Source organism: Protomyctophum parallelum (genome assembly GCF_964188405.1).
Source record: "Protomyctophum parallelum genome assembly, chromosome: 3".
NCBI lineage: Eukaryota > Metazoa > Chordata > Actinopteri > Myctophiformes > Myctophidae > Protomyctophum > Protomyctophum parallelum.
Window position 1 is genome coordinate 46,970,568 of NC_139698.1, and position 144,179 is coordinate 47,114,746.

At 42.1% G+C, this 144,179-nt stretch overlaps 6 protein-coding genes across 10 annotated transcripts; 1 reads left to right on the forward strand and 5 right to left on the reverse strand.

The window, feature by feature from the left end:
• Positions 1-45,166: 45,166 nt before the first annotated feature.
• hace1 (HECT domain and ankyrin repeat containing E3 ubiquitin protein ligase 1) lies at positions 45,167-76,473 on the reverse strand. Of its 4 annotated transcripts, XM_083761379.1 has the most exons (26): positions 76,110-76,473; positions 74,880-74,934; positions 74,193-74,282; positions 72,999-73,103; positions 72,380-72,455; positions 71,615-71,746; positions 71,088-71,170; positions 70,408-70,504; positions 69,457-69,558; positions 67,999-68,105; positions 67,385-67,538; positions 65,245-65,331; positions 63,604-63,840; positions 63,352-63,473; positions 62,202-62,270; positions 61,526-61,613; positions 59,937-60,048; positions 58,939-59,036; positions 58,380-58,467; positions 57,770-57,919; positions 55,152-55,348; positions 51,206-51,337; positions 48,442-48,540; positions 47,271-47,341; positions 46,951-47,064; positions 45,167-45,988 (listed from the first exon to the last, which is right to left on the reverse strand). In XM_083761379.1, the coding sequence occupies exons 1-26, from the start codon at positions 76,198-76,200 to the stop codon at positions 45,886-45,888; spliced, it is 2,859 nt and encodes a 952-aa protein (XP_083617505.1). In that variant the 5' UTR covers positions 76,201-76,473; the 3' UTR covers positions 45,167-45,885. The 4 variants fall into 4 exon arrangements, with proteins under 4 accessions (XP_083617505.1, XP_083617507.1, XP_083617506.1 ...); XM_083761381.1 differs by lacking the exon at positions 74,193-74,282; XM_083761380.1 differs by lacking the exon at positions 65,245-65,331.
• A 1,980-nt stretch (positions 76,474-78,453) lies between these two features.
• popdc1 (popeye domain cAMP effector 1) lies at positions 78,454-89,445 on the reverse strand. 2 transcript variants are annotated; one of them, XM_083761107.1, is made up of 9 exons: positions 89,307-89,445; positions 88,333-88,654; positions 86,753-86,877; positions 84,345-84,532; positions 83,970-84,078; positions 83,470-83,637; positions 82,215-82,356; positions 79,971-80,018; positions 78,583-78,713 (listed from the first exon to the last, which is right to left on the reverse strand). In XM_083761107.1, the coding sequence occupies exons 2-8, from the start codon at positions 88,589-88,591 to the stop codon at positions 79,990-79,992; spliced, it is 1,020 nt and encodes a 339-aa protein (XP_083617233.1). In that variant the 5' UTR covers positions 88,592-88,654; positions 89,307-89,445; the 3' UTR covers positions 78,583-78,713; positions 79,971-79,989. The 2 variants fall into 2 exon arrangements, with proteins under 2 accessions (XP_083617232.1, XP_083617233.1); XM_083761106.1 differs by lacking the exon at positions 79,971-80,018 and having other exon boundaries at positions 78,454-78,713.
• A 223-nt stretch (positions 89,446-89,668) lies between these two features.
• Positions 89,669-94,791, forward strand: popdc3 (popeye domain cAMP effector 3). The gene is made up of 3 exons (XM_083761108.1): positions 89,669-91,222; positions 91,854-91,962; positions 93,310-94,791. Exons 1-3 carry the CDS (start codon positions 90,708-90,710, stop codon positions 93,604-93,606), a joined length of 921 nt encoding a protein of 306 aa, XP_083617234.1. The 5' UTR covers positions 89,669-90,707; the 3' UTR covers positions 93,607-94,791.
• Positions 94,792-101,317: 6,526 nt separating this feature from the next.
• stx12l (syntaxin 12, like) lies at positions 101,318-110,487 on the reverse strand. Its single transcript, XM_083760587.1, has 10 exons — positions 110,350-110,487; positions 109,527-109,596; positions 109,061-109,160; positions 108,381-108,518; positions 108,025-108,068; positions 106,717-106,828; positions 105,623-105,695; positions 103,854-103,936; positions 102,868-103,146; positions 101,318-102,588 (listed from the first exon to the last, which is right to left on the reverse strand). Exons 1-9 carry the CDS (start codon positions 110,447-110,449, stop codon positions 103,054-103,056), a joined length of 813 nt encoding a protein of 270 aa, XP_083616713.1. The 5' UTR covers positions 110,450-110,487; the 3' UTR covers positions 101,318-102,588; positions 102,868-103,053.
• A 10,370-nt stretch (positions 110,488-120,857) lies between these two features.
• On the reverse strand, positions 120,858-121,508 carry LOC310856709 (ras-related protein Rab-5A-like; the record flags this gene model as incomplete). Its single annotated transcript, XM_083762180.1, has 1 exon — positions 120,858-121,508. The coding sequence occupies one exon, from the start codon at positions 121,506-121,508 to the stop codon at positions 120,858-120,860; it is 651 nt and encodes a 216-aa protein (XP_083618306.1).
• Positions 121,509-125,841: 4,333 nt separating this feature from the next.
• LOC310856710 (SWI/SNF-related matrix-associated actin-dependent regulator of chromatin subfamily A member 5-like) lies at positions 125,842-128,868 on the reverse strand (the record flags this gene model as incomplete). The annotated part of the gene is made up of 1 exon (XM_083762181.1): positions 125,842-128,868. One exon carries the CDS (start codon positions 128,866-128,868, stop codon positions 125,842-125,844), a length of 3,027 nt encoding a protein of 1,008 aa, XP_083618307.1.
• Between the last annotated feature and the right edge of the window lie 15,311 nt (positions 128,869-144,179).

A 144,179-nucleotide genomic window follows, 5' to 3' on the forward strand; every position in this document is an offset into this window, starting at 1 on the left:
TACATACTTACACCTAGCAACCCCATTCTAGCCTACTTAGGTTCATCTTACGGTGGACATGTTTGCCTGAAAAGGAATCTTTGAAATGTTTCATAGTTTTAGAAATATAGTGCTTTCAAATTTGAGACATTTAACATGGGGCTCAATGGCAGCTCTATAGGCACGTCAAAAGTCACTTTCACCTAGAAACTCCATTCACACTTTTTATTATTCAGCTTACTGTGGAGACACATGCTGGAACTTTTTTTTATTTTTATGTTTTGTAGTTTATGAGTTATTTAACTTAAACGCCCAATGCATTCTCTATGGCAATAGCACAAACTTTGGCATGCTGCTAGTCCTACATACTTACACCTAGCAACCCCATTCTAGCCTACTTAGATTCATCTTACGCTGGACATGTTTGCCTGAAAAGGAATCTTTGAAATGTTTCATAGTTTTAGAAATATAGTGCTTTCAAATTTGAGACATTTAACATGGGGCTCAATGGCAGCTCTATAGGCACGTCAAAAGTCACTTTCACCTAGAAACTCCATTCACACTTTTTATTATTCAGCTTACTGTGGAGACACATGCTGGAACACTTTTTTATTTTTATGTTTTGTAGTTTATGAGTTATTTAACTTAAACGCCCAATGCATTCTCTATGGCAATAGCACAAACTTTGGCATGCTGCTAGTCCTACATACTTACACCTAGCAACCCCATTCTAGCCTACTTAGGTTCATCTTACGGTGGACATGTTTGCCTGAAAAGGAATCTTTGAAATGTTTCATAGTTTTAGAAATATAGTGCTTTCAAATTTGAGACATTTAACATGGGGCTCAATGGCAGCTCTATAGGCACGTCAAAAGTCACTTTCACCTAGAAACTCCATTCACACTTTTTATTATTCAGCTTACTGTGGAGACACATGCTGGAACTTTTTTTTATTTTTATGTTTTGTAGTTTATGAGTTATTTAACTTAAACGCCCAATGCATTCTCTATGGCAATAGCACAAACTTTGGCATGCTACTAGTCCTACATACTTACACCTAGCAACCCCATTCTAGCCTACTTAGGTTCATCTTACGGTGGACATGTTTGCCTGAAAAGGAATCTTTGAAATGTTTCATAGTTTTAGAAATATAGTGCTTTCAAATTTGAGACATTTAACATGGGGCTCAATGGCAGCTCTATAGGCACGTCAAAAGTCACTTTGACCTAGAAACTCCATTCACACTTTTTATTATTCAGCTTACTGTGGAGACACATGCTGGAACTTTTTTTTATTTTTATGTTTTGTAGTTTATGAGTTATTTAACTTAAACGCCCAATGCATTCTCTATGGCAATAGCACAAACTTTGGCATGCTGCTAGTCCTACATACTTACACCTAGCAACCCCATTCTAGCCTACTTAGGTTCATCTTACGGTGGACATGTTTGCCTGAAAAGGAATCTTTGAAATGTTTCATAGTTTTAGAAATATAGTGCTTTCAAATTTGAGACATTTAACATGGGGCTCAATGGCAGCTCTATAGGCACGTCAAAAGTCACTTTCACCCAGAAACTCCATTCACACTTTTTATTATTCAGCTTACTGTGGAGACACATGCTGGAACTTTTTTTTATTTTTATGTTTTGTAGTTTATGAGTTATTTAACTTAAACGCCCAATGCATTCTCTATGGCAATAGCACAAACTTTGGCATGCTGCTAGTCCTACATACTTACACCTAGCAACCCCATTCTAGCCTACTTAGGTTCATCTTACGGTGGACATGTTTGCCTGAAAAGGAATCTTTGAAATGTTTCATAGTTTTAGAAATATAGTGCTTTCAAATTTGAGACATTTAACATGGGGCTCAATGGCAGCTCTATAGGCACGTCAAAAGTCACTTTCACCTAGAAACTCCATTCACACTTTTTATTATTCAGCTTACTGTGGAGACACATGCTGGAACTTTTTTTTATTTTTATGTTTTGTAGTTTATGAGTTATTTAACTTAAACGCCCAATGCATTCTCTATGGCAATAGCACAAACTTTGGCATGCTGCTAGTCCTACATACTTACACCTAGCAACCCCATTCTAGCCTACTTAGATTCATCTTACGGTGGACATGTTTGCCTGAAAAGGAATCTTTGAAATGTTTCATAGTTTTAGAAATATAGTGCTTTCAAATTTGAGACATTTAACATGGGGCTCAATGGCAGCTCTATAGGCACGTCAAAAGTCACTTTCACCCAGAAACTCCATTCACACTTTTTATTATTCAGCTTACTGTGGAGACACATGCTGGAACTTTTTTTTATTTTTATGTTTTGTAGTTTATGAGTTATTTAACTTAAACGCCCAATGCATTCTCTATGGCAATAGCACAAACTTTGGCATGCTGCTAGTCCTACATACTTACACCTAGCAACCCCATTCTAGCCTACTTAGGTTCATCTTACGGTGGACATGTTTGCCTGAAAAGGAATCTTTGAAATGTTTCATAGTTTTAGAAATATAGTGCTTTCAAATTTGAGACATTTAACATGGGGCTCAATGGCAGCTCTATAGGCACGTCAAAAGTCACTTTCACCTAGAAACTCCATTCACACTTTTTATTATTCAGCTTACTGTGGAGACACATGCTGGAACTTTTTTTTATTTTTATGTTTTGTAGTTTATGAGTTATTTAACTTAAACGCCCAATGCATTCTCTATGGCAATAGCACAAACTTTGGCATGCTGCTAGTCCTACATACTTACACCTAGCAACCCCATTCTAGCCTACTTAGATTCATCTTACGGTGGACATGTTTGCCTGAAAAGGAATCTTTGAAATGTTTCATAGTTTTAGAAATATAGTGCTTTCAAATTTGAGACATTTAACATGGGGCTCAATGGCAGCTCTATAGGCACGTCAAAAGTCACTTTCACCTAGAAACTCCATTCACACTTTTTATTATTCAGCTTACTGTGGAGACACATGCTGGAACACTTTTTTATTTTTATGTTTTGTAGTTTATGAGTTATTTAACTTAAACGCCCAATGCATTCTCTATGGCAATAGCACAAACTTTGGCATGCTGCTAGTCCTACATACTTACACCTAGCAACCCCATTCTAGCCTACTTAGGTTCATCTTACGGTGGACATGTTTGCCTGAAAAGGAATCTTTGAAATGTTTCATAGTTTTAGAAATATAGTGCTTTCAAATTTGAGACATTTAACATGGGGCTCAATGGCAGCTCTATAGGCACGTCAAAAGTCACTTTCACCTAGAAACTCCATTCACACTTTTTATTATTCAGCTTACTGTGGAGACACATGCTGGAACTTTTTTTTATTTTTATGTTTTGTAGTTTATGAGTTATTTAACTTAAACGCCCAATGCATTCTCTATGGCAATAGCACAAACTTTGGCATGCTGCTAGTCCTACATACTTACACCTAGCAACCCCATTCTAGCCTACTTAGGTTCATCTTATGGTGGACATGTTTGCCTGAAAAGGAATCTTTGAAATGTTTCATAGTTTTAGAAATATAGTGCTTTCAAATTTGAGACATTTAACATGGGGCTCAATGGCAGCTCTATAGGCACGTCAAAAGTCACTTTCACCTAAAAACGCCATTCACACTTTTTATTATTCAGCTTACTGTGGAGACACATGCTGGAACTTTTTTTTTTTTTTATGTTTTGTAGTTATGAGTTATTTAACTTAAACGCCCAATGCATTCTCTATGGCAATAGCACAAACTTTGGCATGCTGCTAGTCCTACATACTTACACCTAGCAACCCCATTCTAGCCTACTTAGGTTCATCTTACGGTGGACATGTTTGCCTGAAAAGGAATCTTTGAAATGTTTCATAGTTTTAGAAATATAGTGCTTTCAAATTTGAGACATTTAACATGGGGCTCAATGGCAGCTCTATAGGCACGTCAAAAGTCACTTTCACCTAGAAACTCCATTCACACTTTTTATTATTCAGCTTACTGTGGAGACACATGCTGGAACTTTTTTTTATTTTTATGTTTTGTAGTTTATGAGTTATTTAACTTAAACGCCCAATGCATTCTCTATGGCAATAGCACAAACTTTGGCATGCTACTAGTCCTACATACTTACACCTAGCAACCCCATTCTAGCCTACTTAGGTTCATCTTACGGTGGACATGTTTGCCTGAAAAGGAATCTTTGAAATGTTTCATAGTTTTAGAAATATAGTGCTTTCAAATTTGAGACATTTAACATGGGGCTCAATGGCAGCTCTATAGGCACGTCAAAAGTCACTTTCACCTAGAAACTCCATTCACACTTTTTATTATTCAGCTTACTGTGGAGACACATGCTGGAACTTTTTTTTATTTTTATGTTTTGTAGTTTATGAGTTATTTAACTTAAACGCCCAATGCATTCTCTATGGCAATAGCACAAACTTTGGCATGCTGCTAGTCCTACATACTTACACCTAGCAACCCCATTCTAGCCTACTTAGGTTCATCTTACGGTGGACATGTTTGCCTGAAAAGGAATCTTTGAAATGTTTCATAGTTTTAGAAATATAGTGCTTTCAAATTTGAGACATTTAACATGGGGCTCAATGGCAGCTCTATAGGCACGTCAAAAGTCACTTTCACCTAGAAACTCCATTCACACTTTTTATTATTCAGCTTACTGTGGAGACACATGCTGGAACTTTTTTTTATTTTTATGTTTTGTAGTTTATGAGTTATTTAACTTAAACGCCCAATGCATTCTCTATAGCAATAGCACAAACTTTGGCATGCTGCTAGTCCTACATACTTACACCTAGCAACCCCATTCTAGCCTACTTAGGTTCATCTTACGGTGGACATGTTTGCCTGAAAAGGAATCTTTGAAATGTTTCATAGTTTTAGAAATATAGTGCTTTCAAATTTGAGACATTTAACATGGGGCTCAATGGCAGCTCTATAGGCACGTCAAAAGTCACTTTCACCCAGAAACTCCATTCACACTTTTTATTATTCAGCTTACTGTGGAGACACATGCTGGAACTTTTTTTTATTTTTATGTTTTGTAGTTTATGAGTTATTTAACTTAAACGCCCAATGCATTCTCTATGGCAATAGCACAAACTTTGGCATGCTGCTAGTCCTACATACTTACACCTAGCAACCCCATTCTAGCCTACTTAGATTCATCTTACGGTGGACATGTTTGCCTGAAAAGGAATCTTTGAAATGTTTCATAGTTTTAGAAATATAGTGCTTTCAAATTTGAGACATTTAACATGGGGCTCAATGGCAGCTCTATAGGCACGTCAAAAGTCACTTTCACCTAGAAACTCCATTCACACTTTTTATTATTCAGCTTACTGTGGAGACACATGCTGGAACACTTTTTTATTTTTATGTTTTGTAGTTTATGAGTTATTTAACTTAAACGCCCAATGCATTCTCTATGGCAATAGCACAAACTTTGGCATGCTGCTAGTCCTACATACTTACACCTAGCAACCCCATTCTAGCCTACTTAGGTTCATCTTACGGTGGACATGTTTGCCTGAAAAGGAATCTTTGAAATGTTTCATAGTTTTAGAAATATAGTGCTTTCAAATTTGAGACATTTAACATGGGGCTCAATGGCAGCTCTATAGGCACGTCAAAAGTCACTTTCACCTAGAAACTCCATTCACACTTTTTATTATTCAGCTTACTGTGGAGACACATGCTGGAACTTTTTTTTATTTTTATGTTTTGTAGTTTATGAGTTATTTAACTTAAACGCCCAATGCATTCTCTATGGCAATAGCACAAACTTTGGCATGCTGCTAGTCCTACATACTTACACCTAGCAACCCCATTCTAGCCTACTTAGGTTCATCTTATGGTGAACATGTTTGCCTGAAAAGGAATCTTTGAAATGTTTCATAGTTTTAGAAATATAGTGCTTTCAAATTTGAGACATTTAACATGGGGCTCAATGGCAGCTCTATAGGCACGTCAAAAGTCACTTTCACCTAGAAACGCCATTCACACTTTTTATTATTCAGCTTACTGTGGAGACACATGCTGGAACTTTTTTTTTTTTTTATGTTTTGTAGTTATGAGTTATTTAACTTAAACGCCCAATGCATTCTCTATGGCAATAGCACAAACTTTGGCATGCTGCTAGTCCTACATACTTACACCTAGCAACCCCATTCTAGCCTACTTAGGTTCATCTTACGGTGGACATGTTTGCCTGAAAAGGAATCTTTGAAATGTTTCATAGTTTTAGAAATATAGTGCTTTCAAATTTGAGACATTTAACATGGGGCTCAATGGCAGCTCTATAGGCACGTCAAAAGTCACTTTCACCTAGAAACTCCATTCACACTTTTTATTATTCAGCTTACTGTGGAGACACATGCTGGAACTTTTTTTTATTTTTATGTTTTGTAGTTTATGAGTTATTTAACTTAAACGCCCAATGCATTCTCTATGGCAATAGCACAAACTTTGGCATGCTGCTAGTCCTACATACTTACACCTAGCAACCCCATTCTAGCCTACTTAGGTTCATCTTACGGTGGACATGTTTGCCTGAAAAGGAATCTTTGAAATGTTTCATAGTTTTAGAAATATAGTGCTTTCAAATTTGAGACATTTAACATGGGGCTCAATGGCAGCTCTATAGGCACGTCAAAAGTCACTTTCACCTAGAAACTCCATTCACACTTTTTATTATTCAGCTTACTGTGGAGACACATGCTGGAACTTTTTTTTATTTTTATGTTTTGTAGTTTATGAGTTATTTAACTTAAACGCCCAATGCATTCTCTATGGCAATAGCACAAACTTTGGCATGCTGCTAGTCCTACATACTTACACCTAGCAACCCCATTCTAGCCTACTTAGGTTCATCTTACGGTGGACATGTTTGCCTGAAAAGGAATCTTTGAAATGTTTCATAGTTTTAGAAATATAGTGCTTTCAAATTTGAGACATTTAACATGGGGCTCAATGGCAGCTCTATAGGCACGTCAAAAGTCACTTTCACCTAGAAACTCCATTCACACTTTTTATTATTCAGCTTACTGTGGAGACACATGCTGGAACTTTTTTTTATTTTTATGTTTTGTAGTTTATGAGTTATTTAACTTAAACGCCCAATGCATTCTCTATGGCAATAGCACAAACTTTGGCATGCTGCTAGTCCTACATACTTACACCTAGCAACCCCATTCTAGCCTACTTAGGTTCATCTTACGGTGGACATGTTTGCCTGAAAAGGAATCTTTGAAATGTTTCATAGTTTTAGAAATATAGTGCTTTCAAATTTGAGACATTTAACATGGGGCTCAATGGCAGCTCTATAGGCACGTCAAAAGTCACTTTCACCTAGAAACTCCATTCACACTTTTTTATTATTCAGCTTACTGTGGAGACACATGCTGGAACTTTTTTTTATTTTTATGTTTTGTAGTTTATGAGTTATTTAACTTAAACGCCCAATGCATTCTCTATGGCAATAGCACAAACTTTGGCATGCTGCTAGTCCTACATACTTACACCTAGCAACCCCATTCTAGCCTACTTAGGTTCATCTTACGGTGGACATGTTTGCCTGAAAAGGAATCTTTGAAATGTTTCATAGTTTTAGAAATATAGTGCTTTCAAATTTGAGACATTTAACATGGGGCTCAATGGCAGCTCTATAGGCACGTCAAAAGTCACTTTCACCTAGAAACTCCATTCACACTTTTTATTATTCAGCTTACTGTGGAGACACATGCTAGAACTTTTTTTTATTTTTATGTTTTGTAGTTTATGAGTTTTTTAACTTAAACGCCCAATGCATTCTCTATGGCAATAGCACAAACTTTGGCATGCTGCTAGTCCTACATACTTACACCTAGCAACCCCATTCTAGCCTACTTAGGTTCATCTTACGGTGGACATGTTTGCCTGAAAAGGAATCTTTGAAATGTTTCATAGTTTTAGAAATATAGTGCTTTCAAATTTGAGACATTTAACATGGGGCTCAATGGCAGCTCTATAGGCACGTCAAAAGTCACTTTCACCTAGAAACTCCATTCACACTTTTTATTATTCAGCTTACTGTGGAGACACATGCTGGAACTTTTTTTTATTTTTATGTTTTGTAGTTTATGAGTTATTTAACTTAAACGCCCAATGCATTCTCTATGGCAATAGCACAAACTTTGGCATGCTGCTAGTCCTACATACTTACACCTAGCAACCCCATTCTAGCCTACTTAGGTTCATCTTACGGTGGACATGTTTGCCTGAAAAGGAATCTTTGAAATGTTTCATAGTTTTAGAAATATAGTGCTTTCAAATTTGAGACATTTAACATGGGGCTCAATGGCAGCTCTATAGGCACGTCAAAAGTCACTTTCACCTAGAAACTCCATTCACACTTTTTATTATTCAGCTTACTGTGGAGACACATGCTGGAACTTTTTTTTATTTTTATGTTTTGTAGTTTATGAGTTATTTAACTTAAACGCCCAATGCATTCTCTATGGCAATAGCACAAACTTTGGCATGCTGCTAGTCCTACATGCTTACACCTAGCAACCCCATTCTAGCCTACTTAGGTTCATCTTACGGTGGACATGTTTGCCTGAAAAGGAATCTTTGAAATGTTTCATAGTTTTAGAAATATAGTGCTTTCAAATTTGAGACATTTAACATGGGGCTCAATGGCAGCTCTATAGGCACGTCAAAAGTCACTTTCACCTATAAACTCCATTCACACTTTTTATTATTCAGCTTACTGTGGAGACACATGCTGGAACTTTTTTTTATTTTTATGTTTTGTAGTTTATGAGTTATTTAACTTAAACGCCCAATGCATTCTCTATGGCAATAGCACAAACTTTGGCATGCTGCTAGTCCTACATACTTACACCTAGCAACCCCATTCTAGCCTACTTAGGTTCATCTTACGGTGGACATGTTTGCCTGAAAAGGAATCTTTGAAATGTTTCATAGTTTTAGAAATATAGTGCTTTCAAATTTGAGACATTTAACATGGGGCTCAATGGCAGCTCTATAGGCACGTCAAAAGTCACTTTCACCTAGAAACGCCATTCACACTTTTTATTTTTCAGCTTACTGTGGAGACACATGCTGGAACTTTTTTTTATTTTTATGTTTTGTAGTTTATGAGTTATTTAACTTAAACGCCCAATGCATTCTCTATGGCAATAGCACAAACTTTGGCATGCTGCTAGTCCTACATACTTACACCTAGCAACCCCATTCTAGCCTACTTAGGTTCATCTTACGGTGGACATGTTTGCCTGAAAAGGAATCTTTGAAATGTTTCATAGTTTTAGAAATATAGTGCTTTCAAATTTGAGACATTTAACATGGGGCTCAATGGCAGCTCTATAGGCACGTCAAAAGTCACTTTCACCTAGAAACTCCATTCACACTTTTTATTATTCAGCTTACTGTGGAGACACATGCTGGAACTTTTTTTTATTTTTATGTTTTGTAGTTTATGAGTTATTTAACTTAAACGCCCAATGCATTCTCTATGGCAATAGCACAAAATTTGGCATGCTACTAGTCCTACATACTTACACCTAGCAACCCCATTCTAGCTTACTTAGGTTCATCTTACGGTGGACATGTTTGCCTGAAAAGGAATCTTTGAAATGTTTCATAGTTTTAGAAATATAGTGCTTTCAAATTTGAGACATTTAACATGGGGCTCAATGGCAGCTCTATAGGCACGTCAAAAGTCACTTTCACCTAGAAACTCCATTCACACTTTTTATTATTCAGCTTACTGTGGAGACACATGCTGGAACTTTTTTTTATTTTTATGTTTTGTAGTTTATGAGTTATTTAACTTAAACGCCCAATGCATTCTCTATGGCAATAGCACAAACTTTGGCATGCTGCTAGTCCTACATACTTACACCTAGCAACCCCATTCTAGCCTACTTAGGTTCATCTTACGGTGGACATGTTTGCCTGAAAAGGAATCTTTGAAATGTTTCATAGTTTTAGAAATATAGTGCTTTCAAATTTGAGACATTTAACATGGGGCTCAATGGCAGCTCTATAGGCACGTCAAAAGTCACTTTCACCTAGAAACTCCATTCACACTTTTTATTATTCAGCTTACTGTGGAGACACATGCTGGAACTTTTTTTTATTTTTATGTTTTGTAGTTTATGAGTTATTTAACTTAAACGCCCAATGCATTCTCTATGGCAATAGCACAAAATTTGGCATGCTACTAGTCCTACATACTTACACCTAGCAACCCCATTCTAGCTTACTTAGGTTCATCTTACGGTGGACATGTTTGCCTGAAAAGGAATCTTTGAAATGTTTCATAGTTTTAGAAATATAGTGCTTTCAAATTTGAGACATTTAACATGGGGCTCAATGGCAGCTCTATAGGCACGTCAAAAGTCACTTTCACCTAGAAACTCCATTCACACTTTTTATTATTCAGCTTACTGTGGAGACACATGCTGGAACTTTTTTTTATTTTTATGTTTTGTAGTTTATGAGTTATTTAACTTAAACGCCCAATGCATTCTCTATGGCAATAGCACAAACTTTGGCATGCTGCTAGTCCTACATACTTACACCTAGCAACCCCATTCTAGCCTACTTAGGTTCATCTTACGGTGGACATGTTTGCCTGAAAAGGAATCTTTGAAATGTTTCATAGTTTTAGAAATATAGTGCTTTCAAATTTGAGACATTTAACATGGGGCTCAATGGCAGCTCTATAGGCACGTCAAAAGTCACTTTCACCTAGAAACTCCATTCACACTTTTTATTATTCAGCTTACTGTGGAGACACATGCTGGAACTTTTTTTTATTTTTATGTTTTGTAGTTTATGAGTTATTTAACTTAAACGCCCAATGCATTCTCTATGGCAATAGCACAAACTTTGGCATGCTACTAGTCCTACATACTTACACCTAGCAACCCCATTCTAGCCTACTTAGGTTCATCTTACGGTGGACATGTTTGCCTGAAAAGGAATCTTTGAAATGTTTCATAGTTTTAGAAATATAGTGCTTTCAAATTTGAGACATTTAACATGGGGCTCAATGGCAGCTCTATAGGCACGTCAAAAGTCACTTTCACCTAGAAACTCCATTCACACTTTTTATTATTCAGCTTACTGTGGAGACACATGCTAGAACTTTTTTTTATTTTTATGTTTTGTAGTTTATGAGTTATTTAACTTAAACGCCCAATGCATTTTCTATGGCAATAGCACAAAATTTGGCATGCTGCTAGTCCTACATACTTACACCTAGCAACCCCATTCTAGCCTACTTAGGTTCATCTTACGGTGGACATGTTTGCCTGAAAAGGAATCTTTTAAATGTTTCGTAGTTTTAGAAATATAGTGCTTTCAAATTTGAGACATTTAACATGGGGCTCAATGGCAGCTCTATAGGCACGTCAAAAGTCACTTTCACCTAGAAACTCCATTCACACTTTTTATTATTCAGCTTACTGTGGAGACACATGCTGGAACTTTTTTTTATTTTTATGTTTTGTAGTTTATGAGTTATTTAACTTAAACGCCCAATGCATTCTCTATGACAATAGCACAAACTTTGGCATGCTGCTAGTCCTACATACTTACACCTAGCAACCCCATTCTAGCCTACTTAGGTTCATCTTACGGTGGACATGTTTGCCTGAAAAGGAATCTTTGAAATGTTTCATAGTTTTAGAAATATAGTGCTTTCAAATTTGAGAGATTTAACATAGGGCTCAATGGCAGCTCTATAGGCACGTCAAAAGTCACTTTCACCTAGAAACTCCATTCACACTTTTTATTATTCAGCTTACTGTGGAGACACATGCTGGAACTTTTTTTTATTTTTATGTTTTGTAGTTTATGAGTTATTTAACTTAAACGCCCAATGCATTCTCTATGGCAATAGCACAAACTTTGGCATGCTGCTAGTCCTACATACTTACACCTAGCAACCCCATTCTAGCCTACTTAAGTTCATCTTACGGTGGACATGTTTGCCTGAAAAGGAATCTTTGAAATGTGTCATAGTTTTAGAAATATAGTGCTTTCAAATTTGAGACATTTAACATGGGGCTCAATGGCAGCTCTATAGGCACGTCAAAAGTCACTTTCACCTAGAAACTCCATTCACACTTTTTATTATTCAGCTTACTGTGGAGACACATGCTGGAACTTTTTTTTATTTTTATGTTTTGTAGTTTATGAGTTATTTAACTTAAACGCCCAATGCATTCTCTATGGCAATAGCACAAACTTTGGCATGCTGCTAGTCCTACATACTTACACCTAGCAACCCCATTCTAGCCTACTTAGGTTCATCTTACGGTGGACATGTTTGCCTGAAAAGGAATCTTTGAAATGTTTCATAGTTTTAGAAATATAGTGCTTTCAAATTTGAGACATTTAACATGGGGCTCAATGGCAGCTCTATAGGCACGTCAAAAGTCACTTTCACCTAGAAACTCCATTCACACTTTTTATTATTCAGCTTACTGTGGAGACACATGCTAGAACTTTTTTTTATTTTTATGTTTTGTAGTTTATGAGTTTTTTAACTTAAACGCCCAATGCATTCTCTATGGCAATAGCACAAACTTTGGCATGCTGCTAGTCCTACATACTTACACCTAGCAACCCCATTCTAGCCTACTTAGGTTCATCTTACGGTGGACATGTTTGCCTGAAAAGGAATCTTTGAAATGTTTCATAGTTTTAGAAATATAGTGCTTTCAAATTTGAGACATTTAACATGGGGCTCAATGGCAGCTCTATAGGCACGTCAAAAGTCACTTTCACCTAGAAACTCCATTCACACTTTTTATTATTCAGCTTACTGTGGAGACACATGCTGGAACTTTTTTTTATTTTTATGTTTTGTAGTTTATGAGTTATTTAACTTAAACGCCCAATGCATTCTCTATGGCAATAGCACAAACTTTGGCATGCTGCTAGTCCTACATACTTACACCTAGCAACCCCATTCTAGCCTACTTAGGTTCATCTTACGGTGGACATGTTTGCCTGAAAAGGAATCTTTGAAATGTTTCATAGTTTTAGAAATATAGTGCTTTCAAATTTGAGACATTTAACATGGGGCTCAATGGCAGCTCTATAGGCACGTCAAAAGTCACTTTCACCTAGAAACTCCATTCACACTTTTTATTATTCAGCTTACTGTGGAGACACATGCTGGAACTTTTTTTTATTTTTATGTTTTGTAGTTTATGAGTTATTTAACTTAAACGCCCAATGCATTCTCTATGGCAATAGCACAAACTTTGGCATGCTGCTAGTCCTACATACTTACACCTAGCAACCCCATTCTAGCCTACTTAGGTTCATCTTACGGTGGACATGTTTGCCTGAAAAGGAATCTTTGAAATGTTTCATAGTTTTAGAAATATAGTGCTTTCAAATTTGAGACATTTAACATGGGGCTCAATGGCAGCTCTATAGGCACGTCAAAAGTCACTTTCACCTATAAACTCCATTCACACTTTTTATTATTCAGCTTACTGTGGAGACACATGCTGGAACTTTTTTTTATTTTTATGTTTTGTAGTTTATGAGTTATTTAACTTAAACGCCCAATGCATTCTCTATGGCAATAGCACAAACTTTGGCATGCTGCTAGTCCTACATACTTACACCTAGCAACCCCATTCTAGCCTACTTAGGTTCATCTTACGGTGGACATGTTTGCCTGAAAAGGAATCTTTGAAATGTTTCATAGTTTTAGAAATATAGTGCTTTCAAATTTGAGACATTTAACATGGGGCTCAATGGCAGCTCTATAGGCACGTCAAAAGTCACTTTCACCTAGAAACGCCATTCACACTTTTTATTTTTCAGCTTACTGTGGAGACACATGCTGGAACTTTTTTTTATTTTTATGTTTTGTAGTTTATGAGTTATTTAACTTAAACGCCCAATGCATTCTCTATGGCAATAGCACAAACTTTGGCATGCTGCTAGTCCTACATACTTACACCTAGCAACCCCATTCTAGCCTACTTAGGTTCATCTTACGGTGGACATGTTTGCCTGAAAAGGAATCTTTGAAATGTTTCATAGTTTTAGAAATATAGTGCTTTCAAATTTGAGACAGTTAACATGGGGCTCAATGGCAGCTCTATAGGCACGTCAAAAGTCACTTTCACCTAGAAACGCCATTCACACTTTTTATTTTTCAGCTTACTGTGGAGACACATGCTGGAACTTTTTTTTATTTTTATGTTTTGTAGTTTATGAGTTATTTAACTTAAACGCCCAATGCATTCTCTATGGCAATAGCACAAACTTTGGCATGCTGCTAGTCCTACATACTTACACCTAGCAACCCCATTCTAGCCTACTTAGGTTCATCTTACGGTGGACATGTTTGCCTGAAAAGGAATCTTTGAAATGTTTCATAGTTTTAGAAATATAGTGCTTTCAAATTTGAGACATTTAACATGGGGCTCAATGGCAGCTCTATAGGCACGTCAAAAGTCACTTTCACCTAGAAACGCCATTCACACTTTTTATTTTTCAGCTTACTGTGGAGACACATGCTGGAACTTTTTTTTATTTTTATGTTTTGTAGTTTATGAGTTATTTAACTTAAACGCCCAATGCATTCTCTATGGCAATAGCACAAACTTTGGCATGCTGCTAGTCCTACATACTTACACCTAGCAACCCCATTCTAGCCTACTTAGGTTCATCTTACGGTGGACATGTTTGCCTGAAAAGGAATCTTTGAAATGTTTCATAGTTTTAGAAATATAGTGCTTTCAAATTTGAGACATTTAACATGGGGCTCAATGGCAGCTCTATAGGCACGTCAAAAGTCACTTTCACCTAGAAACTCCATTCACACTTTTTATTATTCAGCTTACTGTGGAGACACATGCTGGAACTTTTTTTTATTTTTATGTTTTGTAGTTTATGAGTTATTTAACTTAAACGCCCAATGCATTCTCTATGGCAATAGCACAAAATTTGGCATGCTACTAGTCCTACATACTTACACCTAGCAACCCCATTCTAGCCTACTTAGGTTCATCTTACGGTGGACATGTTTGCCTGAAAAGGAATCTTTGAAATGTTTCATAGTTTTAGAAATATAGTGCTTTCAAATTTGAGACATTTAACATGGGGCTCAATGGCAGCTCTATAGGCACGTCAAAAGTCACTTTCACCTAGAAACTCCATTCACACTTTTTATTATTCAGCTTACTGTGGAGACACATGCTGGAACTTTTTTTTATTTTTATGTTTTGTAGTTTATGAGTTATTTAACTTAAACGCCCAATGCATTCTCTATGGCAATAGCACAAAATTTGGCATGCTACTAGTCCTACATACTTACACCTAGCAACCCCATTCTAGCTTACTTAGGTTCATCTTACGGTGGACATGTTTGCCTGAAAAGGAATCTTTGAAATGTTTCATAGTTTTAGAAATATAGTGCTTTCAAATTTGAGACATTTAACATGGGGCTCAATGGCAGCTCTATAGGCACGTCAAAAGTCACTTTCACCTAGAAACTCCATTCACACTTTTTATTATTCAGCTTACTGTGGAGACACATGCTGGAACTTTTTTTTATTTTTATGTTTTGTAGTTTATGAGTTATTTAACTTAAACGCCCAATGCATTCTCTATGGCAATAGCACAAACTTTGGCATGCTGCTAGTCCTACATACTTACACCTAGCAACCCCATTCTAGCCTACTTAGGTTCATCTTACGGTGGACATGTTTGCCTGAAAAGGAATCTTTGAAATGTTTCATAGTTTTAGAAATATAGTGCTTTCAAATTTGAGACATTTAACATGGGGCTCAATGGCAGCTCTATAGGCACGTCAAAAGTCACTTTCACCTAGAAACTCCATTCACACTTTTTATTTTTCAGCTTACTGTGGAGACACATGCTGGAACTTTTTTTTTTTTTTATGTTTTGTAGTTTATGAGTTATTTAACTTAAACGCCCAATGCATTCTCTATGGCAATAGCACAAACTTTGGCATGCTGCTAGTCCTACATACTTACACCTAGCAACCCCATTCTAGCCTACTTAGGTTCATCTTACGGTGGACATGTTTGCCTGAAAAGGAATCTTTGAAATGTTTCATAGTTTTAGAAATATAGTGCTTTCAAATTTGAGACATTTAACATGGGGCTCAATGGCAGCTCTATAGGCACGTCAAAAGTCACTTTCACCTAGAAACGCCATTCACACTTTTTATTTTTCAGCTTACTGTGGAGACACATGCTGGAACTTTTTTTTATTTTTATGTTTTGTAGTTTATGAGTTATTTAACTTAAACGCCCAATGCATTCTCTATGGCAATAGCACAAACTTTGGCATGCTGCTAGTCCTACATACTTACACCTAGCAACCCCATTCTAGCCTACTTAGGTTCATCTTACGGTGGACATGTTTGCCTGAAAAGGAATCTTTGAAATGTTTCATAGTTTTAGAAATATAGTGCTTTCAAATTTGAGACATTTAACATGGGGCTCAATGGCAGCTCTATAGGCACGTCAAAAGTCACTTTCACCTAGAAACTCCATTCACACTTTTTATTATTCAGCTTACTGTGGAGACACATGCTGGAACTTTTTTTTATTTTTATGTTTTGTAGTTTATGAGTTATTTAACTTAAACGCCCAATGCATTCTCTATGGCAATAGCACAAACTTTGGCATGCTGCTAGTCCTACATACTTACACCTAGCAACCCCATTCTAGCCTACTTAGGTTCATCTTACGGTGGACATGTTTGCCTGAAAAGGAATCTTTGAAATGTTTCATAGTTTTAGAAATATAGTGCTTTCAAATTTGAGACATTTAACATGGGGCTCAATGGCAGCTCTATAGGCACGTCAAAAGTCACTTTCACCTAGAAACTCCATTCACACTTTTTATTATTCAGCTTACTGTGGAGACACATGCTGGAACTTTTTTTTATTTTTATGTTTTGTAGTTTATGAGTTATTTAACTTAAACGCCCAATGCATTCTCTATGGCAATAGCACAAACTTTGGCATGCTGCTAGTCCTACATACTTACACCTAGCAACCCCATTCTAGCCTACTTAGGTTCATCTTACGGTGGACATGTTTGCCTGAAAAGGAATCTTTGAAATGTTTCATAGTTTTAGAAATATAGTGCTTTCAAATTTGAGACATTTAACATGGGGCTCAATGGCAGCTCTATAGGCACGTCAAAAGTCACTTTCACCTAGAAACTCCATTCACACTTTTTATTATTCAGCTTACTGTGGAGACACATGCTGGAACTTTTTTTTATTTTTATGTTTTGTAGTTTATGAGTTATTTAACTTAAACGCCCAATGCATTCTCTATGGCAATAGCACAAACTTTGGCATGCTGCTAGTCCTACATACTTACACCTAGCAACCCCATTCTAGCCTACTTAGGTTCATCTTACGGTGGACATGTTTGCCTGAAAAGGAATCTTTGAAATGTTTCATAGTTTTAGAAATATAGTGCTTTCAAATTTGAGACATTTAACATGGGGCTCAATGGCAGCTCTATAGGCACGTCAAAAGTCACTTTCACCTAGAAACGCCATTCACACTTTTTACTTTTTCAGCTTACTGTGGAGACACATGCTGGAACTTTTTTTTATTTTTATGTTTTGTAGTTTATGAGTTATTTAACTTAAACGCCCAATGCATTCTCTATGGCAATAGCACAAACTTTGGCATGCTGCTAGTCCTACATACTTACACCTAGCAACCCCATTCTAGCCTACTTAGGTTCATCTTACGGTGGACATGTTTGCCTGAAAAGGAATCTTTGAAATGTTTCATAGTTTTAGAAATATAGTGCTTTCAAATTTGAGACATTTAACATGGGGCTCAATGGCAGCTCTATAGGCACGTCAAAAGTCACTTTCACCTAGAAACGCCATTCACACTTTTTATTTTTCAGCTTACTGTGGAGACACATGCTGGAACTTTTTTTTATTTTTATGTTTTGTAGTTTATGAGTTATTTAACTTAAACGCCCAATGCATTCTCTATGGCAATAGCACAAACTTTGGCATGCTGCTAGTCCTACATACTTACACCTAGCAACCCCATTCTAGCCTACTTAGGTTCATCTTACGGTGGACATGTTTGCCTGAAAAGGAATCTTTGAAATGTTTCATAGTTTTAGAAATATAGTGCTTTCAAATTTGAGACATTTAACATGGGGCTCAATGGCAGCTCTATAGGCACGTCAAAAGTCACTTTCACCTAGAAACGCCATTCACACTTTTTACTTTTTCAGCTTACTGTGGAGACACATGCTGGAACTTTTTTTTATTTTTATGTTTTGTAGTTTATGAGTTATTTAACTTAAACGGCCAATGCATTCTCTATGGCAATAGCACAAACTTTGGCATGCTACTAGTCCTACATAATTACGAGTAGAAACTCCATTCTAGCCTACTTAGGTTCATCTTACGGTGGACATGTTTGCCTGAAAAGGAATCTTTGAAATGTTTCATATTTTTAGAAATATAGTGCTTTCAAATTTGAGACATTTTAATGGGGCTCAATGGCAGCTCTATGGCAAGTCAAAAAGTCAGGCCCTCTACCATATTGCCAAGTTTCGCGAAAACCCGACAGCCCGGTTCAGCCAGACCTGCTATTTTCGGGCTTATCACTTAATAAATAGACCTGGTAACATAACTGTATGGCGTACAAACACAGTAGAGAACCTGGGGGTTATCATCTATGAAACGGCAACACAATATAAAAATCAACCATTTAAATACAACAAATTGAGCAGGGCACCGCAGGGAGTTGAACCCTGTTCTGGTAAACCAGGAAGTACCACAACCAGTGCCTTAGTTTGTTTTGTTGTAATTTACAGGTCCAACAGCAATCACATTAATTTACAATCAATGACATTCATACCGGTATACCGGTAATCTTTCAATACTGTAGTGAAATTCCAATCCTGGCAGACGAAAAGACGAAAATCAATCCAAGACCATGGGCTATAGTCCATGGTCTCGGAGTGATTCTCGTCTTTTTTTCAAATCCTCAAAAATGATGAAAAACGGCATGCTATAGTAGGCCGTCCAAGGCCATGGGCTATAAATTATGAAAAACAAGGTTTTGAAAAAAAGAGGAAAGTCGCTCCGAGACCATGTGCTATAGTCCATGGTCTCGGGACCTGACAGGACCTGACACTGAAAATTTGTAAAATAAAATATATTTAAAATATTATAACTTAGGGTCTAATTCCTGGCAATCAATGACATTCATACCGGTATAATCTTTCAATACTGTAGTGAAATTCTAATCCTGGCAGACGAAAAGACGAAAATCAATCCAAGACCATGGGCTTGGATTGATTTTCGTCTGAATCCTTAAATCAGAAACCTAACCTGGGGAACATAGAACCTGTGGAACATAGAGATGACCCCTTCTTGGGACGAGTAGAAACAGTGGATGCATGTCTTCTCTGCCTATAGCCTTTCTCAATCTCAGTTGTAGAATTTAAGTGCTCTCTTTTTATTTTGAGTGGGATCGTGCTAATTCACACACACACACACACACACACACACACACACACACACACACACACACACACACACACACACACACACACACACACACTAAACTACTTTCTGCACAATTTTATCATGTGCGTCACAGAGTCAAATGTACATGCTTGCACACACTAACTGGAGAAAAGTAAATTCACACAATGACATGCAAATGAATTAACACCTAGCATGCCCATGGGCCTTTGATTGTCAACTTAGCCTCACAATGGTTAGCCAGCTACTTTTAGTTTTGAAGGGAAATGGTCCCAAAATCTACAACTGCTTTTATTGGGTTCAAACATTCAGGAATGCAGTTGATTATTAGATTCCAGCATTAAAACTTTGCATTATGTCTGAAGTAGTTTATACACAACGTTACAAAGATATTAAAAACATGAAAATGTTCTTGGCAGTGATTCTGAACCAGTGGTCATTGAGGGGGTTCCAGCTGATCCCTAGCTAAATGATGGAGAGTTGGTAACCAAATGGACCCTTGTAGATTTTTTTAATCTTGAGCGTGTAAAATTATACCATGGTTCCATTTTGTTATGGAACACAGTTCAAATATTGTTTAACATCTGCATTACTTAAGTTAATTTACCAACATCAATACAGCATGCAAATGTGGACATATTCTTTAGTTTGGGTCTGCAAGGCTAAATCTCATCAAATGACGGTTAACAATGGACAATCATGCGATTAATCATGATTAAATATTTTTTATTGATTGACAGCCCTAGTATAAAGATATATTTTAGGGGTTAAGGAAACTTACATTTTAATTTAGGCATAAGAACATCATATTGCTTTACATTTTACAAGCTTGTCTCTGCCTCAAAATGACTTGATCTAATTATTGTATCTACTCATTAGGAGACCTGAGTTAGATTCCACAAATAATACAAGTTTTCATTGTCTAATGTTGTTTAAAGAAACAATTGCTTTGAATTCATCCCAAGGATTCTGCTTTATTTATTATTTTACTTTATTAAGTAAAAATCACTTGTTGAAATGCATTCACCAATGAATCTAGTAAAAATAATCATGGACTCACATGTGCCACACTGTGGCTGATTTGCCACACTACACCCATTGACACCTTTAAATTAAGTGTGAATCGTGGTACCACTAAAAGGGGTGTGGTGCCACAGAGGCACCACGGAGGTCCTCAAGTGGTATCACTGCCATTCTCATCTGCTCACTACCGTATACTGTAGATCTGCTATTTTCAAAGGATTTGTATTGTAATGCTGGGGGTGCTAATTACACATGTTCTGTTACTTTGATTGAGGGAGGTGTATTGGCTACATGTGTTCTGGGGAGGGGAAAAGATAAGGAAGTTCTGGGTTGTTCTGTTGTGCTAGAGATTGGACTTAGGCCTCTTTTAGACGGCGACCATCTCCATATAACACGTCAAAGTCCCGTTGCGTTCTCATTTTTTCTTACCCTTTACACGAGAACGCACACGTTATGATATGATGTGCTATTATGCTATTCTGTCGCTAGGTGGCGATAACGGGCTGCCAAATAGACAGGTCACCCACGTACAAGAAGAAGAAACCTTCACGCAAGCCTGCGCAACACGGCTCTGGGCGCGCCACGGGATGGTATATATTTTATAATACATTAGGCTACATAAACGCTGCTGCCGCGGCTGCCGTCTATCACAAGGCTTTTTATTTACATCATGGTTTTACATTCAACATCGCTGATGAGCATTACTTTGTAGGCGAGGAGGGAGGCTTGTTCAGGAACTCCATTATATCATAATGATATGGCTCTGCATCAATGTAATAAACATATGCGCTGTGAGCCAACATGAGCCATGATGTCATAAGTTTTGCGGATTCACCGTTTTGCCTGTTTATATGGAGACCATAGGAAACGGTGTTCTGAATGATTTCCACTCTGGAAGGCGGTTTCACTTCGATGCGTTTTCACCTCCTGAGAACACCGTTCTCGTCTAAATGACAGCGCTAAACGGTACTTTATTTTGCCGTTTTTTATGAACACCATCCTCGTGTAAATAGCACCTTAGTTAACTGAGAGACACAGCACGGGCACACATTCTGATATTAGTATATCCACCCTTTGTTACGTCAGTGACCCTATAGTCCTCAGGTTAGTTTGTGCTGCTGCGGCAAGGGAATAAATCCGGGCTCAGTGTGTTTGAGCTAGCAACTTGAACATGGTCTCCTCGCCTCATCCTTCTAGCTACCCTGCAACGAAAACCTCTGCAATTGAACCTTCTGCGTAATAAGTATACTTTTGGGAAATTCATATCACGATATATATGGCAGATATCTCGATACGATACGATATAATTCATATCACGATATATATGGCAGATATCTCGATATCGACACGATACGATATATCGTGCAGCCCTAGTGTGTGTGTGTGTGTGTGTGTGTGTGTGTGTGTGTGTGTGTGTGTGTGTGTGTGTGTGTGTGCGTGTTCGTGTGTGCAGGACAGAGGGACAAACGGAGTGATGGTTTATTTTCCGAGGGGCACAGGCTAAAACAGAGGGCTGGCTTTAGAAGTGGACGATATATATCGATATGTCGACGATATATCTATATCGCGATACCGTTGCCTTTTTGCGATACTGATATTGTGCATGTTCATACCTCGATAACGATACGATAACGATATATTGTGCAGCCTTATTGATGCCAATACTTTTGTATCTTGAATACCCAACTTGTACCAGTAACATAACAGACTATTAATACAATAGGGTATTGATACTTTGACTTAAGTAAACATGTGAGTACTTCTTCCATCCATCACTGCCTATACTGTAGTAACTGTACATGCCAACACAACCCTGCAGCGTCTCCTAAATGCCTATGAAATGACCTAAAAGCATTCTGGAATCATCTTGAACTTGAGCCCTGCACTATACGCCCATTTAAATGTTTGAGCCTGGCCTTTAGAGGCACCATAAATCCCGCCTCCTGTGTCACCGCGGTGAATATTTCCTGGGCGCCCAGTCAATATCCCCCTGAGATATGGGCTTTAAAAGCGTCATGTCCGCCCATATCCACCCATAAGTCCATGCCCCCCTTCTATAATGTATTCAGACGAAAGTGGGCTTGTGTGCATGAAGTTGCAGCATGTGACTGTGCCTGTGATATATACTGTATAATGTCTCTGTCAGGTGGACAGATGTCCAAAACTGTTACTTTTCAGGATTCAAAATCTAAAGCATCAAAAGCAATCTCGAAACGCATCGCGCTGCATTTCGAGCTTGTGGATCTGCAACTTTTGCTGCTTTGATGTGACGCTGTAGTATACTGTATAATGTCTGTCAGGTGGAAACTTCACATGTCCAAAACTGTTACTTTTCAGGATTCAAAATCTAAAGCATCAAAAGCAATCTCGAAAGAGCCTGTGGATCTGCAACTTTTGCTGCTTTCATGTGACGCTGTAGTATAATTATGGTCAAGTAGGGTGTTCATTTACGAAAAAGCACAACATGTTAAAATATGGAGATAAGAGGTTTCTGTCAGACAGAAACTCTCTCTCTCTCATATATATGGCCTTGCACACTGGAGTGATTCCAGGTTGAGATGATATGATGAGAATATACCCTGTCGTGGGACTATTCTGTGTGTTGTTTATATACACCCAGCTGCATGCTGCTGAGTCCCTGTTCCGTGCGCTGTTGTGCTGCCTGGCCGTGTGGAGCAGCAATCAGATGGCGGCATGCGTGAAGTGTCCCCTCCTCCCATGCAGCCACCATCACTACACCACCATACCATACATACACACTGTACTGTACTGTACTGTACTGTACTGTACTGTACCACAGGGGGATGAGAGTAATCGTTCCGTCTTCCCCCTACTCCTCCATATATCTAATGGCACCCCAAAATGTGGTTTACAATATGTCGGAGAAACGGGTAAATCAATAGGTACAAGGCTGGGACAACACAGATACAATATTAACAATGCAAAAAAAGACAACCACAAGATTTGTGCAACATTTCATGGCTCACGGCATTGAAGCTCTAAAATGCGCTGGACTTCAACACAATCCCAACTGGACAGTAGGACAAAGACGTTTTAATGAAAAACAGTGGATTAAGAACCTCAACACGGATTTTCCTGGAGGCTTAAACATGCCTAAAATCAGATCTTGAACACAACAAAACTTAAACTCAGGATTAAACTGGAGAAATCTAAAAGTGATTGTATCAGACTTCCTTCGGATACATGGCGAATGCATTTATTCCTTGCATTGTGCCTACACATGTTGCGACCCCCCCCAACTACACCAACCGCCCTCCTACCCTGCAGTCTGCCGTCTGCCTCCACCACCACGGTACCAGGCCAGCGGGGTGGAAAATTGCGTCTTGTCATTTAATTCCACCCCACACCCTTCCCCTCCCCCCCAAAAAAAGAAAGAAAAAACCTTTGTTTTCACAGGATTAATCTTCCTGCTTTGCTCCACTTAAGTTGAAAGCTCAGCAGAATGAAGCAGGCTGTATCTGTATCTGCAATCTGTGGGGACAGAGTTTGAGAAGCCACAGAAAAGATGAATAATGATCAGCTGCCTCTTTCCGCCAGCGCGTTGCCGTTTGCTTCGCATAAGCCATAAATTACCCCGGCGCCGAAGGCCTCAAGGTGCGCCGGTGAAATACATCATTATTAGGAAAATAACAACCTCATTTACCGCCAACAGGTGGACATTTTCCCGCCGTGTTATCGTCAACTGTTTCATTAGCCCAGAGACACGGGGCTTTGTTAAACAAATTGCGAAGGAATGGTGCGTTGATTACATTTGTAATGATACGTTTGCTTAAGCCCCGTCCATGATGGTGCGAACGTTAAGAGTTTAATTTCACGTGGGAAAAGTTGGAGGGGCGTTCACGAGGCGTGCCACGGGACGAATAGCTCTCAAAAACATACAGGGGGACACGTAAGCAGGGGTCTTAACAATGTTTTTCAGCCCAAGGACCCCTTAGCTGAGAGAAAGAGATGAAGCAGGGGACCCCCCCCCCTCCCAAAATAAATAGAAAGTTCCAATCACACAAAGATTTGGAGACCCCACTACCCCCCCTTTCGAAGACCCCTGCAGTAGACGACGTGACTTTTCATGTCACGCACCCCCTATAGAAAGGGTGCACCACAGTTTGGGAACCACTGACACTAGTAGAGGACATCACCGGGCCTGTCCATGGTATAGAGGACATCACGGGGCATCCCCCCCCCCCTCGCGCTCGCTCTTCATTCATCGAGGCGCGAGATGCGGATCAAGATAGGCTCCACGGTTTTAAGCACAGCGAGTCTGGGTTATACTTATTAACCTTTTCCGAAACGGCCCCCTGAGCTGTGGGCTTTATTGATGACCCGAGTTATGGAGTCACAATGATTTCTCAAGGAAGTTGAAATGAAAGGTTAAACTATTCACATTAATTGCTCCGTGAGGTCACTTGTTATCGACAGCCTGGCTATAGTAGCCTACCGCCTGGGCTTCACAGGCTGCATGACGAGAGAGAGACAGACAGACACATTTCTATACTATGCTATATATACTATATTTTCTTTTACTCTTCTTTGACTAATTATGAAAACTGTAGTTACTAGTTACTTTGTAGATTATTATGATTATAAAAATAGCAGATCTTAACAAACTCACAATGTGCTGCGATGTGACGCATTGTGAGCTTGTAGATCGGCTCTTTTCAAAAGATTATTTTATACATTTTGAACTTGTGAAAGTTACTTTTACTTTTGGTACTTTAAGTATAATTTGAATCCATATACATCTACTTGTAACAGAGATTGCAGTATTGATACTTTTACTTAAGTACATGTGAGTACTTCTCCCATCACTGACAGAGAGAGAGAGAGAGAGAGAGAGAGAGAGAGAGAGAGAGAGAGAATGATGATGAAAGTCCATTGATGTTGGTGAGAGTTATGAACAAACAGATTTGTCTTTTTTTATATAGTACCGTGCTTTCTAAAGGGGCTATGAATAACTCAGAGGGGTACCCTCTGAAGAAACGATTTCCCATGAATAAAATCAGCACGGGAATCCACACTAGCAAACACAATGCATTTGCACATAAATGTGTAGCTTCATAGCCGACGCGTTCCACTGCAAACCTGCCACTCCTGACATTGTGGTGCTTTGTCGGCTAAATTAACCTGTTAAAACCGGGAATGCATCTGTGTCATTTTAGATTTGATATTCACTACAATTATCAACCAATAAATATAGCACATTGGTTGGATATTCAAAGATAGCAGATATACGCTCTTTGCGTGGCGTGATGCGCTATATGAGTTTGTATACAGTATGCTATTTTCTCCCCCCAAATCTGTATGTATGTATTTTAAAGAGAAAATGTTTTACTAAAGTATTTGTTTCGGGGGTCCCTGACTGCAACAAAATATTTTAGAGATAAGGGTTCACGGCACTGACATAGCAATGTACGTTTTTCCCGAAAACTGTTTTCAGAATACATTTCTAGAGGAGTCGGCCTCCGGTCTAAATGGGTTAAACACCACCCACTACTCATGTGTATGTAATGTATGCATAGGCCGTGTCGAAATTACAACCCGAACACAAGGCTGTAAAAATAACTGTGATTAAGAGATGAAGATGCCAAGAGAAAGACACTGAATGAGACAAACAGATGGGCAGGGAGAGGGAGAGAGCAGAGTAGAGTAGAGCGTAGAGGAGAGTCATCTTTGAGCCAGTCATTTGGACCTAACCTCCAGTGGTGCCCAGTCATAAAGATAATGGTGATTGAGGTGGGGAGACGCAGGTAGGGGCTGTGTGTGCGAAGTGGGCTGCAGCGATAAAGGGAGGGCCGGGGTGATTTGTCAAAGAATCGTTTATCTGCTCGGTTGAACACACAGCTCAGTCGGACAGACAGTTCCTATCCAGGCTGGCCAAACACTCTTGTTCTTCCGTGTTTATCACGCGGGTATAAAACAAACGCCATGCCAGGACTTCCTGCACTAGACAATTCTAAGTGCTCATTTATTTACCACTGTCTGAGAGTGTGCAAATGTTATGGTGTCTGGTTACGTTTGGTTACTTGGTTAGATTTGCACACTTTCTAGATAAATTAAGACTGAGGATATTACTGCACAAGTATTTCTATACGTTAAGGTCACAGGAAACTGTGTGGCAGGTGGCAATGTGAGATACTCAGTGTTGTTACCACATGATCAGTACTCAATTGGATGTTTGTGGACATAGCAACCGCAAGATTGCCAGTTCGAACCCGGGCTCCCCCAGAGTTAGTGTCAGTTGGTGCCTTGCATGGTTTTTATGGTTTCTGCTGCCATCGGTGTATGAATGTGTATGTAAATTGGTAAATGTAATGCACAATCTATATACATCGCCTTGGATAAAGGCGCTATATAAATGCACCACTTACCATTTTACACAGATTTGTATACAAAACTGATTCAAAGATATTTAGGAATGTACCGTATTGACATGGGTTGTGTCTTTTGCATTGTGTTGTATGAAATAGTTGATGCATGGATTTTTCAACTCAACTTGTCCAAAATACGGCCTGCAAAACACTAACGGCATCTAACCTTTCATTTCTTCACACACACACACACACACACACACACACACACACACACACACACACACACACACACACACACACACACACCCCTAATCTCCCTGTCCCTTGTCGCTGTCTCATACTCAGTATTCACTGGGTGAGACAGAGCATGTGTTCTCCATCCACAGCGCTGTTTATCAGAGAATATTACTTTCTCAGATGTAGTAATTCTGTTCCCCTCTCAAGGACAAGAGCCTGTCTTCTCCATCTCCTCCTCCTCCTCCTCCTCCCTCTATCTCACCGGGTACCACAAAAGGACGTGTCTGTGTAGCTCCTCTGTACCTAATCTCTGGTTTGATTGTTAACAAGCACAGGACTCACTCCGCGGGGCGCAGCAGGAAGCGTGTCGTCTCACGTAGTCCGACCTGCGCATGCAGCATATCGTTAAACATCAAATAACATTGTTCACACTTCACAGAGGACGGGCTGCATTCTAAGCACTCTTCTTCCGTCCAACGTATCTGAATCCTATCAAGTGGAACTACAGCACATCAACACCATGCACCCCGGACCTTAAGTACAACCTCTTGACAGCCTGCGACCAAACATGTATCACACTGTTTTTAATCTGTTTATGTCTTGGCTCCGCACCACTTGAAGGGGTAATATTTTCTGGAGCCTTATTCAAATCAGACATATCCCCAAAGAATTCCATCTGCTTTTCCATACCGTCGCTGTCGGGCTGAAACCTCTTATCTCCATATTTTAACTACTTGATCATGCTACATCACACAAAAGCGTCCACTATAGTCTTGGTCAATGGAAAGCTATTTAGCATGACTCTGCTTCATCAGTATGATGGCGCCCATAGCCAAAAATAGCCTAATCTACAAGCTTGTGTGGATATTTTTCGGCACATGGCACCAGCGTGCGACAAAGTGTGAATTAGGCATCAGACTTGATTTATATGTGCCACAAAGTGCTGCTGGCATCGGGGGCGACGTGGGGGGAGTCAGCACTCCTGCTGGTCCATTGGCGGTGGGGGAGGGGGGGGGGGTTGTGGGGGGTGCTGGAGTGAGGTACGTCAAATCAAATGGACTCTGAAAGGTGGCATTATGAAGCCTTAATGGAGATTAAAAGCCCTCTCTGTCAATGCTCTCTCCAGCTCAGCGTTACCTGCATTCACCCGACCAGTTTTTAGTTTGTTTATGTTTTGTTTTTTACATCCCACCAAGACTAAAAGCCAAACAGTGTGTGTGTGTGTGTGTGTGTGTGTGTGTGTCAGTGTTCTAGATTATTTTTACTATAATATCATACCATAATTTTTCACTCACACACGCATGACACACAAGTGTGTGTCACCGATGAAATAAACACATGTCAACACACACACACACACACACACACACACACACACACAGTATACAGTATGCATACCACGCATACGTGAGAGGATGTAGTAAGACTGCAGGGACCAGGGTACAATTAGAAAGCTTTGTTAGTTTGTTCTGAGTTTCTAATGTTAACTCAACCACTTCTGAGCTGTCTGGGACAGTGGTGTCTCTATCGGGGCAGACAACGACAGGAGACGCATCAGAAGGTGGTGTAAGGCGGTTTGCGCTGTGGCAAAACTCTTGAATGAACGTCTTCTTTTTTGTCATTGGTCGTGGTCTCATCTTCGATGCAAGAGACAATGAATCTAGACAAATGTTACCTTGAATTTTAGAGCCTAGTTGTAGACGTTATAGCCTAGTTGTTTGAATAGCCTACTAATGACATACAGTAGTGTGCCTGGCACACTTCATTGTAGTAGCATATTCATTGTCGCGTCTATCGGCTAGTGTGTGAATTGCTTCGAAACTATATCGCTCGCAGAGTCGCAGCCATTAATTATCACGAACAAAAAAGACGCTAGCCACACATTATTAGTACCATGAAAAGTCTATTGAAGTCCACTAAGAAAGTGCCCTTAGCCCCTGCTCCTGTGTATCAGGAGCAGGGGTGTGTGTGTGTGTGTGTGTGTGTGTGTGTGTGTGTGTGTGTATAATGACTGAGCCTACATGTTGTATTTACTGTGATGCACCTTTTGTATAATAGCTACAGCATGAACATCCTATTCATCCAAGTTACCAGTAGGCCTACTTGGAGATCGAGATCATTAATAACGCGTCACAGTCTAATAATTCTTGGAAACAGTTAATATTTATTTGTTTCCTGGGACCTGAAATCCCTCCATACACTAGCGCACCTCGTCAACAGACAGATTTAATGCTTGTCCCCGTTGGCTAATTTCCCCAATGCAACACTGACATAGTAGCGTGGGCGCTATTTCAGTACGTAGGTGTGATCATTAACGACCCTCTCCCTGGGACGCAATTGGAGACTAATGAGAATAATCACGGCACTTTAGAAGCCACACTCAGAGTCCCAGGGAGCCTCTCAACTTCTCTCCTTCAACTTTATTCAACCTAATAACCTAATAGATTGAGATTATAAACAGCAGCGAGACAAAACACTTCATTTCTACAGTGCAGGGGGTCGAAGGGGCCGGCCGTGAACCGCCTGGAACACTGCTGGTCTGCCAATCACAGCTACAGCTGTGCTGGCACTCAGCTGACAATGCTACATAACGGCAACATTAGCACACAAGCTCATTTTAGAACAGGCGAAATCAGGGCCAAGATATTATGTTGGCACCCGTGTGTGTATATGTGTATACATGTATATGTGCGGCAAAGGAAGACAGTACCCAAAAGATGTGTGGTTGTCTACGCTTGTCATTGTGTTATTTAATAATATAATGTTATTTGATATCTGTGTAGGCCTACCGTAAAAAAAAATACATAAATATGGACAAAGTGAGCCATTGGTTTCTACAGACCCGTTTTGAAGCCTGTATTTCAGCGATTTCAAATCTTTCTATATCCTGTCTGAAATGCTCCCATTAATTATAAAATGAATGAGACTAAGTGTTTATGAAAAGGTTTACGAAGGTAATAACATCAAGTAATCACAGTAATAAGGAAAATAAAACAACACATATATTGGCCATTGTGCAATCATCCAATCCACTAAGCAACTCACTTGCCACTTGCCATTTTGGCACATTTTTGGAGGCGCTACCCACACGTTTAGCTACACCTCGTTGAGAAGGTGACTAATCAACGATTAAAATTATATAAAATACAATACCAATTGGAATTATTTAAGTGGAGAAATATTGGACCAAAGTTAAGTTTCCGAACTTTTGTTGCTGAGTTTAGATTGCCAAATATGTTATTTGTCTGCCTTCCATTCAATCTCATTCAATGCTAGTCAGCCACTTTTCACATCAATGTGCTAATTCTATATAACTCAGCTATACAGCTGTCAATGTAACAACTGAGCTGACTCCTCCATGCTTTATAGGCTACCCTTACTCTGTCAGCGAAGCTGTACTTTTGTAACAATTTCTTTGTCGCCCTTATCTTTAGTGCATTATAACATCTCTGTCCAGACGGGAATTGTTTGAGATTGGGGCTGAAGAGGCTTCTGCCCGGTGGAGCTGTTGGTCAGGCCATTAGGCCTGGCTATACTGATCTGTAATGCTGTTACTCTGCTCAAATCTTGCTAATAAATGGTCAACATTTCACCCTGACTCGATATAAAAAAAAAAATCCATTATAGACATAAAAGGTTTCCACCTGACTGCAACAACATCAACATCCATCTCCATGAAGGTGCATCCTCTCCACATGAAATGGTGGTCCACGTTACCCAGCATGCCTTGGTTTGAAGCTGCAGAGGGGCGGTCGAGGCCCTTTAATTATCCAGCCATGCCACACATCAATCACGTGTCCTGGAGACCTTGCGAGCCATGGAAAGGCAGATGAGAAAAATTCGTTTGACCTGTCCACGACTAAATTAATTATCCAATTACTCCTCTCCGACTGACTGTGCTGCCAAGATAACTTCAGAGCTATTTACAACTGACTGCCTCACCAAGATAACAAAAGGGCCATTTGCCACATAATCACTTCACGTGGTAAACGATCGTCGCAAAACTCCTGAGACTGCCAAAAAACTCCTCAGACCGCCGAAAAGTCATCAGCATATTTCCCCATTTCCTCTCAGAGAGACGGACGACATAATGTGCAAAATAAAATGTGGCGTGCGGGGCAGCCGGGGTTAGAAAACACTTTATATGAGGCGCTTTAATTAAACGAAATCCCCTCATTTACTATGCTGAAAAACACATCTTCAGGCCCTGCAGTCAGCTATCGTAGGATGCTTTATTATCATCACTAACAACAGGCTTACTACCCCTGCACACGAGTCAGGAGGAGGAAGCGAATGGATGGATACACAGGCAGAGCACGGCACTGACTGTGGCCTGAAAAACCTATTACACTCTTCCATCCGAGCAGTGAATGGAGACGTCTTTAATCCAGACTTTCACCATTTTCAAGGACAACAGCCCAGCAGGAAAGATCCATCTGTGGTCGTGTAATAATATCCATGTATCAAAGAACTCCACAAGACACTGTCTGCCACTCAGCGTGGAACAAGGAGTAAGCATATTTCTCCCTGGAAAACAAGAAAGGGAAGTCGGGAGAGAGTGCTATATACGTCTTCTTTATTGCTCGGAAACAAGTGTCAAGGCCGCGGTCTGCTATCTGTTTCGGAGTTTGGCGGCTCGATTACGTCGTTACTCTTTACATATGTTAATGACAATTCCTTAACCCGACCCCTAGCTGTCCCACCTCCTTCAGATCTCTGTCTCTGCCCATCTTGCTCTCTCTTTCGCAAAAAAATCACTCACAACGATACATGTTTCCGCAGAGAACTGGCCCGGAGTGTTACCAGAATACCAGGGTATATAATATGGCGTGTAGTAGGAAAAGAGGGAAAATGTAGGTGGTAGGCAGTGATTTGTCTTCCTTTTCTTGTTCATTCTGTTAGTTTTGTTTTAGTTTTTAGTTGTTGTTTTTTTCACTGCTGTGTTATTCCTTTGAAAGGAAATGAACAGAAAAAAACGGAAGCTGTCACAGCTCAATCTGACATTTCAGCTGGAAACATTTCAGTTCTTTCCAGCAAAGAAAAGCCAGGAAATCAATATATCAAGTATTTTGTTTAGGTGAGAGGAGGATGGTTTAAACGACGAGCCACAGTGGCGTGCACAGACTTTTAGAGAGGCAGGTGCTCAAGTGAAAAAAGGGCACATTGTGCAGCACGTGGAACCGGCCGGTTGCCTTAATAGTGTGAGATTTATAGATTTTGGGGCCTAAATAATATATTAGCTTTTTCTCAGCAAAACGGCACAATCGAGAAAACGGCACAATCGAGAAAACGGCACAATCGAGAAAACGGCAAAACGGCACAATCGAGAAAACGGCAAAACGGCACAATCGAGAAAACAGCACAATCGAGAAAACGGCACAATCGAGAAAACGTCAAAATCGAGAAAACGGCAAAACGGCACAATCGAGAAAACGGCAAAACGGCACAATCGAGAAAACGGCACAATCGAGAAAACGGCACAATCGAGAAAACGGCAAAATCGAGAAAACGGCAAAACGGCACAATCGAGAAAACGGCAAAACGGCACAATCGAGAAAACGGCACAATCGAGAAAACGGCAAAACGGCACAATCGAGAAAACGGCAAAACGGCACAATCGAGAAAACTGCAAAATCGAGAAAACGGCAAAACGGCACAATCGAGAAAACGGCAAAACGGCACAATCGAGAAAACGGCAAAACGGCACAATCGAGAAAACGGCAAAACGGCCCAATCGAGAAAACGGCAAAACGGCACAATCGAGAAAATGGCAAAACGGCACCTTGTGCAGCATGTGGAACCGGTCGGTTGCCTTAATAGTGTGAGATTTATAGATTTTGGGGCATAAATAATATAGTAGTTTTTTTTTATCAAGAATTGATCAATGTCACCCCCTAGTGTCTATCTGTGCACGCCACTGACGAGCCAACGAGCCAAGCATCAACCCTGGACTGTTGCCAATAACAACAGTTGAAGGCATCGAGGAAAACTTTTAAACGTTCATTGAGAGAAATACAACAGCGCAATGTGAACGGAGGAAGGGAAATGTTCCTCAAAGGTCTGCACAGTTTGCGATTCAGCTGACATGGGAGTTATAGGAGCGGGTTCAGATCAATATGGTGTGTCAGTAGCCTGCAGGCTTTGCCGCGGACACCCCCCCCCCCCCCCCGGTCCGGAGGGGGCTTCACGTATAAAGTGGAGAGAGGCGGGTATACACAAAGCGTGGCAGCGTTGAAACACAGCTGCCGACATCAGAGCCAAAGTCAAACAGAAGGTGAAGGGAGTTCAAACGCAGAAACGCGTTTATCGCCGTGGCCGCCCCGACCCGGTGACTCAGTCGAGCGCCGGCTGATGCGTATTCATGAAATGTGGAAGCGGAGCGAGAGGCAAGGCCAGGGTGTGGGAGTCCCTGAGCATGCACACACGCACACGAACACGCACACACACCACACACACCACACCACACACACACACACACACGCATTATAAAGTAGTTAATCTGTTCTTTGATGGGCTGCTACTTTCATCGTGCTCTCGGGCAGAAAAACTAAACAAAATCAAAGCATGAGAACACTGACCCCAACCATAACCCTGACCTCTCCTGTGAGACCACAGACCGGGGGGCATGCAGGCAGGGGATGCATACATACATACAAAAAAAATAAAAAATATGCCTTTATTAAGGTCTTATGCTATTATGCCAGACTGACCCCAACAAAAACATCTGCAGGACTGACCTTCAACACATCAATGCTACGCAGCTTATTTTTAATTTTTTTATGAGTTTATAGCAGGGTACCTTTTAAGTAATTTTCCAAATGCCCTGCAATATTACGCTATGGACAGCTAGAGGACATTCCTGTGGAGTCAGCAACGGAATGGCTAAGTATAAGAGCCTTTCACCACCATGAGGGGTACTACATCTTTAAACAGGAATATGAATACTTAATGTGTGTGTGACTGTGTGTTTGTGTGTGTGTGTGTGTGTGTGTGTGTGTGTGTGTGTGTGTGTGTGTGTGTGTGTGGGGGGGGGGGGGGGGGGGGGGGGGGGCAGGGGGACTCGCTCAGCAGCCATGCGCCAAACACTCGACGGGATACGTGATTAGGTAACCTCATTTTGTTTTATCCAAAAACAAAAAGAGAAGGTTTCCGATGGATTTTGTGTGTAATTAATGGAGTCCACCGGACCACACGTGTACATTAGTCTAGAGAGGGATAAACATCTACACAGCCAGTCTCGCATGGGAACACACTGTGCTAGCTAGCTCACCTGCTGGCTGGCTAGAAACGATAACAGGGGAGGGAGAGAGAGAGAGAGAGGCACTGAGGTATAGAGGCCAATATGGCCGTGTATTGTGAAAGAGGTTAGAACAACAGTGTGATGACACGGGCCTCAGAGACAGAGAGGCAACAGGAGACACTGTGGTGAATGTTGCAGGCGGAATGACAAATTATATTGATACGAGCTGACAGACCTTGCATATTCAATGCCGCTTTGGAAATGCTACAACCTGGAAAGGAGCTCGTTCCTGCTTACAGTATACCGGTATACCTTGTAGGGAGAGCTCCCGACTATCCCACTCACAGCCAGTGTTGCCAGATGTTGTGAGAGAAATAAGCAACCAGGTCTAGGAAGCCCAAAAGAAGTGACTTTTCCAAATCACCGAATGCTTCTTTAATGATGGAGTTTAATTGTGCCGAGTAGGGAGATGTAGCAGAGCCGAACGACAAGATAAAATATTATGCACACTTTCAAAATATTGGTTAACTCTATATGTGAGTTTTCTGGCTGAAAAAGAGTCGCTTATAATAAGCGGACATGGCAACATGTCTCACAGCCACCCACCTCTCCAATCCCACGCCCCCCACCCCCACACCTCTCCATGGCCTGGTTGGTTGGCTGCAGCTCTGCTGGGTGAATTAATGAGTGAAAGCAGCTCCTGTAACGAGGGTGCCAGAGCGCGTTAGGTCTGCACCGCACTCCCAGTAACTGGCTGTGAGAGCTTCCGTCTGCTCCAATGTGGGCCACGAACCACGGAGGGGCCAAAGAGAGGAAGGTGTTACGGGGAGAGAACTCGTGATGTTCCTCCAAAAAAGGAATGTGTAGGGGGAACTATAGCTGTTGTTGGATACGGCAGAGTTAATTTGGGCTTGGGTTGAAAACAATTCAAGTCATCTCTTGGACCTTATCGGTGTTGTGGGAGAACATTCTCCTCCATATTTCAGCCTATGAGCATAAATTGTACGGTAACCGGAGCGCTCGCCCCCAAAACACAAACGCCCCCATTTGTTTCTTCCACTTAGACCGCTCGCCCCTCGGCAGTTCTTGTTTTCTTTGTTTTACTGGTTAAGGTGAGGAATACATTTAAGGTGAGGCATAGTTTTATGGAGGTTACGTTTAGGAATAAGGTTAGGTTTAGGCATAGTTTTACTGAGGTTACATTTAGGAATAAGGTTAGGTTTAGGCATATAGTTTGACTGAGATTACGTTTAGGAATCGATAAGCAGAACCGGAATCGGTACCGGACTCGAAAAAATCCTAACGATACCCATCCCTAGGTGTAGCCTAGGCATGGTTTTACTGAGTTTTAGTTTACGGATACTGATGGCGACGGTTCCGAGGTCCGTGTTTTGGGGCAAGCATTCCTGTATTCAACTGTGCTAAAAATGTGGGATGACAATGGCAACATCACACAGGTGAGCCTGATCAATGCATGCAAATGTAATGTAACTTTAAGTATGCCTTTGCCTCCTAAATGCTTACTAAGCTCCTGCTGCATGATTCCCCGCACACCCAGGCGTCTTTCACCCATAATTGAATCAGCGGTACCAAAGAGACAAGGTGAGCCTTAATAACCACTCATTCTCCCCCGGTGAGGATTGGGCTGCCAACAGTCGTAATTAAAGAGACAGGTAGGGAGTGATGGCGGGAGACTTGTGGAGCCTTTATCAAACGTGATCCACGATCTTGGCTGGAGATCAAGTCACTAACTGCAGAAAATAGCCGTGTTCTAAAGCCAAAGAGAAACCACTAGAAACTGATGGAAGTGCAGGCTGCTTATTTTGTGCAATTCAAATTAAAGGGGTTTGATCGGGGTCATACCTATATGTTCCCATTATCTTATGCATTAATGCATTTTCTTTCTTTCTTTTCGGAATTAAAATTCATTACATTTTTTCACTGTCATCTGGGGACCCCCTGGGGCTGCCAAAAAACAGGTTGAGAACCACTGCTCTATGAACCAGCTGTCAAAAAAGAAAGGACCTCTCGGACCTCATAGCTGGTATCTCCCAAAATGGGAGATACCAGGTACCATTTTCTCGTCTTGGCTTTTCTGTAGTCTAATACAGTAATTAATTTAGCATGGGGTTGGGGATGGATGGGTAGGAGGAGGTAAGACGAGTAGCTCAGAGCAACTCATTAAAACAAAACAGAAGAAACGAATGTGAACCAGCAGCTCAAAGTCAATTTTTGGGAAGGTGAACTCAGTTAAAAAAAATGTGAACTGAACTTTGAGCTGGCTCCTGTGAAGTGTGAACTTGTATAACACTGCCTGGCTTTCCATAGTGTGTTGGGGGGTAGGCACTCCACCATCGCTTCTAAAAATAGGATTCGGGCTTTGGTCAGTGATTTCATTTTCTTATTTGAAAAAGAAAAAATGAAATTAACTCTGCAGAGTTATCTGCAGAGGGTCATCTCTGCCCCCTGCAGGGTGTAAAATTGAACTGTCTCGTATACGGTAGGCACTAGGCAGTCTCACATTTCCCCTGTGGGAGAGAGCTAGTGGACAAATGAGATACTGGTTGAAATCCCTTTATTGTGGTTATGAATGAATGAATGAATCCACTCAGAGCTATTTGAACAAACAATAGCTGGTACGAAGCTACGAAACGTAGGAATGGCTTATGGCTTTCAACATATACTGTATAGCCTGCTGCCTATACACGTTTATGGATTGGGCACTAAAGCCACTGTGTTAAAGATACTCAAGTCAGTGTGTGTGCGTGTGCGTGTGTGTGTGTGTGTGTGTGTGTGTGTGTGTGTGATGAACCAGCCAGAGCTCTCAGGTGGTCTGGGACAGGTCCACTCTGGGCCATCTGAACCCAGAGTTAAACTGCAGACTAAACGTGAAGCAGCGCTACACTGGCCCCCAGACTACATGCAGTAGGTCGATAAGATTGGCTTGAAGTAACCTACTGGGAATGATGTGTTGATAACAGTAACCTACTGGGAATTATGTGTTGATAACATTGAAGTAACCTACTGGGAATTATGTGTTGATAACATTCGAAGCGGGTGCTTTCATGCACCATTAAAATCTGGAACAAACTCTCAAGAAACTGCAGTTATATTAAATCAAAGCTGAGCTGCCTTTTAATTGAGGCTTTTATGATGAATTTACTGTACTACACTATTAAACCATCCGTTTTATTCTAGCTCATTCTTATTTTCTATGAACTATTTAATAAATGTTAAGCATATTTAAGGATTTGTGTAAAGCACTTATTTATTGCCTTGCTGAAATGTGCTGTGGGCTACAAATGAACTTGCTAGGATTTGCCTTATAATGCTTGCTGCCACAGCAGTGAACAGTGACCAGATTGACCACTTTAAACCTATTATTTGAAAATAACCAAATAGATATTAAGTTGGAGTTCATCGACATGAAAATGTTTGAAGATCACTGGCTTAAGCAACATTAGGAAGCAAGCCCAAATGAGCAAATACACTTTAGAAACAAGTCATAATAAAAACATGCAACACGCAAATAATATTTATAGAAACATGATCAGTCACTTCATGATAAGCAGACTTGGCAACACTGGTTCCTTAAGGCCGCTTTCTCTCTAATGGAGCAGCAGAGTGACAATGTACATGAACATATTTTCAGCCTCATTGCTTTGAACCATTCCAAGCATGGCGTGTGTGTGTGTGTGTGTGTGTGTGTGCTGATTGTCTGGTGCAACTGAGACCGAGAGGGCATGCAGAATGGATGGGTAGTATGTAAGAGAGAGAGAGAGAGAGAGAGAGAGAGAGAGAGAGAGAACTCAGTAGGTTATACAGGAACAGACACACTAGAAGCAAGACAATAGTGGTGAGATACAGAGTGAAATACAGTAGATTGTTATAGAAACTGCCCAGCTGTACGAGTGCACGGGGAGAGAGAGTGAGAGAGAGAGAGAGAGAGAGAGAGAGAGAGAGAGAGAGAGGTTGAACAGATGTAATCAGTGCGTGTGGATGTGGAGGTAATAACTCCACAGGGAAAGCCAAGGAAGTGCATCTATCTCTGTCTGAGGACACGGTGCAATCAGGAAAAACCTCAGCCAGCCAGCCGATGAAGAACCCTGGGAGTTCAAAGGTCAGATACAAGCCACTTCGCCAACCAACCCGGATCACCTACAACACAAATCCAGCTGCACGTTGCGGGGCGGACCAACAGATGACTTTCCGCCGGCAGAAGGCAGGCAGTAGAGGACAATTTGATTGCACGAGAAAATAGGGCCTTGGACACAGAGAGGGTCCAGCATAGTGATGGCTCAAGACATGTTTTCATTTTTCGAGAATGACAAACAACCAAACTGTAATTGCCCTCTGCCAAAGTCACTTAATCCATTTTGTACCAACTGTCTTTCAGTGATAGAGTACATCAGTGATTCTCAAGGTTTTTTTTGTATTATTTCAAGAACTCCCAGTTTGATATGTTTTAGGCCACAGCCCCCCCATTTCATACTAAGCCCGTCACAGACTAAGAATTTATGTTGTCAAATCTGATCGTCCAAATGGTGCCTATAGTCGACTGGTAGTAAAAAAAAAAAGAAAAAGTCATGCTAAAAACATGATGTAGCCTAACAGAGCAGGGGTTCTCTACAAATTGGCCGCTACAATAACCTTAACAATAGAGAAAATACATCATAAATAAATACTGAAACCAGTTAAGCCTTAACCTTCCTTAACCAAATTAAGGAAAGTTTATGCATGTACTATATGTTTACTATGTCAACTCTTATTTTTTTATTTTCCAGCCATTCAGTTGCAAAAAATAAAATATGTTTTTGGCAAACTATTGGTTCATTAATATAACAAATAACATTTGATTGAGATTGCAGTCAAATCCGACTCCCTCAATCGATTAGTTAGACTAATTGAGGTTAGGTTTGATACAATTTTTTTTGGTAACCTCCGAGGCCCCAATGTACACTGTACAATCGTCATTGTTTATTTAAGTTTGCAAATTGATATACAGAATGTGAGACGAATTGATTAAAAAACATTGTTGAAATAAACTAAAAAGCACAGGACCAAGGTACAACAAATCTTATGGAGTAAATAAACCAAAGGCGACAGGGGTCCACATGGGGAGGGGTTGGGTGCTCATAGGCTGCTGGCTATAACCAATGTAAAACAGCACAGCCATCTCTCTGAGGCCTAGACCAATATACTTTCATCATCACACCACACCACACCGCATCACCTGCTTTGAGCTGCAGGGCGTAGATCAAAGAGTACACACACGCACGCACGCATGCACGCCCACACCCCGGAGTCCGTACACTACCTTTCCATCAGTGGTGTCCGAAAATAGCAGATCTAATAGTCAATCAAGTTAAGCGAGCTCTAATAGCAGATCTAACAAAAACACAGCCAAAACACACACACACACACACACACACACACACACACACACACACAAGTTACAGATCGTAAGGTGGTCCCTGACCCCTCCATTCGGTGGTCCATGACGCCACCGTTGAGAACCAGCGGGTTAGCATTTCAAAGGCTTTCAGAACACCATGGGAATATAGCAACCTTCGTGTGTGTGTGTGTACACTGTGGATTGTTTCCATGGCGAGCATCCTGTCCCGTCCATCATTCATTGTTGAGGAGAACAGGGGTTGCCATGGGGACCAGGTAGAGTGTAGCGAGGAGGTGGAAGGAAGGTGGAGGTCAGAGCCAGTGTAACGTGTTGCCAGGGCAACATGCTGTTTAGTTGTGTAAGGAGGAGGCTGGTTAGGAGCCCATTATAAATATGAATCAGAGCTATTATTATTATTATCGTTATTAATATTAATCTAGTACTTCTTTTTTTTTCTTGACACATTGACATCATGAATACATTTTTTGTACTCAACTAAATCGATTAGTAACCAGCTTAGTGGCATTGGGGTTAGAAGTCATACAAAGACAATAAAAATCGCACCAGTGTACATAAATCATCTCATTCCGGCCAATCACAATTTAGTTAGTTAGTGTAGCCAGAAAACTATTCCACAATCTCGGAATGCTATAGAGTCTGGAACTACACCTCCCAAAATCTGAGTAAGGAAGCTGCCATTTCCGTTTACGAAAATATATTTTAAATTATCTTTACATTTTATTTCTTTATTTCCTTTTCTGCTAAGCAGCAAGCTATGTAGATGATTAGATGATTTCTATTTCTATTTGCAAACGGAAGTGGGGAGGAGGCTCCACTTCCGCTTTATATTTTACTCATGACAGCTCTTCCGTTGCTTCAGACTGTATGATTGAAGCATTTGGAAATTGCGAGAGGCAACAGTCTGGTAACACGAGACTAGTGTTTGCACAAACACTCAAAACTGGCCATTCATTGTCAATGGCATTCAATGTTTGTGTTAGGACAATGTTTGTGTTTACACAAACCCTCAAAGCTGGACATAGGAGGGGCTAGCACCCCTCAAAAATGGGACCCATATCCATGCCCCATGGATATGGAAATAATGGGAATAGATTAAGATGAATAGATTAAGCTGGAAACAGATTTCTGACAGCTGCCTGAACATGCCCTCTTTCAGAAAGAAAATTAAAATCCTGTAAAATAAATATTTTGTTTTGGAAAACAAATGCTGAAATACCGAATAGTAGGAATGACCCTGCTACACTAAATGGAACATAGCCTTAATTAATATAATACCATCTCTTTAAGACCATCAGAATTAGTAAGGAAAAGGCCCAATGTCTTTCCAATATGGCTGCTGTGCAGAGCCTACTAGTTGTCTTGGCTTGATGTAAGCACAAGTGATAAAACTTGCTGGGCATTTCCGCCTGACGCACCGCCGACGGTGCCATGACAGCTTGAGAAACTAGAGTAATAATGTGTTGCTAGGCTGTGGCAGCACGCTGTTGTATGAGGGTTATCAATATGTCTGTACACAGACAAATGTGTCCATGGCAAAGACTTGGTCTTGTCCATGGCAACTTTTAGATTTTTTACACACCATTATAGTGTTCTTATTTTGATCATAAGACACAATTACTGAATGCCAATCAAGTCTCAGGGTTTTCTTCAGAATATGTACGACAGAATAGGGACGCCTCCCTCGACTCTGGACAGTCTGTATCTCGAGGGAAGGCAAGCTTGTGTGACCCACAACACCACACACTGGGCTGGGGCCACACGCTGTATGCATGGCTAAATAAGATATTACAACAACAACAACACACACTGGGCTGGGGCCACAGTTTATGCATGGCTAAATAAGATCTCACAACTGTTTCTACTGTTTCTAAGTCCTAAAATAATAAGGACATTAAGAGGCAGTGGTATAAAATAACTACCGGTAAGTACAAATTTGAGGCTTAGGCATAGTTTTCAGTACTTTTACTTCTACTCCACTTCATCTCAGAGACACATATTGTACTCTTACTTACTGCAATTATTTGAAAACTTTAGTTACTCGTTACTTTGTAGGTTTCTATTACAAAACATACATTAACCACTTCAGCCCTATATACATTTCAGACATTATTTGAATCTGATGATCTTGATCTGCAAGCTTGTATAACGTATATATATATATATATATTAAAAAAAAAACATTTACACGAGTGACCATCTTCTGAGTACTTTCTACTTTTGGTATTTTAAGTACATTGACATTTGATACCAATACTTTTTTACTTTTACTCAAGTAAATTTTGAATTCCAGACTTTTACTTGTAACAAGAGTATTTCTACACTGCAGTATAGGGATACTTTTACATAAGTAAGAAAAGTGAATACTTTTTTTCATCACTGGACCAAGACCTAATGTGTGATTTGTGAAACAGCGAAAGGACGCTGTATATATGATCATGCAGGGACATTAATGTATGGGAAAAAAACCCCACAAAAAGTTAAAATATGAAGATACGAGGCTATATAAGAGATATGTGGCAGAGTGAGTTGAGCAAAAACAGCGAGGAGGAATGGGCCAGTGTAAATGTGTTGTTAGGACATTGGCTGTTGTGTGAGGAGGCTGGTTAGGGGGCGCTTAGCACCAGCACACATGCTGCTCCAACTCTATGTTGGACCCACAACACCACACACACACACACTGGGACAACACGCTGTCTATCTAGACATGCATTGCAGACACACTAGGGCTGAAAATACAATCTATTATTCATTTGTTGCTGTTGGGTAGAATGTTGCCTCTCATCATATTTTTTTGTGTTTTGTTTTGACGAATTCTTCTATCGAGAACTTTTTTGAATAATCGAGAGGCATGTTTTTCCTAATATTTTTGAGCGGTGGCACATTGTATCCGTCAAAATCAATTAGGGAAAATTGCTAATCTACAAGGAAGCTTACAATGCATCTTTAAGCTTGTAGATTTATTTTGCTCCCCTCGGCTCGCGCAGTGCAGACTGGCTTCCAAAATGTATAAGTCAAGTCTCGCACATTTTCACACACGTCATTGATCGACTTGTATTTTCCCCAAAAAAATGTTTTATTGAGAAACAAATCTCTCAACACAACATACATGTACAGTGTTTATGGTAAAATACACAATTTGATATTGTGGAAGTCATTTGCAGAAATGTCTATAAAGGCTCCATTTTTTTATCCGATTACAAAATGAAAATACAGGCGAGGCATTCAAAACAATACTGATAAATAATTTTGAAATATAAATGAATATTTACAATCTCGTCGCTCAGGAAAAGAGATTTAACCCTTAAATTGAAATTGTTTGATGCATTCCCCAAACATAATATCCCTTTTTCCAAATTAAAACAAAAATATTTTCAGCATATATTTACATTTGTATGTATTAAAAAAAGAAGAAAATAAACAAATGGAACCCAGCTCTAGGGGGCATTATTTGGCACCGCTGACCAAATGTTCATCCCATCTAAATCCTTGTTTCTGCTCGCAGCCATCAACCACTTAAACCCCACTATCCGTATCCCGGGGAAAGCTTTCGTAGGGAAACGGCACACATTGAAAACTTGTCGATCTGCTGTTTTCAGCAAAAGTTTTCCCCACAATAACAGAAAACTAAAAATAATCTGTTTTAGAGCCCTGAGGGACTTGGGTCAACCATAGAGGCTTTAAAGTGCACTACCGCTGCCAAATACAAGCCTGCAGGTATCAAAATAATTATTATAACATCGCTGTCAGGTGGAAACCTTGTATGTCCAAAGCAGTTTGTGTTTTTATTATTACTATTATTAAAAAAAAACACATTTTACACAAGTGAGAATAGGCGAGCTACCAGTTCAAAACGTGTCGCAAAATGCAACGCATTTTTCGTTTGTAAATCTCCTGTTTTCACTACTTTTGTGTGACATTCTTGGCATTAATGTATAAATAATAAACGGGAACAGAAGTACACCTTCACAGAGGGATTACAACTGTAACTAATATGCTAAATATAGTCATTATTATATATAATGTCCTGCCTGACAGCAACGATATGATGTATATATTTTTTCTGTGTACGACTACAAGGCAACCCAGAAATACAGCTACAGTGATTCTCAACCTGTGGCCCGCAAGGGTATTGCAAATGGGACCCCCAAAATAATTGGCAAAACACTAAGATGTAATGATAATATAACTATAAATATTAAAATAAAAATGATAATGTAAATTCATTGTTGATCGCTAACAGAACACTTTCAAGATGTTCAAGTGTGCCCTGATCCAGAAAAGGTTGAGAAACACTGCCATAAGACCAATCGACTGCAAAAACGAAGAAAAAAAGTGACATGCAGTCAACATGACTGTATGTCACTACATGAAATCATTGCATTTGTTTATAATTCGTGAAAGTTTGCTGTTTTTTGGAAAATGTTTTGAAATAATAATACATAAACCCAGTGTTTGGGAAACAGTGGTCTAGAGACCAATGTACTTTCTTTCCTCTTCAGACATATAGCAAACCACAACACAATACCATACCGCATCACCTGCCAGAATTCACACACTCACTACACTCCATACTCTGGAGACACACACACACACACACACACACACACACACACACACACACACACAAAGGCTGTACCCTAGCCCTGTTTTTAGGACTCAAACTTTGGCAGGACTTTTCGAGCGAACATCCGAACCATTTGGTTTGAATTAATTAATTTCTAGTGCTTTTAACCAGGTTGTCTCTCTCGTCTTTCCCAACACACACACACACACACACACACACACACACACACACACACACACACACACACACACAGAGCGTCAAGTGGCTGCTGTGCTGTGACATGCGAAAATAACTGATCTGCACCAGCGGTTTCAAAATGAGCCATGACTTTTCAAGCAGCCCCCAAAACATGGTAATTGTGAGTTGCCTACCTGTACAACTGTCCATATATTTTGTGGTATGATCAAAAATGCTTCCCAATGTCTCTGTGAGCTTGCTGGCTGCAGTGTAGCTTGCTCGTTAGCTGTCACTCCTGTTCATTAGCTGTTCATTAATTTGTTTCACCTGTGTACTCTCAGAAGCGCATTGAAGTGAAGTGGGCATAGTGTGTGTGACTGTGTGTCAGTGTGTGTCTCACTGTGTTAGTCTCTTAATTCTGCCATCATGCAGGACTTTCAAATTATTAGATAGTAAGTTATTATGCATGTCGCATTCTCGCAGAGATATATTTCGGAGTAATTTTTTATTATTTTATAATAATAATAAAAAAAAACGAATGGTTCAAGGCCATAAATTAAGATTCGAGTGCCAACCCTAACGAGCGAACATTCGAACCCTGAATGTTCGGGGACAGCCTTAACACACACACACACACACACGATTGATACAGTATTTTGGCAGATCTTTATGCCTATGGTCTATCGTTGATCAAACAATGTTGGTGGCCATGGTAAAATGGTTTTGGCAGTTCAGAAGAGAGAGGTCAGAGCCTGAATGCACAACACAACTAAATCCAAATCCATATTATGAGTTTGGTTGATATTTATGCAGCCGATGTGTTCGTTTTTTTTGCAACTTTCAACCACCTATGTTGGGTCATTATAGATATTTATTTAATTTTATATTATTTCTTTATTTTCCAAAAATAGCGCATCTACAAGCTTGCACGTTGTGTGCTTGTGATTTTCTATTTTCAATATATATATATTTTTTTAATCTACGTTTTTCAAATTGATTGGAACTGATGATTTTACACATTTTTGATAACCTGTCAGTCAAAACATTGGTTGGGCTAAAAACGCTATAAGAACCAAAACTCTGAACATGCATCTCTGAACACAACCCTGTCCTCTGCAGCCTTTTAGCCTTTAAGAATTCATCATACCCTCTACCGTCCATATGCTTCTTCCTGCCAACAACAGTGCTCCATCAGAACAAGTGGGCGTATTTCTTTGAGTCGAGTCGTGAGTTTGGGGGGGAGGGGGGGTGGGTGTTGCATGTTGTTCCCTGTGCTTAGGCGTGAAGTCCCCGCGGCGCACGCAGACCCCCCCGCACAGCGTGTCCGCGGGAGCGAGGAATTGACGTCACGCCATGGTGTACCCGTAGCTCCCACAATGCAGCGCTACCAGCAGCCTGTCTCTGAGGACTTCCTGGCTGGGGTATTCGGGGAGTTTCAGCATGTTGATGCTAAGGGGGAAGAAAAGGAGTGGTGGTGGTGGTGGGGATGGAGGGAGGGACAGATAGAAGGAAATAAATCATCATGGACAGACATTAGCCCAGCCACAGCCTGTTCAAACCACTGCTGTGCCCACGACCTGGCAAGTGGTACCAGAGTGTCATGAGTCATAACAACATAAGACATAGAAAGGTAGACGCCTCCCTCGGCTCTGGACAGTCTGTATCTCGAGGGAAGGTAAGCTTTTCTAGGCTTTTAGTGCTCATTTTGTTTTCCATTCTTCACTGCTAATTATTTTCTTTTGCTCCCATGAGCTGCAAACGTGAAATCCGGCATAAACAAGGGTTTCACCGATACCTGTAATTGTGTTGTGACAATAAAGTTGATTGATTGATTAATTGCCATGGTCAGCGCGATGAGGGCCACACCACCATGGTTCGCCGGGCTGACTGATGCCACGCTATTATGTTCATGTTCGTTCATTCCTGTCATGCAGAGAACCTGTTCCCCTGTTTTCATTGTACAGAAACACTAGCTATACTGAGACACCACCACACTGCCCTCTGGTGCTCACTACAGGGTGGTGTTGTTCCATGCTGCTCTAATTTCATGTCTGACTGTCACTATGGAGGCAGTGATGCTGTGTGTGTGTGTGTGTGTGTGTGTGTGTGTGAGAGAGAGATATACGGAGACAGAGAGCGAGAGAGCGTGCGCGAGAGAGAGAGACACACACAGAAGATAAAGATGTACTGTACTGTACAGAGCTGGTAAAGGAAATCTGTAGAAACTGACATTTCCTCGTCTTCACAAGGGAAATGGTGGTTCTTTGTTAAAACACATTTTTGGAGGTTTACAATTAGGAAAATATTCTGGTTGGCCGTAGCACCGGAAATGGCAGATGTAAAAGCTCATCGATCAGGTATGTGGGTTATGGTTAAAATAAGTATAGTGATACAAACATTGCAAGCATTACCAGGTGCTGGAGGTAGGCAGCATGTTGGAGGTAAATGGCACAGCAGCAATAGTGAACTTCTGTAATCCACTCCCACCCATTAGATAAGCGAAGCCTCCATGAGGGACCCTGGAACTGTAGGACAGGGACACAGAGGAGTTGTTAAAAGCGCTGTCACAAAGAGCTACAGTAACAACAATGCCTGCCAACAGCAGGGGAATCCATCCTCGGTTTGCTAGCTTAGGCACTTTGTTACGTTGAGGACCTGACTTGACTTTTCTTTTATGTTATGATGGGGGTTGTCTCTCCGCTGGGAGCAGAGCAGAGCAGAGCACACCAACCTGCCGGTGACAAATTGCAGCAGCAGGACTCTCTCCTCCTGGGTGAGACTCTCCACCACCTTCCAGAACCACTGAAACACAGGGATCCATGAAGGTGTCCATTATACCTCTACTCCGTCACATCTCAGATCACATGTTGGACTTTTTACTTACTTTATAACATATTATTATTTAAAACATAGAATGCCAGTGACCGAGAACTCTGGAGGACCCTTGTCGACGGCCTATACCCCAGTAGGGGTGTCAGGCGTAAGTAAGTAAGTACATAGTCTACATCTACATTAACCAAATATGCCCCATTTTATACTTTGTGTATTCGAAAATAGACGATTTGCACAGGTCAGATTGCGACTTTTGACATAATTTTGAATGACGACCTATAGTGAAATAATACTTTCACTTTTGGTACTTTTACTCAAGTAGACTTTTGAATACAGGCCTTTGACTTGTAACAGCATTGTGGTATTGCTACTTAAAGTAAAAATAAATCTGTGTAGTGAAGCCGTAGAGACCGTGCCCAAATCCCACAAGGGTTTGCTGTCAGAGATGTATTATGTTTTGATGTTTATAGTTGTGCATCTGTCCACAGGTGCTTTCACAACATATAAAATGCACACTCTCTCTCATCTCGGCGAGCATTACAGCACAACATGCCCCTGGTGGTAATAATAACGGGCAGAGATGTAAAAGAATGCGGTTGTGAATAGTTGAATTGACTCGGACGGCTTTCTTTCATCTCCTCATGTGGCCACATGCAAACCGAATGAACACACTGGCCCCCGACTGGAATGAATCAAACACAACATCACAATAGTGTTTCTATCCCCTAGGTCAACTATTCACATGTAGATCGGCTGTCTTTGAAAAAAAGAAGAAAAAAAAGAAAAAACAATTGCCCCTCCTATGCCCTTCTTTGTGTGTCTGTGTGTACCACGGAAATGGAAATTTGATTGGCTGAGCACGGAATGTGATGTATGATTATAAGAGCGTCCCTCACTTCACACAAGTGTGATTTTTCCAAAACTTTGCCTGTAAAAACAAGTGTCTATAAGTGTTGATCTGGTTAATCTGCAAAAAAAATACATTCAGAGGTGGAGGAAATAATGAATAAAAGATCCAAATGATTCAGATAAATAAGGCTAAATAAGGCCCCTGTGGGGGCTGAGCCCACCTGGATGATTGGCTCCTGGAGGCTGTAGCCACTGGTGTACTCTGTGTTCCTGTTCCAGTCCTGGACATCCATCTCTGGCATTCCTGACAGCAGCAGCTCCTGACAGCCGCGTGCGTGCACATACGTGTGTGACACACACACACACACACACACACACACACACACACACACACACACACACACACACACACACACACACACACACACACACACACACTTGTATTACTATAATTGTGAGAAATGTTCTGTGGGTCTTGCTGCCAAAAAGCTGCAAAATGTGATGTTTGAACTCTTGAGATATTGGCCCAGGAGGAGGTGGCGCTAATTCTAGTGAATTCCCTGGTAGAAATGTCAAGTCCATGGAAATAATATGACACAACTTTACACTTGGTTGTATTACCTTGGTGAACCTTTTCATTAAGTCGTTATGTTCACAATTGCTAGTGTCAAGTGTTCTTTAAGGCCTCATTCACACGTATCCAACACCAATCATGCAAATGTTTGGTCGTTTTTTAGGCCACCACAATGCTTTTCCAATGGGAGTCACATGGTTTGACCAAACATTTTTGTTTCATGGGGGATGGGGGGGGGGCATTGTGGTGGCCTAAAAAACGACCAGACATTTGCTTGATTGGTGTTTGATACGTGTGAATGAGGCTTCACGCAGCTTGTTATGGGTCTTTCTAAACGGTGCTCACATTAATTGTTAATTGAATTATTTATAAGAAGGGTCACTCCCCTTTCCCACCCAACCGTGAATTAGATTTACGGTTGTAGTCGGACATTCAAGATGGTGGATTTGAATTATCTGAACAAGAGGCTTCAAAACAAGGTCTCTAGAAACCAATGGGTGACGTCACGGTGCTTTTGACAGTCTATGTCTCTATGAGCAGAACACATGACAGTTCACAACACAGACAAAAATAAATATGACAGAGGCAGCTGATCAATCAGCAGTTCCTATTTTTAGCATCTAAAGAGCCAGTCTACAGCACACTGTAGGCTATGCGTTTTTCATGCTGTAAGCACACACACCACTCGTGCAATGGTGGGACGTAACTAAGTAGGCTTCTGGACTTTACTTGAGTATGCCCATTTGTACGAGTATACCCATTTGTACTCTTAGAATGTTTTTTGTCCTTTTAACTTTAGGTACTTTAAGTATATTAATGTCGATTGACAATTCTTTTGTACTTTTTTCTCAAGTAAAACACCAAATACAGGACTTTCATACTGGATATTGGATTTTTATATTGAATGGATAAAATCAACATGGAAGATGCTTCTGAACATGTTGCTAGTTTGACCACTTCAAATACTCTTTAAACATGAAATAACTTAAAGCATTTGCTTGCATTGGCTATATCATGCTTCCATATAAGACCTTCCTATATGGAATCCAAATGACTGAAATCAGTTGTGGGGACTGAGAACTTTCATGATCCATGATTGCGGTACTGCTACAAAACAAATTCTGAGTACTTCTTCCACCACCACACTTGTTCGTGTCTGTGCTCCGAGGCTTGTGGGCGAGCAACGCCACGTCCGCGTGACCGAGGCATGTCCAATTACACGGGTAGGGATAATCGTCATGGCACCCTATTGATCGATCCGCACGGAGGACGGCCGCGCGGAATCTGCCGACACAGAAACGAGAAAAAAGGAAAATCCATCTCCTATAGCCGGGGGGGAGGAGTCTTCAAGGTGACACCACCTCCCATCCCCACCCCACAAAGACAAAAAAAAAACGGAGACAGACATGCCTAATCAATCGCTGAATCAGACCAGAGCAGACAGGTGACGAGAGTTAAAACAGAATGCAAACAGAGGAAACGAGAAGGTTGGGTGGGGGGTAAGAGAGAGGAGAAATGAGGGTGGGTGGGGGTGGCGAAAGGAGAGAGAGGATGTAGGAAGGCAAATGATAATCAAATCGACTTAATCAATCATATCATTATTTTTGTGGCTTTCGCCTTTATTTCATATATTTTATGGAGGGAGGGACAGACAGTAGGGTGACAGGAAATGGGGAGAGAGATGGGGGGATGACATACAGTAAAGGCCGTCGGGATCGGGAGTCGAACCCGCAGCACACTGCCAGACTGGATTACCAGCCAAGGTGCCTGGACCACTGAGCCATGGCCCAGGCCTATAATTATTTATTTTATTAAGGTATATTATATATCTCTGCTGTCAGGCAGAAACCAGTGGTGATAATGTACAAAATATTAACTTTTCAGGAAATAAACATTTTGCTTGTTGTTTTAGAACATCACAATACTTCCTCATCAAAATCGGTAAGGTGACTTTATACATTGTCACTTGACTGTGTCTTTATATTATCATCACTTTACCCAAATACAGCGGGGAGTGGAGTTAGGAGGTTTTTGACCATTAATGTAGAGAAAACTTTATTTTTTTCCGTCTGACTTCGTCATTCAAATAAATGATGGACAAATCAAATCAAATCATCTCCACGAGTTTTAGTTAGGTGGTTTGACCGACAGTTTGAGGAGGTTTAGTCAGAAGCGCTTTTTAATGCTTTTCATTGGTTCAATATTTGTAAAATCCACACGTAAAGGTTGTTCAATAGAACACAAAAAAAGAAACGTTGAAAAATGGAGATGGTTTCTGTCACAAAAAACACGTGATTTGATTAATCAAAAAAGTAATCAATAAGAAAAATCGATCCAAAAATAATCAATAGTTGCAGCCATGACAGAACGTGAGAGAAACATAGAGACAGAGAGGAGAGGAGAAAACTAACCAGTTCATATTCGTCAAAGAGCTGTATGAGCGACGGGGGGATGAAGGTGTGGAATCCGTGCAGAAAGGCATTTATCTGCGGTTGGATGGCTCGAGTCATCCTCAGCTCCGTCACCAGCTGTACATACTCCGCCTGCAGAGATGAGAGGCGCGCGCACACACACACACACACACACACACACACACACACACACACACACGTCACCGAGACACAAGGTGGGGGAGAGAGAGGAAAGACGGCGGTGGAGGACACAGAGGAGAGAGACAGGGAGGACAGTGAGTTAACGGTTACATGACATACATTTTTCATTGATTGTTATTTTAGTTTGAGGTTGTTTTTGTTTTTTTTAGGTTTTCTGACCTCAATTACCCAAACAACCTGAACTTTGAACATTCAGTGGATTGTCTGTGGTTTTCTCTGTGTGTTCCTAAACCTTTTGAGCTGCAATGAAGCAATTTGCCAGCATCGCCTCTGCGCCGCAAAAAAATCACACTTGTGTGAAGTGAGGGGCGCTCTTATCATAACTGGTAAATGGTGCATTTATATAGCGCCTTTATCAAAGCCGCTTTACAGAGATTGTGCATTACATTCACACATTCACACGACGATACCGGAGGAAACCATGCAAGGCACCAACCTGCATATCATATCAGGAGCAATTAAGAGTTTCAGAGTCTTGCTCAAGGACACTTCGACACTAAAGGTTATTACACACTGGCGAATTAGCGACGCGATTTCGCATTTTCGGGGCGCTTTTTCGCCAGTGTGTAATAACCTTAACTCTGGGGGAGCCCAGGATCGAACTGGGAACCTTGAGGTTCCCATCCGGTCACTCTACCCCTGAGCCGCTGCCGCCCCTGTCATCATCATAAATCACATTTCACGCTCAGCCAATCAGCTGAGGACATTCCGTGCTCATACACACAAAGCTGTGCATAGGGGCCCTCAAAAATACCACCAGTAAATTAAAAGTGTACTGGCCCACTGCTGTAGTGCCTCCTGCCTTGTAAAGCACTGCCCCCCGCAGGCCGCTGTGTGTACTACACACCAATAAAATGCTTTTAGTGTGAAAGCTGTAGGAGGGGAAAAGATCAATTCCTCATTTATGACCACCAGTGGATGTATGTGGCAGAGCTGGTAGAGCAGCACTCTGCACAACAATGCACCTAAAGCAATAATTACAATTGATTCAGCGTGCGGAGATGAAACCATTAGGTTTGAATGTCTTTTCTCTCCCCACTATAATCTCGTATTGACTCAGTTAACTCTTCTTTTCTCTCCCCACTATAACCTCGTATTGACTCAGTTAACTCTTAACACAGATGGTGATTCTACGTCATGAGTCCATTATAGTAATTGTCTACATAGCTTACAGTAGCTCTACAGGAATTCACTCCACAGTCCACATAGTGTATCCACTGTTTCCCAAACAATGGGTCGGGGCCCATTTTAGGGTCACAGAGTGACAAGTTTGTTGGGTTCTTTGCATTTATTACTAGTAGTAGTAGTAGTAATATTAAGTATCTTGCAACGCACAGGTCCTGGACCTCTTGAGAGCAGGAGTGGACCTGGTGAGACGTAGGAGTGGCCCGGGCAGGAGTCAACCCACAGAGCCTAGTCCTTCCACGCGCCAGATTGATCTACCTCCCAGACCCGGCAGAGTAGTTCTGGAGCATCGGATTGTGTGGCCCTGGTCTTGCCCTAATGGGACTGATCGAGGGTAGCTACTGGGACGTACATCTGGAATTGATCACCCCGGCTGGGTCATCTGAGTGAGGGGTATGATGCTCAAGAGACCCGAAACCCCGATGACTTTGGGATACATCACTGTCCCAGACGCACGCATCCATGCAATGTTTTTTTTTTCTTTCTAGTATTATTATTTATTATATTCATATGTCAAAAGGATTTTCTAAATCTTCAAAAAAGATTTAACTAGATAGTAGTAGATAATCTTATCACGAATCAACACAAAACAATTAGATTAGATCAGAACAATCGATTACCGGTAGTCTAATTAACCACTGCAGATCGTCAAAACGCGTTGCTTCGCACCGCATTTTGAGCTTGTAGATCTGCTACTTCCTGATGCTTTTGTGTGACGCTGTAGTATGATCAAGTACAGCGTTAATTTACGAAAACACAAACCGTTAGAATAGAAGGATATAAGAGGTTTCTGCCCGACAACAGTGATATATCCGTATATTTATTTTATAATGGTTCATTAAGTGCCGATGACGTAGATCAAAGTCTTTATAGTGGTTCATGATAAATTGCGGTCGTAATGCTACATACAATATATTAGCATTGGGTTGCTAAGCAATGAAGTAAACAGAAAATGTACTGTAAGCAAGATGGCCACGTACATCCACTGACCAATCGTGTAAACATCTTTTCAAATGCCTTTATCTCAGATTCCTTTCAGAGATTGAGCCCCTGATCAAAATACAGTAAGCAACCAAATAACTGACAATACAATGTCCTCCCCGGGTGAAAAAAAAGAAAATACGAGGGTCTGTCACTCACAACACGCATCATTTTTCTACATTCGGTTCTGAAAGTGTTCGGCTTCAGGTGGAACCTTCAAATTAAGGGCTTCATTGAAAAATGCTGGCGGTTAAGTTAGAATTAATGAATTAATACCTGGCAGTGACTTAATCGTAATCGAGGCAAAAGTGTAAAATAACGGTTGATTGGTCCCATTGCCCAGCCTACTGTACAACAGCATAATGTGTGTTATGTGGACCAGACCTTGTTGTCCTGGGTCACCAGGATGCTGGTCTACTGTACAACAGCATAATGTGTGTTACTGTATGTGGACCAGACCTTGTTGTCCTGGGTCACCAGGATGCTGGTCTACTGTACAACAGCATAATGTGTGTTATGTGGACCAGACCTTGTTGTCCTGGGTCACCAGGATGCTGGTCTACTGTACAACAGCATAATGTGTGTTATGTGGACCAGACCTTGTTGTCCTGGGTCACCAGGATGCTGGTCTACTGTACAACAGCATAATGTGTGTTATGTGGACCAGACCTTGTTGTCCTGGGTCACCAGGATGCTGGTCTACTGTACAACAGCATAATGTGTGTTATGTGGACCAGACCTTGTTGTCCTGGGTCACCAGGATGCTGGTCTACTGTACAACAGCATAATGTGTGTTATGTGGACCAGACCTTGTTGTCCTGGGTCACCAGGATGCTGGTCTACTGTACAACAGCATAATGTGTGTTATGTGGACCAGACCTTGTTGTCCTGGGTCACCAGGATGCTGGTCTACTGTACAACAGCATAATGTGTGTTATGTGGACCAGACCTTGTTGTCCTGGGTCACCAGGATGCTGGTCTACTGTACAACAGCATAATGTGTGTTATGTGGACCAGACCTTGTTGTCCTGGGTCACCAGGATGCTGGTCTACTGTACAACAGCATAATGTGTGTTATGTGGACCAGACCTTGTTGTCCTGGGTCACCAGGATGCTGGTCTACTGTACAACAGCATAATGTGTGTTATGTGGACCAGACCTTGTTGTCCTGGGTCACCAGGATGCTGGTCTACTGTACAACAGCATAATGTGTGTTATGTGGACCAGACCTTGTTGTCCTGGGTCACCAGGATGCTGGTCTACTGTACAACAGCATAATGTGTGTTATGTGGACCAGACCTTGTTGTCCTGGGTCACCAGGATGCTGGTCTACTGTACAACAGCATAATGTGTGTTATGTGGACCAGACCTTGTTGTCCTGGGTCACCAGGATGCTGGTCTACTGTACAACAGCATAATGTGTGTTATGTGGACCAGACCTTGTTGTCCTGGGTCACCAGGATGCTGGTCTACTGTACAACAGCATAATGTGTGTTATGTGGACCAGACCTTGTTGTCCTGGGTCACCAGGATGCTGGTCTACTGTACAACAGCATAATGTGTGTTATGTGGACCAGACCTTGTTGTCCTGGGTCACCAGGATGCTGGTTCCTCCAGGTTTGAGCGGCATTTCCTCCATGGCTCCGAACACGTCCGTCTCCACGGAGAAGGTGAGCTCCAGGCCCAGGTCGCTGATGTCATTGTCCAGGATCCACTGCAGATTCTTGGCGTACTCCGGATCGATGGACGACACGTCCTGGTAGTTCACTGGGATCCCTGTGAGACACACAGGAAGCAAGTACTCTCGAGTCAGAGTCGATCTCCCGTCTTCAACTAATGCAAAACTGCTAGATCAGTGGTACTCAATCCGTGGGGCCCCCGAGGGGTTCCTTAACCCAATCTGTGCTTTCCTCAAGATCTCTCGTGGAAAGTTATTAAGGTCATCTGGGCCATCCACGAGAAACACGCAATTTGATGAAAAATAATTTAAAGATATATTATTTTATTTAGCTTTTTTTTTTGCCTCGGTTATCTTCCACGGCTAGCATCCATACGTAGGCCTCTCGTTGTAGAAACAGCGTACGTGATATTCCACGGTACACGTGCACAAAATAGCTGAAACCATCTGCTAAAGCTGTTTGTGAATTATTGGAATTATTATGAAAATGTTTAACAACACAGAGCTTCGGTTATGGGTTCTCTACGAACCCTTTCCAGAGGGGCGAAAAATGAATACATTTAGTGGTACTTGACATGAAAAGGTTTGAGAAGCACTGTGCTAGATTATTAACCAACTCTAAGAACCACATTACGAGTCCTACGACCAACCTGGCTTCTCTCCACTGGCTGCCGGTTCGTTTCAGAATTGATTTTAAGCTTTCACTTATAACTTCTAAACCCCTACAAGGCCAGGATCTAACCCCTACAAGGCCAGGATCCTAGCTATATTTTACATATCGCTGATATCGGAAAGAAACCACCTAACTCCAAAATGTTCAATTTTCAGGAAATAAAAAAATCCTTATATTTTGAAAACAAAGCAATAGTGCCACATGAAAGTTGGTGTTGTGACTTTATATTGTCAATTACTTGCATGAGACGGAGAGAGGTGGTGGAGTTAGCTGCTTTAGCAGATAGTTTTTAGGGTCCAATGGAGTTAAAAGGGTTTTGTCCAAAGAGTTTTTTACAACTTTCCATTGGTTCAATATATTCAAAACAACACACAGACTTAAAGGGTGTTCAATAGCACTGATTTATGCAAAAACCTCAAAAATGGAGTTAAAAGGTTTCTTCCCGACAGCAAGGATATGCTGGAACCATAATATAAGCCTGTCGGATGCAGCCTTCAGGTAGTGCTCTCTTGGCAGCCCTAGGCTCTGGAATGCCTTGCCTGAGGCTAGTAAAGGTTTTTTTAATGCAAATTGATTTTTGTAGTGCTGCACTGCACTTACAGTATATGTATGTTTTATCTTGTTTTGTAAAGAACTTTGTAACCCGGTGTTCAACTGGCTGTTCAAAGGTAACTTTAAGCATAGGCAGTCTAGCCTGGAAGACGCTTGTTTAATGCCGGCATTAAAACTGTGTCCGGGTAGCTCGGAGCTCTCACCTTTGGACCACAAGTTCATGGGTTCGATGCCAGGCACTGCAGTGCCAACACAGCGTACTGTATTAGTAGCACGGCTTGGGTGCGCCAAGTCGTGCGGGTACTGGGAGTACTGGTAGCTGATGGTAGGTGTGGTGCTCCACCTAAGCAATCCATCTCCCAGGATTCTAGCGCAGTGGTTCCCAAACTTTTTCATGTCAAGGACCCCCAAATTGACACGAATTAGCCTACGGACCCCCCATTAGAAAGATATGCCAGGGACCCCCCATAAGAGAAGATTTGTACGGCTCTAGCAGAGATTCCCAACCCGTTTAATCAAGGACCCCCAGTTTGACATGCATTAAGCTACGGACCCCCATTTCTATCTCTGGGACCCCCAATTTATAGTGTAAAATCAATGTTAATTGAACTCTGAGAGTGTACAAAAGGAACGTGTGTGTGTGTGTGTGTGTGTGTGTGTGTGTGTGTGTGTGTATGTGTGTGTGTGTGTGTGTGTGTGTCTGTGTCTGTGTGCCCGTAAATGGTAAATGGTAAATGGTGCATTTATATAGCGCCTTTATCCAAGGCGCTTTACAGAGATTGTGCATTACATTCACCCATTCAGACACACATTCATACACCGATGGCAGCGGAAACCATGCAAGGCACCAACTAGCACATCGGGAGCAATTAGGGGTTCAGTGTCTTGCTCAAGGACACTTCGACAGTAACTCTGGGGGAGCCCGGGTTCGAACTGGCAACCTTGCGGTTACCATCCAGGCACTCTACCCCTGAGCCACCGCCACCCATGGGCTGACGGCATTGCGTCCTCTCCTCCACTGTCTTTCTGTGCGTCCCCCACTGCACTGTAGTATAGCCATCCAGATACATAGGCTCCGCTAGCCTATATCAAATATGTTTGAAAATTGATCATGATCAACTCGGGGCGGTTCAGATTGGATCTTTGAACACTCACAGATCAGGGGGATCATCATCACTGCAAAAACTGACTGGTGGTCACCCCACCACCGAAAATCCAGACTGTGAATGAGCCTTAAGGGGGACAGACTCCCAAGTCTGGCTGATACCGGCAATAAGCCACTCTTTCTGCTCACCCAGGATGTGCTTGTAGAAGGAGCGTGTGAAGTAGATGTTGACCAGCTGACGGTGGTACAGCGCCAGGCCCAGGATCTGACCCGCAAACTGGAAGAAGTTCAGATGGTCCGGGTTCACAGAGGAGTTGCTGTTTGGCTGGAATGTGGTACCTAGTATTTACATGCACACGCACACACGGTGTTAATGATCTTAAAAATATATTATGATATTAGCATTCAGCACTGATATTCCCTGATATTCATTATATTCATCATCAACATATTATGGCTGCAACTGACGATTATCTTCTGTATGGTTATTCTATCGAATCATTATTATTATTATCATTATTAATTATAATCGATCAAATCAATAGTCAGATCAAGCCTTATTTTATTCAACAGAATGAAAAACTTAAGAAGAAAAAAAAGTTGCCGATCTAGCACACGCATGAGCTTGTAGATTGGCTATTTCCGTCTTTCAAATATCACTGCCTCTGAACCTGTCATTCTCTTTACAGCCAGCAACACACTGCCAATCTGCACTTTGATTACAGTTTGCTTGAATCAATGTGGTGTCGATAAGGCAAATTAGGCAATGAAGAATTTCCATAGTAGAGGTTGATGGTACCGTCAGCTGATTGGGTGAAGAGACCATAGTCGGGGTTGACGATCTCATTGGACAGGACGTCGAACCACTCCCGAACAACACCCTGGCCCTGGAAAACACAACATTACACATTCTTTCTTTCTTTTAGACAGTCAAAATTATTTCAGATAGTAACAATTGTTTTGCATAATCGTCAAAATCGTTTCCATGTTGAAAAATGTTCAGACATTATAGCCTGACACTCACAGTTTTAATTTTGTTTTAGCGATTCAGGGCTGGAGCCAGGCTATCAGAATTAGTGAAAATACTACAAGATCATAGCGTGTCCCAATGTGGCAACAACAACACAATGAAATTATTAATTACAATCATTTGATTGAAACCGTCAAGTAAAATGTCAGGATCATGACAGGCCTAGCTCTGAGCAGGACTTGACTGTGGACTTCAGACCTAGACTTCAAGCACTAGCAGCAGCAACAAGCCAGCTGACAAACAGCCACAATACAAGACTACAACACAATGTGTCTGCCTCACAATCCATAGTGAAAACTTTTATAATAGTGTCTCTTGCGACACCCACCATCCCCTCCTCTCCGTGGAATCGCACAGCAATGCCTTGCTTGAGTTTCTCATTGGTGGACTTGGAGACCATTTCACAGCTACTCCTGAATATGGAGTCTGTTAATATGACAGACAAAACAACAATACAAGAAATTTAAAAAAGCACACAATTTCTTCTTATTCAACAAAAGCAGCACAGATGCCAAAGTAGTAAAAGTAGCACATAAAGTCAAGTTATGGAGGAAGCTAGCGGTTTTAGCACGGATGGGAAAAATAATGGAGTTGAGTTAATGTTGTCTGTTAATGTTTTTTTTGTCTGTGGTACGGCATTTAAGTGACGTGACGTGCGCATGCACACAGAACAGCTGATAGCCTAGTAGTGTATGAGAGTTTTGGACACAAAAGTACTAAAAAGTCTGCTTTGGACAAATCTCTTCTTTGATGGAGGAGGAGGCATTCTTGTCGCGTTTCAAGCCAACATAACACCAACGAATCAGTACAGTAGCTGTGTTGCTTTTATATCGTGTATGAGAACATTCAGGTAAACAGTTAAACCTGTTGTTATGCAAAGTATTTGATTTTGGTACTTGACACGTCGTGGTGAATCTAGGGGGCAAAGTAACAACTGGGTACATGGTGCGTCTTCTCTTGAATCTACAGTAGGGGAGACATTCTATCATGCACACGTGTGCAGACTGTACAGTGTACACCGTACCGTGCACTGTCCCACATGAATGATCGCATTGTGGCACGTTGTGGGCTTATCTGCTATATTAAAACATATTTTTTAATATAGCAGATAAGCCCACAACATATATGTTGGTGTGGGGGGGGGGGGTCCCTGGCACAAAATACTTTTTAGATGGGGGTCCTTTGAGTACCACTGGTCTAAGAAGTTAAGAACGAAGGTACAAAAGTGCCAAAGAAATAACTTAAAAAGTAAGAGGTGCTCTGAGGTAATGAGGAATGGATGCTGGAGTGAAGGACAGAGAAGGGCAGGGTCTGCAGCATAGATACCTCTGTGGATGAGCAGGATGTCGTTCTCGTTGACCGGTCGATGGACCATGTCGGAGTCGGGCTGGCCGGCCAACAGGTGCTCATAGAACCACTCGCAGCGTTCCTTGAAGGGCTGCGGGTGAAAACCAAACTTCCTCAGCACTTTCTAATGCTAACCCAGCACCTTCCATAAGCTGGAACTTTGTGAGCTTTTAGAGCAGCTATTTTTCAAAAAATGTGAAAAGATGTACTCAGGGTTAGCACTACGTCCTGAGCAGGGCCCAGGGTTCTGAGAAGGTTATTTGAAAATGAGGCATAGCGAATATATGGAAACACATCTAGTGAAATACGTTAAGCAACAGTGTGGACCTCTTAGTTCTTGTAGTCGAAAAAGAGCCATTAAAACCAATTACACAAAACTTTTTTTTTTAAGAACCAATGGCTCCGAAGCCTCCAGTGTTGAAACAACTCCTCTGCAATGCAGAGAGGGTATAATTTATGCCATTGTTCTCTATGCAAAAGAGAGAGAGAGAGAGAGAGAGAGAGAGAGAGAGCACTTTGGAATATTTTTCAACACTACAACAAGCGATTACACCGTTTTAAAGTGGATTTTCATGACAAGCAACTCAGCGATCGGTGCACTGGCCTGGAAGACACTTGTTTAATGCCGGCATTAAAACTGTGTCCGGGTAGCTCGGAGCTCTCACCTTTGAACCACAAGTTCATGGGTTCGATGCCAGGCACTGCAGTGCCAACACAGCGTACTGTATTAGTAGCACGGCTTGGGTGCGCCAAGTCGTGCAGGTACTGGGAGTACTGGGAGCTGATGGTAGGAGTGGTGCTCCACCTCAGCAATCCATCTCCCAGGACTCTAGCGCAGTGGTTCCCAAACTTTTTCATGTCAAGGACCCCCAAATTGACACAAATTAGCCTACGGACCCCCCATTAGAAAAGATATGCCAGGGACCCCACATAAGAGAAGATTTTTACGGCTCTAGCTGAGAGAGAGAGAGAGAGAGAGAGAGAGAGAGAGAGAAATGCACTTCTCTCCCCAGGGGCACAGCGAGAGAAGACGAATCTGGTAGATGAGATCGAATTCGGCAGGTTAAAGTCTGTAATTAAAACAAGGGACCTCTCCCAGGTGGGTCATAATCCATGGGTAACGAGGCTCGCACGCCGCAGCTCAAATATGAATACTGAGCAATGAGCAAGCGAACGCCACCACCAAACACTCAAAGCGGAGCACTTAAAAGTTTATGGAGCTGTGTAAAACGGGAACTTAAGAAGAGAAGTGTTATCGCCTTGGAAATAATGCTGTTAAACGAACCCACCATGTAGACACGGCTTGTCTCAAAATCACTCTTAAAAGTTATAAGGTGTGTCAGGCACGATTTGTGCTCTGTTGTCGCCAGTGTGGTGCCATGTGGTAGCAGATCTACAAGCTCACGACCTTGCAGTTTCCCATAAATCAATACCCTATTTTAAACGTCATGCTGTGACACTGAAAATGACATATAGTGACATTTCACTTTCTTTAATCGTAATCAAGGCACAATTTTGAAAATAATTGAAGTGATATGGCTCAGACCAGGCTATCACACACATCTCACCTGGCCCTTAATGATGTGCATGAAGCGCGACATGAGCTCTGGACATTCTAGAAGGAAGTGGAAGTGATTAAAGATGATCTTTGGATTCCTGGCACACACAGAGAGAGAAAGAGAGAGAGAGAGAGAGAGAGGGGGGAGGTCAGATATAAACGAGGTCTGTCACAATTATTACACAAACACCTGATTGCAATTGTTTGCGCATCTACACGGCTATTACCACTTTTTTAATTATTATTTATTTAAAGAATAAAGTGATTAAAATATGGGCATTATTTTAGCCACAGTACATTGTTTATTTTCTCGTGGCGGAAATGCAGGCGCCAGCGGCAGTGCGGCAGTTAAGGTACAGACACAGATACAGTCCTAGGAAGAATAAACATCACAAAAACCCTATGCAATTTCTGTGTAAAAAGCCTAAAAGGCAAACAAGAATTCTACTTATGTTCCAATGTTCAATTCCAATCATCATGATTGTACTAGACTTTATAAAAATAAAAATAAAGTTTGATGAAACAGATTAGAGAGAGAGAGAGAGAGAGAGAGAGAGAGAGAGAGAGAGAGAGAGAGGCAGAGAGAAAAGCAAACAGAGAGGCGAGGAGGAGTAGCTCAATCAATATCGAGTCTCCGGGTACTAAATGAGGGGGCTGATATCTGGCGGAGCACCATATCGACTCACCTGGTTACAAAAACTTTGAGCACCTCATCATGCTTGCAGACAAACTCGATAAATCGCGGCGATGTCATCCTAGATGAGGAAAGAGGGATAAACAGAGACAGGGGAGAGTGAGAAAATACAAATAGGGAAGAGCTAAAGGGACAAACCGATTTCACTGCAGCTTTTACTGCAGAGGCATCAGGGATGCTGCATGCAACGCTGACTCACTCGTCTGAACACTTTTACCAGCCATTCCAAATTAAACATTCATACTGGCTCATGAAGAGAGACCTGACCGTCAGTTATTCAGAGGGCAGCTGAAAAACCAGGACACGAGATGAGCTAAAACAGTACTTACTTTAACTGCCAATAACGGAGTTAAGCATCTCTTTGATGATCTAATTGCCACTAACTGTAATTATGGACAAGCAGGTGGTGCTGGAGAGACAGTGTATGAACACATTAGAATCAGGAAAGTGAGAAAAGTCATTGATACTTAGCCTGATAAACCATCCCGATCGTGTGAATTCACATTATCATGCGTCTCCTTCAGATAATGTGAATTCATTCAATACGGCAATCAAGTAGCTTTTCATGTACTTGCACTTTTTATCTTTCTAAAACAGGGTCTGTCTGTCTGACTGTCTGTCTGTGTAATTATGTCCTCTCAGTCAGTGGGATGCAACAGCAGTGACAACACAGAGATGTGTGTGGGGAGTGGAATCACTTGGCACAACGACAGGAGAAAGATCATTTTCGAGGGTTTGACCACTATTGACTTCCATGAAATTAAAGTTACATTTAATTATCATTTAAAAAAAAAAGTATAAAACATGTATAACCACTTGAACCATAGCATCCCTATTCTGGGGCCAACATAAACAGTCTACAATCTACACAATCACAATGCGCAATGCTTTGTGGAACATGACAACTATTTTCGTGTAGATATTTTAGTGTAGTCCAACAACAGTGCGTAGACTCTACGCACTGTTGTTGGACTACACTAAAAGTGTAGAGCCCAATGCAATCAACTAAGAATAGTTGGCACTGATGATGATCGGTCCAGCCGTTTGTGAGTTTAGCTCCAGATACACTTAACAGTACAGACACAGACACAGACAGACAGACCCATGTCTAGTGGGCTGACCTACAGAGATCCATTCCTCACCCTTGTGGCATCTGGCAGGAGCAGCACATGTAGAAGGCCTGGATGACGGCGCTGAGGCGGCTGGCCGTCATGGAGATGACGTCCTCACCGTCGACGTACACCTGCTCCGTTTCCCCCACGACCTGCAGGCGGGTAGGCCCGTCGTCATGGTTACTATGAGATCGTCTAATGGCAGTTATTTTATAACGATCATTTCCATGTCGAAAACCTTTCGTACATTTTGAAATGTACATAAAATGACATAATCGTCACCTGCGGGTCCAGCGAGGCTGGCAGCATGGCGGCGGCCAGGGGGGGAGGAGCCCCCGGTGGCGGCGAGGCGGCGGAGGAGGTGGGGTCTCCTCCTCCTCCCGCCTCCCGCTGCTTGAGGAGGAGGGAGGCGATCTCACTGCCCGGCGACGGGGAGCAGGGGTCCTGGCTGCTGCGGTCCAGCTCGGTGGAGATCAGCACCAGCCACTCGTCCAGGGAGTGCCACAGCAGCTCCATGGGCTGGAAGGTGGAACGCAGAGAGAAACATTTATTACAGGCCTGGCCGGAAACCCATGTCCCATTTCTATTTTCTTTCTTTTGGGGTCTGACGATGCCGATCCGGAATTTGGAGAGTCCCGATTTTTGATGAACAAGCAGGCAAGGAAATATAAAATAAACATACACTGAACTTTGTTTTATTTAACCACTTAAATAAAAAAAATCTAAAGTGACAGCCATATCAGGCCTACCTGAAGAAAAAAAAAAGCTAGCGGATGTTTACTTCAGTTTGAACCGGAACAAAACAATCGGCCATCTCACATCAGAGCAATGGAGTTCATTTGTCTGTGTGATTAAAGTTTTTGTCATATCTAAGTCAAATTAAGCTCTAATCAACCCTGAATAACGCATTTTGAGCGCATTATGCGCCATAATGCAAATAAAGACGCCATGTGTGCGTGCATTCTTGCCGTATTTACGTGGACGCGACCTATGTCCCTGGATTAACCACAATAAATCAAATCTCGTTATCTCGGGCATGGCGTCCTGGACAAAGGTAAGTTTATCTCGTTATCTCGGGCGTGGTGTTTCAAGATTGTCAAAAAGGAAAAAATTATAATAATTTTGTGCTTGTATCTGCAATTTTTTAATAGCCAACAAGAAAATCCAAAATGACACAGATGTTTCCCTGGTTTTAATGGATTCCAAAAAATATATGTCAAAGCCGATCTACAAGCTCACAGCGTGTCGCACTGCGTGACCTTGTAGATCGGTTATGGTTTTATTCTTCAGGAAGCCAGGGTGGCCGTGGATAAAAACCGCACACATTGGCCTTAATAATTGGCCATAATAATTGGCCATACTGATGTCATCAAAGTTAAATAATGGCCGACATATTCTCTGATTAAACGTGAAGGGAGGGAGAAAGAGAGAAAGAGAGAGAAAGATGTGGAGATTGTGAGAAACGGTTAATCACAGAGACGAGAGACAAGACAAGACAGACAGAGAGTGACCCATTTAGTGTAAATAGCAGAGGAAGGTCTCATTCTTTCCACTTCACGCGCTTCCGCACAGATGGTTAGTGTCTCATTGACTAAGCTATTCATGCAAATCAAGTTGTCAAACAATCACACCCCCATGGAGATAAGATCTCTGTTCACAACCTCACAACGGGAATCATTTTAACAGAATCATCACCCAGCACAGCACAATTTGACCATCACCAGAGGGAAAAAAAAGAAGAAGAAGAAGAATCTTAATTGCTTGCTGCTAGATGGATTTGTTTTTTAAATGAAACCCAACTCTCTTGTGCAGAGATGTCACTCTGCAAATCACCATAGATGCTGATATATTTGACACCAAAAAGATGTTTTTGCAAGATCATCAGCTTCCTATAAATCGTGTTACCTAGTTTATACAACTCACATCTAGGGCATCATTATCGCTCCAAGTACTCTGGTGGTCCCTCTCTGGTGCCCTCTCGGACTGCGCATGCAGGTGTCTCGCACGCATCTGCATCGCCAATGAAATGATTTCTTGTTGTCATTGTTTTTAGTTGGAAAAACAAAGAGCCGAGCAAAATCCCAGCAACAGGCTGGATACTATTTGCCTTGTTATGTGAGCTGTGGTGAGATTAACATATTTTTTAACCCATTAAGACCTGAGGCTGGTTCTACAAATGCCTTCTAAATCGGTAGTTCTCAAACTTGTATTGTGCCAAGGAACCCCAGATTATTATTTTGTTGTCATGGAACCCGAGAAGCGACTAATTAATATGCATTTTCGGCCTGGCCCAGCCCAAAAACGTTGGGGTCGGGTTCGGGCAGAATTTGAGAACTCTAATGTTGCTAAATATAGAGCTAAAATCACACCTGTGTAAAGTGAGGGGCGCTCTTATCATCATACAGTACGTCAGACTCATCACATTCTGACCAATCACAATTTGCGTCACTTTTGTCTTCAATGTTTGCGTTTACACACTTTTGTCTCCAATGTTTGCGTTTACACACTTTTGTCTCCAATGTTTGTGTTTACACATACCCTCAAAGCTGGACATAGGAGGAGCTAGCACCCCTCAAAAATCAAAAATGGCACAGATGCTTAATGGGTTAATATCTCAAGACCTGTATGTTCCTACATAATTAGCATTGGGTTGTTATTCACTGCTTGGGGTATAGCGTACAGAGGGTAATCTGTACCGCATCAGGACATTTTGGGTAGTTGCAGATAAGTTGTCTGTAATGAATGTTGTGTTCATTACGTCCTCCTTTGTGGCGAGCAGCACCCATCTGTGACTGCCATTTATTCCAAGCAAGTTAAAACAAATGTTGTTTTGCAGCGAGGCCCTACTCCAAAAAGAAAAAAACAACATAACAGCAATAAGTACTTAACTTAGATTCTCGTCTCTCGTTTGATTTCTGTTGAAATCAAGGTCACATTGTTCCTCGTGCATGTGCAATGTTAAAAATATTTCTAGTGGATGTCTACCGTGATTGCACGCTAATTGAATATGTATAATGAACAAGGGGTGAGCATTTAGTGGTGTCGCAGTGGCATTCCAATATGTACTTCATCAGTGACACAGGGTGTGTGAGACCAACTAGGGCAATCAGTTCCTTTTTAAATACAATTATCCGGCTCACCTCAAATACTTAAGTTCTTATATCCTTGCTCTACATTGCAGGCGAAGAGATCAACTGTACTAATTGCTAATTGCTAATTACTCATTACTAATAGCGCCTACACTTTGGAACACACTGCCCTTAGAGATCAAGCGTGCTTAATCAGTGTCCTTTTTTTAAACCCTTTTGAAGACACACTTTTATAGATTGGTCTTCACTGCCATTCTCTATTAATATATATATTTTTCCCTTTCCCTTACTATATTTAGTTGTTTATTGAAATGTTTTCTGCTGCTTATTTTGCCGTTTGTCTATGTAAAGCACTTTGTAATGCAATTTTGAAAGGTGCTATATGAATAAAGTTTTATCATTATTAATACTAATTGGGTCAACTCCTACAGCTCAATATCCCTCAAGATCACAAAAAGCTTCACACTTCAGCCAATGAAACCCTCTAGAGTAGTAACTACACAGAGTTGGCTATGTACTTGTCAGCAGAATTATGCATGCTGGGGTCCAAGTGGTTAAGCCATACATCCACATCTCAGCTGTCGGGCAGAAACCAGCCAAATCCAAAATTCAGGAAATGAAAAATATTTTTAAAACAGCAATACTGCCTCACCAAAGTTGGTATGTGACTTTATTTATATATTAATTGTCAGATACTAACTTGCATGAGAGGGGGAGAGGGGAGTTAGCTCCTTTAGCAAACAGTTTGAGGGTCTAATGGAGTTAGGTTTTGTCAGAAGCACTTTTAATGCTTTTCATTGGGTCAATATGTTTAACCAACACACAGACGAAAAGGGTGTTCAATAGCATTGATTTATGGGGAGAGAAAAAAATGTTAGCTGGTTTCTGCCGGAGAGAGACGATATCTAAGTTCTTATAACCTTATGTATAACATATAATCATACTAGTACAGCCTGCTGTAAGCTCCTACTAACCTTAAAGACTTGGCTGCGCTGAGTTTTGTTCCCGTTGTACCCCATGTCGTTCCCGTTGTTGTTGGGAGAGGAAGGACCCAGGCGGAAAACATGGCAGAATATGCGCACAATCCTCAACAGACTCTTCATCTGAGCTTCATAGCTGCTGGAGAGACTGGAGGATGCCAGAAGAAAAACGAACAAGCAAAAAACTGAAAAGTTACAACCATTTAGACGCTACCTATACTTTGTTGACTGATGTCCCCCAGTCTATACTTTTTTCCCTCTACACCAAATCCTTTTGCTGAAAATACTGATCTTCAAGCTCACAATGCATCGCAAGATTGTAGAGTGCATATCTCTCTCTGTGTGTGTGTGTGTGTGTGTGTGTGTGTGTGTGTGTGTGTGTGTGTGTGTGTGTGTGTGTGTGTGTGTGTGTGTGTGTGTGTGTGTCACCCCGTTGTGTCTATAATACTATGAAACGATTAGGAAGTGATGCTGTTTAGCCATTTGCAGTGACACCTTGTGAGTGAATGTCATGAGATCCAATGACGGGGCACAGCTTAGGGTGGTGAGGGTCGTTATTAATATTCCTAATTTGACGATGACAATAAAAGCATACTGACAGGCTTTACCTGAGGAGTTTGTGTCCGTTGGTGGTGGCCACTTCAGCCAGACTGGTCAGTATCCTCTGGTAATGACCGTCGCTCTGCTGGGACACATGCTCCATGACCTGCCTGAGCTACACACACACACACACACACACACACACACACACACACACACACACGGACACACAGACATGCACGCACACACTCACACAAACAAAAAAACACTTCATTATCATAATTCTTTGGTCGTTCTGCCAATTATTTCCTCCCCCCCCCCCCCCCCCCCCCACATACACACACACACACACACACACACACACACAGTCACTGCTGTTGCATCCACCTGCCAATGAGGAGCCCCCACTGGGAGGACATAGAGCCTTCGTCCTACTCCTCCCACCCCAACACTCCCTGCTGACAGGTGCTGTCGTGCTGCCCCCCAGCCCGTAGGAATACATGCAAACATCACCCTCTGTTTGGGGGCTTCCATCCCCCAAACACGGGCCAAGCAGTTCATCAACAATCTAGGGGTGCGTTCGGAAATGCGACCTGAACGCACTGGTGTGCTCTCTTGTCGTTCGTTTATTCAGTGCACTCGGTGCGTTGTCGTTCGAGAATCCAGTGCGCTGTGCACCGGGTGTGCCGAGTGCCCGCACTGAGCGACCCTACCCTGAAGCTGGGGTTGTCCGGTGTGAGTCGTGTAAATGCGTCACAGCTGTGGTCGTTCGTAAATAAGGCACACTGAACACACTCTGTGACGTCACCGCCCACCACACTCAACAAACTGACCACATTCCCGGTGCACATTTCCGAACACACCCTATATCAGGGGTTCTCAACCCGTGGGTCGCGACCCCTAGGGGGGGGGTCGCCAAATTATTTTGGGGGGGGTCCCCAAATTATTAAAAAATGAAGAGTTTACATAGTACACATAGTACATGCATAAACTTTCCTTAATGATTATATCTGGTTTCAGTATTTATTTATTATGACATATTTTCTCTATTATTGTTTGTAGTTTGTATTGGTGGTGGGGAGGGGGTCGCGAGACATGGCCAAAGCATTTCCTGGGGTGCCCAGCTAAAAACATTGAGAACCCCTGATCTAGATACTCTCGACAATGACGGATGCACCGTGGTGGATTCTAACCCACAACCTCTGTGGGTTCAAATCCACCCCAGCGCATGAATTCGCTTATTTTAAGTGTAGATTAGTGCACACGCTGCACAGCCATCCTCCACATGTTTGTATTCCCTTTTGTTATGGATATATGATATTGTTCTAAACTGTATTCTAATATTAATGTTTTGTATTGTTGTTTATTGCACTGTTGTTTGAGTGTTGAAAGTTCAAAAGGACCATAATGGAAACAACAGCTTTATTTTTGATCAATTGTTGGCATTTTAAAATACTGTTGTACTTAACTACTATAATGTTAAATACAATAATCAATTCAAATTAGGTGAAAAGCACAAATCGTACCATATTTTCTTTGATGTCATCATTCTGCGTCATCTGGATGAGGGTCTCGAACAGCCTGCCGTGGTGCTGGATGAGAATCTCACACGTCTCTCCGTAGCCCCCCTGAACACCAGCACACAAGATTAACCACATGAGCCCCAAGCGTCCCTATTCTGGGGTGAACATTCAGCTAAGATAGTAGAACCGGTTGTGAGCTTGTAGATCAGCTATTTTCAGCGAAGACATTGAGCTAAGAGGGAAACAGGTAGGGGACTGGTCTAGTATCGATGCATGTTGCATGGCAAATCATTGGTGTGGTTTAGGCTTTGCAACCTATACATTGTTAAACCTTTGAATACTCTGTGACTCATTAGTTGTTGCTGTACATTTAGCAACATCATTCTTTTTTTAATTTGTTGAATGAGAATTTGAAGGTTTTCAGAAACTTCAGGTTAGGTATTAGAAGAAGTTTTTAGAATCTGCCTCAGGTCCAAACGGTTACGTTCAAACACAATGAACCACTGGGAGATTGAATGGAGCATTGTCATTATTGTCGAAGGCAGTAAAAAACATGACAGCTAATGTGACGTGACAGCTATCTATCGACCACATTTTGTCACTGACGTAAAACAAAATAAAAACTAAGCTATGATGAGAGAGAATAAAACTAATACTAAATATATTGACAATTTTGTCAATATACAAATAAAAACTAGACTAAAATGTTAAGGAGGGAGCATTCAACCAAGTGTAAAATCAGGCATCACGATGCCATTAAGGCCCGCCGAAATATCTTTTTCATCGACAAACACCAACTGTAGATTTAGTAGACTAAAATCTTATGATATTTAGTCGACTAAAACTAAAACCTTTCAGATACATATTCATATGACTGAAACTAAATGAAAATGCATTCAAAAGACTATGACTAAAACTACATCAAAATGTGTGGTCAAGATTAACACTGCTCACTTGCACACAGAGATCCAGGGGAGTGACTCCGTTCCTATCAGGAAGGTACTTTGCACTTCGAGACAGTAGAATCTGGGCCGTGTCTCTCTGCCCGTGACTGTGGAACAATGCAAGTAGGTCATTGGAAGGGCTGATAAAAACAAGCTACTGTAACACAGGGCCAGTGGTGTAAAGTAACTAATTACATTTACTAAACTACTGTACTGTACCTGTTTTTTTTTAGCCATTTTCAATATTTGTATTTCTACTCCACTACATGTCAGTGGCAAATATTGTACTTTTACTCCACAATTATTTGAACTTAACTATTATTATTTACTTTGCAGATTTGGAATATTATTATAAAACGTCCATTAACCAATTCAACCCTATATGATACTGTACTTTGGCTATTGGCTATGTTTTATACATATATAATTTGTATACTTTTGTTCTTTTTACTCAAGTACATTTTGAATACCGGACTTTTACTTGTAACTACATTGTGGTAATTATACTTTTACTCGAGTAAAAAAACGTCTTCTTCTACCACTGCATAGGTCAGTTCAAATGCAATGGTTAGAGAGCAGGAAATAACCATGCTCAACAATGACAGTGAAAGACAGGAACAGAAGGGAGTCACAAAGCATGTCGGTGATGACATCACTGAAGTGCTACTGTATGCGACGCACAAACTTCACCTGCAGGCGAAGTAGAGAGGTGTTGCTCCGGACACATTGGGCCTGTTGATGTCAGCTCCGCTGTCTAGCAGGCACAGCACCGTCTGTCGAGAGGACACGTTATTAAAAAGACTACGTTGTTTTATTCCCCTACCAACATTTGGGTTGTGTTTATACCATGGAACGCCCAAAAGGTAGATTGTGATCTACCAGTAGATCACAAAGGCTGTGCAGGCAGATCACATGACATGGACACGTGTGCTGCGTTCACGGGAAAAAGAAAAGCTTGCGTTCTCAAGTTATCGTTTGAGAACAGCATGCCTTGCTCAAAAAAAACACTGTGAAATAACTGTGAAGCAGATCAGCATCAGATTCTTCGATCGCCTCCCGTTTCGTTTGGGACAGCGACTCCATACCTGTGTTTTTACACAAGATGGTGCTGTTTGCTCGTCCAAACACGTCCTTTGCAGTGAATGAGTTAAGCCATGCATGTTGGTGCAGACTTGCAGTGAAATTAGTTTGATGTGATGTTTTACAAATGGGCTCACCGTCTTATGTCCATTCTGACAGGCCACGTGCAGGGCGGTCTGCCCCATGGCGTCCTCCACGTCCACGTTGGTCACATGTTGCACCAGGTCATGAAGGAGCTCCGTCCTTCCATTCACTGCCAACCAGTGGATCTATAGTACAGCGGAGGAGGAGAAACCCAGTCAATATTAGATTGGTGAAAAAACTGTGGCTTTTTCAGAAAACTGTTTAGGATTTAGAACAGTGGTTTGGAACAGAGGTTCTCAAAATAGCAGATGTACAAGCTCACAGCGCTCACAGGATACATCTGCTATTTTTTTTTACATTTTTGAAACATCCGTTTAATTCAGCATTTTTTAAACATAAATGTGATCTTCGTCTAATCTTTCTTTTGGGTCTCGACCTGAAACTTGTGGGAACCACTGCGCTAAATGACTGGAATTTGACTACAAACGAACCAAACCCAACAATAAAAGCACCCGGAAAGCTGTTCTTGACAAACCTGGCCAAACCAGGACATGTTGTCATCTTATACAATGCATTTCATACGCACAGAAAAGACATTTCTTCCCACCCAGGGCAGTTTGTGTGATCGGTGTGAGTGGCAAACAGCATCCATGCGCTTAATGCTCACGTGTCCTGTCCTGAGGGTTTCCATGTGCAATGATGACTCTCATGATGACAACAGCAAACCCCAGTCAGTGGGCCCCACGGGGCGACAATAAGGTGTGACAATGTGACATCAACCCACAGGGAAAAGGTTACAGGATACTCATATTACTCACAGCAGTCAGTCCCTCATTGTTGCAGATGTTAACGTCAGCGTTAAATTCCAGCAGCCTGCCCATGCACTTCTTCTGTCTGTAGGGGGCAGCAGAGGGACACAAGTAATAAGTAAGAGACCTACAATTAGAGCATGCTGACACATCTATTATGCTATCCAGGTGCCAGGCAAAAGTGCAATCTGCACTTCTTTCTAATTTATCCCACTGTTTATTGCAGGTCCAATATTTGCACAAACAGTGAGAGCAGCTGAAAATACTTTTTCGATGACTGCAATGACCATTGCTTGCACGTAAATATTATTACTGACGGGAAGAAAATGTCACTATTTTTCTTTACACCCAACAGCGATGGCATGTTATTCAGATGGCGGGCTTTCAAAATAAAGAGATGCTTAGTGTGGAGAAACATTGTTGAACTGTGGTCAACAACTTGAGGAAATTTAGAGAAAATCTGTTTAAAAGGAAATACCATCACATCAGCTGTTGTGATAACGAAAATGTGCCACCTGGATGTAAGATGAAGATCTGCAGAGGTTTGTTCCTGAACTAACATCTCTCCCCCTCTCTCGGCACACGGACACGGCAATGTGGTAATGGCCGTGTAGCAAGTGGTCCCTACCCGTTCCTGGCAGCGAGGTGCAGCGGGGTGCAGCCTGATATATCCTGGTAGTTGGGATTGGCTCCTCTCTTCAGCAGCAACACCAGGCACTCCACTGACCCACAGCTGTACACAAGGTAAAAAAACTGGATCATTGGATTAAAGCTAAAAGAAAAAGTCCTTCTGCACACCTACAATGGACAGGTGCGTCGGATAACCTTCATCAGGCATCATGATGCCTGATGAAGGTCTGGTGACCGAAACGTTGCGCAATAAATCTAAACTCAAGTGAAGACAGTGTGCGGGATTCTTTTTTCTCTACTTGGATTAAAGCAAAATAAAATCTCACAGCTGAAGAATGGCCAAGTCCTATTATGTGAAACAGTGTGACCACACTAGTGCCGGTTTTTATGTAGAAATGAATCTGATGATGTTTATGTTCTACATGCAACCAGGTGAAGACATCAAAGATTGAGGCTTTTAACCTTTGTTTTATGAAATATCTGAAACCATTAGGGTTTTATGAAAAAATCTAATCATACTGCTAGTTTAAGAATATAAATATATAAATAACCAGATCTACAAAATAACCAGTGTGTCACAGACACAGTGAGAGCTTGTGGATTGGCTATTTTTGCTGAGCAACATGCTACCACAGCAGACATGCTGGCTTCTATGGAATACAAATGACTGAAATCAATCGTGGCGACTGAGAATTTCAATCCATGCTTACTGCGTGTGGACGGCAATTGTTCCACATAAACAAACAAACTATCTCAATTTAAAAAAATGTTAACTTTTTATTTAATCGTGCTTGCAACCTCCTTTGCTAACACAAGAAATCTTGGGTTTGTTTAATGTCATTTAATTCAGAATAAATAGTATTTTATTTACTGTTTTTAGCATCAATCGTTAGCCTCCGGTGGCTCCCATGGTGTGTAGTCATCGAATATCCAAAATCTCCTCGCGCACACGTCACGCACACACGTGATTGAGGTGAAGGACTATGTTCACAGCTTAATAACACTTTAATCCGAGTTCAACACACAGTAAAATCCTCAGTGAACGGCAATAGTTCCACATAGACCTTACTCAAATATTTGTACAATACTGTATAATATTTATAGTGGTTTTACAGTAAATTGGTCCAAAAGGCATAAAACCACTGTGGTGATATGGAACAGCTGGATTCTAAGAATAGACTGAATGAGTTACTTGGCAGCGATGTGTAGCAGACTTCTCTTCACCCGCCCAAAGGCGTAGTTCACGTCAAACTTGGAGTTCAGCAGCAACTCGGAAACTGACCTTGAAGGGCCAGAAAAGCACAAAGTTAATGTTACAGAATGTGATGTCTCATTATTATGCTCAAGTCCCACACATCAAATGCAATCCTTGGATCATTGGAGTTTGTGCTGTTCAGTGGTGGGACATAATGTTCTGTTACACACATTTGGATCGCCTCCAACCTAATGTAGCAGAGACTCTTCACACTCATGCACACACACACACACACACACACACACACACACACACACACATGGTTGGTGGAAAAAAATAACATGCTTACATTCACACTTTTTGGCTTTACTAACACACCTACCAATGACACTCCCTGCTGACAGGTGACAATTATCACACTGCCCGTCCCCCTTCCCTCCCCCGAACACGGGCCAATTGTGTTTCATTTCGTATAGGACGCTCGACATAGCCGGATGCACCACGGTGGATTTGAACCCACGACCTCCGTGCTGGTGGGCAGGTACTTTACGACTGCGCCACCCAAGCGCTTCAGAACTAGTGCTCAAAGTGTGTGCATCATCATAACAGGAAGTGGCATGCAAAATCTGCCACTCGTACCAATCGGGCCATGACGACAGGATTCTTCTGGTCTCTCAGTCTTACCTGTGCTGGTCAGCCATCACCATTGGCATAAGAGTGTAGACGGCAGTTTCATTGTCTGAAAGTGGGAGAGAATTGGGTGTGAGTGAAGGGCCCACACTTGGGGTTGTTTTAACATTAAAGCTGCACTGATGAAACCTTCCTGTTAATCCCTTCGATTTGAACCTGTGCTGAAGTGCTAGGCTCAATAGAGCCTGCCTGCTGCTAAACTTGCTCAGGGGAGAAATGTAATTTTGGCATTCAGATCAAAAACCAGGAACAGGAAGGATCGTGTCAAAGGTCATGTGAAATCAGAGACACAAGATAAAAATGTCAATAATAGAAGAGCAGACCCAGGCCGTAGCGTAACGGTCTGGGCACCGGACTGGTGATCCAGTCGCGGTGTGCCGCGGGTTCGACTCCCGGACCTGACACGGCCTTTACCGCATGTCATCCCCCCATCTCTCTCCCGTTTCCTGTCAGCCTACTTTCTATCCCTTAAAAAATCAATAAAGGCGTAAGCCGCAAAAAAATATCTTAAAAAAAAAAATAATAATAGAAGAGCAGGGAGACCAAATATACAACCACTGCAATTGTGTGATTTATATTGCATATTAACATACTAGGTTAGCATACAGATTAGCCAAAATAACATTTTACGCACACAAAAGAAAAGTTACATTATACAGCTTTATTAAATTCCTAGACTAACTTGCTGATCAGGCTTTGATGTATAGCCTTGGATCAAGACTATCGAGTATTTTATCAATTCTGACATGAAGCCAGACTCTATATTATATAAAATACATACATTATGAAATTTATGACAGTCTTGACTCTTGATTAAGGCTAGCGTGGATTGGTGAGCAATGGAATAATAGTACACTTGTACATAGGACATTGTCATTCCTGCATTCCTATAGAAGAGTATGGTGCTCAAATATCGCACAGTGTACAGTTGTGATATAAATAGCTATAGCCTATAGGTATTAATGCCCCAGATATACTATGGCTATCATCATGATGATGTACCTTTCAATCGCATGGGGGTTAAAAAAGAACAGATCTACAAGCCCTGCGACGCGTTGATAGAGTACAGTTGGTATATGTTATTTTCGCCCCAAGCGTCGTACTGCACAGTGGTATCCTGGTCTTATGTTATGGATGATGCTATGTCCTGTAGATCTGTTCTCCTTTCCACACCAGTGACTGACTGTTATGGAACTGTACTACTACTACTACTACTGTCTGTACCTTCGGGGAGTTCCACGGTCCTGGCGCGGCGCAGGGAGCGCGTCAGTCGGCTGAGTTGTACGTTGAGCTGCTCCATCGCCCGTTCCATCATAGGTGTACACAACCAACCAGGGGGAAAGGGCACAACACCACACCTATCGATCGATGGGGATGATGATGATATGATCTGATTGGTGTGCGTTTATGTGTCTTGTTCTTGGGCTTCGTCCATCATAATCTGACTGGTGGTGGCGATCATCGAGGAGGAACCGATTCGTCTTCTTCTCCTACTAAAAGAGCCATGATTTTCCTGTATGTATATGTCTGTGTCCCTCGATCCTTATTTCAGTGGTCTGTCATATTCCTGCCTGCTGCTGCTGCTGTAAATGTCATCATTCTTCCTGTTTTCGTGACGTCAAAGCCAAGGGCAGTGCCACGTGGGTAATGTAGTTTATTTTCTTGTTGTAGCTGCCTCCATGGTCGTGTGTGTGTGTGTGTGTGTGTGTGTGTGTGTGTGTGTGTGTGTGTGTGTGTGTGTGTGTGTGTGCGTGTGTGCGCGCGCGTGACCGTGTGTGTGTGTGTGTGTGTGTGTGTGTGTGTGTGTGTGTGTTTGTGTGTGCGTGCGTGCAGTCTACATTTCAAGGAAGGGCTTTGATAACTTCCGTGTTTTTGTTCATTATTACTCATACTGTCCCTCCCCCACCACGCCTTCTCTTTCTCACACTGATTTTGTTCTAGCTAATCTGTACAGTATACACACACACACACATCACACACACACACACACACACACACACACACACACACACACACACACACACACACACACACACACACACACACACACACACACACACACACACACACACACACACACACACACACACACCAGACCATGGATAGATACAGATATAGCCTCAAGAGGGCGGTCTACCTCTAACAATGTTGTTGTTCTCATCATGGATGTATACTACTCTATCTCTACTCTACTCATCATGCTCATGATAAAAGCAATTCCTTGACATTAAAAAGATTTGAGAACCACTGTGCTACACTAAATGGAACAGAGCCTCCATAGACTTGGTAACACCTGTGATGGAAGAGGCCCAATTTATTTTTTCATGTCTCCCAATCCCAGGTGTTCAGCAAAGGCAAGGCTAGAGTGCAGTTATACATGGTTGTTCAAGTTTAATTTAATGTGTTGCAACAGTGAAATCATAATGCACCATTTAAAATGGTTGAACACTAAACAGCGGTGAGCAGCAGGACAAAGACATTTTCACAACAAACGATTTGTATATAAGAATAATAAAATAACACATTGTTTAAATATCACAGAATAAGTGAAAGGAAATGTGAAGACAATCTTCAAGAACAGTGATTTTTTTTTTGCTGTGAGCAGCATTATAGTGACATTAAGGTTCTACTACAGGCCTATTACAAACTGGAATTTTCAAATATGATGTTCACTTTAACACACTATCACAAGAAATAGTGAACAGGATGATGAATGTTACATTACCAGAAAAGTCTCACAAAGAAACCTATGTACAAAACTGTTACTTTTCAGCATATAAATTCTAAAAAAGCAAAAGTAGCAGGTATACAAGCTCAAAGTGTGATGCTTAGTGCCACGTGAATCTGCGACTTTTGATGCTTTTGTGTTACTGTAGTATGATCAAGTAGGCCAGGGCGTTACTTCACGAAAAAGAGGTTTCTGCCCGACAGCAACGATAAACGTATTATTAAATATCAAGCTGATAGTGATTTCCAGGGTTGGATTTGCTGGGGAGGATTGGGGAAGTCCATGCATTTGACATCCCCCTATGGTCATTCTTTTAGTTTTTTTCCGCCATTGGGGATGTTTCTTTTCTGCTCAGACTGAATTAAAGAGGGAAACTCACACATCCCAACAAAAACCTTTTCAGGTGCTGAACAACAATACGTACATATATGAAGAGAAGGGAAGTTTGCACACTTTCTTCATCAGGTCTGACAAAGACCTGATGCAAAGGCTACCACAGCGGTCCAAACGTTATTTGAGAACTATGAAACATTTCTGTACTACTAAGAGCTACAGTGTGTACTGCAAATTTCCCGTCTTCTCCTCAGGCTATGCTTTTCCTGTTGGAAAATGTATACTTTCTGCCATATTTGATTTATGTTTTGGTAATATCACAATTTAACAAGTTAAAAATGTATGTTGACCACATCCCTGGCCTGGTGTGCTATTTTTTTTTAGAGATTTTGAAAACTCTGTTGTTAGCTTGTACAGTACTATTTTAGCTATTTGTCGTATGATAAAGTATATATGTCCGGGTCTATATACTTCATCTTACATCATTAAAAAAAAATGAAAAAAATCTTTTACAAACGTAACCCCGGTTTGGTAACTATCTAGGATTACAAGGGTCAAGGGGTGAAGACGTTTTCCCCCATATTCCTTGTAATGTTGTCTGTTAATCTGGTTTCATTCCTCGTCTTCATCCATGTCCACTGCTGATATCTGGGTGTTTTTTCTGGAATTTGAGGGAGAAGAAGACTCGTCTTCTTCAAAAACATCATCCTCCATACCTTCCTCTATGGGCTTCATCATGGAGGAGGCCTTTGTGCTTGGGGACTTTTCTAGAAAGGAGAAGACACATGGTGCTCAGCTCTAAACCACTCTCTGAAAGCCGGTTAACATTCATGGATGTACAGAAAGAAATGCACCATTCAGGTTCCAAGACAAGAGGAAAAGTCACAGGTCAGAAAGTAGAACACAAACAGACAAAACCTCATTATTATTATTATTACGAGTGGTGGACCCATGCACTCGAGTAAAAGTATAGATATTCCCGGTTAAATATTACTATACTACAAGTGAAAGTTGCTCAGTCAAATTTGTACTTGCTTTAAGAAAAAAAAAAACTTAAGTATTTAAAAGTGCATGCTTTGAAAAAAATACTTGAGTGAATAGTATTTTTACAAATACTCAAGTAAAGCCCAATTCACACAAATGATTTGCAACTCAACTCCTTGACACCATTATCCCCAAATGGCACCAGTCGGAAACTGGTCAGTCCAGACCGCTGCATTTTCTTGCAACTGGTTGCAAGTTGCAACTAGTTCTGTAGATGTGGACTGGGCTTTAAGGACAGCTACTCAAGTAAGTGTACTAACTGTTACTGTCCAGTCCACCACTGGTTATTACAATGGTATATGAAAGACACAAGAATAGTCACACATTGATTCCAGGGTGCATTCTATGTGATTACGGAGTGGTGTATAGACATGAGGGAAAAGAATACTATGGTAGAAGGAAAAATAATGCTCTCTGAGTGCTTGTCCTGTTTCCAGATAGGCAATTTTCACTGATAGCTCATGCAATCCCACCCCCAACAAATTGCAGCAGCACCAGACATAAATGGAGCCATTAGTCTGATCTAAAAGGCATCTTCAACAGCAATACCCCACTGAAAGTGGTTTAGATCAATATGTATGACACATTGTGAGTAAAAGCGGTCTCAAGTATTTTTTAAAGTTTCTCATTAAAATGCACATTCCACTTTACACGTGACATGGAGCTCTGAACTAGTGTATAGATATAGAGCACGCTTTTGAATGAGTGCTGCATGAACAGCCATAATAAAGGATGAACTTAATTGAAATGTTAAAATGGCACACCAGGTTACAGGAGGAGCACTCAGTTTAGAGCAGGGAGAAGAGAGAGAGTTTTTAGGGGGTTAAAAGCTCTACGTTGAGCTAGTTTTAAGGTAGCATACAGTAGTGAGGGGAGAGGCGGTGGGAAGGGTCAATTTTATGGGGATAATGTGGGGAGGGGGTATGGAGTGTTGAGGTGTGAGGCGAGGTAGGAGTGAGATAAAATATAAATGGTCTTACACCCCTGTCAGGGAATGGCTCAATCTGAGGGAGTGAGCTGAGTCATAGCTGGAGGAGGGATATAGGAGGAACAGTGTCAGTGAAAAGGCTTTGATGACACAAACTATACGGGAAAAAATAAAAAATTATAATGTATACCCCATTAGGAAACAACTAATTTTGCTCCCGTGGACCAACCGAAATGGGGTACCACAATGCTGTTCATACATTTAGAAGTATTATTTTATATATTATGCTTTGCATGATATTCAATATGCTAGGAGGAGCCACAATTGTTTCCACACAGGGCTGTGGATTTCGGAAGTACTGAAACGAAATGGTTCAGGACATCATCGGTGTGGCAGGGTTATCGCACACTGGAGAGAGGAGGGATCGATGGGCAAACAAGGGAGTGAAACACTCAAAGGAGTCTGATTTTTATGTACTGCACATCTTGGGCATCTGTGTAAGCACGCCCATGATTGTAAAGAAAGATTGTGATGGGGGGTTGAATTATTCTAATGTTTTGGAGTAAAGACAATGAGAAATTACCCGGGATATGTTGTGAAATGAAATATACAAATCAATCGACATCAGGTTAGAATATGCATGAAAGCTAAATGTTAAAGACACAAAAGCTGGGAGGCTAAGTCAGCATGTAGGAAGACTTCTCTAGGTAATAACCTCAGCTAAACCAAATTTACACCTTATATGCATCTGTAAATGTATTCAGACATTGTACACAAAAGCTTGGATGGGTGTTGGAATTCATTTGGTGGTACAGGAACATGATGAGGCGAACTTTTGAATGGGACATTTCTAAAATAACTAGAAATTGCTTTGAAAAGGTCAGGCAGCAATTCTCATGACAGTATGAAACAGATGAGCAGCTATTTCACAAAGTAGCACTGCTTCGGTTTGGCCCACTGATCGAGGTCATACAGAATCATTATTGTTAATTTAAGTCTGAGAGTGTACGAATAGAACCAAATATTTGTATACTTTCAGACCAAATTAATTATTGTCTCCACCAGGCCGAAGGCATGGGGGGAGAGTATGTTTTGCACTCCGTCCGTCCGTCCGTCCGTCCGTCCGTCCGTCCGTGTGTGTGTGTGTGTGTGTGTGTGTGTGTGTGTGTGTGTGTGTGTGTGTGTGTGTGTGTGTGTGTGTCCGTGAGCAGCTAATCTCGGCCACCGTTAACCCGGTCGATGCCAAATTTTGCACACACACTCCCTGGATGCCAACGATGAACCTCTGCCCCAAACTTTCCAGAACGGCCTGTTATAGCGCCACCAGGAGGCCTTTGTCCAGTGTTTTTACCTCTAACTGCACGGATCTGTGGATAACTTTGTATGCCAACTCCCTAAAGGCCAAGGAAATACCTTTGCCTGGAATTTTTCACATCTGCTCTTTATAGCGCCACCAGGAGGCCAACATATGTAAAAACACATTTTCTAATATTACTCCTTCAGATTTTATCCAAATTTCCCGCAAATCGGTACACATGCTCTCCATAGCCATGTGATCAAGACGGGTTTGTTTGATTTCTCATAATGCACCCTCATTGGCTACGATTGGCTTCTAAACTTTTCAGGAATAGCCCGCTTTGTACCCGTTTTGTACAAATCACCACAACTACTCAACGCAGCGTCCGATTGTGGTGAAACTGTGCATGCATATTCCCACTAGGCTTTGGAAGAAATGCCACTTGACAGTTTTCAAATCAGCCTCATGGTGGCGCTACAACAGGCCAAGCCGCGTCACACACACACACACGTTTATATTGCTCCTAAACATTTTGCCAAATCACACACTCCTATCCTCCTGGTGGAGACCTGTGCCCAGAAGGGCACTTTTTCTAGTTGATTACTGTGTAGTGTAGCAGAATGGTAACAGGAGGGTTCATCTTCCCTAGATCAAAAATTTTGTATGCTGCAGGAGCAGTGTTCATTTAGCTGACAACAATACGTCGACTACCTATTTTCACTGACACAAACTAAATAAAACTGAAATAAATACAAAGCTTTACTGACTAAAACTAAGACTGAATATATTGACAACTTTGTCAACGAATAAAAATGTTAAGGAGGGACTAGTGGACAAGCGATGCAGTAGAACTAAAAGACAAGTAATTTTATGTTTGATTGCGCTCTGTGTTGCGCTCTGAAAATAGCAGATCTACAAGCTCACAACGCGTCACAGTGTGACAGTTGTGAGCTTGTAGATTGGCTGCAAGTGTAAAATGAGATTCACAACGGCACTTACGGAGCGAGGAGCCGGCCGAGCCTCCACGCAGGATCTGGTTCAGGACGTCATCGGTGTCACTGGTGCTCGCCATGCTGTTCCTCATCTGCATCATGGACAGCTGTGAGCACAGGCTGGGCTGACGGTCCATCTTCTTCACCGCCTGCGGTGTAGCCATCATCATCATCATGAATATCATACAGTGTAAAATAAAATAAAGAACAACGTTACACTGTGTGTAACGTTGTTCTTTATTTTAGTTTATTCATATTATTTTGATAGTTTATGTATAGTAGACTGACAGGAAATGGGGCGCAGCATAGGTTGTCAGGATCGGGAATCGAACCTGCATCATGCTGTCAGGCTGCACAGACTGCTACCCTAGCCGCCCAGGCCGTGATTTGTGAATTGACACAAATGAACCAGTTAAGGTTGATTTGTTTAGGGGTCCATTAATGGATGCATGTTTCTATTTTTTTTACACCATCATCATCAATCATTGTTAGCATAATTTTGCTCATCACGACAGTAATCCATGATCAGTTTAGACATTTTTTATTTTTAATGCCGTGCCAATTTTGTTCATCTCCTTAATTTTCTAATGGCCAGATGGCTCAGGATAACTAAGGAGTAGGCCTACTTAACCCAAAAAAGTGTTTACTCACACCGTGATGAGTTGAATACATGGAGACATTTTGTTTGTGTAACATTCCGAATCTTAAAACGAAGAAAATACGTGATACTTGATATTTTTTTGGGGGGAACTATTCCTTTAAGGATTAAGCATCTGAGTATTTACAAAAGCACTTTATATGTATCATTACTAAAGCTCCACTATGTACAGTAACTTTACTATTTTACCCAGATTTGAACCCAGGTCTGCTGAGCAAGTGCTGACATTCTTTGTCAAAACCAGAAACAGGATCGTGTCAAAGGTCGTGTCCAACATCACACCAAGCCCCCAGTAAGGCTATCTAACGTTGAAGCTGCCACTACCTACTGGCGAAATGTGGAATTGCAGCACTTTCATGGAGGTGGACGTACGTGTGTAAGCCCGGACCTCAAATTTGAGGTCCGGGGCTAGGCTAGGCTAAACTTCCGCTCGCTCAAGCCATTGAGTTCTAATTGTACTTCCGGCAGTCTTCCTGGTGCTTCAAAACGCCACTGAGCAACTTCTATTGAAATGAATAGCTCTATTTATGTATTTAAAATATAAATACATAATAGAGCTTTAAATGTGATATTCGCATTTACTCAAACACAAAGCTGAACCTACCTTGTCGCTGAGTGTGGGGTCGTTGAGAGAGTACAGTTTGTTGGTGATGTCTTTGCCAATCAGATACCTGAACACCTCATTCAGGAACGTGTCTGACTCCAGGAAGTAGGTTAGCCTCTCCCGGGACCAACACAGGAACTTGCAGTTCTCCTCTGCCATAATGGTCACCTGTCAATCAGCCGTGACAGTGTTGTTGTCAAGACAAAAAAAAGAAGAAAAAAAACTAAGTAAAGCAAAAGCAACGAGAATATGAAAACAACACAGCCCGGGCATCATAAGGGCAGAAAATAAAAACAACACTTGTTTGTTATTTTGCCTCGCTTATCTCAATGATTAATAGGATAGCTTTTTAATGTGTTCCCCTGCTCTTATACAGTGTCCTTTAGTTTTCTGCTCATTATGTACTTGTTTTTTATGCTTTTTGGCTTTGGCATATGTGTAATAAAAAATAATGATCATTATCTGATTGTTGTTTTGATGCGATCCGACCCTTCTGTTACCTGAAACTTCTCTCCTCGGTGCATTTCGGTTGATCTGAACTCTGGGGAGTCGATGAAGGCATTGGTATAGATGTTGTGAAGGAAATGGCCTCTGTAAGACACCTTCATCCTGTAACGCAACACATTATAATGTCAGCCTTTGAATTTTCAAGGACTTCCAGATAAGGCCAAATATCCCCTCATTTGAAAACACTTTTTTGGCTTTTGAAGATTACATCAGACAGCAGCCAAGTCTATGGGATTTTTAGACAGACAGACACGCACGCACGCACGCACGCACACACACACACACACACAAACACACACGCACACACACACACACACACACACACACACACACACACACACACTTCAGAGACTCAGATCTATACGTACTTCCCTTTGAGGAGAATGCTCAACCGCTCATCCACTGAGGTCTTGTCTTCGGCTGCGTACACCTGACCTTTCTTCAGGGTCTGGATGGTGCAAAACTGGCCCGTAAGCCTCTGGAACAGGGCCTCTCGCACGTGGAGGGGTTCAAACATTCGCTTGTACACAGACCTCAGCTCCCTGTCGATCTTAATCTGACAGACAAACAGAGGACATTAACCTTTCCTCCCCTGTTTTTGGGCATGTCATTATAGGCATAGATTCTCACATAGATTAGACCTATTAACCACACTGTCCCTAGTATCCCTATTATGGGAATTTCACAATAGCCAAACATTCATTAAAAATAAGCAAACATTCTGGGAAAGAAAAACAAAAGAGGGGAAGTATAGACCCTTGAGGGACTCTCATAATGAGCCGGATAGTCTATTTTTGGTTATCTTTATACCGTTGTACAACAAAGTATAATTCAAGCTTAACCACTTCAACTTGGTTGACTGTGGTTGGCTCTGCACTTGCTCAGATATTTCTTTCCTCTACACAGTGTAGAGAGATTTGGTGTAGAGTTTACAGGAAATCTCTTCAAGAAAATAGCCGATCTACAAGCTCACTCTGAGCTTGTAACTGACAAATGTTCGCCCCAGAATAGGGAAGTCAGGATGCATGTCATAACAGGTGTCCACTTGTTCGCTAAGAATACGCAAACATTTGCAGAAAACAGCATATATGAGGCAGCCTAAAGGTTAGAGAAACGTGCTTGTTCCCGGTTCAATTCCCCAGACCGTAAATTCCCCTTACTGTATCTCTCCCCCAACACAGCTAAAGTTCCCTTGAGCAATGCACTGAATACCCAGGCTACTCCAGTGGAGCTGAGCTGTCCAGTGACCATCAACAGTATAAGACTGTTGTTATACCAGGCACCTCCCAGGTTTTAACGTATATGTCTTCAGAGCATATACCTATTCACACGCACATTGACGGTGGGTGATGTGCCAATAAGGCATAACATGGAAGGAGGTAGGGCCTGCACACCAGCTTCAGGTAAAGGAATTACTTTATTATCAGACAACGTTTCGATCACACAGGATCTTCATCAGGTCAGTATAACAGATGCACACATTTTTATCCATTAGCACTGAGTACCTCCCCTGCTACCAGCCCCACTTGGTGTGTCTTTGTTTGTCTATGATGGCAGTGCTGAAAATGAGCATCTGTGCTCTGCTCAGCAAATTTTTAAGTTTTGGTGCTGAAGGAAAAAAGGAGGAGACCAAGTAGGCAGTTTAGACCCCTGGGGGAACCGTGGGCAACAAAGCATGGCTTTAGAAGTGGTTATGTGGTTAAGAGATTCTTTCAGACCTTTTTATTACTTGAATGAATTGTGGACAGTTGTGAAGAATGTGGTGGTGGTAACCTACTTGTCAGTGCACATTCGGTGTGTTGGTAAATATGCAACAGAGCACTATGTACTATGTAGAGTAAATGGTACTACGTATTTCGTAAAGGGCCTCCTATATCTCATGAACAGCTTTGCTCTCATTCTGTCAGCTCTAGGTAGCACCCATTACCTACTGATATTACCCTAGCAACAGCCATACTGAAAGATCTGCGCATCTCATTCAGGTAAAGAAGGACCGACCCCGGGGCAGTGTGCTACTTACTTCCACAGACGGGCATGGAAAAAGAATAATAGAATAAAAGAATAAAATAACAATCCCCCTAACTCCCTCAAAGGTGAGCCATCCAATTAGGTGATACGCTTGGCTACTACTATGAATACAAAACCGACTCTGCGGTAATGAGAGCCTGCCCATGCATCCAAATGCACTGCTCAACCGGTCTGGTTTTGAGTAGTACACAAAGAAGATACGAGCTCTGTGGATGGATATGGATATGAATAGCCATATCCATCCGTTCACATTTACTATTTGTCTGCTGAAGGTAGTTAAACCCTGCCATGGCATATTCCCCATATTTGGGCAGTTTCATTTCCGCTTTCCCGGCATGGAGACCGCCATTGTAAGGATCGGCTAATATTAGCTGTTTACCTTTCGCCAGAAACGTTAACATGTCGAGAGCGATACAAAATTACAAATCATATCCGAAACTCGGATGGATGATCAAAACCACGGACAACACTCGTAGTTTCAGAGATACGAGGCATAGAAGATTCTACTTTGACTGGAGCTCTATGGGGGCCGTGAGCGAAACTCCTGGTGCTGGGGGTGACAAAGGCGTTGTCTACTGTCTAGCAACTGGGCAAATATTAAAAGTAGATTTTCGGCTAAACCGTTTCATATTTGGTATAAAGTTTTAGGTACGAACATGTTCGTACTTAGCAGACAACGTACCTAGAGGGGATACGAATATGTTCGTACTTAGCAATAACATAAAATACATTAAAATGCACAACTCACTGGTCTGCGCTTGTACACGAGGAAGAAGAGGTGCAGGAAGTTGACCACCAGGAAAACGACATTCCACACCATCACATCCAGGTTGCATCTGTACAGTGCCGCCCAGGCGATAAACAGAGAGCACCCTGTCAGAGCAAAGGAGAGGCTTTGAGACAGGATGACTAATTCCAACTATGCAGTACTTGGATACAATGTACAGTCACAGTAACATACTGCTTGTTAATGTAAGCTGCACTGTGCAACTTACCCCTTCTACCCTGTATTTGCAAGCACTGACATTTTTTACCAATTGGACCTGCCTGGGGATAAATTGAATGCCTTCAGGTCAAAATGTGTGTCCTTGACCTTTCACACGATCAACTGTACTGTACTGTACTGTACTGTACTGTACTGTACTGTACTGTACTGTACTGTACTGTACTGTACTGTACTGTACTGTCTGAAATGCATTTTCAATTTAAATTTAAGCATTTTAGTGGTTCTTATCCAGAGCGACTTACAAGTGTGAGGTCAGAATAAATGGTATCAACAAACAACAGGGCGAAGTGTACCATAAGTGGGGCGCAATGAAAACAATTTAGTGCATCATAGAAACTAGGATACCAGGTAAACATCAAACTTAGCTTCTGTCTAAACAACAAGCAATCTCAATGACATTCTGAACATTATGTTTGAGACAAAACAAATCTAAATACTCAAAACAACTCAACTCAACTCTATCACTGTGCTCTTATGTCTAATCAATGATGTAGCCTTTCTTTCAACGACAAAGAAAAACATAAATATAGCTGCAAGCAGCGATAAGATGGGACCAAGCAGGAAGGCAATGAGCAACGAACCTCACACCCACCCTGGCCACGAACCTTACGTTCACTCCACTGGCTGCCCATCGCATGTTTTTTCCCCAACTCGTTGTACTATGCAAGATCTATGATCTGACAGACAAACGTTTTCATGTACGGTATCTATATATTTTTCTAGAGATATTTTGTGATCAGAGGTCAAAATTCTGAACACGAAAGTTGTTTGGCATGAGGAGACTCATGTCTATCAACGATTTATTGCTGACAGTGAAACGGTTCATGAGCTATGCCTGTTCAAAGTTAGCATTTTCAATTGAGTGCTACCCTTAGGCCAATTGTTGTGGGCTTTGTGTCTTCACAAAACTTGGCATAGCCCTTTACCATATTGCTAAGTTTCGAAAACCGACTGCACGGTTAAGCCAGAACTGCTATTATTGGCGGAAGGAGAAGAAGAGGAAGAAATAAACAGACAAATACCAAGAAGTCGCTTCGGGCTTGGTCCCTTAATAATTAATAAAAGAAAAGTCCTTGAAGTAAAGGATTCTGTAACAGTATAACAGTCCTAGTCGTCCTAATAGTAACAAGGACCTTCAATATAGGCTTGCCAATGTCATTGGCTTGTTGAAGTAGGTTGAGCGCTATGGGGCTCAGTGGCACATCAAGTGCCTGCAGTGATAAATTTAGAATTCCACAGTAACCTGCAGCCACTAATATCGGCCGTCCTTTAATTCCCAATCAGTAGTGGAATGCCATCAGCAGGTGGCACTGTGGACTGACCTGTCAACAGCAGGAGGCGCAGCAGGATCATGTGCAGGGCCACGGTGGTGGGGATGATCAGGGCCAGCAACAGGGACAGGTTCCCCAGGTGGAAGAGAAGGTGGTGGGCATCCTCCCACTCCTCGCATGAGGTGGCGTTCATGGGATCCAGACCCCCCAGGCCTAGACCACCACCACCACCAGGTACCGCTGACATGGCTGAGCGCAGTGGAGCCAGGGTGCTGAAGAACATGGTGGAGATCTCCGGGGAAGCAGACATCCTGTCACTGTGGCAGTGTCACCTTCAACAGACAAGATGGAAGGACAGCGTTTCTCTGCGTGCCTGCATGAAGAGAAACAGCTTTGCCATAATTATTTAGCTACTTTAAAAAAAAATAGGCTATAGCTCATATGCTAATTATTATTGAATTGCTATTTCAAGACCATTTTGGGCTTGCAATTGTATAGGCCTAACTCGTAAAATGTATGTTTATTTTTGCAACTGAATGTTGTTTGTGATAGCCTCAATATATATATATGTGTGTGTGTGTGTGTGTGTGTGTGTGTGTGTGTGTGTGTGTGTGTGTGTGTGTGTGTGTGTGTGTGTGTGTGTGTGTGTGTGTGTGTGTGTGTGTGTGTGTGTCGCTGTACGTCACACGTATATGGCTTGCACGTGGAAACCTATGGGACCATGTTAATTTAATTTAGCCTAATATCAAAATATTTGCTAAAGCAATTAAACCATAGTTAGGCCTGAGCTAGCAACGAAATACATTTGGTGTCTTCGTCTTCTGCAATACAAATGCTGGTCTTCGGTTGGGTTGTTGTTGCAGTAGTAGATCAATTTTGACAGCAGAGAGTGGGCTTTGCTTGTTAAAACAAATAGCGGTGGTATATTAGGCCTGCAGGAGTGGTATTTATTCGAGAGACCCAATAACTTTCTAACTTCCATCAAACTATAATTATACCGAGAGAAAATGGAGATTTAAACTTACCCTTTCAGCAGCAGAGCAGGCGATATAATATAAATCCTTGCGGCAAACGGGAACGACTTGAGTAGACTTCAATAAAGAGAATGGAGATGAGCTCGTAGCGTCCGGTCTAAATGCACGCTCGTGTCTGTGCGAGCAGGAGGGCTGCACAGTGTGAGACGCGCATTCCAGCGAGCTGACAGGCATTGACTAAAATGGGCAAGAGTCGAGGGGGCCACGAGAAGCCCCGCATCTGCAATGCCTAAGCACTCCAGCAGGGTGTAGTAAAAAAAACTCCGTAAACTAGGCTACTGTACCTACTACTGAGTTGACTGAGGAAAGTCTGGTGACGCGAGGTTGTTTGTAAATAACTTTGGTTTTGGTTCCACTTTGTCGACCCTCTGGAGTTAAATGAACACTGGGGATTTTACTAGTGTAGCCTAAATTGTGTCGGAAACTTCTCACCCACATGGTTCTCAGTTCTCACAGGCTCACTCACTGTCACACACAACACAGACACTGGGGAATATTTCGGAATGGTGTCACGGTGTCCATTACCAACCAGCTGTTTTTCAGCCTACCGGTATCTGAATGCTTTTTAATTTAAATTGCACACACGACAACACGTGCGTTATTATCATTATGTTAACAAATTAATAGCATATAGACTAGTATGTAGCTAGCCCAAACATTTAGAATCTCGTAGATAGTATGTAGCCTTGCCTATTTGGCGTGTGTTGTTGAAATGTTTTTTTTTTTTTTTTTTCAAAACATTTTTAATTCAGCTATCTGAATTAGATTAGGCTACAGAGTATGTTATTGAGATAGCACGTCAGTCCACCTTCACCTATAGCTTAGCTAGCTAGAGTCTGTCATAATAAATTTAGTCCACTAGTGTCCAGTCAGTGTCCACACACGGGCGCGCGCGCGCGCGCCTCGGCTGGCTATTTGCTCTCCCTGGGCGCAAGTCTGCGACAAACAAACCCGTCTTTTTGTTGTTCGTGTTCGTGAGTCGTGACCATAGCTGTGCCTAAAAATGCGTGGCGAGATGATTCGAGAAAGGTTTGACGGCACAAACACAGTCATGATGAAAGTTGTAACTTGTAGGACTGCAGGACCATGAAGGGGATCGCTGGATTCGCTGCTGCTGCTCGTGTGAATTGGTGACACATGCGGGTCATATTTTAAGAATTAAGCTGCGGGCGGTGACATTTTCACCAGTCTGTCTTTTGAAGGAAGGTGGATTGAGGTTGACTTCCCCCCTCTCTCCTTTCTTTCTTTCTTTCTTTTGACGGTGCAACTATATAACCTACCTACCCTCTGCAATTTGAGAGAGGAACAGACACGGAGCAGTTCCGTTCTAGCTTTTGGATCAAGAAGTAGACAGACATTGTTAAGTAGCCTAGTAGGCTATTCGCCTTCGCTATGGAAGGATTGGAAGTCCCCGACTTCGAGAGCATGAACATCAGCAGCGCGGAGCCGCCCGTCGTGCACCCGCTGTGCGCGGCGTGGAGGGACGGCGCCGAGGGCTCCGTGTTCCACCTGGCGCACATCCTGCTGGTGCTGGGCTTCATGGGCGGCAGCGGCTTCTACGGCCTCATCTACCTGTTCACCTTCCTGACGCTCGGCTTCTTCTGCGCCAGCATCTGGGCATGGTCGGACGCGTGCACCACGGACACGTTCCTGTGGAACTTCGCCCTGTTCGGCGTGTGCGCCGCGCAGGTCGTGCACGTCTCGTACCGGCTGCGGAGCGTCACGTTCGACAGGGACTTCCAGGATCTGTACTGCTGCCTGTTCAAGAGGCTCGGCGTGTCGCTGTCCCACTTCGGGAAGATCGTCACCTGCTGCGAGGGCGACATCCACACCCTGGAGAAGGACCACTGCTTCGCCATGGAGGGCAAAACGGTCATTGACAAACTGTCGGTGCTGCTGTCTGGAAGGTATAGGCAATTCCCCCACAAATTAGAGTTGACTATACCATTATTTAGTTAGTGCATCGGTTCTCAAAGTGGGGTATGGATGGGGGACAGAGCTAAATGTGTTTAATATAGCATCAAAAATCAGTTTTACGACTTTGACCCAAATTTATGCTGCTGCAGCTATTACAAATAAATATAGCAGATGTAGGCTACAAACTCACAATGAGTTGTGAACAAATCATATCATCATCATCATACTATAATTCTAACAATGTCTGTCTGTATAATTCTAACAATGTCTGTCTGTCTGTCAGAAACAAACACTTATCTCCTCATTGCCTGCACCAATCACTCCCACTTTTCACAGAGGCATTGACATATGGAGGTCTTAACGGAGCCCTTTTTTCGATTTGACACATTCATTATTAATAATGAATTTATTAGTGAATTAAAAACGCACCGGGCGCAGTACCCCCCACGGCCACCAGGGGGGGGGGGGCAAATATCTCACAACGGGTAAGGGCTAGTATATATAATTTTACAATTTTGAACACCTGTATCTTATAGCCACATTTTTCTGGTTTAGTGCGCCAGCATCCTTTCATGATCTCTCTCTCTCTCTCTCTCTCTCTCTCTCTCTCTCTTTATGCAGAATTATAGTGACAGTCAACGGAGAGTTTCTGCATTACATTTATCCATACCAGTTTCTGGACTCACCGGAGTGGGATTCACTCAGGCCATCGGAGGAAGGTGTATTTCAGGTAATATAATATAAGCTTGCTTATGACAAACTGGACACTTAAAAGCGGCAATTCGTAATGTAGGCAATGTATGTATTGGACTCTTAACTTGGGTCTCTCCCAGGGGGGCAGTCAGCCAGATATTTCGTGAAGCCTCATTTGAAATCGGTAGTTCATATAATGGCCTGTTGTGGCGCTGGACTGGACCCAAAAAGCCCCATAGCTCCATAGAGGCCCATGTATTTTGGCCCAACTTCACCTAGACTGTATTACCTTAATAAACATGGTCATGAATACTTTCTTCTTCCAGTCACTAGTTTAAAGTCTCATTTCTAATGTCATAATATTCTTTTTGGAAAATTATGGTCCCATTAATTAAAAAAATGACCATAAAGTCGCGTATGTTCTGAGGGGCGTGGCTACCGTTACAGTCTATGATCGGGATTCCCCTCCCACTCAAGAGTCTTCTCCTCCCACTCGAGTCAAAATAAAAACCAACGGAGAAGAAGGGGGGAAGTCCCGCCTCGTTGTCTGGGCAGCCAATGACCAGCTGGTCCAAAACGGAGCCAGCCAATGGCCAGCTGGTACCAAACGGATCTAGAAAGATGGCGACTTACATCAGGAATTAGCATATTATTACAGGCTTCATTTTACGTTCATGTTAGACCCGGGGAACGCTTTGTCCATATTTTTTACAGTCTATGGTCTCTCCACATGAGATACTAAAAAGTGGCGTCTCAACACCTGCTGCTACGAGACCACCTTCAACTGATACAGGAAAAGTGGGCACCTGAGAAGTCTGGGCACTACAATGTGAAATTGGCTATTTTCAAAAATCACATGCCGTGTGAAGTGAGTACATCTTATCATCATACATCATCATTCCGGCCAATCACAAGTTGTCTCACTTGTGTCTTCAATGTCCGTCTTACGCAATGATTGTGTTTACACAAACACTCAAAATTGTCCATTCATTGTCAATGGCATTTAATTTGTGTAGGAAAAAGTTTGTGTCTGACTCACGCACATACACCAAACTATAGGAGGGGCTAGCGCCCATCAAAATAAATAATAATAAATAAATAATAATAATACGAATACGGGTGCCCAGACTTCTCAGGTGCCTACTCTTCCGATTAGCCTACCCCTCCAACGGATGAGGTATTAGTAGCTTAGTAGGTATTAGTAGGCTAACTAGTTTATAGGTGAATGTAGGCCGCTACAGTACTATATAATACCATGCATATAGGTTGAAATAACACTTTATTTATTAAAATAAGTTCCAGATTGCAGCTTTGGTTTAACATACTGTACATCCTGTTGATTTGTTAGCCGCTTATTATTATTTATTTATTTTTGGTCAAACAGGTGACACTGCGCGCAGAGGACCGCTGCAGGTACGTGGCGTGGAGGAGGAAGAAGCTGTACCTGCTCTTCGCCAAGCATCGCTACATCGCCAAGGTGTTCGCCCTGGTGGTGCGCAACGACATCGCCGAGAAGCTCTACTCCCTGAACGACAAGGCGTTCGGCGGCCGCGGCTCCGGACGCCGCTGTGACCTCCGGCTGCCCAGCTACTGTCATACCCCGGGGCCAGAGTTGGAGCGCAGAGACAGCTTCCTGAAGGCGTCGATGACGCAGCAGCAGCAGGGTGGAAGGACCGCCTGAGAGGAGGAGAGAGAGCCGGTCGATGCCTTGGAGCAGTGGTTCTCAATCTTTTCAAAACCGTGACCCCCCCCCCCCCCCCCCCAATCATATTTGCACTGGGTATTAAGCACTTGGAATGTAGGAGGTGAAGCATTCAATTGTGTGTGACTCGATTTCACAATTTTTTGCTCTTATATAATTTGATCATTTGGCCAATGTTTGGCCAGTTTTTATAGTATATAGTTTGTTAATTACTTTTGATGGTCTTTTCCATTTTCTTTCTTTTTGAGGTATTACAAAGGTCTTAAAAGTCCTATAAAAAAGTCCTGGGGGTCCCGACCTACAGATTGAGAACCACTGCCTTGGAGGACTGAACCGTTGAATGTTTACATTTTGTGAAAAGCTGCAAATCTGTCGCCTATTAGGCCAGTTGTTCTCAAACATCTTTATATCAAGGACGCAAAATGCATAAGTATTTGGACACGGACCCCAAATGAAAATAATATCTGAAAAGATTTGTGTTGTTAAAATGTAAAAAAAAAAAAATCAACATTTTCAAAATTGGCTATTTCAAATAGCCGAACTGATTTAGATGCTATATTAATATATTTTGCTGGGCCCCCCTGAAACCCCATCAGGAACCCCAGGGGGTTGCCGGACCCCACTTTGAGAACCACAGGCCTAGGCTTGCTGTAAATGTTTCTACTCTGGTCTCCCCCATGGGAGACCCAGCTTATACCGCGCTTCAAGACAGAATCTCTGCTTGGCCAGGAGAGTTATTGCGCATATGAGCTTCAGGCAGCACTAGCTACAGTACTTGGTAACCAGTAGGCCAATTAGATTTCCTACCTGACAACAGGGTGTGTATTTGGGAGAGTAGGATGAACACCCCACCCCCTCCATGCTCCACCAGACCACTGTACTAGGCTAGTTAGTTCATATTAACATACTCTAGTCTACCATACAACCCTTACAGTTTGCATTTGGTTCCATTTGTGTTTGTGTTGTAGGGCTGAATCTATGAGGGGAAAAAGCGACCTAGTGTTTGCAGTCATGTCACACAAGCATTGTGTTGTAGTAGGCTACATTGACATTGTGGTTCGGGTTGTAATCATTTATTTCGGGTGGTGGTGTGTATTTGAAGCCTATATTGCATACAATATAGGCTTATTGTAAATATTTTGAAAATAAAGATTATTTTTGGTGTGTTGGTGTGTGTGTGTTTTTCCCCCCAAAATGAATGAATAACCTGAGTAACCAGTCTGCTGTCCAAGGTGCTGAATCTGTGAAAAGAAGTGCATTTAATGTCCCCCCTTTGTCCTTGTTCTTGTGGTTGTTGTAAAATAACAATGACGTGTGTTTGCAATAAGAAAATTCAAGAAAGGCTGAAAAACAGGTACAGGACCAATTTCTGCAGATGTTTTGAAACATTTCCAACAACACAAATGTACAACAAAATGACCCCCCAAAGATCCACCTTAAAAGGCTGCATTAATGGTTCAGAGGGAAATTAATTTGACTCCACTCCAATTCAAACCTGCATTCCATATTCATATGTATTCTAAAGTTAATGCCTTGAGTCTGCAAAAATAATAATAAATTGGCCCTGTCGTCTGTCTACCAAGTTTATTTATTTTAATTGTTTTGCACTGGCAGATTTTTCTGGTTTCTAGGCTAACCAAAATTGTGCAGTTTTAACATAATTAATTCAACACTATGTGTTTCTAGTTTAAATCCAATTGTCCGATGTACAGTATAGCCCTATATCGAAGTCAGTATGGCCCCCTGGAAGAAAATGCTGCCCACCCCTGGGCTATAGGGTTAGTGATCTTCAAGACTAAAATAGCAGCAACCAGACCCCATGGGGTGCAACTACCTGTGTGCACTTGCCTGGCCAGTCAAGGTGTCTTTTATGAGCTGCAGGTTGGGTGGAACAGAGTTTTTAGTGAATATCTACGGTATATCTGGGACAGCTACTGAAGTGCTGAGGAACCCCTGGGTCCATTTTGTACTTTGCATCAGACATTCTGAGCCATATCTTGGCTGTCACACCGGCAGAGATCAGTAGCAGTCTAACTACTGCTGGCCCCGTTGTCTCAAAAAGAATCACCACCCCAGCTAGTCAAGTCATCTAATATTTATATAGCACATAAAAGAAAAGGTGTTGATCAAGTGCTTTCCAATAGAGAATGACAAAACAAAAAACACATGATATCCGTAATCCAAGCACGTAACATGAGCTACAAAGTGCTGACAGCATCATGACAGCGTAAAATAAGTAAAGTAAAATAAACCATATGCCTACATGTTTAAAAGGCCTATGGGAATAACATATATAGTTAAGAAAGACTGACAAACAATAGAACACAATTTAGTAAACTCTCAGTGCAGATGTCAACAAATAAACAAATGCAAACACACACAACACAGAGATGAAGGCATGTGTGTGTGTGCACACACATATCTAAATAGACAGCTTGTAAACAGAAGAGGACGTGATGTAAGTTCGGTGCTAGCCGTTGGCCAGCTACATCAAGACTACCAGACACCCAACACCACCATCTATTAATAGACCCCCACCCTGGAGAGTCCCTGCATGAGTGGGGGGGTGTTGGTATGTCTGTGGGTGGAGATATTATTCCAAGTTGGTGGGCCAGCATGTGTGTGTGTGTGTGTGTGTGTGTCATGTGACAAAGTGATCCCAAAGTGGGATAATTGGGCTGTGTGAGCTTGGTTCCTGCAAGAACATGCAGTGAAGGATGCACTCCACCTCGCTAACCCCAACCTCCCAGGAGATAAAACATAATCTCTCACACAATGTACCCCTCCCTGTGATCTGTCATTGCCCTGTTATTTTCGGATATCACTGGATCGGGATAAATAAATGTTGTTCTGATAAAACACCAACCTCAGCACACATGAAAATTTACATGCATACACTCGCACACACACGCACGCAACAAGAACAAACACTGTGGCTATCAATTGCAATAGACAGGCTTGTTATTCTTCCAGAAAGAAAAGTACTGCCGTGGCGTAGCAGACAACCCGCAGTACTCCAGGTTCAAACAAAATCCTTCTAGGTGCAAGGCTCGAAGATATGAGTTAAGATGAAGAAAATGTCAGCACTCATTGTATGTCCTTTTACATGATTTTATTTACCTCTGGTACGTGAAAACGTACGCGTTTCGGCCTGTATGGCCTTCCTCAGCGTTTGTGACAAGACAACAGGAAGTGTGGTATTTATGTATGAGATATAATCAACAGTAATTGAACACAAGTGTCAACCGCTATCAACGTACACAGTATCAATAAGAAGAAGTCTCTATTTATGGTACCAAGACAGGATAAATATCATGTAAGCAATAGAATAAATAGTAAAATATGAATACATCACAATGAGCTATCATAATGAATGTGGGGCCGGCCCCTAAAGTGCCTGGAAAGCTAATAGACTAAACAGACAATGATACATCTTAAACCCATTAGAAATGTATAAAGAGTAATACAATAGATAAATGGAAAATATTAATAGAAAACCTTAAATATAGATAAGGAGGGAGACCTTTGGAATCCAGATCACTCATATCAGTTCTCATTGTAGAACTTATAAACCGTAAGGTAATATAATTTGAAAATGTCCAATTGTGTACTCCAATGTGGCCGACTATGACTAAACTCTAAAGGAAGCAGCCCAATAAAAGCTCCTCATTGAGACATTTGGGATGCTCTGTCTGGAGTGTATGAATCCCTCTGGAGTAACGCTCTGTCCCTATCACCCCCTCTTTTAAAGGGGTTCACGACTTCAATCCCCTGGAACCTCAAAGTGCTGACTGCATGACCCACAGCATTAAAATGTCTTGCAACAGAAGATTTCTCATCATTATTCCGAATGGAACTTTTATGCTCTGAGAGGAGGATGGAGATTCTTTCCACACTGGCTGTGATTGACCGCACTTCTCTCCCCTAGTGATATGTTTTCACTCCAAGCTGGCATACCAATGAGCTATGCTCCAGGTAGCCCTGGGAGACAGCCCAAAAAACCCTGCTTCCAGGTCAACAGATGCGGTGTGACAGAACCTGCTGCTGAGTGGTGCCGGGTAGATGCAGGGTGGCAGACATGACTCTGCAATCAGATCATGGGGTACAGAAAGCATGAAGGTGGTACAGTCCACCATACAGGCGTACAATTAAAGTGATTCTTTGATGATACCACACTGCCAAATAGGGTCCTCTGTATATATGAATATACATAAGGCTATAAATAAAGATATGGCATATATACGCTTTATAAGACAATATCCATAGAGAAAGAGATGATTCTAATCTCTATATAACATTATAGAGAAAAAGATTGGATTCTGAGAGGAGATGGATTCTACATTCCAAATAATAGGGGGAAAGAGATGGCTTATACGCTCTATGAAACACGATTTTGGGGAGCAATAAATAAATCTCCCCATGCAGCCTTGCCTGCATCACTCCCTCGGTCATTCACATGAAACTTGAAAACAATCCAAAAGCAGATTAAACTGAAAGGCAGAGTGCCCTTATTTGCTTGATTCCCTACAGTAGGGAGCCATGCTCCCCGGGCCTCATGGAGTTGATGCCAACATTGTCATCCTATCAGCCAGCTATCCATCAACTGGACAGATCAGCGCAGATGAGTTTGTGTCCGAGTCCATAAACGAGGACAGGAAATGAAAGCAGCGTGGGAATGAAGGGACCCAACTTCAGTCCCACAAAAAGGAATATGAAAAGCAGACCATCTCATTTTATTCTCCCCGCATAAGAGACGCGGGAACAGAGGATTTTGATCTGACCTTTTCCTTCGCTGCTGCTTACAGTGTACCCTAAGAGACATCTATTCACTTCGCTGAACAGAACCTTTCTCTGCTCAAAATGCCACGACACAGAGGAGAGAAAAGAAAAAATATTATCTGTTCAATCTCTGTAAAAAAAAAAAGAACGTTATGCACGGGATGATGTTCAAAAGGTGCGATGTGGGGTTAAATGAAAAAAATAATGTGACAACTCCAATAACGGCAATATTCACATCACACCACATCACACTAGACCTTAATGCTTTGAAACTGTTTCTTTACCTTTCCCAGCCCCTCAGGCCAGGGACCCATTGTCAGACGTAGGGGGCACTTCTTGATCGTGATGAACGACAGCCCTTCACTAATCAGCGTAATCATGCAGAGGACCATAGCCAGTCTGCTAGGAGGACCACGGGCACTTACCAATGCCAAGACATGAGTCACAGTGGTCCTTGAGGACCCTCTGTGTGCCTCCACCAACGCCAAAACCTCATGTTGCCCAGACAACGGCACTGACCATACTGTTCGATCATTTCTCCTAATTGTTTTCATTGTTGTCATTATTTAAAACCACACTTCTTGCTTCTACTCGAAACCTCCTTCTTGCCTTTTCAACTTGACATTAACCAAGAGATTTTCTGAACATCTCAAAGACACGCCACAGGACAGGAGAGAATCTCCCACAATGATGGGCTTCAAGGCGTGAGAGAAACTAAAGCTAAATTGTATTAATCTGATCTGCCTTCTTTGGTGAGTGACACACAGTCTATCGATGAATAATGAGTATAACTTAGCCCTAGAGTCTGAATGCAGTAGACTCAAGTTCAGGTGCAGCAATTTTTCTCAGTCTTTTTCATTTCACGGAACCCAATTTGATTTGCATGATTTGGCCATACAAGCCCTGTTAGATTTAATCTCTGGGACCCCAATCTAAGAAGATATGATTCGGTTCAGAACTCATTAACCGACTATACTGTACTATAGGTAAAGAGATAACCAGTGAAAGATTGTATACCACAAGATTGTATACCACATGGCTTTCTTATCATGATCATTAGTGAGGACCAATTATATGAAGATAGGTTGAAAAGTGTTGAAGTGGTCCTTGAGTTTTGAGTTTCTTATTTAGGCACATGCATTGGTGCATATACCTACTAGTAAAAAGTCATCATACATCATCTCATTCTGGCCAATAACAATTTGCGTCCTCACTTTTGTCTTCAATGTTTGTCTTTACAGTTTTGTCTTCAATGTTTGTTGTTTACACAGACCCTCAAAGCTGGACATAGCCCCTCAAAAAATGAACCTGGCAAAGTGTGAACGCAACATTCCAATCAATGAAATCTGCTAGCCCAAATTTTTTGATTCTCGTAGAGGTTTTTTTCCGATTCTGACGAATCTCTCTACGAGAGTCTAAACGTTAACCTCGCCCCTAACGTCGAAGAAGCATCCTTGATGCCTTTAAATCACTCTTACCTTGTACAAATGCAAAATCTAAGCTGCTTTCATTTTTGCCCCACTTGTTTGTGACGTCTACGGAACCATATTAAACGTCTACGGAACCATATTAAACCCCGTAAAAGGTATTTTAATCAACTCAGTTTCTGAATCCTCCATTGTAAATGCGGTAAACGGCGCAACAGAATATTGCCCGCGCCCCTAGCGGCCAGGGTTCTCTTGCGCATTTACAATGGAGAGAAAAGCAAGATGGCCGCCAGATTCCGAGACAAGAGTTGAATAAAATACCTTTCACGGGGTTGAATATGGTTCCGTAGACATTTAATATGGTTCCGTAGACGTCACAAACAAGTAGGGCAAAAATAAAAGCAGCTTAGATTTTGCATTTGTACAAGGTAAGAGTGATTTAAAGGCATCAAGGATGCTTCTTCGACGTTAGGGGTGGGGTTAACGTTTAGACTCTCGTAGAGAGATTCGTCAGAATTGAAAAAAACCTCTACGAGAATCTAAGATTTTGGGCTAGAAATCTGCCATTCTGCATGTTATGGTAAATGCAACCAACATAATTAGGGTTGTCCCGATGATACCCGATCCGATCACGTGAACGGACAAATGTTCATCATTTCCAAATGATCGGAAATCGGATCGGGAGCATGTAATGGTGATGTAAAATAAACGGTGCCAACACAAACATTAAACGTCATTAACAATAAAGAGACAATATGACTTAATGAGTTACATTATGATGTCAATTTTCCCTTCATTGTCAATGGCGTTTAAAAAACAAACATTGAACTAAAAACAAATATTAAACCTGTGTATAGGAGGGCCTAGCGCCCCTCAAAAATATAAATATATCAGATCGGTATCGCAGATACTCAAAATCAAATGATTGGAATCGGATCGGGAGAAAAAAAACCTGATCGGGACATCTCTAAACATATTAATGATCAACATTTCTTTAAAAAATAAATATATTTAGACTTTCATTATCATGAGAATGTTGGCTTCCATTATTGCAAGATTATAGAATAGGAACATACTGTAATTTATACATGGGGATCAATTGTGCAACACTAATATTTGCATTGCATTATCTGGGCAATTCTTTTTATTTTGTGTTTGTCTCCTCTACTTACTTACGTTTTCACTTGTTTTGCTGAGGATGTGGTGGAACCTCCCTCAAGGATCCGTGCCGTGTCCACACAGAGCGCATGTTGACCACTGCTCCAGTAGTGTGTGTCCGAGCTGTCCGTGACCACAAGGTAGTGATATCAATTCACTGAATTCAGTACAAGAGTGGGATCAAAGAAGTGAGAACTGAGAATCACTGCAGCTGTTGTCTGTTCTGTGATCATGGTTAGCATGCCCTCTATTGGACAAATGGAGACATAACACCAAAAGAACACCAGGTTGATGTTTATTTATTTTGTGTGCATAATGTGCATCTATATAAGAAATTGAACTGGAGACAGACACGATGCCATTTACGACCAGACATCGTCTTTTGTAGTGAAACTTCACCATAACTGACGGTAAGACATTCACACTCCTTTGGGGCTAAAGAGAATTCATGGTCCAACCATTCAGCCTTCTTAGAGGCATGTATACAAAACTGTGCATCATTGCATTTGGTAAAACGCAGTGTAACATATAGTGATAAGGGTTATTTGCTTTTCATACATGATGTTAGAATGAGAAATATACAGTCAGGTATACACTATACAGATGTGAAGAGGATCTATTCTAGAAGACACACACACACACACACAGTCACACACACACACACACACACACACACACACACACACAGAGAGAGAGAGAGAGAACTGAAGAATGCATACATTATCTCTTGAGATTATACTTTGTCAAGCATGACGTCACACCACTGACATTGAGAGAGCCTATATATACAGGATCGATGCTGTGAACCAATTATACAACAGCAGCAGTACCGATTAACAATGAAATATTCAGTAGACTGTCTGCTCTTTTAACCATTTAAACCCCATATGGTTGAGCGGAGTCCCTCAGGGCTCTACACTAGTATTCTTTCTGTTTTCTGTTATTGTGGGGGAAGCGTTCGCTGAAAGTAGCTGATCGACAAGCTCTGTAGTGAAATCTTCCCCCACAATACGATGCTGGAGTTTCAGTGGTTAAAAGTGTTTAAATGATGAGTCTTTACATCAAGAGGACTGCAAAGTCAGCAATCAACAGTACAACTCCACACACACACACACACACACACAAACACGCACGCACGCACACAGACACGCACACAGACACTGGAAGCCATTTTAGATTGTGTGCACCGTAAAATCCTGAATGCTAGTTTAACTCTGAGCGTAAAAATTGCGGCTCTATTTGGTTCCATTTGTACACTGTCAGAGTTAGTGATATTTTTGGCTAAAACTAAACTTTTTTGTTGTTGTTAAAAGGTTAAAGCTCTTTAACTCTGATCGCTATCATTGCTATAGACTGTTTGTTCAGAAACAGGAGTTTCTCAGCCTCTCCAAGCTCAACAGAAAATACATAAACTTTCAGATGGGATACCGATTTCATCCAATCAGAAGAGAGACAGACCCCTTTTCATCAGCTTTAAATGTATAGTATTCCAATTCAAATGTTGTTCCATCACTTCCATATTCACTGTATTCTGTGTATGCTTCAAGCTTTTAACATTAAACGTCTTGTTGTAACCAAAAAACATAACTTACAGTACCTTTAACCCATTAAAACCGGGGAAAGCATCCGTGTTTTTTTAATTTGAGCTATTTATATATATATAGGCCTATAGCAACATGATTTTCAGAAACTAGGATTTATAACAGTGGTTTAGAACAGTGCTTCTTTTCAAGCTCACTGCTCCACTTTTGCCGCGCTCTGTGAGCTTGTACAGTGTACATCTGCTATTTTGAACATTTTTGAAGAATCTTTTGGCAATCTTTTCAGATGCAGCCAAATTTAATTATCAAAAGTTTGAGAACCACTGATTTTAAACGGTTAAACTATAGAGGCCAGTCCACCACACCATTGCAACTCCTTGAACCAAACCAAAACTGACCAGCTGCAGACTGGTACCATTTGGGGATAATGGTCGCAAGGAGTTGCAATGCTATGGACTGGCCTTAACACTGAGAATGTGTGTGCCACTCCAGATGCCTCCAGTGTAGGCCTTCTGCTGGTCTCATTTGATGGCCTGCCAGATGATAATGACCAAGATGGTGAGGACCAGTGACATCACCATGGCCAGGATGCACATCCTTTTACGAGACTTCCTCTGCAAGAAGATACAAACATAAGTCCATTAAGTCGTGCTTAATCATTATGAGCGCATCGGATTGCAGTCTAAATCTCAGAAGTACATTTGCGATGGGTTCCTCCGCCAGATACCCAATGCTTTTTTTTCCCATTAATGCGGAAAGTAAAGAGAGTTTCACGTTTTGTTCTGCAACATAAACTGTCACTATTCTTCTATTCATTGCCTTTGTCTTTTGTGCCTTTTGTGGAGATTTAATTGTTTAACAAAACGTGTTGATATCATGTGCCTTTGTTTGCTGAAGAGCTTATTTTCATTATTGATTGATAATATTAATTGATATATCGAATGCAAAGATTCAATGGAAGATCCATGGCGAGGGTAACTTCTGTCCTGGCCTACAAACACTCCCTGTATTGATCAACAGCATGACTGGTCTGCTGACCCTAGTGTCCCTATGATTCTATTTTAATAGCAGTTCTACAAGCTCACAACAGGTCACAAAACAAATTGTTGTGAGCATTGTGAGCTTGCAGATCTGCCATTTTCAGCAAAGCTATTTTGTGTAGAGGGAAAACATAGGGGCTGTAGTAGACTGTTGGGACCAACTAAATATATAGGGTTTTAGTGGATAAAAACAGGGTCTACGTGCACCAACACCAATGCGTGGTTGTTTGGATTCAATCGATAATGACAAATGGATCATTAGCCAGGTGGTGGTGATGTACCTTGTAGTATGCTGCCCTTTGAAGATGGGCAGAGCCTCTGTCCACATGGACCTCAGCGCTCTCCACGTTCGCCTCGATGCTGTCTGTGGGACAGATAACGGTCATGGGTACATACCATTGAATGGTATAACTCCACTAGAATGCATGATGCCAGCATGTGTTCAGCTTGTACCAGATCTACATGACTCGTTTCCAGCTTGTAGATCTGCTGCTTTTGATACTTTTGAGTGACACTGTAGTAAGATGAAGTAGGGCTTAAAGAAACCCACAAAAAGTTAGAATATGGAGATAAGAGGTTTCTGCCCGACAGCAACGGTATATAACATATTTATACACACGCATGCTACTGGGCAGTGAGCACATGCACAGATGGATAACATTTTAGAAGTACTGTACATATGCACACAGCACCTTGAATCTTGATAAAATACCTAACACACACACGCACACGCACACCCACACAAAATAATCACTTTGTTATAAATGGCAGTAAAGGGTGACTTAAACATGGTTGTGCAACATGACATGTGAGCGACCCCGGCATGCAGCTAAGCTAGTGCTACCGTATAACAGCCCTTGGCCTTACTGAGTCAACAGCCTTAGGTTCTGACACCATTTCGCGTAATAACCACCTCGTCCAAATAACCGCCCTCGTCCGTTTAAACGCAAACGTAGTCAGCCTCATTTATATTATTATATATACAGCGTGTGTGCTTGAGTTTGCAGATCTCCTATTTTCTGAGCCCCACTCACCGTGGCCTCACCACCTCACAACATCGCAACACCAAAGTCATACACATCCCCAAAAGTAAATCTATAGTAGTTTCATTCGTGCCATACTCAGACAATGCACAACCGATTGTTTTAATTCAAAGTGGTATATATTCTGTGAATGTCATTCCGTGTATCTACAAGCTCCAAGTGTTGCGTCCACAGCACGTTGTGAGCTTGCAGGTCTTCTATTTCGGTGCGCCACTCACACATGAATCCAAGCAGAGTCACCTCCACCACAAAGTTCTCAGCACAATGGCGCATCCCCAAAGTTGAGATTTAACTTGTGCCATACTCAGGCAATCCTCAACCGCTGTTATAATTAATATATAATATAAAGTGGTCTATACTCCGTGAAGTGTATATTTTCATTGGGTGTATAAATCATGTTTTTTTTTATATGCATTTATCAAATGATATGGAGAGAGATGGTAGGGTAATGCCAAAGCCCTGTTAGTCATGTAGCCTAGAGTTCATGTGCACTGAGCTGTGTTAGGCCTATACACTCTCTCAATTAGGGATTTTCCAAACCGTTAAATTTCACTGACTGACGTGTACAAACTTTATTCAAATAGTTGAAAATTAATTCAGTAAAAAACTGAGCATGTATTTTTGATCTATAAGGCCAAACCTCATTTGAAAGAATATATTAAGACTTAAGAGTATATGACATATGTTTATGCTTCTAATATGTTTATAATATTAGAATGTTACACAATGTTTGCACAAATCTGGGTCAAATCAATTAAGCAGCAGCTGCCAATAAGCTCCACTATTCTCAATATTAAATCAAAAAGACAAAAGACTTTGACTGCTATATGTTTGTCATACCTTTTAATTTTGCACTAAAAAACATGACCGACAGGAACTGTAGCCAAATAATGGCCCGCTGCAGGCTGCATTTTGCAATCGATTTTGCAGCCCGGAATTTTTAAATCAGCCGAGTATGTAGAGTATGGAAGAGTATGGAAGAGTATGGAAGAGAAAGCACTACTTACCGATCATCTCTCCCTGGTCATGGATCATCACCGCCAAGTCTTTGAAGATTTGGTTCACATCCATAATGTCCGACTGAAATTGACAAAAAGAGAGTAAACGATTGATTGACAGTGACGGCATGAGTGGAATTCCTTCCTCTAAAACAATGCTTCTCAAAGTGTGGTGCAGGGACCCTCTGGGTTCCTTGAGGGGGTTTCAAAAAGTGTCCAAAAACTACTTTCTGGCCTTGACAGCCCATACATCCAAACCGAAAAGTCCTATTTGATTGCATTAAATGACTTTAAACAACATTAAATTAACTTCGTCCGGTCGGTGCTACACAGCCTGGAGCGAGCAGAAATTTGCAGAAATTCTCTGCTTATTTCACGCATTTCACTGGCACTGGCCTCAGTGATACCATCTATGGCATCGGGTGGGATTGTGTGCCAAGAGAACCACGAACAGTGAAGCTGCTGTCGCCTGGTAGTCAAATAGTGAGATAGCAACACACTTCTGAATAAACCACTACTGCACGTGCGTCTACCATTTGAAACCCTACTGTGCATGCCTCTATAATCTGAAACGCTATAGCTATTGGCTCTCTGTTGGCCTCAATATTGAGTTGGCCTCAATATTGAGGCCAACCAGGAAGTAGACGTACTTACAGCAAGGGGCCAGCTAGGCACTCCAATGTTGAAGCGCTGGGCCCTAGTGGTAAGAGGAAGGACTGCAGGCGGACCCGTGGATTCTTGACGAGGAAACCCGTGCAACCGAGCGCTCAATGTTAAAGCCCAGCTACATTTGGACACCAAAATTTGGTGTCCAAATGCTGAATCAGCGAAAAAATGCGGAAATAGACGGTACTTCCGGCAGCCTTCCGGGTGCTTCAAAACGCCACTGAGCAACTTCCACTGACATGAATAGTGGAGGGGGCGGAGCTTCGCGCCAGTTTAGTCTCTATCCTTTTAATACTCTATGACTTACAGGTGCTTCAAACGCCACTGAGCAACTTTCATTGAAATGAATAGCTCAGTGCAGTCCCCCCCCTGATATACTGTATTATAACTCTATATGCAGTAATATGGATCTATTGCCCAGCCCTACAGTACTATACCTCCAGCTGTCTGATGTTTGTCTCCCGTTCCTTGATAACCTCCAGATCCTCCTCTGTGATGCTGACCTCAGCTTCATCCTGAGTCTGGTCTTCACCCCAGTCATCATCCTCTCTGCAACATAAAATAATCACATATTCACATTAACCACTTTAACCCTACTAACGTCCCTGTCGTGAGGCCAACGAACAGCGGAAATAGCCGATACAAGCGAGTTGATGAAGAGATTTGACGTAGATGGGAAAGAATCTGAGGATCTATTATAGATCCTGGGGGACTCCAGTTTAACCAAGTACAGGGTTTATGTAGTGAGCATGAATCTATAAGCTATACAGTGTGCAGCATCTCCAGAGCGATGGAGGGCTGCACAAGGAATCGGGACACATGTAAGAAATCAAGTCCTTGTACCAAAAGAGCTAATGTGCATGTGCACGGCAAGGAACATTGCTGGAGCCAATTTGGGTGGACTATTTTGGTTTATTTTTCTACATTTTGGAGATATAATTAGTATGTCCCACACCAACACACACAATCAAGTAATAAACAGACACAGGGCAGTGTTTGTTCCGTGGGAGATGTAACGGTTCTTACCGTAAATAGCCTAACACAGTGACATAAAGTTACATAAATGAAGTCACCCTATTCTTGGCCCTTCTCCAGGGTCACACCATTGCCCTTTTCTGCTGCTTCATTCATTTATCTGTTCACTTCCTACCCAGTACGATGCATGTGTAGTGCAGGTAATCAGATGTGTGTTGCAAGATACATAACTGACCAGGTCTATGAAAATCAGGCCTATAAGAAGCAACTAAGCCTAGTTTTACCTTTTTATCTCTGCTATTTGAAAATAGCAGATCTACAAGCTCACAACGTGTCGCATTGTGAGCTTGTAGATGTGCACAGGAACACTACATTGTGCTGAACCTCATCAAGCCAGCCATCGTAGTCCTATGTAACATTTTTAATGAATAATATTTTTTGTCCAATCGGTATGGTATGTATGTTATGGCAATGCAGCTTATACAATTGGGGTGGTTGGTTGTATTTAGTCTCCCTGCTCTTCTATAGAGATATTTAGATCGTGACACAGGATCTGACACAAATTATGTTCTGGTGATCCACGTTCAATTTATCCCCTAAGCAAGCAGGCCGGCTCTGTTAGCTCAATGGTAAAGATTTCAGCACTTCAGCATTTCAGAAACCAAGTTCAAATCCGGCATAGAGTTACATCAACTAAAGGTATGAATTATAGCATCCATTCATCGACGTGGCTATCGCTATTGGGCCAAAGTCAGTCGCCACAAACTTACTTTTCAAATGTCACCAGTTGCTCATCCACATTGCCACCATCTCCCTACAGATTTGAACAGAGAAGATTAAATCAGACCATACTAAAGATTTCCATCCTCAATTATTAGTCATTATTTATAGTGCTTGCATGTGATAACTATACAGATAAGGTTCAATTGAATATATACACAAACACATACATACGGACAAAGTACATTCTGTTATTTGTCCATGTCCAATGATGGACTATATTGAAGTCTGACGGCAAAGGTTAATTTGACTAGCTAATCAATATAGTTACATAAACACGCTAGCAATCGAAAAAAACAATGGATGGTTGTAGCACTGGCCAAATGACAAAGCAGGGTCCTATCACCATGAGGCGTGTCCCAGCACGGGCTCTGGCCACACACTCCTTCTCCTTCTCGGCAGCTCGTCGCTGCACCACCTGGAAGTTGTTGAGGGCCGCGGAGAAGTCATTCATCAAACGCTCCTTCTGTATTTTCTGCTGTCTCTGCAGGAGAAGAGAACAGCTTATATGGCTCTGTAGATATACTATGTAATTACAGTATATGGAACAGTGTAAGTACGGTCCACTACAACATCGTGCACCAAATGCACTTTCCTCCCAGACCATAAAAAAACACTTCAACACTTGATACAGTAGGTAATGCATTGCATTATATTACAGTATTATATTATAATAGTTACTTCTATGAGCAGGTGCACTTTTAGGAAAAGTAGTTAACTAACAATATGTCTGACTTGGTGACCAACAGCTTTGTTGTAATGATCACCAGGCATATAGCATATTCAGAGGTGTATGTATACAACCATTTCCTAAGCAAAAATAAATAAAAGATAAATAAATAAAATTATAAAACTGAGGAATGTACAGTGCTAGTATTTTACGATCAAACATATTTGCAACATCTTGTACCGTATTGCACACAGGACAATTTACATTTACACGTCCAATGATTTTAAATTCCATATATTCCATATATTGAATGGACCACATAAAATTGATGTAGAACTGAGAGAAAACAGACTCACTTGTTCTGAGGGAGAGTGCGGTAAAGGTAGGGAGCCGAGCTCTTTCAGGTGGTTATTAGTCTCTTTAGCCAGTTGGTTGGTGTAGTGCTGTACCTGTTGGCTGTAGGAAAATAAAGACAGATTTATACTTATTTGTGTGCCAGTGTTTCGCACCGGAAATAGCCAGTTGACGTGTGTTGTGAGCTTGTAGATACAGCTATTGTTGGGACGCAGTGGAAATCAGGAGTAAGTCTTCAGATCAAAACAAATGTCTGGGTCATTGTGTAACGCCCGGGATCTCTCGCGGTGGAAAGCCAACATCTTATCCACTATAGCCTAAAGGGGAATATTAGTTCCAATATTGTTTGGTGTCACACAATAATGACATCATGTAGGCTAACAGAACTAATAATGTTGGATGGTGACATCTTTGAATTCCATAGATTCAGTGGCATCAGGAGAACTAATGCCCAAAGTCCATACTTACAGTTTCTCCTGTAGCTCTGGGGTTTCCTGTCTTGTCCCCATTTGTTGCAGCATGGTTTTGATCTGGCCAGCTGCGGAAAAAAGCACAGAGACGTTCAATCACCGGGAAACTGAGCATCCCAAGGCTTCAAGTCCATTTGTGTAATTGTTTTTAAATAGTGATAGCCAATGTCGGCAACCTGGCCAGTAGACTGAAAAGTGTATTTTCTTTGTAGTTATAAGGGGAAGTATTTCCTATAACTTTTACATTTATTAAAATATATGGGGAAATGGAGATCTAACCAGAAAACTGGAAACCAGGTCTATTTGTCTGCACAACTGCACCAGACTCAATCCAACTAATTAGGGATCCCCCTGTTCGCTGTCCAAGGTGCTGAAAACAGTTTTTCAACAATTTGCTTCATCAAACTATCTCCAATATATACCTTCTCACCACCTATCTTAATTAGAGATGTGTAGAGAGATGCCACCTGCCGAAAACATAACGTGATCCATGCAGCGCTCAAGTGACAAGCTGGAGTTTTAAATACATTGTTTTCAATGAGGGCGGCGCCTATTACAGCAATTTTAGGTATGTGTGCAACATGATAAATGTTTTAAAGTATTGTACAGTGACAACTAAAGTCTCTATGTTATACTATTACTAAAAAATGATACATAAAGTGATTTATGATTATTAAAGCTGCGCTTTTGCCTTTCATTCACTGATGTGACTGAAAGGAACTATTTCTCGTGGGAGGTATTCTCGCATTACTGCCCGCTCAGAACAGAAACTCTTAATGTGCTCTTTCGAGACGTCAATATAATTCAACATGAACACTTACTGTTCTGGGTAATCTTCTGGATGTTGCTGCTGCATGTCTGAATGAGGTTGCTGAAGTCTCGCGGTAACGAGCGGTAGCCTTCCACTCTGCCATACGACATCTTGGCTGTAGATGTTCAGACACTCACCTGGACAATTAGGACAAACTAACAAACACACACAGGCATAAAGTTACTATAACAACACTGTGATAAAATACAGGTTTAATGCAGTAGTTCTCAAAGTGTGGACCCCCTGGGTGTCCTTGAGGGGGGTCCAGGGGGTCTCCAGCTAAATCAGTTGAACCACTTTAACGCTATACGCGTACAACACATGCATTGTGATTTGCGACGTGCTGTGAGCTTGTAGATATTGCTATTTTCAAACAAGCTTGGAAACATTGTGTGTCACAACACAAATCTCATAGTTCTGCCCATGGCACAAAATATTGTCAAAGAAGGTCCGCAACCAAATAGATATTAATTTGGGGATTATTGAAAAAAAATAGTTTTTGATGATTGGGTTAATGGATAACACAAATTACAAATTCACCACAAAATGTGAATAAGCCCTTATTCACAAATTAAGCTAAATCAATATTTTATCGTTTTGTTCTGTGTGACCATGTTAAATGACTGCAGGATTTGTCACCTTTTCACATTTGAAAGTCAAACACAAAGCCAAATCCTAATTCTAGATCAGTGGGCTCTAGATTTCAGGTTAATTGCGCCCCTCCACAAATTTGAACATTTTTGAACTGCAGGAGTTGAAAATAGGTGAGCTTTGTAGATCAGCCGGTTTTTATAGTAGGACGTTTGTTGATTATAGGCTACTTGTCTTTTGATGTAGCAATATAGGCCTATACTGTAGTATAGGCCGAATGGTCTTTTTTCTTGTCTTTCTTTCTTTCTTTCTTTACTTTTCAGGTATTAAAAGGGCCTTTGAACTAATTAAGTCGTCACTGTCATCAGGGGACCACCACCCACATGTTGAGAGAGCTATGTTCTAGTCTAGATCTAGACTCGAGTATCCACATGCCATATAATCGTCATGTGGTCATTCATTTAAATTAAATACCCATGCTTGACGCTGACTAATTGTATGTAGTAGGCCTTATATAATTATATAGCATAATATCCAGGGGAAAAGGACACATGCTACCTGCAGGACCTGTTGGCACTAGCACTAACTATAATAGCATCATAGCACTATCAACTATCATAACGCATAACGGCCTTCTCAAAAGCACACAAATCACATAACAAACCGCATTATTACAGAAATAACGGCAACCGGCTCGGCTGACAATGCGAGCCACGCAGTCAGATATAATCATGGGCTGATAGTGATGATAGCCTATAATCTATTATGGAATATCTGGTGAGTGGAAAAGCTGTCACTCACAGGCTACAGCAGGCTACATTGCATTTGCATGGCTGGAAGAGAAATGGTTCAAAGAACAAACACGCACTCTAAAATACACCCTCACTTAAAACATTAAAGAGGAGACGGCGAAGTGCGACGGAGCAGATCCTTTTAGTGTCGAGTCGACTGTTGTCCGATGAAGCGCTCCATCGTTCATCATGCAAAACATACAAACGTTAGGCCTATATAGCTAGAAAAATAGTATAACAATATTAGCCTACCCTACACCACAACAACCAATACAAACAAACAATATCCATTGTGAATGTTGTGCATTCGTTTTCACTGACAGTTTCAGCGTTGATGATTCGCGCCAGCTTATTTCTGTCATTTCTACAAGACGCCATAATATGGCAAGGATTTAAGCACGTTCTACATTCATCGTCATTAAAATAAACTCATGCGAATTCACTTGTAAAAAGCCTTACTTTGTCGATGATATTGTGGCGCTCCCAATATAAATGTCGTTTATTAGATTTGTTCGAACGTAGACCAGACCCAGCCCCACATGCGCGACGTCACTGTCACACGCTCAAAACGCTAATCCGACGTGCGCCTGCATGGAGGATAAGCCCGATTTATGCTTCGTCCTAGGACGGTGTCACTCGCCCAAAATAGCCGATGTACAAGCTCACATGGGGGTCTATAATCAATAATCATCAGTTGTTGTTGTAGTTCTGGTTTTCTGGTTTTATCCTCTTTGCAGATTTTGTATTGGCCTGTAGGCCGGCCTACTTTCATTGAAGGCATATACCATTCTACAAACTGTTAGGCATAGCCTACAATATTTATCATCACCATCAACAACACCAACATACAATAGGCTACAGTTCCAAAAATAATAAGAATCCTCTCATTATTCTTATTAATAAGGATAATAAGAGGATTGAAAACGGTCACATATAGCCTATCAATGTATGTGACTGTGATTTAAATTGTAAACTCAAAGCCCAGGGGTCTTCAAAAGGGGCCCAGGACCCCTAGGGGGCCACCAGAGTTACTACAGGGTGTGTCACCAAATCTGGGTGTGATATATATATATATATACTGTATAACCCTCGCATCCCTCTCTTAAGAAGAACCTTAGTCAAAACTAGCAGATCTATACAAGCTCACAACACCTCACACTGCAAGGCGTCGTGAGCTAGTTTTTACAAAGACGTTTGGTGTAGAGGGAAATAAAGTGCAGACCACAGAGTAAAACGTCACTTGAATCAAAGTTAAACACAACATTGATGTGCTGTCAAACAAGAAGCTATATCTATATGACATCTATACAAAAGAGTAATCTGCAACACAACCCTGCTTCATCTGGATCTCCGCAGCTAAGGGGTCCTTGGGCTGAACAACGTTGCAGACCCCTGTATATGTGAGAGGTGGACAGGGTATAGTAGTAGATCCATGTGCCTATCCCATGACTTTCATACTGCCTCTAATAACGATGCAGCCTGTAAATGCTGCAGCGTGCTGCCGGCCTCACTCACATGACTACAGGTCATGAGCATGCAGCTTGGACAAACTAGGCCAGTGTGTTACTCAACCTATTTAATGTGCAAGGAAGGACCCCCGGTATGATATGCAATTATTATCAGACCCCATTATTATTATGAATTATTATTATTATATTATTATTGGACCCCCATTTGAAAACATATGCCAGGGACCCCATAAGAGAAGATTTGTACGGCTCTTATTCGCAACCATCATTGTAATGTCAAGGACCCCCAGTTTGACATGCATTAGGCTACGGAGTACGGACCCCCCATTTAATGGCATTTCTATCTCTGGGATCGAAGAGATAATTAACTCTGTTAATTTAACTCTGTGGGTGTACAAATGGGACCCCCTTAGGGTCCTTTTGGTTTCATTTGTTACAGACCCATCAGGGTCCATTTGGTTCCAATTAAACGATCATTTAGCTGGGGACCACCTGGAACTCCTTCAAGGACCCCTGGGGTCCCCTGACCCCATTTTGAGAACCACTGCTTTAACAAGGAGTCACAGCTCTGCTTGTCAAACAGTAGGTGTCCTACTACAGGAGGGTCTATCTCTACTAGAGGGAGGCCACCTCCAAAACCATGTCCATGTTATTAACATGGTCTACTTTACCATTCAGATTGATTACAAATAACCTTTTGTTCATTAAAATAAGTTCTGCATTGCAGGAGCTTGACAGAACATAAAACTATGAATCACTTTCCATAAAAGGCGTATAAGCTAATAGTTCTGAAATCAATCAATAACCGTATCCTCCATGGCGTGCGCACACACACACACACACACACACACACACACACAGCAAGGGGTGCTCAGGATTCTAGGGACACTGGTACAAGGCAGCAGACTCCTCACCCATGCAGTACTTCGGTACAAGTCGGAACGTACCTCAAGACCCTGGTAGAACCAGAATCCAGAGGGGAGCGAGGGAATGAAAGTCTGAAAGACACACAGAACAACTGTTCAACTCCAATACATTCACATACTCACCAGCACCTCTCACATAAAAAAATCATTTCTACTAACTAAACTGAGTACCTCTCACATAGGATCATTTCTACTAACTGAACAGAGGACACTACGACATTAACCATAATTGTGTTCTAGGACAGAAACTAAATATCACTGGTTACAGTATCACTCAATGCCGATATCTGTGTTGTTGCACTTACAAGACAATAGTGATGGACTCAGCCCACACTGCCACGCCCTAAAACAATCACATATAACTTCACAGGTTCTAAACAGTCTCAGATTAGGGAAGGGTTCAAATTTACCCTTCTTAGTAGATCAAAGTTCCACTACTACCAGTGTTTTAATCGGCATAACCATATTCAGCACCACAGACAGCTACTTTGTTTTACAGCTAGGTAGCGTTTTGTAAAGTAGAAAAGAATGTAATTAATTTATAATAGATTTTAAAAAATCACACCCTTATGAAGTGAGGGGCGCTCTTATCATCGTACATCATCATGACATAAAATAGACACTATGTCTTGCTATTGTTCAGACACATTCTCCATTCATTGTCAATGGGAATTTAATGTTTGTGTAGGACAAAGTTTGTGAACATACACTAAAAGCTGGATATAGGAGGGGCTAGCGCCCCTCAAAACTCACACTCTGAAGTGAGCAGCGCTCCTATCATACATGTAATACATCACATTCCGGACAGACACGGACAGACACACATCAAATCACATTTGTGTTAAGTGAGTCTTATCATCATACATCACAATCCGTGCTCAGCCAGTCAAATCATCACAAATGTAATTCCGGCCAATCACTTTTGGCGTCTTCACTTTTCTGCCCTCACTTTTATCTTGTACTTTGCCCAGCCAATCAAATAATCGCTATGGGGTGATCGGCCAATCACAAGCCAATGTTTGTGTTCACACAAACCCGGAAAGCTGGGCATAGGAGAGGCTAGCACCTAAAAAACACCTAAACAACTAAAAAAAAACACAGTACTGGCGGTGTCTGGACTGCAGTGTCTGAACTGAACACTGTTGCCAAGTATTGGGAAAATAGAAATGTGATCAAATAAAAAAAGCAAATAAAGATACATCGTTCAGTACCAAAACATTTAACTAAATAAAAATAACAATGATTGTCCTGCACCTATATAAATACATGAATAAAACATTTATAAAAAGATGAATGAACAAATAAAATACATAAATGAAAAATAATTAATTAATGAATACATTTAAAATAATCAATAAAATAAAAGTAAATAAAAATGGATAAAACAGAAGTGCCTTGCATGCCCCCAGTTGATAAACAATGTAACTCAAAACAGAAAGCGCACTGTTTCATTGCTGTTTTTTTCGGATCTTCTGTGGTGATTGAACACTGCAAAGTATAACATATAACAAAAGTTTTAAACTAAACATTGTAAATGTGAAACAAATCAATACTGAGCGACTGCAAAAGGCCTAAAGCTTCCTCAAGTACTTGTGTCCCTTACTCTGACTGCCATCAAACCCATAGCCTGGGGGTGGGTCAGAGCTGGCAGGACACACACTCATCCTATGTTCAGAAAATGTTGTGCTATATGTGGTATCGCCGACCATTTTCTCACCTTCCACCCCACTGTGGTTAGCTGGCTTAAAGCTCATGCTAGGCTTCATTTCATGGGCTGTGTAGTCATGGCTGTATGAAGTGACGCCCTGGAGGGGCTCACTGCTGGCCTTGTACACGTCTGGAGGCCTCAAGTAGCGTGGCTCCATTTGAGGGGTAATGAACGCCAACTGGTTGCTGGTCACACCATCAAAGGAACCGCCTGAGGCCTTCAGGTTGTTGACGGGTCTAAAACCTTTGCGAAGTTCCATAGGTCTGGGTTCAAAATCCTCCTGGTATTTGGTTGTACCTTCAAACCTGCTCGAGGGAAGCTTGGAGTTGAGTTGAGGCACAACACTTTCCCTCCTAGTTGTTTGCCAATTCCTGAATGAATCTTTATGAGTAGTGAGGTCCTGGAGGGGCACAGTGCTGGGCTTGTACACGTCTGGGGGTCTCAGGTAGCGAGGCTCTGGTTGATGGGCGACATAAGACAGCTGGTTGCTGGTAACACCATCAAAGGAAACGTCTGAGGCCTTCAGGTTGGTGATGGGTTTGAAACCTTTGCGAAGTTCCATAGGTCTGGGTTCAAAATCCTCCTGGTATTTGGTTGTACCTTCAAACCTGCTCGAGGGAAGCTTGGAGTTGAGTCGAGGCACAACAGTTTCCCTCCTAGTTGTTTGCCAATTCCTGAATGAATCTTTATGAGTAGTGAGGTCCTGGAGGGGCACAGTGCTGGGCTTGTACACGTCTGGGGGTCTCAAGTAGCGTGGCTCTGGTTGATGGGCGACATAAGACACCTGGTTGCTGGTCACGCCATCAAAGCGTTCGTCTGAGAACTTCAGATTGGTCATGGGTTTAAAGGCCTTCCGAGAGTCCGTAGACCCGCCCATAAAATCCTCCTGGTATTTGGTCTTGGAACCTTCCTGGGAATTCTGAAAACTAATAGTTGTAGGCATTTGGGGACAGCGGTGACGGCCACATTGACATACTGTGCATCTACATGTCATGCTGCAAAGCAGGTTGAAGGTTCATGATCAGGTCTCCTTAACCGATCTCTAGTTGTATTCTCCTGTGCATACTGAATGACCTGCCCAGCGCACGTGCTATATATGGTCTGCAGTGATGTATGACGATTGATGATGTCATCGAGGATGGCCGGGAACCGATGATGGAAAAGCAAGAATCTGACAGCGAAATTAGAATGAGCATGTTTCTGAACTGTCCACAGCTATGTGAGATACAGTAGGTTGAAAATGGGTGAAGACTGCTGGACCAATCAGGGCCACATTTTGTGTGCACACTGTCACTAGGCTAACGAAGAATACACCCCACTATACACTATACCCTACATACATACATACATACATACATACATACATACATTTGGTTTTTAATACAATTTCTATGGGGGGCCCAACCCTGGTCACAACCGCACGCGTAGTTGAGTCCACTGTTCATCATCTCCACCACTGAGCCCGCAGATCCAGCAGCCACAACATCAACTGGAGGCAGCTTTCCAGCCAGGCTCCAGTCTCCAGGCTCCAGGCGCATCCAACCCAGGTGATAAGGGCCCAACCCTGGGCAGCATACCTTACAACTGCTCACCCCAGATGGGATTGTATTTTAAATTTGTATTTGTTGTTTTTAAGTGCCTCCACACTTAACCCCATTCCCTTTTGTTAGAACTAGCCACCACCCTCACCATGCAACATCCCTCTGCACACAGTTTTCCCCGTAGACCCACATATGCACAAGTAGCCAGACCACCCTTCACCAACAGATATCCCCCTATACCTCTGTCTTCCCATACCCCTACTACACGCCCCCATCACCCTGTACCTAACAGCCAGCCCCCCCTTGGTCACCCTCCCGATGAAGCCACCAGGCAGACAGCCAAACTTTATTTTAAAATAATCCAAGCTGTACACCATGGAGAGGTGGCTGACAGGGCGCTCCGGACGGGGTCCTTCCCTGTTGGGATGATGAGACAGGTGAACAAACTCACCACCTTCATCAAACCCGCCTGCCCCACTGAGACCACCACCACGCAGGTGGCCCACAACACACACAACTGGATGAACACAAACATGCACATATTACAAACACACTACACAGACACCATAGACACACTCACACCAGACATACACCCACACAACCCTATGGCCTATACCATATCCATAGGTTGGGCACACAAACGATACACCCAGAGACTGACTACTGCAACCCTAACCCGGGTTAGCAACATATTACAGATACAGACACCCACACAACACACACAGCCAACCACACAACACACACAACACACACAGCCAACCACACAACACACACAACACACACAGCCAACCACACAACACACACAACACACACAACCAACCACACAACACACACAACACACACAGCCAACCACACGACACACACAGCCAACCACACAACACACACAGCCAACCACACGACACACACAGCCAACCACACAACACATACAACACACAGCCAACCACACAACACACACAGCCAACCACACAACACACACAACACAGACAGCCAACACACAGGTTACAGCAAAAGGTTTTTGCGTACCATCAGGAGAAATGCCCTGGCCTCTCTCTCCCCCACCCAGCCACTCTCCACAAACACTCTGCCTCCTACCCCTAACCCTCTCACCCCCATTTCTCACCCTAACCTCAATCCTAGCCTTCTTCCCCAGCCACCTCAGCCTCTCTCTAGCGCGGGGACAGGGACGGACCTGGACGGGGCCCACACATTACCCTCTCCTCTAGGTCTTCCCTCCTCCAACTCTTCTTCTCCCACCATCCAGGCCATCGGCTCCTCTACCATTACAACACTACTCCCATTCATAACCACATTTTCACATACACTCCAACCACTACACCACAAATTTAAACAGAATTTCACCACCACACAACAATCCTACCCCCCATTACAAACACATTCAGTAATTTCAGCACTTAGAAGGAATAAGAACCTGGGTGACCTCCTTGTGCATTCCAAATTTTCCACTTTATCTCCCAAGCCCCCACAGCCTCATACACTCCATTTCAAACCCCGCAAATTCATCAACAACCCCCATAGTCACACTTCCTCCCCCATCACGGATCCCCTGTCTCTGACCACACCTAATATAGTCGACATCATCACCTGCACACAATGTCACAAACACTACATAGGAGAAACCGGACACACACTAGAAACACGCCTCAAACAACACTTATATCACATCCAACGAGCAGACATACACACAACTCTGTACACACACTTTCAATCCCATCCTATCGCTAACCTCATCATTTCAGGTCTGGAATGTGGAGTCCGTTGGACCAGTGGACAGCGGAAACTCATGGAACACAGATGGATAAAAAAATTACAAACTGTAACACCCACTGGTCTTAATGAAAGAAGTTGATTTTTATCCCCTTCCTGTTCATTTTTATGTAAAATAAATAAATGGTATCCAGGCCTTGCTGTGAACTTTTACTCCTGTTTGGTTTTAGGCTGTTTTATTAATGTCCTTTTTTATATCCATTTTACCATTGGGTTTTAGAGTATGGTTTAGGTATGCGGTCTAGCTTAAACTTGGACTCAGGGGGGTGGACGCCTCTGCCTTGCATAGTTCCCAGTGAATAGGCAGTTGGCCCTTCACTGGTAACCCTATTTTGGACTCATTTTAAATATATGAAGGTATTGCGGGCAGGGATTTTTACCAAAAAGCCCCCCCTTTTAAAATACATACACACATACATACCTACATAAATACATTTCAGAAGTTTTAGCAGTTTTTAAGGACCCACTTTTAGGCCAGTGCACCAGAGCAAACTCTTGCCTTTTTTTAAACCCTACCCATTCTAACCAAATACATACATACATAAACAGTTGTATACATTGTTCCTGCACAGTGCACACATACACTCGCTGCCAACTTGAAACCTATCGTTATGTCACCATTAACAGCCAATTAGGGACCACCGAGGACAGGCTTACAAGCCCTACATACATACTACATACGCAGCCAACCACAGTATTTGCACGCTCTGCTAGCGTAAGTAATAATCCAATTTAGTTTGTGAGGGGCTCTAGCCCATCCTATGCCCAGCATACCCCATGGCGATGATTTGATTGGCTGAGCACCCCGTAGCGATGATTTGATTGGCTGAGCACAGAATGGCGATGATTTGATTGGCTGAGCAATGTACGTATTGAGGATAAAAAGTTAGGACAGAAAACAGACTCCACAAGTGATTAGCCGGATTGGACTTGAGGATAAAAGTGAAAAGTGAGGACGCCAATTGTGATTGGTCGGAATGTGATGACGTATGTATGATGATAAGAGCGCCCCTCATTTCACACAGGTGTGATTTTTGTATTATGCCTGACTCCATAAGAGTCAACGACAAGAATCAATGTACAGCTCTACTTATGAAGTGACAAATGACAGTGTAAAATTGCAGCTACCTTTGTCACTAATAAATGACCCAAAATAACCGGAGCAAAAAAAAGCTTGTTCCTTATCCAGCAACCATACAATGGGAAACGATATAGGAAAATCGGCCAGTGACCTAATAATCAGAATGACCGTCCGACCGCAAACTCAAAGTGATTGTCACATTAGTCCCAACACAGGCAATAAGGATAATATAACTGGCAGGTCGCAGGGAGTAACAGAGGCATCACATCGGGTATAGCAGGGGTGAGGGCAAAATGTTAACAAGGTCAGTTGTGAAGAATATGGGGAGAACTTTGCATGTTCTCCCGGAGTTTCTTCCACTGGTTTCCTCCCACACCAAAAAGGCCTGCGTGTTGGTGCTCCTGTCACATCCCTTGACACCAAGGGCTACTGGCATTGTTGGTCCCCAAGCACTGCATGGTGGCTACTTAGGATGGGTTAAATTGAGGACAAATTCTAAGTCAAACTGCACATCAAAAGTGGCACATGTGAAACGTCACATTAGGGGTGTTTCGGACATTGGCAGAATTTGTTTCTCACAGAGAGACCATGTTACGTGGAGGCGAAAGGATGACGGGTGTTCAGTTTTAGTTCATAATACAGCAATGGGAATTGGATGGCTGGCCAGCTGTCAAGTCCACGCCACGGTTCCGTCCGCTTTTATCCTGTGGCTGGCTCTTAGGCAGTCTGTTCGCGATGGCCATGAAGATCTCGTTCACGTTTTTAGATGTCTTGGCCGACGTCTCCATGAACACCAAGGTGCTGTTGTCTGCATACGACTGGGCATCCTGGAAGTCCACCACTCTGCTGCCTTCGAGATCGGCCTTGTTGCCTGACAAGGCAATGACAATGTTGGGGCTACCTTTACTCTTCAGCTCCTTCACCCAGCTCTTGGCGCGCGCAAAGGACTCCTCGCTTGTGATGTCGTACACCACGAGGGCGGCTTGGGCCCCTCTGTAGTACATGGGCGCCAAGCTGTGGTAACGCTCCTGTCCCGCAGTGTCCCAGATGTCAAACTTCACCGTAGTATCGCCTAGATGCAGATTCTGGGTCATGAAGGCTGCTCCCACTGTGCTGTCCTGGAACTCGGTGAACCTTTTGTTGACGAAACGGACAACAAGGCTTGACTTTCCCACTGCTGACTCGCCTAGGAGCACCAGCTTATACTGGCAGATGTTGCGCCCAGCGCTGGACCCATTGGGCCTCATGGCTCTTCCCAGATTGGCGGTGGCTGACATCACAGTCAACAATACCGCATTGGTTTTATATATGCACCGGTTACTTTATGAGAGCAGTTGTACTTTTCGAGACATTATATAACTGTGCTCAGTTATTCTCTCCCACACTGAGCCAGCTGTCGCTACATATTTAGACCGCCACAGTGACGTCACAACATATGTCACCAAAAGATATAATACAAGACATCAATGAAAGCACCCTATTTAGATGACAAAGCTACACAAATCCGATCATATACCATGACTCACTAGCCTCTTTCGGAGTCAACCATCTATAAGAGGAAGTGAATAGCAGTGGAATCGGGCTGACACATGGAGGGAATTATTAAAATATTTAGGGTATAAATACATCTAATTAGTACTACCATATAATTTACCACTCTAGCTATTATCAAAGTATTTACATTATGTGTATGGAATAAACATGTCATCTTAAAAAACGGGGAAAAAGGATATGTAATCATATAATGTGCGACTAAATATTAACAGGCCTCACTAAAGCTAAAATCATGGAATTAGTAAATATTTATTGAAGTAGAGAGTATTTAAAGTACACATTTAAAGTAGTATCTTTCTCCCAGTCTTCCTCACGGGTGCACGCTCGTGCATGCACGCACACACTCTCTCTCTCTCAGGTCGCCAGGGCAGGTCGGCCTCGACTGGACTGTGCAAACTAGCAGGGGAGGTACACAGGGTGCAGGGTTCACACACCACACACACACACACACACACACACACTAGTTGATCTACTGACTGGCTCATTTAATAAAGCATACACACACATACACCCACACACCCCGGGGGGCAGAGTCCGGAAGAGAGGGCCAACGCGACACTGCAAAGAGGGAGGAGGATTCCCTGAAGAAACGAACTCACTATTCTGATTGGCTACATTCACAAACTTGGAAATACTAAATATCTCTGGATCACATGGAATCTTCACTCTCTCAGGCCGTATAAGGGAGTCCAGAGGTCTACTGGTGGTCTAATCGGTAAACTTCTGTCGGTATCATTGATTGTATATCCATATTTGATTCATTATGATTGTAATAGGCTCAATTTATATTGTTGTAGACATAGGGACAAAACATAATTGTTCATTAGTTAATAGGGCTTTGATTATTAAAACTTATAGATAATTATAACTATTTGTTGTGTATTCATTCCAGAGGTATATGGCACAAGTTTATGGACATAATCATGCAAAACGAACGCGTATTGGTATTGATATCTGGTTTTCTGTCTGTACCTCCTTGGAGGTTAAAGGTGAAAGGCCAGAGGTTAAAATCTTCTCTACACGTTATGGAGTCATGGCCACATGAAGTCAGAGATCCACCTGGAGCCACGTTGATATTAGTCAAGATTAGATTACGAATATCTAACATGGTTGTTTTCTAACCATTATTGCTATTTTTGAGCAGTGCTAACCGCTCCAACATGTGACTTTGTGTGTACGGGTGTATAGACTATTAATCGGTAGCAGCACAATGTGGTTACTGCGTATATACATCATCATCATGATAAAAGGCAGCGCTCACTTTACACGATTGTGATTTTTATATTATACTGTTTGCACTGCTCATTTCTTGATTTAGATTGATCCTAGATTCCTATTTCTATGCATTTGATGCATTACCTTGAGTTTTCCTTGCTTACTGTGAAATTGCTCTGGATTAAGAGTGTCTGCTAAATGCCTACATTGTAAACTACACAGGTACACAACTACACTGCATGTCTTTAACTATTATGCTCATTTTGCTTTCTCTCGCACACTGAGCAACTTGTCAGGTAACATATTATACCTATAAAGCCATGAGCCTTTTATACCCATACTGCATTATGATCTCCAAACTCTCCCAACCAAATCATATTGAGAGTATAGTAAAAATATATGATTCTAGGTATTCCTGCAGTTACGCAACTCCATTCCAATCTTGTGTGACATGTTCTTTCCCTGTTTTTGTTACTAGCATGCTGGCATAAAAAAAAATCAGAATATAGCCACATTTCTATATATCAACCCTTCTAGACACATTTTTTCCCTTTCTTGAGTTCCATTTATTTGTGTGTAACTTGATTTGTATATTAGTTCACAATGGCACAGATGAACATTGTGCCATTGTGCATGGTGCCAACCCAAGAAACCAAATTCTATAACATTCTATATTTCAGTTAGATACTTCAGCTTAAATTAAATGAACCATTTCCCATGTATTGCAACATTCAGTTTGGCGGTGTGACTGTGCTCCTGTGATATTACAGATTACCTGCGCAAGCACAGAATGTGAGATCACAAACCCCCCAGAAGCAGAGCATAAGATACAGTTATGCACTCTTCAAGAGTGTATGTAGATTAACATACTTAAATAGACCACCTACTGTAAGTGAACCATTAGATTGAGTAAACTTGTTAGCAAATAGGAATGAAGGTGAGTTGAACTGTTGGGGGAGTGAGACAAACAGGGAACAGAACACCTCCTGCCTTCCGTGCCTACCTGAACTGTATGGATACCCTGGATTGTATAGGGAATATTTAACAAGTTTGTGCGCCTCACATCTAGAGCTCGCCATGTGGCCCTCACACGTACGTTGCACTGCCAATCCGACCAATATGAGTCACCATGACTCTTTTATGGCCATATATGGAGATGGCTGTTTTTGTCTGTCTACCTGTGTCCCTTTTATGCACATATATGAAGATCCATGATGTTCATCAGTACATGCCCATATGTGGGTATGCGCCAATTTAATTGACTCCCACGCACGCACGCACACACGCACGCATACACACACGATTGAAAACAAAACAAAAGCAGCAGAGCTGCAATGTGTTGTAGTGACTAACACGGCTGACTTGAGCCATGCAAAAAAAAGAAGAAAAAAGAAGAAAAGGCTTGTTCATTTTGTGAACAGTACATCATCAAGGATCAAGGTTTCATTTACCACTAACGTACAAGCAGCAAATTGTTGTTAAGTCTTGTTCCGCAAACAATGAATTGTTCTATCTCTCAGATGCCACTCTGGATGTGTCTAGGGAACTACTAACATATCTTGAACAATATCCTGTCAGAGAATCTCAGGGATGACAGTGACACAAAATATATGCTCAGGCCAATATGCTTTTAAGGACATTTTGTGTTCTGTAAATGTAAAATGAGCACTGTTCAGAGCATGTCACCCCCCTGTATACAGCCCATCTAGGGTCCTCTTACAGAATGAAAAGCATGAACAGCTAAGAGTGGTAACGATTCCATGAGATTACTTCTTTGTGTTCCTAGGTGGCATATAGTGCCAGTCAGTTGTTCACTTTAAATTACTTCTGTTGGTGTGCCCACCTGTGAGGATACAATTTAATGCAGTGCCTAGATGTGTCTAACAACAGCATCATAGTGGCACCAACAACCCCAATGAAGAGCTGTCCAGGCTGCGCGAGCGCTGGCTCAGCAGCCTGCTGCTGATTAGGTAGGATGGCACCAGAGTGTAGTAGAGTAGGAGAGTAGCGACACGCTTTGATCTCGCCGCAAAGCGAGTGCCTATGGGCTATAGTTCCAAACATTGCTCCTATGGCTGGAACTATCCCATTGAGATAGAGTGTAGCACTTCCGCATTCCATTGTTACAATGGGAGTCAACGCTAGTGTCGCCACTCTCTTACTATATTACTCTGGATGGCACTATAGCACTTTTATTGCACTATTGTACTTATTTGTTTTTCCCTCGTTGTATGTCTCTTATGTTATCATATATTCATTTCATGTGTTATGGACTTCATGTCTGAGATTATATATATATATATACTTGTCCATATCCGTATAACGATATTCTTTTTTTTCTGCTGAAAATGTTGAATGAGGTGAATTTAGTTTAGTGCATTGTGAGTAAATTTCGCCCAGGTGAAGGAGGGTCGGTCCTCTATCTTTCTTCTGTCAGTAATAAATAAATAGGTAGAAACATTGATCTACTTACACATTTTCATGTCGAATCAGTCCTCAAATTTGAGCAAGGAACATCTGCCACTAAATATATATAACGGGTGTCTCATGTGGCATACCCGTTATGTGATGCTCAGTCAATCACAGCGCAGAATGGCACACCTTTCAGCCAATCACAACGGCCAATCACAGCAATTCCGTCCTCAAATTCCTGCACCATACATGGTACTTTTTCCATCCTCAAATTACTAAAATTATTAGTTAAATATTATTAAGATATATAATTGTGAGGAACAAGTCAGCAATCACGCTACATGCTACATCAAAATCTATAGAACAGGAGCTGGCTGCCACGTTATTTCCTCCCCAGTAGGTATGCCACTAGCACCATGCAGACCCCTTTCACGACTTGAGCTTTTTCATGCGTCCACATCCACCTGGGGTCCCCTGAGATTTGTGTTTCTGTGCAGAGTCAGTGTTTGGGCTGAGCTTCTTGCTGCTTCCACAGCCATCTGGGGTCATCTCAGATTTCCGTTTCTGTGCCGAGCCAGTCTTTGGGCCTTGCTTCGTCTCCTCCACCTTATCTCTCTCCTCCAGCTCCATGGTCTCCGTCAGCTCAGTCATGTTCTCTTTCTCTATAAGATTGATCAGGGTCATACATCGCCTATGGAGCTCCATGGCCGTCTTGGACTTGAGGAACCAGTCAAAGCGAAACTGTGATGACTTGCGGACAGACTGCCGCAGCTCGTCATACACTTTGTTCTTGTTGATGCCCAGCTTGTGCAGCATGCATATGAGAAAGCGGTCCTCCTCCTCTGTGTAGTGCTTACCCTTCTTGGTGCCGTATAAGATACGCAGCTGGTGGAATGGAGCCTTGTAGCATCCAATCTTGGAGTCGAGAGCCTTCTTAGTCCTTATCCTCTTCTGGATCTTGGCCTCTCCTCTTTCGATCTGAGCCATGATCTTATCGATGCCCTGCAGCTTATTGCAACACTCCCAAAAAACATCATAATATTCCTTGACTTCTTCGTGCGTTTTGCTCTTCACCTCTCTGGCAATGTTGTCGATGTCGTCTCTCCCCCACTTCTCATTGGCTCTAATGAACTGATTGAAGTCATGTTTGTTCCACATGGTGAAACCCTGTGAGAGGAGCTTCTCCTTCTCCTCTAGCTCCTCACCCGTCAGGGCCTCAGCCATGTAAATTTTGGCCTGTTCCTCCTTTTGGTGCTGAGCGGAGTTTTGCATCTCTGGGTCACAAGGAACCTTGTAGCCAATGGACTTCCTATAATATTGATTCTCTTTCTCAAGGAGCTGAAAGAGATGGGGAGGAAAGAACTGGAAGTCCTGGAGGTTGGGCTGCTTGGGAGCACGAATAACCTTGGTTGCTTTTGTCTCGCTGTAGTTGTAGGAGTCCACAGATTTCCTCTCTCTCTTGGGTAGCTCGATCCAGTGAGGGATGACCTTTTTCTTGTCCCTGTAGTCCTCTCCTTCAAAGTTGTAGACATTGGAGTTCTTCTCGGTGTCCATGATGAAGTTGCTCAGAGAGCTCTCATCCAGCTTGGACATGCCCTCCTTCATCTCCAAAGTCTTCCTCTCACTCCTGTCCAGGATCATGCTAATGTCATCATCTGTGATCTCACTCTCCTTAGAGGAAAACACGTGTGTGGCCCCGTGGCGAATGATGGAAAGCATCTCATCCTTGCCCACCTTGTTCGTGCTGGGGCCCACTAGTTTTCCCTGTTGGATGACAATGGAGTCGAGGCGGAGTTTCATCTCAGCTCTCTCCACAATCCTCTGCTCCACAGTGTTCTCTGTGATAAAGCGGAAAACACGCACCTGCTTCTGCTGACCGATCCTATGAGCTCTGTCCATGGCCTGTTGGTCAACTTGTGGATTCCAGTCGGAGTCATAAAGGATGACTATGTCAGCAGTGGCCAAGTTAATACCCAGGCCTCCAGCCCTGGTACTCAACATGAAGATAAACTTACTGCTGTTAGGCTCGTTGTATGCATTGATGGAGACCTGTCTCTCCTCGTGTGGAGTCTGTCCATCCAGACGACAGTAGCCGTAGTTCCTCCATATGCAGTAGTCCTCCAGTATATCCAACATCCTTGTCATTTGACTGAAGATGAGCACACGAGAACCCTGCTCCTTCAACTTAGGAAGCAGCTTGTCCAGCACTGCCATCTTTCCGCTGTTGGCCACCAGGTGGAGATCGGTAGTGTAGGGGGGTCCGGGTTCGGCTCCATCAAACAGGTAGGGATGGTTGGAGCACTTCCTCAGCTGCATAAGAATGTTCAGCAGACGCATCTTGTCCATCCTCCCTGTAGAGTTCAGGATATCGATGTCTTTCATCAGAATATTGGTGTACCACTCTCTCTGCAGCTTGCTCAGGCCAACATAGATCTTAATCTCTTTCTTAGGAAGCAAAGATTTCTCTACATCGGCTTTGATACGGCGGAGCAAGAAGGGACGCAGGACAGTGTGAAGACGCTCCACCAGTGTTGTATCACCCAGGCAGTTCTTTGTGTCAAACCAGGAGTCAAAGTCCTCCGAGGAGTTGAAGACGTCAGGCAGCAGGAAGTTGAGCAGAGCCCACAGCTCATGGAGGTTGTTCTGCAGGGGTGTTCCAGTCAACAAGACACGATTGGTAGTCTTGAACTCGCGCACAATTTCCGACAGCTTTGACTTCTCATTTTTGATCCTGTGAGCCTCGTCAATGACCAGGTACCGCCAGTTGAACTTCTTCAAGACGGCCTTCTCTATGATGAGTATCTCATAGGAGGTGACGCACACGTCCCACTCCCCTGGCAGCAACTTGTCTTGGATCAGGGTTGCCCTCTCATCTTTATCTCCGATGAGGCATATGGCACGAAGAGATGGCACCCAGCGCTTGAACTCCTCTATCCAATTGTTAAGGGTGGACTTGGGCACCAGCACCAAGTGAGGTCCAGGGATGTTTCTGTAGTGCTTCATGTAGCCCAGCAGGGAGATCGTCTGCAGGGTCTTCCCCAAACCCATTTCATCTGCGAGAATGCCATTGAGTCCATTCTCAAACAGGGAGATGAGCCAGTTAAGACCACGGACCTGGTAGTCTCTCATTTTGCCCCCTTTGACATAGGAAGGGGACTCGTCAAAGCGTGTGCATATGTTAGTGGTGCTGATGCTCTCCTTTAGAAGTTCTGCATCCCCCTCTTGCTCTGAGCGATGCTGACGGTTACATCCAGGAGAGATGCGAGAGCGTCCTGGTTTAATCTTCAGTGGAGAGGTGGGGGTCTCCTGTGCTGCTGGTTGGATGAAATGAGCAAACAGCTGAGTTTGTTTCAGCAGGTATTCAAATCTGTTCTCTCTCTTCTCTTCATAGGCTTCGGCTTCTTCCTTGGTCCATGATGATACTAACCTCTTTCCAGCCTCAGATTTCTTCGACATTTTGGAAAAATGTACCGTTTCCAATAAATTGCTTATGAGACCTGAGGTCTGTGCAGCTCCGTTGAAGGGACACTGTGGATGGTCCTGGGATGAATAGATTCTAATGAAAAACACAAAATCATCACTTGCAAAATACATGTTATATAGCTGCACCACCATAGTGACATCACACATATGTCACTGAAACATTGCCCAAATGTGGCGTTATACGTCATAGATATGTCATAGTTGGGGGGGGGGTCTTGTTCTTATGCTGTTTGTTTATTTCTACCTACCCATATATGGGCATAAAAGGGACACACCCTTTTATGCCCATATATGGGGATATCTGTTACTGTCAGTCCTTGTCCCTTTTATGCTCATATATGGAGATTCCTGATGTCCTCAGTATAATTGGAATGCCCATATATGGGCATATTGGCTGGACACCTGGATAAAGGGGTGCTGACTTCTTTGCATGCTCAACCCCCCCGCCACTAATCGCTCCCGAGTGAATGGACGGGTGCTCTTTGACATTACCGAGGGTGCCTGAGCACTCCAGCACCCCTGCCTGGATATCAGAAGACTTTGAAGTTGGTCGGTCCCATATGCACATGACCACGTACGGGTATAGCGGTTGTCTCTGGACAACCGGATCTCTGTATCTGTCAGTCCTTGGCTGGGTTTCCCAAACGCATATATGGTGTAAGACTTGTAGTGCCGACATTCGCAGATCCACATGGGCACGCATGCAACTCAAGGACGCACACAGGTTTTGGCAGAGAAAATTGGATCGCCTTCACCTTCACTTTCTTCATTAATCTAGTGAGAACAGCAGGGTCATAGTTGATGGTAGTCATCACGGTAAGCAGTTAAAGGGGTTTCAAATAAGCTGGAAATGGCCCCTTGTTGAAAATAACTGTCCCGCTATTCCTCATCCACACAATCCCAGACAGGTTTTGTTTCAGCAGCATCTACATGTGTTGGGCGTTGTTATAATCTAGTAAAGTCTGGAAAAGCATTCCAGCTGCCAGCTCGTAGCATGGCTCATTAGTCAGAATTTGTCAGACTTTTATTGGGAGGATGACCCCTTGAGATGCAGCATCTAGTTTTAGAGGGGGTCCTATAATATATAGTCAATAGACTTTCAATTCATACCTCCTGGGTTTGAATCCTGCTTACGCCATTATTTTTGTGTCAACCGTAAACAACTTATTTTTGCAGATGAAGAAAAGTTTTGTGATCATGACGGAGGCGTACTGACGTCTCTGGTGGCCTTGAGCCATGTGAGGCACCGCAGAGCGAGGCACTAGCCGAGCTAGCCGAGCGTTGCGACGGCCACCAGAGCCGACTCAGCGCTGTTCAAGTTGCGTGCCGATAGGCACAGAATAGTAAATATTAGTCCCCCCGACTTTCCATGCCGCGACATAATGCAAAATGCACTGATAACATATGAATTGACTGACACCTGTGGGTTGGGCTTGCTGGACGCATGGTCCAACCCCTTGTATATCTGTCAGAACCAGCTGATGGCTGATTTCGCTGGAAAAGTGATGCATGTGCATACTCTCTACTAGAGAGAGGAGTTATCTTATTCCAGAAGGTGGCAGTAGTGCATCACAAAGTAGCAGCTAGGTCTCAGCCAGGTCAGTGCAGCTAAACTAAGAATCTCTTTGGCTAAACTCCCCTGTGGAAACATGTGGCAGTGATGTGTGTCCCCGCCTGGACCCTGAGCAAGACTCTCAGAAGGTTCCCCTTCCATGACCATCATCGTCCATCACCATTCTATCATCTCAGAATTCTTTTACATCTGAAACATTTTCTAAATATGAATTTAAGCACATGCTACTTGTGTCTGATTTTACTTCAGTCATGCTAGTGTTAACCCCTAATTGCTCCCAAGTAGTTAATAGTTAAAAGTTGGGTAAATGCAGAGGTCAAATTTCAAGTATGTGCAAAATATACAGGGACAAAAAACACACCAAGGAGTAGGGACTATTATTAGCCTACTAATTATTTTCTATTACTTGCTTGCTTCATCCACTGTCTGCCTGTATGTTTGTTTTTGTTTTTTACCCAGGGTAGTAGCTGAGCACAAGTGCTCATTTTCACCAACACCCTGCACACATAGAAACACACAGACAGACACACATATTAAAACCTGGGAGCTGACCAGTGCAACCACAGACTTATACTGTTGGCCACTAAGCAGCTCCACTGGAGCAGTAGAGGGTTCAGTGCCTTGCTCAAGGGCACTTCAGCGGTGTTGGGTGAATGATGACCAATCACTTCCCGAACCAGATTTTTCCTGCACGTCAGGGGAATCGAACCGGCAACCTTTTGGTTCGGACGCTCCTCTAACACTTAGGCCACCACTGCTAATGTTCTCAATGGATTACAATCTATTATCCTCTATATCCTCTAACTTTCAAGTATCAAAGTCTCACTTTTAGCATAACCAGGCCGGGGTGTTATAATATGTTTTGCTCTTTCCTGGACAGATCAGCATGAAACTTTGATGCACAATTCTAGTAGGACAAGGAAGCAGAAGCGTAGTGTCCATTGGGCCACTCGGGCACAGGCCCAGTCAATTGAGATCTTGCCCAGTCTAGCTTCTGAAATACGAAAAAACAAGAAAAACAACAAAAGGTATAGCCTACATTGGCAGTAACCTTGCTTCACTAGACTTTCTATCTGACCTCGGAATGACATTGGCAGCCCCTCACCTTGTGCATGTACGTACACTTCTGTTCTAGCCAACGTGTCCAAAATCACACCAACCACAGCAAGCCGCCTGTTTTAAATGGTCCCCCATGGCCCATTAGCAAGTAGCCTCGGTGGCTCGGTCCCAGCCTTACTTATCTGCGAAGAGAAAAGCATAGGAGGAAATGCTGAGACGGAACATCTGTCAGATGTATTTCCCCCAGAAACAATCATTTTTCGACCAATCACAACACTTGTTTCATTCACGGAGAATGTAAACAGATTTGTAAAGCGTCAACGTGATTTCTTTGAGCGGTACTTCCGCCAAATTTCAGCTATGCACTCTACAGCGCATATTGTGCCCAGGGTGATTAGCAAGTCAGAGTTGCGCAGTCTGGTGGTATTTGTGATAAATGTGATTGTTTTGGGGTAAAAGTGGGGAATGAGGCCATTTTACATAATTCAAGGGTGCTGAATCAGAAAAAAGCTAAATATTTTGTTTTTAACCTTCTAATTTGCATAACAAAATGGCTGCCAATTTTGAACTATTTCTTCAACAACCCTATAACAAAGCAAGCAAAAATGACAAATAAAGTGTACACATCTATATGTGCTGAGGGTCAGACAATGTGTGGAAGGTATTTGTAATGTAATTAGTGGTAAGCTTACTCCTTACTTATTACTAATATGCAAATTAGAAGCCACCATTACAGATAACGGTTTAGTACTCAAAGGGGTCCACATGCACCCACCTTATTTTCTTTTCTACTTATCTCCATTTTTGGCATTCTTAGATAATACTGCATGTTTACTACTATTACTATTATCTCTTTCTGTCATAAAACTTGTTTTGTGCATTCTTGATGAGATATTATCTAGTCTTCAGTTGCCAGGGTGAACAACAGGAAACCTGGAGAGGCCCCGGAGAGGCCCTTGTAGAAGGCCCAGTGAAAGTACCAACATATTGACACATGTGGGTTTCTATAGCTCCCCAGAGATGGTGATTCACAAGACAGGAAGCCAGATAAGGAACTAGTAGATTGTGTGTAGATTTGAACTTCTGCAACGAACTGTGTCTATTCAACTTCCCCTTGTTGTTTTTAAGTTTTGCTGACCAAGCACTTGGAGACATCTACGAGAGGGTATAAGAAGAGACACACATCTGTGCTCGCTCTCGGAATCTGGGGAAACTACTTTGACTTTGTACTTGCCATTTTGTACTCTGTCCGCAGATATTCCAATAAACCTTTACTCTTATACTTTCAACTCTATTCTTATTTATTTCTTGTCAGTTCTATACTTCTTATTCCTTAGTGAGATTTCCACCACAATACCATGTAAAACTTATGGGCAAAGTAATGAATTAGGCCCCTTCGACACAACTGGGAAACTTGCGGTTCTACCCCTGAGCCACTGCCGCCATACACCATTACTGTACTGTGCAGTGTGCACTACTCAGTAGTGTACCATTACTGTACTGTACTGTACTGTACTGTACTGTCTGGTGCTCTTGAATTGGAGATCATCATCATCATCATCACAACCTTTATTCCAACTCGGAGTACAGTTGAGGGGCAGGCCATAATTTTCAATGTAGCTGAGATACAACACAATCATAGCATAAACATAAATTGATATGACATTCAAGGATATGTGAACCAAGATGGTGAGTGGTTTCTAGGCCGGTTTATAGGAAGTCCCCTAAAAATATGACGTTCCATAGACTTAAATGTATTCTTGGTGGATACCTTTAAATATAGTGAATGGAATTGTATTCCTGGCCAGGTGGCTGCTACAACTCTGTGAATAGTGTCCCTAAGAGATCTCTTTTCCTTCAAACCTCCTAAAATGTCATGTGAGACACAATGAATAATCAGGATATCGCTGATTTAAACAGGTGTGTTCTGGACGCCATGTGTAGCATATTCAATACCACATCCTCCTAATATGGAGAGCTAAAGAATGGATAAATTCAATTTAGCTGTCACCATACTACTACTGTGGCTATACACAGATCTAGTACAGAGCAGTTGCTTGACCACATGTTCCTCCGGGAATAGGCCTACATTTAGCTGTCATTAACCCATTACGTTACCTCGGCCAGCTGACTGCAACAAACAGTTGCACAGTTGATACTTATACTTCCTCCAATTTCATTGCGTATTTAGCACGGAGGGGTGTTGAGAACCCGCATCCGGTATGAGAACACAGTTGTAGCCTTTTATAAACTTATTTAGTTAAAAGTGCCTGTGCCTATGAGCCAGCAGGTCTCCTGCCTGAGTTGTTTTAGTTTTTGACTATTTGTTATATCTTGTCCTTGTAGCAGCCAAGTCTGAACTCGGTGCTGCAGAACTCCCCATACCATCAATCTGTTAGACAGTGTTTATCATATTTCTTCCCCTCAAGATAGTCTGCCACACTTTGCTTTGTTATTATAAACATTGTGCCTACGTGTCACCTTGACTCTGGTTGCCAAGGAAACCAAGCAAGATGGGGAACCGCCACAGCTGACGTGAACCAACACTCTGTGAATATATTTTGTTAAAACTTCAGAATGTATCCGGAAGCTATCTCTAAGCTATACTTCACGCTTGTAATAATAAATAAATATATTTGTAACTAGAACTTATACAGACTTGCATTTTATGTAGTCATAGCACTTTATAGTATATATGTATCTAGTATGTATAGTTTATATGTATAGTTTCATTATATAGATATTCCACTGTTACGCTCTTAGCTTATACGCATGTTTCATGATAAACTACTTTTTATGTATGTGATCTATTGCCATGCTTTTTGTTTTTGCTTATTGTAAATCGCTCTGGATTAAGACCGTCTGCTAAATGCCTAAATTGTAAATTGTAAAAGTTTAAAGTTTCATCTGTTTATTAATTTAATTAATTTATATCTGACAGACAAATCTGACTACGGTAGATAAAATAAAGCAGAATCTTCCACCACATTCCAATCAACTTGATTGCAATACATGTGATAACAGACAATAAAACCAAACAAAATGAATGAACGGTTATGAGTATAATATGGAATATGATATGAGCATAATAAAGAAGACCAAATGGTTATATATGGAATAGGTTACATGAAATCACTCAGCCTCCACAGTGTGTGTGTGTGTGTGTGTGTGTGTGTGTGTGTGTGTGTGTGTGTGTGTATGCAACTGTGCAACTGTGCATGTGTGCATGCGTGCGTGTGTGCGTGTGCCACAGTGCGTGCGTGTGTGCGGGGTCTCAGCTTTTGTCAGATGTAAAAGAGGGGGATGGAGGGGAAGCTATATTGGGAACAACTGCTATAAATCACACTGCCTTGACGTGACTTTTTACAGAAAATACCAAATTATTCTGTATCAAGTTAGGACTTCTACTATATAACTAGCATGACATATATAACTAACTATCTGTATAATCCCCATTTTCTTTTTTTTTGTCTTTGTTGAAATCTTTCATTTCTTTTTCTTTTCAGGCGTATGACGGGGTGGGTTGGGAGGGATTATTTTCTATTTATTATTTACAATTTGTTGTTAATTTAAAAATCGAATTAATCTAGTTTGATGTTGTATTTAATTGTTATCATTATAATTATTATTACTATATTTTTTCCCTTTTTTGTCAATGGTGGTTGGTGCAGGGTTCTGGGGGTAGGATTTTAAAAATGAGGCAAGGGGGAAAGCCACTTACTGTAGTTGGCAAATATTCTGAATTAAGTTTTATGTGCATTTTTTGTGTATGCCTGTACCTGTCCCTTTCATCTTATAATGAAATAAAAATGTATTAAAAAAAGAAAAGAAAAAAAATGCCCTATATTAAACTTCCCTTTTAATTATTTCAAACTTATACCTTGATTATGATTAATATATGATCATGACATAAAGTGACATTATTTTTGTGGTGTAGAATTCACTAAGGAATAAGAACTGACAAGAAGGGTTTTAATGAACTGTCCGCGGACAAAGTGCCAAAGCCAAACCAAAGTGACAGACCAAAGAACCCTGAGTATCTGAACAGAGATGCCTGTCCCCCTTTTGTATCCTCCTATATCGAGTCATAAGTGCTTTGTAAGCATAAAGTCATTTAACAGAATATGAGGTATTTACAGTATCAGTTCCGTCTGGCATCCTGTTCTGGGGAGTGTAATCTCATGAAGAGGAGCAGACATGTTTGCCCCTTAGTTAGGCAATGTACAGGGGCCTCTTCCAGGTTCCTTGTACAGTATATGCCAGGTACCTCTGGTCTTGATACTCATTGCTTCATCTCAATTCAGGAGCAAAACATGTTTGTGACTTGGAAAGCCTATATTTTTACTCTACACTTTTATGTTGATGTGCAACTGAAATGTAGCAATAAAGCTTTTGCCAAGCTACCCATCTACATGGTGGAAAAATACATTTCTGAAAGCTCAGCTGGGACCGGATTTGGCCCACAAGTTGAATATCACTGCTGTATATTCTCTCAAGTGTGTATCAAACTTGTGGCGATCAGCCAAAATAACAATAAACCAAAATAATATGTTCAGTGAATGACAGCACTCACACCCAGATCCACACCATTAGTTAGATGGAGCAGCATTGAAGGAGCGGTGCACCGGGAACAGACTGGATGTCCAAACAAGTGTCTGGGTTCAATATGCTCTGAAGTATATTACAACCAGTGAAGTATTTATACGTACAGAGAAAGAATGCCTCCCGTGGCAGTCACATGGAGCTACTGAGAATTTATGTGGAACTCACACAAGGTGCACAAATAGATCAAGAACTGGTGGAAAGCCTGGTGAGGCGAGGTTAATCTTGATTAACCTCGCCAGTTAATAGATATGTAGATATGAGTTTGTGTTTGTGGTGGCAGAAGAGCGGCTTCCTTCAGACACTTCCTGTTCAACGTGCCTACAGAGCCACAAACTTTCAGAGAAACGCAAACAACGCCTACAGTATAGCACCACGTAGGTTTGCAGACAACATGATAACAATCTAGTCAGCAGTTTACTTATACTTTAAATAACGGTAATATAGGTGTTGGAAACCTAAAGGTGAAAACTAAAAGGTTAGCACCTGCACATGTCCACATTCGCACAGCAGGGATGTGGTCAGGAAGTCAGAGAAGGCGATTTATGCATTGGGTTATGATTAATTCATAACATTGGTCAAGAAAAATCACAACAAAGTCAGACTAATCGATTTTATTTTGTTATGTATATTACTTTATTTATTTATTTATTTTCTTTCAAGAGACACTCCCTCAAGAATGCCCCATTCCTCCTGTATGTTGAGCCCTGTGGCAAGGATCAGTTATTTTGGTCTGCCCGGAAAGGGTCTTGCTTTTGTGGTGGAGAAATCACAAAGGAATAAGAACTGAGAACTGACAAGAAAGAAAGATTCACAGAGTCTGAACTTAAGTACAAAACCGAAGGTTTTAATGAAGTGTCCGTGGACAAAGTACAAAACCAACGTGGCAAACCAAAAATCCCCCCGAAGTGCAAGAGCGGACACAGATGTGTGTCCCTTTATGTACCCTCGTGCAGGTGTACATAAGTGCTTGGTCAGCATACAAGAAGACAGAAGGGGAAGTTGAGTAGACATAGTTTGTTACAGATGTTCATACAATGGGTCAGAACACCAAGGGTCACCAAGAGTTGACAAATATTGAGGAACTTGCCAGTTCCTGTCTTATGAATATGTCATCTCTGGGGAGTAGTAGACACTTATGGAAGGTGATAAACATGTTTGTCACTTTCGCTGGGGATTCTACAGGGGCCCTGCTGTGTACCATGCACCTCAATATAGCAATATCATTGCCTCGGCTAAATAGAATTGTGACTGGGGAAACGCATAACTAGGAGAGATAACAGGAAAGCTAATATTTTTTACTTCACACTTTCATCCCTAGTGTAGGCTACTTTGAGGTATTGATTTCTCCGATGATCTGAGGTCTGATTGGTTTACATTATAGGCAGTCAGTCGGCCATATTTGTATTTAGGCGCTAAACCTGAGCTTTGTGTATTGAATCACTCAGTCACAACATTTCATTTTCGGACATGCAATTCAGCTGAAACTCAAGTGTCTTCAGGTAGGCCTATGTGTTCATACTCTGTAGTATCCCCCCCACACACATACTTGCACGTGCGTGCGCACACACACACACACACACACACACACACACACACACACACACACACACACACACACACACACACACACACACACACTTGATTGAATTATGTATTAACAGATTGGAGAATTACAGTACATTTCAAGCACAACTCAATACAAAACTGTTAAACATCCATATAGGAGAATTAGCTTTATACTTTTTAAAGTTGACAGCAGTATTTCAATGTTTTCGCATTGACTTTTTCACAATTGCTCTCTCTCTCTCTCTCTCTCTCTCTCTCCTAACCCCCACTATGGCCTGGTCCCTTCTGATAAGACACAGACAACAGTGGAATGTGGAAAGGTGCTTAAACTGACACAGTTCTGATTTACAACTTTGTGAAGTCTCCCATGTGTATCCCCCATGTGTTGCTGTCCTTTGTAGGCAGCCTATAGGCTTATCATCACTGGAGTCATCAGCTGTGTGTTTTCTTTTTCTATACTGTAGTGTATATTTATTCGTTTGTTTATTATTTATTTAATGATGTTATGTGTTAATCTCGGGATACCCATTTCACTATCAGTAGCTTTCACTATCAGTAGCAGTTAACTTATTTGACAAAACGTTTTGTTCTATCAAGACAAAAATGTTCCAGCTCCATGTGCAGATTCAATTTATTTATCTCTGATATGAATGAAGGAGACAAGATCTATTCTAAGAGAAGTGGAGAAGTGTGGGGGCGGGAGCCGGGAGGGTGATAAAACAGTAGATTCAGCAAACCAGCAGTTGAGCACTGAGCAGCAGCAAGACTTCTCTACTTTGCAGTTTGCTCCTCCCAGATGTGATAGAAAGGATAAAACTGGCTGCAGCGCAAAAGTAAAGTCCCTTTGACTGAGCCATTTCCAGAGAAGCAAGCCAGCAAAGGCTTGCTTCTCTGGAACCCCCCCCCCCGAGTTCGGAACAGCTTGTGCCTGTGCCCTGCTGAATTCACATGGATGGACATGGACCATATGGAATGGAACCCTTGCAGGCTGCAGCCGACCTGTTGAATTTGGACTGCGACACCGACGAGACTACACGGACCCTCCAGATCTTCTGATCGACACAGCTGAGCTACTTTCAAGAAGGCCTAAACGACAGGTCAGTTTATTTAATATTTATGTCCACCATTTTTGATTGATTAGCCCAGTCCAGTTGTCTTCTCTTGATTCATGACATGAACAACAACGCTTTTGGTAGCTACCCGGCCATTTTTGGTTAGCCCTGAAACGCTCATAATCCTGACAGTCATGACGCAATTGAAGCCAGTTTTACGCGATCGCTACATGTACACTGAAAATGTGTACATAAACATCCAGATTTCAAATATAAAGTAGTCACTACGTGGACCACGTGTGTTAGAAATGTTTTGGAACAAGGATTAACACTGCTGTATCCCGCGTTGTTTAACAAAAGGCATTTTTATCCGAGCGCCCCGGCAATTTTTCTCAATCGGGGTGCGTTCGGAAACTCACAGTTGCACACCGGGAGCGCACTCGCCTATTAGTTTGTATTGGCAGTGCGGTCAGCGTGCATATATCGAACACACCCAGAGTGCTACTCCCGAGTGATAGGGGCGCGTAGTTGAAAGCATTTGGCAAAAAAACCTGCTCGAATAAAAAAGGCCTATTATTAAATAACGAGGAATGCATCAATTCTAATCAATGTACCAGCAAATTTTAACACCCGTGGCCCACGTAGTGAGTACTTTATATTTGAAATATCTATGTAGCCTATACGCATGCTCTGTAAATGTAGCGATCGCGTAAAACAGGCTGCAGTTGCGCCATGCGCGTCACTTCACGAGTGACGAGCGTCATGTGTATACCCATTTGGTAGCCTATCTGCATTAGGACCACAAGTAGGTCTACTGTTCCATTTTGTAGGCCTACAGCCCTACAATCTCGTTACATTACAAACCTGTTTTGGAATGTATTTGGAATCAAATTATCCAATTGGAATCAAACTATCAAGCCTGGCCCTGGGACTCCCAGGCAGGCGCGTCACCAATTCACTCACTGCGAGTATGTCGCGACACCCCCACTCTCACAGATTTCATCCCCCCACCCCACACACTTTGGCCACGAGTCCCGACCACAGTCTATGGTCCCGACTGACTGCTTTTGTTTGTTTTTTCCACTTGGACGCCAGCAACAACTCAGTTTGGCCCATTTAAGATTGATTGAACGGCGACTGTGTCATTTTTGCCTAGACAATAAGGCATGCATACCTGGCATGGAATTTTGGCACAAATAAATACATTTTGAACACAAATAAATAAATAAATAAAACGCCAAATTCGGCGGGCTATGCCCACGCGCGTCCCCTCCCTACGCTCATCCCCCCCCACCTTCAGATACCCTGTAACACCCCTGCCCCCTGGTGACTGGTAGCCTACACTGTATCCTCGGAATCCAGACGTATTTTTTTCTTATTTTATTTTTTATCTCTCTCTACCGCTCTGCCAGGCAGGAACAGTAGGCCTACTATTCCAATATGAATATGAAACGTCCACTAAAGTGCGATGTCTAAACTTCAGTAAACAAAAATAACATAATTTCGCCACTCGCTGAAACAAATTAAGCCAGTTTTATTATGTTGAAAGACATATTTACGTTTCCGCTGTGGGAAACGTACAGTATAGGCTAGTAGGCTACAGTACACCACCTTTGTGTAAAATCCACTTTTGGGCCAGAAAAGAATATGCCTGCTTGTCTTCTCATCCAATAACCTCTTTCAGTGTGTCTTTGTGAAGTATATTCTGAGTAGCATCGTATTTGCCCTGTAACCCCTAGCAATATCATCTTTAGCTTGTCAGCAGACAGACTGTAACCCCATCTGGGACCGGACCTCTGGTGGCCCTTTCATGTGTCAGAACTGTCAGTGATACTCAGTCTTTGGGCAGGGGGTCCACTGGTGGCCCGTGAGGATATCGCAAGTGGGCCCCCAACTAATTGCAAAACAATATTTTATTGTTTTCTTCACGACTTTAGTTCCATTGATCCAAGCCAGTACACAAATAACCATGCTCTGAAAATGCACGCAGACCATCTATCTGACCACTTAGCACGGCAGCCGAAAAGTTGCCGTGTTAAGTGGTCATATGGGTGATCAGGTGGGCCACGAACACTTCAAACACACACATTTTGAAACATTTAGAATAACGGGGGTCACTGGCCTGGCACAAAATATTTTCCGATCTGAGAACGGCTGGTCTCTTAGGCCTATACAACCTACTCCTGAACCAAAATGCTTTGTAAATCATATTGAAATATAACTGGTTCTATTTGTCTGTTTATATACAGGTGGACTTGAAGTGCTCGGAGTTTGCCACTGAACCTGGAGCGAATGTCAGCAACACTGGGATCTTTACATCTGGACGATGGACTGGCCTGGTTTCCAAAGGACAACAACACGTGTCCTTCGGTGCTCCATCTCTGCTGACTGAGTGTAGGGGAATCGGACGCAGCTGGGATCAGTGCCACCCTCACCCCTCACCTCCCCTCTTCACCTCCTGTACCCACTCTATGAGCTTGGACATTGATCAACAGTGCCAGCCTCAACCCCTCCCCTCCCCTCTTCACCTCCTGTACCCACTCTATGAGCTTGGACGTTGGTCAACACAGTGCCAGCCTCACCCCCTCACCTCCCCCTTCACCACCCTATTGGCTCGGACGCGGGCTCAGACTCTGGGCATCAGTGCCATCCTTATCCACAACCCACCCTGCCCCTGCTTCACCTCCTACCCACATCCTTAGCTTTGGACGCTGTCTACGAGTGACGCCCTCCACCACTCCCCCTATTCTAGGGGCTCGGACACTGGGCATCAGTGCCACCCACACCTGTCTCTCTCACACATATCTGTATGGGCTCCGTCACTGGGGATCAGGGCACCCGTGTACCCCCACCTCTTACCCACACCCTTTGGGGCCAAGGACGTTATCATGAGTGACGCGCCCCCCCCCTCCCCCCCCTCCTTTTAACCCCATTCAAGGGGGTCGGACACTGGGCATCAGTGCCACCCACACGCCCCCACCTCTCATACACATCCTATGGGCTCAGTCACTGGGCATCAGGGCATGCATGTTTATCTAACTCTTATGGAATGGTCAGAAGAACAGTGAATCTGGAGACACTGGCTATCTGCGAGATACATAAACAACAGCTGCAGGTGTCACGCATGCAATAAGAAGTTGGACTCAAATGCTGGACGACCGGCAAGAGCAGACTTTAGACTCTTTAACATGAAAACCAGGACACACAAGGAGCACAGGAGAGAAACACAAGGAACATATAGATAGGAAACAGAAAGGAGATTTTTAAGCACAAGATGAAGATTGTATACAAATGATGACACAACATCTCTCAAGGAGTGGTTGGGACAACATGAAAATAAATGGATTAATAAATGGTTAAATAAATTGGCTGGCTGGCTGAAACCAGAGCTTGACTGGCTCATTGATAGACTGACTGACTGATAAGGTGAAACTCCTGAGAAGCAAGGAAGCTGCTGAGTAGGATAACATACACTCAGCATCTGCCCATACCTCTCAAAGGCCTCCTGACCTTGTCCTTTATCAGGGCGCACTCCCTAGAAACCTAGCAGTTGGTTGCATTGGAATTTAGACCTAACAGTTGCATTGGAATTTGAAAACATGTTAAAATGAAAAATACAGGGAATTGTATATGAACGTGTAGAGAATATTATATTCTCCAATCAGAACATACGCAAGAAATACGAGGAACATGGCTGGAAACACGAAGAACACGCAAGAAACACGACGAACATGGCTGGAAACACGAAGAACACGCAAGAAACACGACGAACATGGCTGGAAACACGAAGAACACGCAAGAAACACGACGAACATGGCTGGAAACACGAAGAACACGCAAGAAACACGACGAACATGGCTGGAAACACGAAGAACACGCAAGAAACACGACGAACATGGCTGTAAACACGAAGAACACGCAAGAAACACGACGAACATGGCTGGAAACACGAAGAACACGCAAGAAACACGACGAACATGGCTGGAAACACGAAGAACACGCAAGAAACACGGCGAACGTAACAAAGAAGAAGAAATGGAAAGTCAAGAAACACGAGCATAAGACAAACGAACAAGGGCAACATAAGATAGAAACAGGAAGAGCATGTTAAAAAATATACAAAAATAGAAAATGGAAGAGCATGATAAATAAATACAAAGATATTGCCACTGCTTCATGGCAAGTTAAACTGAAATATTTTGTGGCAAGACCCCCCACATTTTCTTTTCTAGATTGTTTGAAAATAGCCAATGTACAAGCTCACAGTGCGACACGTCGCATGGAATGCTTGTAGATCGCCTATTTTCAAATGGCCTATTGTACATAGCACAGTATATAGCACTGTTTCCCGACCTGTCGGGACCCATTTGTGAGTCACAGATACATTTTTATGGGTACATTATTAAATAGTTCAACTAGCCGATCTACATCGACACGTTTTGAGCTTGTAGATTGGCTATTTGAACTATTTTAAAAGGTTTTTCAAAATAGTATAAAATGGCAAATAAGTTAGGGATAAGGAGTAAGGTATAGATAGGTAAGATATAGCCACATATGCCTTAGACATGTTTATCTCATCTACATAATTATTCTGTTATATTGGTTTGATCAGCAACCATCGAGCAACGGATCACGAGACGATGAGAAATCAATTATAAGAATGAGTAAAGTAATGATGTGTATATGTATATATAAATGTATTTGTCCTTCAAAAAAGAACTGCCATACAAGCTCTACATGTATACAGTAAGAGCACATGTTAAAAATGCAGCCATCACCATCTCTAAACAGCACTTAGAGTAGCCCACATCCTTTGTAGTAAACTGTTAAAATAGTAATTCCAATTCCTCTAACTTATTACTTATTTGGGATTGTATTACATGTTTTGGTTTGTTTGTTGCAGTGGATGTTGTGTATATAATTAATTAATAATTAATGCACATAGTTTATTTATTATATAGTTGTTTGTAACAACAGATTATGCAATTTCTGTGAAAACCCAAAGCAAGCACTTTGTAACATGTGCATTAAAAATGTACATTTAAATTCACTTGAGTAATGCCTTTCATTATGTGTTTGTTGCATTTGTCATAACATGCGGAAGTTCATTGATTGGAGCGTTGCGTTCACACTTTGCCATGTTCATTTTACAGTAGGTAATATGCACCAATGGGTCCTTGACATGAAAATGTTTGAGCAGAGCACCACTGACATAGAAACATAGGTTTTTCAGAAAACTGTCAGGATTTAGAAGACATTTGTAGAATCATTCTCAGGTCTAAATGGGTCAATTAAGTATGACAGGGATGAGGTACGCTGCCCTTGAGAAGGCTAGTCATCCCAACTTCCAAGGCAAGTTAAAGGTAGGGCACGTGATATTTATTTGTTAAATAGTTAACATTTCTGCTAGAGTATATAGTGTTCAGTAA

Bases quoted from the DNA above. Each gene is read 5' to 3' on its own strand.
- hace1 (XM_083761379.1), bottom strand. From the start codon at position 76,200: ATGATGGAACGGGCGATGGAGCAGCTCAACGTACAACTCAGCCGACTG. The intron at 73,104-74,192 runs GTAACTCATTCA...CCTTGTGTACAG, and splicing joins CTGCTACACATCGCTGCCAA to CTGTGGGTCAGTGGAGTGCC. The intron at 71,747-72,379 runs GTGAGTAATATG...GCTGTACTATAG, and splicing joins ACAATGAGGGACTGACTGCT to ATCCACTGGTTGGCAGTGAA.
- popdc1 (XM_083761106.1), bottom strand. From the start codon at position 88,591: ATGTCTGCTTCCCCGGAGATCTCCACCATGTTCTTCAGCACCCTGGCT. The intron at 84,079-84,344 runs GTACGTATAGAT...GTTGCGTTACAG, and splicing joins AGCATTCTCCTCAAAGGGAA to GATGAAGGTGTCTTACAGAG. The intron at 83,638-83,969 runs GTAACAGAAGGG...GCTGATTGACAG, and splicing joins ACCGAGGAGAGAAGTTTCAG to GTGACCATTATGGCAGAGGA.
- popdc3 (XM_083761108.1), top strand. From the start codon at position 90,708: ATGGAAGGATTGGAAGTCCCCGACTTCGAGAGCATGAACATCAGCAGC. The intron at 91,223-91,853 runs GTATAGGCAATT...CTCTTTATGCAG, and splicing joins TCGGTGCTGCTGTCTGGAAG to AATTATAGTGACAGTCAACG. The intron at 91,963-93,309 runs GTAATATAATAT...TTGGTCAAACAG, and splicing joins CGGAGGAAGGTGTATTTCAG to GTGACACTGCGCGCAGAGGA.
- stx12l (XM_083760587.1), bottom strand. From the start codon at position 110,449: ATGTCGTATGGCAGAGTGGAAGGCTACCGCTCGTTACCGCGAGACTTC. The intron at 109,161-109,526 runs GTAAGTATGGAC...ATTTTCCTACAG, and splicing joins CCAGAGCTACAGGAGAAACT to CCAACAGGTACAGCACTACA. The intron at 103,147-103,853 runs GTACATCACCAC...ATCTTCTTGCAG, and splicing joins AAAGGGCAGCATACTACAAG to AGGAAGTCTCGTAAAAGGAT.